General features: G+C 45.4%; 4 protein-coding genes and 4 gene segments (V, D, J or C); 6 read left to right on the forward strand and 2 right to left on the reverse strand.

The window, feature by feature from the left end:
- The first annotated feature begins 19,135 nt into the window (after window positions 1-19,135).
- Window positions 19,136-21,475, forward strand: LOC117057976. Its single transcript, XM_033168817.1, has 4 exons — window positions 19,136-19,196; window positions 19,284-19,761; window positions 19,858-19,981; window positions 21,410-21,475. The coding sequence occupies exons 1-4, from the start codon at window positions 19,151-19,153 to the stop codon at window positions 21,473-21,475; spliced, it is 714 nt and encodes a 237-aa protein (XP_033024708.1). The 5' UTR covers window positions 19,136-19,150.
- A 1,794-nt stretch (window positions 21,476-23,269) lies between these two features.
- LOC117057977 lies at window positions 23,270-27,261 on the forward strand. The segment is given in 3 exon segments: window positions 23,270-23,356; window positions 23,444-23,836; window positions 27,254-27,261. Coding segments are annotated over 3 exon segments (447 nt in total).
- A 158-nt stretch (window positions 27,262-27,419) lies between these two features.
- On the forward strand, window positions 27,420-28,416 carry LOC117057978. The segment is given in 3 exon segments: window positions 27,420-27,506; window positions 27,594-27,960; window positions 28,233-28,416. Coding segments are annotated over 3 exon segments (597 nt in total).
- Window positions 28,417-42,207: 13,791 nt separating this feature from the next.
- On the forward strand, window positions 42,208-43,520 carry LOC117057979. The segment is given in 3 exon segments: window positions 42,208-42,295; window positions 42,376-42,691; window positions 43,511-43,520. Coding segments are annotated over 3 exon segments (387 nt in total).
- A 2,070-nt stretch (window positions 43,521-45,590) lies between these two features.
- On the forward strand, window positions 45,591-46,117 carry LOC117057980. The segment is given in 2 exon segments: window positions 45,591-45,650; window positions 45,738-46,117. Coding segments are annotated over 2 exon segments (426 nt in total).
- Window positions 46,118-49,457: 3,340 nt separating this feature from the next.
- On the forward strand, window positions 49,458-68,532 carry LOC117057981 (immunoglobulin kappa light chain-like). The gene is made up of 6 exons (XM_033168819.1): window positions 49,458-49,531; window positions 49,693-50,033; window positions 53,649-53,736; window positions 53,824-54,122; window positions 63,484-63,517; window positions 67,966-68,532. Exons 1-6 carry the CDS (start codon window positions 49,483-49,485, stop codon window positions 68,292-68,294), a joined length of 1,140 nt encoding a protein of 379 aa, XP_033024710.1. The 5' UTR covers window positions 49,458-49,482; the 3' UTR covers window positions 68,295-68,532.
- Window positions 68,533-89,961: 21,429 nt separating this feature from the next.
- Window positions 89,962-90,252, reverse strand: NDUFAF8 (NADH:ubiquinone oxidoreductase complex assembly factor 8). Its single transcript, XM_033170532.1, has one exon. It carries the CDS (start codon window positions 90,239-90,241, stop codon window positions 90,029-90,031), a length of 213 nt encoding a protein of 70 aa, XP_033026423.1. The 5' UTR covers window positions 90,242-90,252; the 3' UTR covers window positions 89,962-90,028.
- Window positions 90,253-96,915: 6,663 nt separating this feature from the next.
- On the reverse strand, window positions 96,916-115,883 carry RPIA (ribose 5-phosphate isomerase A). 2 transcript variants are annotated; one of them, XM_033170533.1, is made up of 9 exons: window positions 115,710-115,883; window positions 114,035-114,095; window positions 110,693-110,748; window positions 108,020-108,079; window positions 106,095-106,159; window positions 104,700-104,768; window positions 103,599-103,740; window positions 100,488-100,587; window positions 96,921-97,199 (listed from the first exon to the last, which is right to left on the reverse strand). In XM_033170533.1, exons 1-9 carry the CDS (start codon window positions 115,875-115,877, stop codon window positions 97,102-97,104), a joined length of 819 nt encoding a protein of 272 aa, XP_033026424.1. In that variant the 5' UTR covers window positions 115,878-115,883; the 3' UTR covers window positions 96,921-97,101. The 2 variants fall into 2 exon arrangements, with proteins under 2 accessions (XP_033026425.1, XP_033026424.1); XM_033170534.1 differs by lacking the exon at window positions 104,700-104,768 and having other exon boundaries at window positions 96,916-97,199.
- Window positions 115,884-116,801: the final 918 nt, after the last annotated feature.

Consider the following 116,801-nt stretch of genomic DNA (forward strand, 5'->3'; position numbering starts at 1 on the left):
CTTCTTGAAATATCCGCCTCGCATATTACATGTGATTTCCATATAGCTTGGTAATTAATGATATGGATGTTTATATATGCAAAGCTTTTCTGAAATGGTTTCCATTTAGAGCGTCACAATTTTGATGATATGGAAATGTTTATGTAAGGTAAAAGCATCGTCTTTGTGCAGTTCTAGTCATAGACATATTCATGCATATATGTTTTATTTCAATGATCCTAAATCTCCCCGTTGTGCTTGCAAAAGTTGCAATTCAAAATGTGGTAACATTTATATACCTTATTTGAGATATTTCCTTTGGTCAAAGAATTGGTCATTCTCGGATTTGTTCAAGATATATATGTCAAGTCTGGTGGCGTCCTACCCTTTTGGTACCCCTATTTTCTTTGAAGAATACCCCTCTATATGCTACCTTTTGGCAGTAAACCAGGTTCCCAGCTTTTCCTTTCACTCTGTTTCCTGCTGTTGATGGGAGACCCTTATGTAGCTGGTTTAATTTCCATCTCGTTTCGCTGGAAACCCTTGCGTAGATGGTAGAAATCCTCATCCTGGCTGGGACACCTTTATGTAGGTAGCTTAAATCCCCTCTTGTGGTGAAAAACCACTTGTACATAGGTGGCTTAAATCCCCTCTCTGGAATCGGACCCTAGTTCCCCGTTACCTGTGGTCGCTGTGGTAAGTCCAGAATCTAAAGTTCCCTCGATTCTGTAGCCTCAGAGCCACACACCTTTTATGTTACCTTATCCATTTTCCTTGGTTTTACAAATAAAAATTAAAAAAAATGGGGGAGGGGTCTGGGTAGGCCATGTAGCCCCAGCTCTAGTTATACTTTGATTTTGGGTCCCGGATCGGGACCTCTCTTATGTTTGGGCAGTCGTTATCCGTTATTTTTAATTTTGGACCTGTATCAGGTCCTCTCTTGTGTTTGGGGAGTAATTTGTTGTTTTACGCTGCACGCGAAAGTATACATGCTTATAAGGTAATTTGTTGTGTTACACTACATATTGAAGTATTTATATATGCCTTAAAGGTTTACAGTGTATCGGATCGATCACTTTTTATGTTCGGCTAGTGGTTTGTTATTTTCATGACTTTATTGCTACATTATTGTACAAGTATTTCCTCTTATGAAGGGGGTGGATGTTAGTAGTGTTACTGGTGTTTATATCACAGTTTTGATGTGGACACTGTTGGCACTGTTGATGCTCTGCCCTTTCATGTCGAGTTCAATATCTAAACAAATGGTAATGTTTGTGTCAGATAAATGCTTATGATATCTCTAACCTTCTTTTTTTTTATATAACTAAATCAAAAATAATTTAATTTAAAACAAAAAAAGAAAGATGATATGTCGGAATACGTTTCACGGATCCGCCATGGATTCATATTTATTTGGTTATTTTATAAGTTTTTCGAGGTCTACTTTTGGTATAATTGCGCGCAAAAGTGAAAGTGAAAGCATGAATGAATAGTGTGATTCACTTACAAGATTAATCCGCCTTTATTTTGTAGATCCGGTCATGTTCAAAGTTGTTAATGAGCGTTAAACTTGCTTCCCGCCCTTTTGGAGGGCAGCAACAGTGATTTTATTGGTTAAAGTACTAATGATGATGTCACGTTTGTTCCCTAATAAAAGGCAGAGGCACCCCGCTTAGGCACGAGACCGCACGTTCTTTAGAAGAAGTTCGTTTATGTTCTTTTAGTTGGGTTTTAGTTGAAGTCAAGTTTAGTTTAAGGGACTAGGAGCGGGCTGGACGGGTTGGATGGGTTTTTCTTTAGTTAGAGTTAGATCGCGGAAGATCATTCGGTTTAGCCTTAGTTAGGTTTTCTTTAGGTTAGCCTAGGGTTAGGCCCGCGGAAGATAATTCGGTTTTAGTTTATTTAGTTAGCCTCGCGGAAGATTGGGCGCGCAGGGTCTTTAAGCTTAGGAGAACTTAGCTTAGGGGACGAGCCTACGCGGGTTCTGCCGAAGCCACTAAAGATACAACCGGTGTCTGTCTTCCTTGGGGTTAAAGGGGGGAGTAAAGTAAAAAAATTTAATTTTCTTTAAATTGGTCCGTCTATTCAGAGTCAGGGTACATATTTTATTTTACGAGGCAACGTTTCTTTAAAGAAGGCAATTAGGAACTCACACACCACCAGAGTCTTCAATTGGCTTACTCATCATCCTTCAGACTGTGAGGCTTGGCCGGCGACCGTGCTCAAAAGCACGCGGAACGCTGGCCACTTTCCCCGCAACTGGTACCTCGTGCATAACCAATCCAAGGCCGTGCACGAGGAGCTCCAGCACCCAAACCCCGACACACAAATTAATAGCCATTCCTATAGGTAGTTGTCCAATACATTCTATGAACGCTATACATCCTTAATTTTGTGTTTCCAACTTCTTAACCTTCCTTGATCACTCGAATGCTGGCATAGATATTGAATTTTTGCTGTATTTTTGAACATATTTCCTGTACCTATCCCACTCCCCCACCCCCCCAAAAAATTGCTTTGAATTACCTCTGAGATTATTTGTCAGTTGTGCCATCTCGGCAAATTCCTGTAATTTACTTTGCCAATCTATAATTTTCGGAACCTCCTGTTCTTTCCAACATTTTAGCCACAAGGATCCGGGCTGCAGCCCTTGCATATAAGAATACTTCTCTTAATTGTTTTGGGATAGCAGCAGCAGCACTCTTCCAGTTTGCTGGAACGGAGGGTGAGAGAGCAACTGAAAGCCCATGCAGATCAACCAAAAGGAAGCCAGGTTTTTGGATTTTCTAAGAACTTTGCTTCCAGGGAAGCTTTGCACAATGTTAAAGAGTCGGGCAGATTTCCCTCAGCCTCAGGCCGAAGCACAGGAGTAGCAGAAGCTGGCTCGCACTGAGTCAAACCATTGGTCCACTCAGCCCAGGGCTGGATTAACCACTAGGCAAGATAAGGACGCAGGTGGCGCTGTGGTCTAAACCACAGAGCCTAGGGCTTGCCGATCGGAAGGTCGGCGGTTCGAATCCCTCCGACGGGGTGAGCTCCTGTTGCTCTGTCCCAGCTCCTGCCAACCTAGCAGTTCAAAAGTAGATAAATAGGCACCGCTCCGGCGGGAAGGTAAACAGCATTTCTGTGCGCTGCTCTGGTTTCGCTAGAAGCGGCTTAGTCATGCTGGCCACATGACCCGGAAAAACTGTCTGCGGACAAACACCGGCTCCTTCGGCCTATAAAGCGAGATGAGCGCCGCAACCCCAGAGTCGTTCGCGACTGGACTGAACTGTAAGGTTCCTTTTCCTTTACCTAAGATAAGGACATGCTTAGGGCATCAAGAGAAAGTGGGCACCACAGAAATATCCTATTGCCGGGGTTTTTTTGGGGGGGTTTTTTTTTACATTAATGGTCTAAAATTCCACTGCTGAGCATTCCTTTTCTGAGTTGAAGTATATTTAAAAAATCCCAACAGAGCAGCCATTCAAGGCCGGCTGGATGCCTTATAAACATAGAAGCAGTTGGTTTTCCTAGATGCATCTATGGTTTAGGAAGTTGTGGGATAGAATGATGTGCCAGTTTGCCCCCACTACTGAGGGGGCCAGCGCCATGCTGATGTGTCACGTGCGCACCAAGTGGCTTGTACACGTGACGTGAGCACCTTGCGCGGTGTGGGCGGGGCGCATGACGTGAGCATGTCGCTGTGGAATATTGAGGGAGCCCCTCCTTGAAAATTGGGGGGGGGGGCTCAGCCCCTCAGTCACCCCTAGAGGGCGCCCCCGGCAATAGGTGTGATGACACACTGATGTGGTGTGGTCCGCTTGTGGCGACTCAGATGCCAAAATCACTGGTACCAGCAGAAACCAGATCAACCACCTCTCATCTCTAAGGGATCAAAAATAAGAAGCAATTGATTTTTTGAATCATGAGGGAAATGGCTAGTTTATTAAGGACCAAAATACATTCTTTGATGGTGTTTCCTGCTTGGCAGGGGGTTGGACTGGATGGCCCTTGTGGTCTCTTCCAATTCTATGATTCTGTGATTCTATACATTGGTACCTTGGTTCTCGAATGCCTTGGTACTCAAACAACTTGGAACCCAAACACTGCAAACCCGGAAGTAAGTGTTCCGGTCTGCAAACTTTTTTTGGAAGCCAAACGTGCTCCGTTTTGAGTGTTACGGTGAGGTCTGCCTGTTTTTGCTATTTTTTTTGGGGGGGGGCTCTTTTTTGTTTTGTTTTTGTGACTGTGTGGAACCCAGTTCACCTACTGATTGATTGATTGATTGATTGATCGATTGGTTGTGTGACTGCAGTACATTGTTCGTTGCTTTCATTTTATGGATCAATGGTCTCGTTAGATAGTAAAATTCATCTTCAATTGCTGTTTTAGGGTTTGTCTTTAAAAGTATGGAACGGATTAATCCACTTTGCATTACTTTCTATGGGAAAGCATGCCTTGGTTTTGGAACGCTTTGCTTTTGGAACAGACTTCCGGAATGGATTAAGTTTGAGAACCGAGGCACCCCTGTACTAAGCACACTTTTTTAAAAGCATGCATACTCATTTTGAAGGCAAAGCAGTCAAACAGGGCCCTGAACTGGATTGGGGCTCTACCAGTTGCCCACTGCAGATTGCCGTCTGGCTTCTATTTGTGCCCCCCACCTCCAAGTGCTGTTTTCAGTAAACAGCAGATTTGAACAGATCTCTGTGTGTCATACCCTCCAACATTTCTCCAGTGAAAATAAGAACTATTACTATCATTACTATCATTATTACTATTACTATTATTACTATCACTATTACTATTACTATTACTACCCGCCCATCTGACTGGGTTGCCCCAGCCACTCTTGGGCAGCTTCCAACATATATAAAAACATAATAAAACATTAAACATTAAAAAAAACCTTCCCTGCACAGGATTGCCTTCAGACAGCTACCCTGTAACATTTCTCCAATGGAAATAGGAACATCCTTAGGAATCTAAGGATCAAATCAGAATCTGGGACGGCTTCTCTAAATCAGGGACGTACCTGGAAAATAGGGGCACTTGGTGGGTCTGTCATTCATTGTTCACAGTAGGATTGCTGTCCATATCTTCCTTGGGTTCCTTCTGCATCATGAGGTAGAACAGGGGTCCCCAAACTAAGGCCCGGGGGCCGGATGCGGCCCAATCGCCTTCTAAATCTGGCCCGCGGACGGTCTGGGAATCAGTGTGCATTTACATGAGTAGAATGTGTCCTTTTATTTAAAATGCATCTCTGGGTTATTTGTGGGGCCTGCCTGGTGTTTTTACTTGAGTAGAATGTGTGCTTAGATTTAAAATGCATCTCTGGGTTATTTGTGGGGCATAGGAATTAGTTCATTTTTTTTTCTTTTCAAAATATAGTCCGGCCCACCACAAGGTCTGAGGGACAGTGGGCCGGCACCCTGCTGAAAAAGTTTGCTGACCCCTGAGCTAGAACCTCCTCCATGACACTTCTTCTGCCCTGAAACACAATCCCCAGAGGAAGGGGCACTGAATCCCTTGCACCCCTTCCACTCATTTGCATAGATTTCCATCCTTGACACTTAAATAACTCCTCCAATTTTATCCCCAACATTCTGAAGCTGGACTGCTTGGTGGCGATACTACCTGGGAGGCAGAAGAAGGAGTTACGTTAACAGCTTCATCATGTTACAGATTTGTTTCATTTGGCTCATCTTGGGTTTCTTGGAGGGTAAGTTTTAAGAGTGTTGTTGTTCTCTCTGAGTTTCTAAGGCAAATGTCATGGATTCACTATTGTACTTTATTCCTCTCCTTCCAGGATCCAGGGGACAGATTGCCATCACTCAGACACCAGCTTCCAAACAGGCAAGTCCTGGAGAGAGAGTGACAATCCAGTGCAAAGCTTCTTCTTCCATGGGTGATGATATGGCCTTATATCAGTTTAAACCAGGACAGAAACCCAAACTTCTTATTTATGATGCTACGAGCCGTTTTGGAGGGACCCCAGATCGCTTCAGTGGTACCTACAGTAACACTGACTTCTCGTTCACCATCAACGGTTTCCAGGCCGAGGACGAAGGGGATTATTTCTGTGGCCACCACTACACCACTCCTCTCCACAGTGATACACTTCAGTACAAAAACCACCTCAGTGGATTAAGGCAGGGGAGAGAAATGCTACTTTGCAGCAGCAGCAGCAGCAGCAGCAGCAGCAGGACTCTTCCTTTTTTCTATATATATAATTTTTATTGCATATTTTTTGATAATACAAAAAACAACCTGAATCGATAACCAAAATGATTCATTTGTTCTTACATATTATTGTGTTATTTTGACCTCGTATTTGATAGCTTTTCCCATACGAAAGAAAATATTTTCCTGCCCCCTACCTCCCTCGTTGTCTTACTTTGTATCGACCCTTAAACACAAAAAACAAGGGATTCGCCAAAAACAAAACAAAAAAACAGAAACAGAAACAGAAAAAATCTTATTGAACAACAATTTAGACTTCCTGTTAATTTTCAATGCATATACATATTTCTTGAAGACGAATGTACACAAATTAATAACCATAGTTTCTCCAATACACTCTATGAACGCTATACATCCTTAATTTTTTGTTTCCAACTTCTTAACCTTCCTTGATCACTCGAACGCTGGCATTGATATTGATTTTTTGCTGTATTTTTGAACATATTTCCTGTACCTATCCCACTCCCCCCCCCCATTGCTTTGATTTACCTCTGAGATTATTTGTCAGTTGTGCCATCTCGGCAAATTCCTGTAATTTACTTTGCCAATCTATAATTTTCGGAACCTCCTGTTCTTTCCAACATTTTGCCATAAGGATTCGGGCTGCAGCCCTTGCATATAAGAATACTTCTCTTAATTGTTTTGGGATAGCAGCAGCAGCACTCTTCCAGCTTGCTGGAACAGAGGGTGAGAGAACAACTGAAAGCCCATGCAGATCAACCAAAAGGAAGCCAGGTTTTTGGACACACTTCAGTACAAAAACCAGCTCAGTAGCCTAAGACAGAAGGAAGAAATGGCAGCGGGTGTCTTGCATTAGCACCCTCCTTTCAGCTTGCAGAATGGAGGGAGACTGGAAGAGGGAATAGGAAATCGGGTGGGGACCAATGGCCTCTGAAGGTCAACCAGGAGGACAGGGCTGTTGAAGAAGGCCACACTTTCTTCTCCATCTAAGGAACATGAACACAGGAAGCTGCCTTATACTGAGTCAGACATGGCATCCAGAACTCTGTATTTTCTACACTGACTGGCAGTAGGTGTCCAGGATCTCAGTCTTGAGTTTCTCCCACCATACTTGGAGAGGTCAGGAACCCGGGACCTTTTGTATGCAATGCAGATGGTGTGGCACGGGGCTTGGGCCCTTCCAAATGACAGAAGGCAAATTGGCAAGGAGTGGAATGGCATGAGGGCTTGATGCGTATCAGGCCGAAAGGCCGTCTCCCACTTCTTCCAGGACCTGGGACAGAGACCCAAGGCACAAAGGTGCCTGTTCTGAGAACTAAGATTTCACGGGGCTGGCTCATTGCAGTCCACCATATACAGCAACCCTGTAAGAAAAGCTCTTTTTTTGGTTTTTAAATGGTTAAAGAATGGGGGGAGGGCAGGATGAGATCTGTGGCCCAGTGCAAAAGCCCTGGGGCCTGGACCTCATGGACCGCCCTGTGACAACAACTTTCCTTGCCGACCTTGAGCATCTGGTGAAATGAGTGGAGTTGGCAGTGATGGTCTTGGTCTCTGCACGGTGGAAAATATGAAGGGGTAGAACCTCTGCTTTGCATGCATACGGTTCCAGGTTCAATCCTTGGCTGGGGAAGAAACCCCTGTCTGAAACCTGTTGATGATCAGTGTTGACAATCCTGAGCTAGATACACCAGCATCTTCCCTATATTTCTACTACAGAGTCTACTGGAAAGACGTTAGGCCAAGAGATGGCCCTCTCTGCCTAGTGAAGGTGCTACAAGTGGGGGCATCAAGCAAGAGCATTCGGAAACAAGGGTCTGAAAGCTCATTGAGACAGACCTTGGGAATGGAGCACTGTGATGAAGCCAACCAGAAAGGGCTATTGAGGGGCCTCTACTTTTGGAATACGAAGTCAATGCATAACCAGGGCGTTTTTTTGGGGGGGGGGACAGCGACACAGAGGTATGCATACTCCTAAACATTTTGTGAATCTAGGTTTGGCCTCATTGAGGGGCAGTATTTCAATATGAGTAGGAAAATGAGTGTACCACTAAACATTTTTTTTTCGGGGGGGGGGGGAAGCACTGGGTTCAACTCATGTTCAGCTGCAACTGACATTATTCCGTTTCGTTGTGTTTGCGGCCGATAAAGGCTCTGTAACAATGTCAGTAAACGTAACTGACCAGTTAATTTCCGGTTTGCATGAAATCATTTCCAAATAAGGAATATGATTTGTAAGGATCACATTTCCAGAGTGGGGTGCAGGAAGCCAATACATGGAAAACTGTTGCAGAACTTAGCGTCTGCAAGTGCTCTGTAGGATGCATGAAACAATTACAATGAAGCACACGTGGTTTTGGGCTGTGTTTTGCACTCATGAGTTCACAATAAAATCATTTGGGAAGAAAGAATCATTTTTAAAGAGGGAAGAAAATGACTTCATAAATCACCACAGAACTGTTACTCCGATTGGTTAAATTCAAATTTGTATCGTTTTCCAACAAAGTTCAGAAAACTGGAAGCAAAAAAGTATTAACCGCAAACAAAGGGCCCCGAGTTGACATTGGCCTATCATATTCCAACATTGTTTTATATTCCATGTTAGAGCTTTCCGTAATTCCCACTCAGCCTTACTAACAACATATCTTCCAATGTTACCTTCTTCATTTTGGGCTTTTTGAAGACAATATGTATTTTAAATTGAAAATGCCCGAACAACGGGAGCTCACCCCGTCGCGGGGCCTCGAACCGCCGACCTTCTGATCGGCAAGTCCAAGCAGTGCAGTGGTTTAAAGTAACCATAGCGCCACCCGCGCCCCTCTATTCAACAATAGCTCATCCTAAACAGAGTTTGGAAACAGACAAATCCCATTTTACCTTGTTTCAGAAGGTCATGCTGCTATGTATTTTAAATTGAAAATGCCCGTTCAGTGCTTATTTGAGTTCATAACACTGACAAAGTCAGCTGAGCCAACCACTACATCTCATGAGTCCCCCACCGTACAAAAAATTCTTGCATCTCTATTCAACAATAGGTAAAGGTAAAGGTACACCTGACTGTCAAGTCCAGTCGCAAACGATTCTGGGATTGCAGCACTAATTTCGCATTACAGGCCGAGGAAGCCGGCGTTTGTCCATTTCCGCAGACAGTTTTTCTGGGTCATGTGGCCAGCATGACTAAGCCGCTTCTGGTGAAGCCAGAGCAGCGCATGGAAACACTGTTTACCTTCCCGCCAGAGTGGTACCTATTTATCTACTTGCACTTCGTGCTTTTGAACTGCTAGGTTGGCAAGAGCAGGGACCGAACAACGGGAGCTCACCCCGTCGCAGGGCCTCGACCGCCGACCTTCTGATCAGCAAGTCCAAGCAGTGCAGTGATTTAAAGTAACCATAGTGCCACCCACGTCCCTCTATTCAACAATAGCTCATCCTAAACAGAGTTTGGAAACAGACAAATCCCATTTTAACTAGTTTCAGAAGGTCATGCTGCTTCAGGTTACCTCTTGACTTCGTGAATGATTCCAGCTCATCCTTGTTCCTGTTCTGTACCTGGAATATGAAGAGTGCAGTTCTGGACCCATATCATTGGCATGAAGAACAACTCTCATCCTCCTCCACGACAACATGTGACAACACTTTAATTCTGCCCATGTCAAATGGCATAATATTTAGGTTCTAGGTACGTAGCTGCAAGTATTACTTCATATCCAAACTGCTGTTTTTCATATATATATTTTTCTCATGCTGCCTACCAACGTGCTAGAAAACTGTATTGACTGCACCTGCCAGCTGGCACCATCGACCATGCCCCACTGAAATCCCCTGTGGCCACCTGCTCAGATGGCAGAATTATCGTTGCCACTTGGGCAGGTGCTGGTGCAGCTGTCAGTTTCAGAACTGATATCCAGTCCTCGCCACAGGTTCCCGTGGCCCCATATTGCTATGTCTTGACACAACTCCCATAGTTCCAACAGTCCCTCCAACATGTCACAGCTTCAGTGTCATCTTGGAGGGCGATTCAGGTTGTGTTTCCACCATTTCCACACACACACACTCACCACCCTCCAAATGCCCAAGTTGACCCATTGAACCCCCTTGCTGAGTGGGTGTGGCGATCGCACACAGCGCCCCCGGACGTTTCACCGGCGATTGATCCCTGTGCCACCACGCTCTCTTCTCTCGGTGCCACCAACCAGGCCCTACCCGGTAAATCTATTGAGTCCAGTCAGGGTTAAATTGTAACATCAAAACTTACGTTTATTTATTACAGAATAACAAGCATGCGGTTTCATAAACGATTGCGGACAATGTCAAACATGGGTGTCTTTCCAGACCTGTAACTCCCTCTACCGGATCTCCATCACTTAACCACCTCTCAACTATTTGCTTGTCTCCTATTCTCCTAACTGGTCTTGACCTAAGCTGAGAACTAAGAACCTGAAAAGGCAGGAGAGGGGTAACTTTGTGAGATGCTTGTGTTGCCAAGACAGCACACTGGTTCTCTCAAGGGCATCAGAGGGGATTACAATGGATTATAGTTCATCATGTTTGAACAAGCAACAACCTTTGATCAAGACCCACAGAACTGAGAGGGGAAAGCCATTCAGGGGTTAATGTACAGGTGAGACTCGAAAAATTAGAATTATGTGGAAAGGTTCGTTTCTTTCAGTAATTCAACTTAAAAGGTGAAACTAATATATGAGATAGACTCATGACATGCAAAGCGAGATATGTCAAGCCTTTATCTGTTATAATTGTGAGGATTATGGCGTACAGCTGATGAGAACCCCAAATTCACAATTTCAACTTTCATCAGCTGTGCGCCATAATCATCACAATTATAACAAACGAAGGCTTGACATATCTCACTTTGCATGTCATGAGTCTGTCTCATATATTAAACTCCAGTAGCTAATGAAACCAATTGCTTACATAAATGGACTTTTCCACAATATTCTAATTTTTCGAGTTTCACTTGTACTCTCCACTAACAGGGCAGTGGTTCCTGAGCTGTGAATTTAGTTTCTCCTCCCCTTTATCTCCTTGCTTCTGCTATAACAACTGATGGCTGATATTGTTAAGCAAAATACCCAGTTCAAACCTTAATCTACGTCTGTCTTCCTTCTGGTGAGACAAAAAAACATGCTCTGCCTCAAGCGATACTACCAACCCATATTTTCCTCCTGGAGTATTTCCATATAAATATGCTGCCTTTTATATACCAGGCACTATTTTTCTATATTCTGGTGTTCTTTTACATTCATGTAAGTGGATTTGGGATTGTGTCCTTTATTTCCAACAGAGTGAGACATAAGGTGGAACATCTATTATGCAGGAAACTGGAGCGTAAAATGATCTCTGCGTAACATTTTCTTTCCAGATTTGCAAGACTATTTTGTAATTCAGGAGCTGAGATCTTCACATTCATTTTTCTCATTGATTGCTGTCTGTATCCTCCTTGGGACCCTTCTGTCCTAAAGCACAATCCGCACAGGAAGGGCCAATCACCACTTGTGCCCCTTCTAGGAATTTGCATAAATTTCCATTCTTGACACTTAATAATTCCTCCAATTCTATCCCCGTCATTCTGAAGCTGGGCTGCCTTGGGGGCGATACTCTCTAGGAGACAAGAGAAAGTTTAATGAAGACCGGCATCATGCTTCAGATTTTTTTGATTTGGCTGGTCTCAGCTTTCTTTGAGGGTAAGTTTAAGAGAAACAAAGTTCCCTCCGAATTTCTCTGGCAAATGCAATGGATTCATTTTCTCTCTCCTCCTAGAATCCAGCGGGCAGATTGTCATCACTCAGACACCAGCTTTGATACAGGCGAATCTTGGGGACAGAGTCACCATCCTGTGCAGGGCTTCCTCTTCTGTCAGTAGCTATATGAATTTATATGAGTTTAAACCAGGACAGAAGCCCAAGCTACTGATTTATCATGCTTCAAACCGTTTCGAAGGGACCCCAGATCGCTTCAGCGGCAGCCGAAGCGGCAACGACTTCTCCTTCACTATCAACGGTGTCAAAACCGAGGATGTAGGGGAATATTACTGTGGCCAATATGCCAGCACTCCTCTCCACAGTGATACACTTCAGTACAAAAACCAGCTTAGTAGTCTGAAGACTTCAGGAAGAGATGCCTATCAGTGCTTTGCAGCAGCTCCACTCAGTGGTAGAACATTTGCTTTGCAGTCAGGAGGTTCCACGTCAGATGCCTGGCATTTTCAGCTACAGGAGAAGAAGGAGGGAGCCCCTGTCTACAGGGACGTACAAAGGGGGGGGGGCAGAGGGGGCGGGTCACCCCGGGTACCACTCTGGGGGTGGGGTTGACAAGATGGCCCGCTGCCTCCCCCCAGCTGCAGAGCGGCCGAGGGCACGCGCACAGTCAGTATGGGCGCCACTCGCACTGTGTCCCTACAGGCTGCTTCTCCCATGGCGACTGTGTGGGCTGCTGCGCATGCGCCGTCTGTACGGGATGCTGTGAGTGCACAGTCCGAACGGGATCCCGCCCATGCGCAGTCCGTACGGACGTCGCGTGTGTGCTGCTGGGCGGTTTGCCCCACCCCAGGTGCCGGAGAGGGTTCCTCTGCCACTGCCTGTCTAAAACCCTTAGAAAGGACTATCAGACTTGGGGAGGTAAGGATCCCACCCGCAGAATCCAGTTCTTCTGTCAGGGACTGGACTGAGGAGAAATTGCGGAGACCGCCCCCCTCCCCGCCTCCTGCACTTCCCAGAGAAGAGGGAGACAGTATAGATTCACAACAGTGGTTTGCAGAAGGTCATAGTTCAGAGGCGGCAGAGGGGAGGAGGAGGAGGAGGAGGAGGAGTAGGAGGAGGAGGAGGAGGAGAAGAAGAAGAGGAGGAGGAGGAGGAGGTTGGATTTGATTTCCCGCTTTATCCCTACCGGAAGGAGTCTCAAAGCGGCTACCATTCTCCTTTCCCTTCCTCCCCCACAACAAACACTGTGTGAGGTGAGTGGGGCTGAGAGACTTCAGAGAAGTGTGACTAGCGCAAGGTCACCCAGCAGCTGCATGTGGAGGAGCGGAGACACGAACTCTGTTCACCAGATTACGAGTCTACCGCTCTTAACCACTACACCACACTGGCTCTGGAAAATATTGGAAGGGGAGCAGGAAGAAGAAGGAGCACCAGGGGAGAGAGAGCTAACAGACCCGGTGTCTTTAGAAAGCATTCACATTTTAAAAAAAGAGCTCTTTTTTGTCTACATATTTAAATGCTGTCCACTAATGTGATTAAAAGCTTTACTGTTGGTACTATTCCAGCTGACATTTCCAGCATGTCCCACAGAAATCTTCTGTGGGCAGATGTTCGGATTGTGGCGTTTTCACTGCCTCTTTGACAGGCAGCAGAGCAGGTTGTCGGTTTCTGAACCGAGACCCAGTCGTTGTCAAAGGTTGGGATGGGGGAGAAATTAGATTCAGTTCAGATTTAAAGGTGAATCTACCAGTTTTGCGCTTTCCAAAACTACATGAGATCCAAAACGCAACCACCCTTAAGAATTCACGCATACCTGAATCTTGCAATTTTGCAATGCAGTTCTCCCACCAAACCATGTTTATGAAAATGCATATACAGTGGTACCTCGGGTAAAGAACTTAATTCGTCCTGGAGGTCCGTTCTTAACCTGAACCTGTCCTTAACCTGAAGCACCACTTTAGCTAATGGGGCCTCCCGCTGCCACTGCGCCGCCAGAGCACGGTTTCTGTTCTCATCCTGAAGCAAAGTTCTTAACCTGAAGCGTTATTTCTGGGTTAGCGGAGTCTGTAACCTGAAGTGTATGTAACCCAAGGTTCCTCTGTATTAGGTGAAAGTGAGTATCAAATAATTCACATATGAAATCCCAGGGCCGTCCCTCTCCTTAGGCGGCAGGTTCTCTGGGGCAGCTGATCCCGGTGATCATCTTTTTGGCCCCCTTGCTCCTGATCTAGATATTCACTCATCTCTTCTTCCCTGGCGGGGAGGGGGATGCCATTTTCTGGTTTGCCTCAGGTGCCAAAATGCCTTGGGCCAGCACTCAAAACCCCCATGTTTAGAAGAAATTGATTGCAAAAAGGTACACCTTAGTCAAAACTGTATACAGTCAAACCTCGGTTGTTGAACGCAGGGGCGTAGCAAGGTAAATTGGTACCCGGGGGCAAAACATTTTTGTCACCCCCCCCCCCCAGGCATGCGAAGGTCAGGTGGTACCCGGTGCGAAAAAATTCTTGTCAACCCCCCATAGATCCCCCCCCCGGGAAAATTGTTTTACGTTATTTCATATTTTCTTACAAAGGAATAATAACAATAAATTTTCTGCACTGGGTACCACCTGACCTTCCTACGCCTCTGGGGGGGGGGTGACAAATTTTTTTTTGGCCCCGGGTACCAATTTACCTTTCTACGCCCCTGGTTGGGAACAGTAAGTGCTCCACTGAACTGAAATTTCAGCCTTCACGACATAGGAAAACAGCCATATAAACAGCTATTTTGGTGGAAGAGCGTCAAGATATTAACCGATATACATGAAATTTCATATATAGCTATATAATCCCTAGTATAGTAAGATAAGACATTTGGAGCAGGCATTTTTTTTTAAAGTTTTTTATGAACTGCCAGAGTAGGGCAGTAATTGTTCCTTGATAATTTGTCACCCCCTCCATTATGGAACATGGGGCGGACCACCCCCTTGCTACGCCCCTGATCTCATACTTTCAAATTTTCAATGTCATTTGTGTCATTGTACTCAGGTTTGTCTCTTTCCTTCTAATTAAGAGAGTCAGAAAATAGAAAATTCATTATGCAGAAAAAGGAAGCTGATAATAATCTCCATCTAACATTTCCCCCCCTGAAAAGATCAAGCTATATTATAATTCGGGAACTGGGATCTTCTCATTAACTGTTGCCAGTAAGAGTGACACCTATCTTTCTCAGGTTCTCCCTGCTTTTTGAGCTGGAACCTGAAGCACAACCCCCACAGGAAGGGACTCTCCTCCCTTGCACCCCTTCAAGTCATTTGCATAGATTTCCATCCCTGGCACATAATAACTCCCCCAATTTTATCCCTGTCATTCTGAAGCTGGGCTGCCTCTTGGTGATAATATCTGGGAGCCAAGATAACGAGTGTCATCCATCATGTTGCAGATTTGTTTGATTTGGCTGGTCTCGAGTTTCTTTGAGGGTAATTTTTAAGAGCTGTGCTCTTCTCTCTGAATTTCTAAGGGAAATGTTGCAGATCCACTAACTTCTTTTATGCCTCTCCTTCCAGAATCCAGCGGGCAGATTGTCATCACTCAGACACCAGCTTCGATACTGGCGAATCCTGGGGACAGAGTCACCATCCTGTGCAGGGCTTCCTCTTCTGTCGGTAGCTATATGAATTTATATGAGGTTAAACCAGGAAAGAAGCCCAAGCTACTGATTTATTATGCTTCAAACCGTTTCGGAGGGACCCCAGATCGCTTCAGCGGCAGCCAAAGCGGCAACGACTTCTCCTTCACCATCAACGGTGTCCATGCCGAGGATGTAGGGGAATATTACTGTGGCCAAAGCTACAGCTTTCCTCTCCACAGTGATACAATTCAGTACAAAAACCAGCTCAGTAGTCTGAAGACTTCAGGAAGAGATGGCTATCAGTGCTTTGCAGCAGCACCACTCAGTGGTAGAGCATTTTCTTTGCACTCAGGAGGTTCCAGATCAGATGCCTGGCATTTTCAGCTACAGGAGGAGAAGCAGGGAGCCCCTGTGTACAGGGACATACAAGGGGGGGCAGAGGGGGCAGGTCACCCCGGGTACCACTCTGGGGGTGGGGTTGACAAGATGGCCCGCTGCCTCCCCCCAGCTGTAGAGCAGCCGAGGGCACAGTCAGTATGGGCGCCACTCGCGCTGTGTCCATACAGGCTGCTTCTCACATGGCGACTGTGTGGGCTGCTGCGCATGCGCAGTCTGAATGGGATGCTGTGAGTGCACAGTCTGAACGGGATCCCGCCCGTGCGCAGTCCGTACGGACGTCGCGTGTGTGCTGCCAGGCGGTTTGCCAAACCCCAGGTGCCGGAGAGGGTTCCTCTGCCACTGCCTGTCTAAAACCTTTAGAAAGGACTATCAGACTTGGGGAGGTAAGGATCCCACCCGCAGAATCCAGTTCTTCTGTCAGGGACTGGACTGAGGAGAAATGGTGGAGACCGCCCCCCCGCCTCCTGCACTTCCCAGAGAAGAGGGAGACGGTATAGATTCACAACAGTGGTTTGCAGAAGGTCATAGTTCAGAGGTGGCAGAGGGGAGGAGGAGGAGGAGGAGGAGGAGGAGGAGGAGGAGAAGAAGAAGAAGAAGAAGAAGAAGAAGAAGAAGAAGAAGAGGAGGAGGAGGAGGAGGAGTTTGGATTTGATATCCCGCTTTTCACTACCTGAAGGAGTCTCAAAGTTACTACCATTCTCCTTTCCCTTCCTCCCCCACAACAAACACTCTGTGAGGTGAGTGGGGCTGAGAGACTTCAGAGAAGTGTGACTAGCCCAAGGTCACCCAGCAGCTGCATGTGGAGGAGCGGAGATGCAAACCCAGTTCACCAGATTACGACTCTTAACCACTACACCACACTGGCTCCGGGAAATATTGGTAGGGGAGCAGGAAGAAGAAGGAGCACCAGGAGAGAGAGAGCTGACAGACCCAGTGTCTTTAGAAAGCATTCACATTTTTTTTTAAAGAGCTCTTTTTGTCTACATATTTAAATGCTGTCCACTAATGTGATTAAAAGCTTTACTGTTGGTACTATTCCAGCTGACATTTCCAGCATGTCCCACAGAAATCTTCTGTGGACAGATGTTCGGATTGTGGCGTTTTCACTGCCTCTTTGACAGGCAGCAGAGCAGGTGTCGGTTTCTGAACCGAGACCCAGTCGTTGTCAAAGGTTGGGATGGGGGAGAAATTAGATTCAGTTCAGATTTAAAGGTGAATCTACCAGTTTCGCGCTTTCCAAAACTACATGAGATCCAAAACGCAACCATCCTTAAGAATTCATGCATACCTGAATCTTGCAATTTTGCAATGCAGTTCTCCCAGCAAACCATGTTTATGAAAATGCATATACAGTGGTACCACGGGTTAAGAACCTAATTCGTCCTGGAGGTCTGTTCTTAACCTGAAACTGTTCTTAACCTGAAGCACCACTTTAGCTAATGGGACCTCCGCTGCCGCTGCACCGCCAGAGCACGATTTCTGTTCTTATCCTGAAGCAAAGTTCTTAACCTGAAGCGTTATTTCTGGGTTAGCGGAGTCTGTAACCTGAAGCGTATGTAACCTGAGGTACCACTGTATTTTAAGCATCATCACTCCAGGCTATAAAAGTAGTCTGAAAGATAGCTTAGCAAACAAGCATTACAGTGGTACCTCGGGTTAAAAACTTAATTCGTTCCGGAGGTCCGTTCTTAACCTGGAAACTGTTCTTAACCTGAAGCACCACTTTAGCTAATGGGGCCTCCCGCTGCTGCCGCACCACCAGCATGCGATTTCTGTTCGTCATCCTGAGGTAAAGTTCATAACCTGAGGTACTATTTCTGGGTTAGCAGAGTCTGTAACCTGAAGCGTCTGTAACCTGAGGTACCACTGTATTAGGTGAAAGTGAGTATCAAATAATTCACATATGAAATCCCAGGGCCGTCCCTCTCCTTAGGCGGCAGGTTCCCTGGGGCAGCTGATCCTGATGATCATCTTTTTGGCCCCCTTGCTCCTGATCTCGATATTCACTCATCTCTTCTTTCCTGGCGGGGAGGGGGATGCCATTTTGTGGTTTGCCTCAGGTGCCAAAATGCCTTGGGCCAGCACTGCAAAACCCCCATGTTTAGGAGAAATTGATTGCAAAAAGGTGCACCTTAGTCAAAACTGTATACAGTCAAACCTCGGTTGTCGAACGCAGGGGCGTAGCAAGGTAAATTGGTACCCGGGGGCAACACATTTTTGTCACCACCCCCCCAGGCATGGGAAGGTCAAGTGGTACCCGGTGCGAAAAAATTCTTGTCAACCCCCCCATAGATTCCCCCCCCGAAAAATGGTTTTACGTTATTTCATATTTTCTTACAAAGGAATAATAACAAGTAATAATTAAAAATACTTTTATTTATATCCCACCCTCCCCGGCCGAAGTCGGGCTCAGGGTGGCTAACATCAGATACATAACATTGGTATAAAATCAAACAATAATTAAATTACCTCCTAAAAACATCTCAAAATCAAATTAAAGTCTAATTAGATGGCGTTCCACAGGGTTAGGGTTGGGAACAGTAAGTGTTCTCTGAACTGAAATTTCAGCGTTCATGGCATAGGAAAACAGCCAGGTGAACAGCTATTTTGGTGGAGGAGCGTCAAGATATTATCCAATATACATGAAATTTCATACATAGCTATATAATCCCTAGTATAGTAAGATAAGACATTTGGAGCAGGCATTTTAAAAAAAAAGTTTTGTATGAACCGCCCTAGTAGGGCAGTAATTGTTCCTTGATAATTTGTCACCCCCTCCATTATGGAACGTGGGGCGGCCCACCCCCTACGCCCCCCTTGCTACGCCCCTGATCTCATACTTTCAAATTTTCAGTGTCAATTGTGTCATTGTACTCAGGTTTGTCTCTTTCCTTCTAATTAATAGAGTCAGAAAATAGGAAATTCATTATGCAGAAAAAGGAAGCTGATAATAATCTCCATGTAACATTTTCTTTCTGAAAAGATCAAGCTATATTATAATTCAGGAACTGGGATCTTCTCATTAACTGTTGCCAGTAAGAGTGATACCTGTCTTTCTCAGGTTCTCACTGCTTTATGAGCTGGAACCTGAAGCACAACCCCCACAGGACAGGACTCTCCTCCCTTGCACCCCTTCAAGGCATTTGCATAGATTTCCATCCCTGGCACTTAATAACTCCCCCAATTTTATCCCCGTCATTCTGAAGCTGGGCTGCCTGGTGGTGAAAATATCTGGGAGCCAAGAAAGAGTGTCATCCATCATGTTGCAGATTTGCTTGATTTGGCTGGTCTCGAGTTTCTTTGAGGGTAACTTTCAAGAGCTGTGCTCTTCTCTCTGAATTTCCAAGGGAAATGTTGCAGATCCACTAACTTCTTTTATGCCTCTCCTTCCAGAATCCAGCGGGCAGATTGTCATCACTCAGACACCAGCTTCTTTACAGGCGAATCTTGGGGACAGAGTCACCATCCTGTGCAGGGCTTCCTCTTCGGTCGGTAGCAATATGAATTTATATGAGGTTAAACCAGGAAAGAAGCCCAAGCTACTGATTTATTATGCTTCAAACCGTTTCGGAGGGACCCCAGATCGCTTCAGCGGCAGCCAAAGCGGCAACGACTTCTCCTTCACTATCAACGGTGTCCGTGCCGAGGATGTAGGGGAATATTACTGTGGCCAAAGCTACAGCTTTCCTCTCCACAGTGATACAATTCAGTACAAAAACCAGCTCAGTAGTCTGAAGACTTCAGGAAGAGATGGCTATCAGTGCTTTGCAGCAGCACCACTCAGTGGTAGAACATTTGCTTTGCACTCAGGAGGTTCCACATCAGATGCCTGGCATTTTCAGCTACAGGAGGAGAAGCAGGGAGCCCCTGTGTACAGGGACATACAAAGGGGGGGCAGAGGGGGCAGGTCACCCCGGGTACCACTCTGGGGGTGGGGTTGACAAGATGGCCCGCTGCCTCCCCCCAGCTGTAGAGCGGCCGAGGACACGCGCACAGTCAGTATGGGCACCACTCGCGCTGTGTCCGTACAGGCTGCTTCTCGCATGGCGACTGTGTGGGCTGCTGCACATACGCAGTCTGTACGGGATGCTGTGAGTGCACAGTCCGAACGGGATCCCGCCCATGCGCAGTCCGTACGGACGTCGCGTGTGCTGCCGGGTGGTTTGCCCCGTCCCAGGTGCCGGAGAGGGTTCCTCTGCTACTGCCTGTCTAAAACCCTTAGAAAGCACTATCAGACTTGGGGAGGTAAGGATCCCACCCACAGAATCCAGTTCTTCTGTCAGGGACTGGACTGAGGAGAAATGGTGGAGACCGCCCCCCCCGCCTCCTGCACTTCCCAGAGAAGAGGGAGACGGTATAGATTCACAACAGTGGTTTGCAGAAGGTCATAGTTCAGAGGCGGCAGAGGGGAGGAAAAGAAGAAGAAGAAGAAGCAGAAGCAGAAGAAGAAGAAGAAGAAGAAGAAGCAGAAGAAGAAGACGAGGAGGAGGAGGAGGCGGAGGAGGCGCCGTTTGGATTTGATATCCCGCTTTTCACTACCCGAAGGAGTCTCGAAGCGGCTACCATTCTCCTTTCCCTCCCCCCCCTACAACAAACACTCTGTGAGGTGAGTGGGGCTGAGAGACTTCAGAGAAGTGTAACCAGCCCAAGGTCACCCAGCAGCTGCATGTGGAGGAGCGGAGACGCGAACCCGGTTCACCAGATTACGAGTCTACCGGTCTTAACCACTACACCACACTGGCTCTGGGAAATATTGGAAGGGGAGCAGGAAGAAGAAGGAGCACCAGGAGAGATATAGCTGACAGACCCGGTGTCTTTAGAAAGCATTCACATTTTTTAAAAAAGAGCTCTTTTATTGTGTACATATTTTAATGCTGTCCACTAATGTGATTAAACGCTTTACTGTTGGTACTATACCAGCTGACATTTCCAGCATGTCCCACAGAAATCTTCTGTGGACAGATGTTCGGATTGTGGTGTTTTCACTGCCTCTTAGACAGGCAGCGGTGCAGGTGTTGGTTTCTGAACCGAGACCCAGTCATTGTCAAAGGTTGGGATGGGGGAGAAATTAGATTCAGTTCAGATTTAAAGGTGAATCTACCAGTTTTGCGCTTTCCAAAACTACATGAGATCCAAAACGCAACCACCCTTAAGAATTCACGCATACCTGAATCTTGCAATTTTGCAATGCAGTTCTCCCACCAAACCATGTTTATGAAAATGCATATACAGTGGAACCTCGGGTAAAGAACTTAATTCATCCTGGAGGTCCGTTCTTAACCTGAACCTGTCCTTAACCTGAAGCACCACTTTAGCTAATGGGGCCTCCCGCTGCCACTGCGCCGCCAGAACACGATTTCTGTTCTCATCCTGAAGCAAAGTTCTTAACCTGAAGCGTTATTTCTGGGTTAGTGGAGTCTGTAACCTGAAGCGTATGTAACCCAAGGTTCCTCTGTATTAGGTGAAAGTGAGTATCAAATAATTCACATATGAAATCCCAGGGCCGTCCCTCTCCTTAGGCGGCAGGTTCTCTGGGGCAGCTGATCCCAGTGATCATCTTTTTGGCCCCCTTGCTCCTGATCTAGATATTCACTCATTTCTTCTTCCCTGGCGGGGAGGGGGATGCCATTTTCTGGTTTGCCTCAGGTGCCAAAATGCCTTGGGCCAGCACTGCAAAACCCCCATGTTTAGAAGAAATTGATTGCAAAAAGGTGCACCTTAGTCAAAACTGTATACAGTCAAACCTCGGTTGTTGAACGCAGGGGCGTAGCAAGGTAAATTGGTACCCGGGGGCAAAACATTTTTGTCACCCCCCCCCCCAGGCATGGGAAGGTCAGGTGGTACCCGGTGCGAAAAAATTCTTGTCGACCCCCCCACAGATCCCTCCCCGAAAAAATTGTTTTACGTTATTTCATATTTTCTTACAAAGGAATAATAACAAGTAATAATTTTAAAAAACTTTTATTTATATCCCACCCTCCCCGGCCAAAGTCAGGCTCAGGGTGGCTAACATCAGGTACATAACATTGGTATAAAATGAAACAATAATTAAATTACCTCCTAAAAACATCTCAAAATCAAATTAAAGTCTAATTAGATGGCGTTCCACAGGGTTAGGGTTGGGAACAGTAAGTGTTCTCTGAACTGAAATTTCAGCGTTCATGGCATAGGAAAACAGCCAAGTGAACAGCTATTTTGGTGGAGGAGGGTCAAGATATTAACCGATATGCATGAAATTTCATATATAGCTATATAATCCCTAGTATAGTAAGATAAGACCTTCGGAGCAGGCATTTAAAAAAATTTCACTAAAAAAATTAAAAAAAAATGCAATTCCCCCCCCCAAAGTTGTTCCTTGGTAATTTGTCACCCCCTCCATCATGGAACACAGGGTGGGCCGCCCCCTGGTCCCCCCTTGCTACGCCCCTGCCTAACCCTGTGGAAAGCCATCTAATTAGACTTTAATTTAAGATTATTATTATTACTTGTTATTATTCCTTTGTAAGAAAATATTAAATAATGTAAAACCATTTTGGCAGGGGGGATCAATGGGGGGGGTGACAATAAATTTTCTGCACTGGGTACCACCTGACCTCCCTACGCCTCGGGGGGGGGGGACAAAAAATTTTTTGGTCCCGGGGACCAATTTACCTTTCTACGCCCCTGGTTGGGAACAGTAAGTGCTCCACTGAACTGAAATTTCAGCCTTCACGACATAGGAAAACAGCCAAATAAACAGCTATTTTGGTGGAGGAGCGTCAAGATATTAACCAATATGCATGAAATTTCATACATAGCTATATAATCCCTAGTATAGTAAGATAAGACATTTGGAGCAGGCATTTAAAAAAAAGTTTTTTATGAACCGCCCTAGTAGGGCAGTAATTGCTCCTTGATAATTTGTCACCCCCTCCATTATGGAATGTGGGGCAGCCCGTCCCCTACGCCCCCCTTGCTACGCCCCTGATCTCATGTTTTCAAATTTTCAATGTCATTTGTGTCATTGTATTCAGGTTTGTCTCTTTCCTTCTAATTAATAGAGTCAGAAAATAGGAAATTCATTATGCAGAAAAAGGAAGCTGATAATAATCTCCATGTAACATTTTCTTTCTGAAAAGATCATGCTATATTATAATTCGGAAACTGGGATCTTCTCATTAACCGTTGCCAGTAAGAGTGACATCTATCTTTCTCAGGTTCCCCCTGCTTTAAGAGCTGTAACCTCAACCACAGACGTTTCTTGTGCCCTGAAGCACAACCCCCACAGGAAGGGACTCTCCTCCCTTGCACCCCTTCAAGGCATTTGCATAGATTTCCATCCCTGGCACTTAATAACTCCCCCCATTTTATCCCCGTCATTCTGAAGCTGGGCTGCCTCTTGGTGATAATATCTGGGAGCCAAGAAAGAGTGTCATCCATCATGTTGCAGATTTGCTTGATTTGGCTGGTCTCGAGTTTCTTTGAGGGTAATTTTTAAGAGCTGTGCTCTTCTCTCTGAATTTCTAAGGGAAATGTTGCAGATCCACTAACTTCTTTTATGCCTCTCCTTCCAGAATCCAGCGGGCAGATTGTCATCACTCAGACACCAGCTTCGATACAGGCGAATCTTGGGGACAGAGTCTCCATCCAGTGCAGGGCTTCCTCTTCTGTCAGTAGCTATATGAGTTTATATGAGTTTAAACCAGGACAGAAGCCCAAGCTACTGATTTATCAGGCTTCAAACCGTTTCGAAGGGATCCCAGATCGCTTCAGCGGCAGCCAAAGCGGCAACGACTTCTCCTTCACTATCAACGGTGTCAAAACCGAGGATGTAGGGGACTATTACTGTGGCCAAAGCTACAGCTATCCTCTCCACAGTGATACAATTCAGTACAAAAACCAGCTCAGTAGTCTGAAGACTTCAGGAAGAGATGCCTATCAGTGCTTTGCAGCAGCTCCACTCAGTGGTAGAACATTTGCTTTGCACTCAGGAGGTTCCAGATCAGATGCCTGGCATTTTCAGCTACAGGAGGAGAAGCAGGGAGCCCCTGTCTACAGGGGCATACAAAGGGGGGGGCAGAGGGGGCAGGTCACACCGGGTACCACTCTGGGGGTGGGGTTGACAAGATGGCCCGCTGCCTCCCCCCAGCTGTAGAGCGGCCGAGGGCACGCGCACAGTCAGTATGGGCGCCACTCGCGCTGTGTCCGTACAGGCTGCTTCTCGCATGGCGACTGTGTGGGCTGCTGCACATACGCAGTCTGTACGGGATGCTGTGAGTGCACAGTCCGAACGGGATCCCGCCCATGCGCAGTCCGTACGGACGTCGCGTGTGCTGCCGGGTGGTTTGCCCCGTCCCAGGTGCCGGAGAGGGTTCCTCTGCTACTGCCTGTCTAAAACCCTTAGAAAGCACTATCAGACTTGGGGAGGTAAGGATCCCACCCACAGAATCCAGTTCTTCTGTCAGGGACTGGACTGAGGAGAAATGGTGGAGACCGCCCCCCCCCGCCTCCTGCACTTCCCAGAGAAGAGGGAGACGGTATAGATTCACAACAGTGGTTTGCAGAAGGTCATAGTTCAGAGGCGGCAGAGGGGAGGAAAAGAAGAAGAAGAAGAAGAAGAAGAAGAAGAAGAAGAAGAAGAAGAAGAAGAAGAGGAGGAGGAGGAGGAGGAGGAGGCGCCGTTTGGATTTGATATCCCGCTTTTCACTACCCGAAGGAGTCTCGAAGCGGCTACCATTCTCCTTTCCCTCCCCCCCCTACAACAAACACTCTGTGAGGTGAGTGGGGCTGAGAGACTTCAGAGAAGTGTAACCAGCCCAAGGTCACCCAGCAGCTGCATGTGGAGGAGCGGAGACGCGAACCCGGTTCACCAGATTACGAGTCTACCGGTCTTAACCACTACACCACACTGGCTCTGGGAAATATTGGAAGGGGAGCAGGAAGAAGAAGGAGCACCAGGAGAGATATAGCTGACAGACCCGGTGTCTTTAGAAAGCATTCACATTTTTTAAAAAAGAGCTCTTTTATTGTGTACATATTTTAATGCTGTCCACTAATGTGATTAAACGCTTTACTGTTGGTACTATACCAGCTGACATTTCCAGCATGTCCCACAGAAATCTTCTGTGGACAGATGTTCGGATTGTGGTGTTTTCACTGCCTCTTAGACAGGCAGCGGTGCAGGTGTTGGTTTCTGAACCGAGACCCAGTCATTGTCAAAGGTTGGGATGGGGGAGAAATTAGATTCAGTTCAGATTTAAAGGTGAATCTACCAGTTTTGCGCTTTCCAAAACTACATGAGATCCAAAACGCAACCACCCTTAAGAATTCACGCATACCTGAATCTTGCAATTTTGCAATGCAGTTCTCCCACCAAACCATGTTTATGAAAATGCATATACAGTGGTACCTCGGGTAAAGAACTTAATTCATCCTGGAGGTCCGTTCTTAACCTGAACCTGTCCTTAACCTGAAGCACCACTTTAGCTAATGGGGCCTCCCGCTGCCACTGCGCCGCCAGAACACGATTTCTGTTCTCATCCTGAAGCAAAGTTCTTAACCTGAAGCGTTATTTCTGGGTTAGTGGAGTCTGTAACCTGAAGCGTATGTAACCCAAGGTTCCTCTGTATTAGGTGAAAGTGAGTATCAAATAATTCACATATGAAATCCCAGGGCCGTCCCTCTCCTTAGGCGGCAGGTTCTCTGGGGCAGCTGATCCCAGTGATCATCTTTTTGGCCCCCTTGCTCCTGATCTAGATATTCACTCATTTCTTCTTCCCTGGCGGGGAGGGGGATGCCATTTTCTGGTTTGCCTCAGGTGCCAAAATGCCTTGGGCCAGCACTGCAAAACCCCCATGTTTAGAAGAAATTGATTGCAAAAAGGTGCACCTTAGTCAAAACTGTATACAGTCAAACCTCGGTTGTTGAACGCAGGGGCGTAGCAAGGTAAATTGGTACCCGGGGGCAAAACATTTTTGTCACCCCCCCCCCAGGCATGCGAAGGTCAGGTGGTACCCGGTGCGAAAAAATTCTTGTCGACCCCCCCACAGATCCCTCCCCGAAAAAATTGTTTTACGTTATTTCATATTTTCTTACAAAGGAATAATAACAAGTAATAATTTTAAAAAACTTTTATTTATATCCCACCCTCCCCGGCCAAAGTCAGGCTCAGGGTGGCTAACATCAGGTACATAACATTGGTATAAAATGAAACAATAATTAAATTACCTCCTAAAAACATCTCAAAATCAAATTAAAGTCTAATTAGATGGCGTTCCACAGGGTTAGGGTTGGGAACAGTAAGTGTTCTCTGAACTGAAATTTCAGCGTTCATGGCATAGGAAAACAGCCAAGTGAACAGCTATTTTGGTGGAGGAGGGTCAAGATATTAACCGATATGCATGAAATTTCATATATAGCTATATAATCCCTAGTATAGTAAGATAAGACCTTCGGAGCAGGCATTTAAAAAAATTTCACTAAAAAAATTAAAAAAAAATGCAATTCCCCCCCCCAAAGTTGTTCCTTGGTAATTTGTCACCCCCTCCATCATGGAACACAGGGTGGGCCGCCCCCTGGTCCCCCCTTGCTACGCCCCTGCCTAACCCTGTGGAAAGCCATCTAATTAGACTTTAATTTAAGATTATTATTATTACTTGTTATTATTCCTTTGTAAGAAAATATTAAATAATGTAAAACCATTTTGGCAGGGGGGATCAATGGGGGGGGGTGACAATAAATTTTCTGCACTGGGTACCACCTGACCTCCCTACGCCTCGGGGGGGGGGGACAAAAAATTTTTTGGTCCCGGGGACCAATTTACCTTTCTACGCCCCTGGTTGGGAACAGTAAGTGCTCCACTGAACTGAAATTTCAGCCTTCACGACATAGGAAAACAGCCAAATAAACAGCTATTTTGGTGGAGGAGCGTCAAGATATTAACCAATATGCATGAAATTTCATACATAGCTATATAATCCCTAGTATAGTAAGATAAGACATTTGGAGCAGGCATTTAAAAAAAAGTTTTTTATGAACCGCCCTAGTAGGGCAGTAATTGCTCCTTGATAATTTGTCACCCCCTCCATTATGGAATGTGGGGCAGCCCGTCCCCTACGCCCCCCTTGCTACGCCCCTGATCTCATGTTTTCAAATTTTCAATGTCATTTGTGTCATTGTATTCAGGTTTGTCTCTTTCCTTCTAATTAATAGAGTCAGAAAATAGGAAATTCATTATGCAGAAAAAGGAAGCTGATAATAATCTCCATGTAACATTTTCTTTCTGAAAAGATCATGCTATATTATAATTCGGAAACTGGGATCTTCTCATTAACCGTTGCCAGTAAGAGTGACATCTATCTTTCTCAGGTTCCCCCTGCTTTAAGAGCTGTAACCTCAACCACAGACGTTTCTTGTGCCCTGAAGCACAACCCCCACAGGAAGGGACTCTCCTCCCTTGCACCCCTTCAAGGCATTTGCATAGATTTCCATCCCTGGCACTTAATAACTCCCCCCATTTTATCCCTGTCATTCTGAAGCTGGGCTGCCTCTTGGTGATAATATCTGGGAGCCAAGAAAGAGTGTCATCCATCATGTTGCAGATTTGCTTGATTTGGCTGGTCTCGAGTTTCTTTGAGGGTAATTTTTAAGAGCTGTGCTCTTCTCTCTGAATTTCTAAGGGAAATGTTGCAGATCCACTAACTTCTTTTATGCCTCTCCTTCCAGAATCCAGCGGGCAGATTGTCATCACTCAGACACCAGCTTCGATACAGGCGAATCTTGGGGACAGAGTCTCCATCCAGTGCAGGGCTTCCTCTTCTGTCAGTAGCTATATGAGTTTATATGAGTTTAAACCAGGACAGAAGCCCAAGCTACTGATTTATCAGGCTTCAAACCGTTTCGAAGGGATCCCAGATCGCTTCAGCGGCAGCCAAAGCGGCAACGACTTCTCCTTCACTATCAACGGTGTCAAAACCGAGGATGTAGGGGAATATTACTGTGGCCAATATGCCAGCACTCCTCTCCACAGTGATACACTTCAGTACAAAAACCAGCTTACTAGTCTGAAGACATCAGGAAGAGATGGCCATCAGTGCTTTGCAGCAGCACCACTCAGTGGTAGAACATTTTCTTTGCACTCAGGAGTTTCCAGATCAGATGCCTGGCATTTTCAGCTACAGGAGGAGAAGCAGGGAGGCCCTGTCTACAGGGACGTACAAAGGGGGGGGCAGAGGGGGCGGGTCGCCCCGGGTACCACTCTGGGGGTGGGGTTGACAAGATGGCCCGCTGCCTCCCCCCAGCTGTAGAGCGGCCGAGGGCACGCGCACAGTCAGTATGGGCGCCACTCGCGCTGTGTCCATACAGGCTGCTTCTCGCATGGCGACTGTGTGGGCTGCTGCGCATGCGCCGTCTGTACGGGATGCTGCGAGTGCACAGTCCGAACGGGATCCCGCCCATGCGCAGTCCGTACAGACGTCGCGTGTGTGCTGCCAGGCGGTTTGCCAAACCCCAGGTGCCGAAGAGGGTTCCTCTGCCACTGCCTGTCTAAAACCCTTAGAAAGCACTATCAGACTTGGGGAGGTAAGGATCCCACCGGCAGAATCCAGTTCTTCTGTCAGGGACTGGACTGAGGAGAAATTGTGGAGACCGCCCCCTGCCTCCTGCACTTCCCAGAGAAGAGGTAGATAGTATAGATTCACAACAGTGGTTTGCAGAAGGTCATAGTTCAGAGGCGGCAGAGGGGAGGAGAAGAAGAAGAAGAAGAAGAAGAAGAAGAAGAAGAAGAAGAGGAGGAGGAGGAGGAGGAGGAGGAGGAGGAGGAGGAGGAGGAGGAGAAGAAGAAGAAGAGTTTGGATTTGATATCCCATTTTATCACTACCCGAAGGAGTCTCAAAGCGGCTACCATTCTCCTTTCCCTTCCTCCCCCCCAACAAACACTCTGTGAGGTGAGTGGGGTTGAGAGACTTCAAAGACTGCTGCCGTGCGATTTCTGTTCGTCATCCTGAGGTAAAGTTCTTAACCTGAGGTACTATTTCTGGGTTAGCAGAGTCTGTAACCTGAAGCGTCTGTAACCTGAAGCGTATGTAACCTGAGGTACCACTGTATTAGGTGAAAGTGAGTATCAAATAATTCACATATGAAATCCCAGGGCCGTCCCTCTCCTTAGGCGGCAGGTTCCCTGGGGCAGCTGATCCCGATGACCATCTTTTTGGTCCCCTTGCTCCTGATCTAGATATTCACTCTTCTCTTCTTCCCTGGCGGGGAGAGGGATGCCATTTTCTGGTTTGCCTCAGGTGCCAAAATGCCTTGGGCCAGCACTGCAAAACTACAATGTTTAGAAGAAATTGATTGCAAAAATGTGCACCTTAGTCAAAACTGTATACAGTCAAACCTCGGTTGTCGAACATAATCCATTCCAGGAGCCCGTCCGGTTTCCAAAACGTTTGACAACCAAGGCGCAGCTTCTGATTGGCTGCAAGAGCTTCTTGCGCTCAAGCGGAAGCTGCGTCGTATGTTCGGCTTCCGAAAAACATTTGAAAACCGGAACACTTACTTCTGGGTTTTCGGCATTTGGGAGCTGAAATGTAGTATAACGGAGGTGTTCGGGAACCAAGGTTTGACTGTACGAAAATGCACAGTGGTACCTTGGTTCTTAAACTTAATCTGTTCCAGAAATCAGTTCCAAAACCAAAGTGTTCCAAAACCAAGGTGCAAATTTCAGAAAAATTGGTCATTAAATTGCCAAGATAATCTAATAGCCAATGTTTTAATGAACATATAGACGGCATGATTTGGTTTATGCTTTGTGGGCCTGAGATACACACACACACACACACACACACACACAGTCTCTCTCCCACACTTCCTTCCATTTGTTTCATTGAAAACCAGTCAGGAAATGCATGGATAATCATTTGTGCCACTCCTGTGTCATGGACTGGGCAGAGGAGGAATGGCGGAGACCGCCTCTCCAACCTGACCCTTCCAGAGAAGAAGAAGAGAGTTCAGAATTACAACAGGGGTTTGAGGGAGATCACAGCTCAGAGGCAGATGAAGGGAAAAGCTGGGAAATGGTGGGAGAGGAGGAGGAGGCAGAGCCGGAGCAGCTGGCTGACACGTTATCACTAGAAAGCATTCCAGAACCGCCGTCTCCCAGAACCTGGCGAGCATTAAAAGTAGGAGAGCAAAGAGCCTGGAGACAGCTGGCCCTAAGCGGCAACCGTAGAGGGGGTGGTGCTGTTGACAAATGAGGAAGTGGGAGAGAAGGGGGGTGGCGATTAACTCGGGACAACGCCATTATTCCAAGAGGTTGCATTCCCAAGTCTCTCTCTGTAAATATTGAATAAAAAGCAGATGGTAAGGACTTTTCCTTGTCATATCCGTTCTTGGCAACCTTCCGTGGGGGTTGGTTCTTCTACCGCCTGACATCATGTGGCTTGCTGGGTCTCTAGCACCCTACAGCTTTAGACTTCTGCCAGAGGCAGATTTAGGGGAGTGCAATTGGTTTTGGTCACACTCGGAACGGAGCCTTGAGGATGCCGAAGCGGGTACAGCAACTACGCTTTAGAATGGAGCAGGAGAGGCAGGGGTGCCAAATGTTGGCATCACACAGGGCATCACTGAAATTTAAGACAACCTCCCCCCCGGTCCACCACTGCTTCTGTGGTGTGGCCTGGGGCATGCCAATTATGCTTACCATTGTTGAAGATGTGCAAACTGTATTCTGTATGCTTTGACCATTCTTGGCATTCTTCTGGGCAACACAGATTAGGCTCTGGGAAGGCAGGTTTTAGCAATTGCCTCTTCTTCCTTTTGTTCTCAGCCTTGGCTGTTGTACAGTTTACCCCCTTTCCATGCCTGCTGCCCATTTCCACCTGAGTGGCAGAGGCAGGTCACAGATTGTCTCAAGGGCAAATGGAAGGTTACAAGAGCGTCCAATGACACACCTAGTGAGTTTCATCTGCCCTCCTATCTGATACAGGGGCGTAGAAAGGTAAATTGGTACTTGTGGGCAAAAAATTTTTTGTCACCCCCCCCAGAGGTGTAGGAAGGTCAGGTGGTACCCAGTGCGGAAAATTTCTTGTCACCCCCCCCATTGATCCCCCCCTGCAAAAATGGTTTTGCGTTATTTCATATTTTCTTACAAAGGAATAATAATAATAATAATAATAATAATAATAATAATAATAATAAACTTTTATTTATATCCCGCCATCCTCGGCCGAAGTCGGGCTCAGGGTGGCTAACATCAGACACATAACATTGGTATAAAATCAAACAATAATTAAATTACCTCCTGAAAAAAATCTCAAAATCAAATTCAAGTCTAATTAAATGGCTTTCCACAGGGTTAGGGTTGGGAACAGTAAGTGCTCAACTGAACTGAAATTTCAGCCTTCACGACATAGGAAAACAGCCAAGTAAACAGCTATTTTGGTGGAGGAGGGTCAAGATATTAACCAATATGCATAAAGTTTCATATATAGCTATATGCTATATAATCCCTAGTATAGTCAGATAAGACATTTGGAGCAGGCATTTTTTTTAAAAAAGTTTTTTTTTTTTTATGAACCGCCCTAGTAGGGCAGTAATTGTTCCTTGATAATTTGTCACCCCCTCCATTATGGAACATGGGGCGGACCACCCCCTATGCCCCCCTTGCTACGCCCCTGTTCTCATACTTTCAATTTTTCAATGTCATTTGTGTCATTGTACTCAGGTTTGTCTCTTTCCTTCTAATTAAGAGAGTCAGAAAATAGGAAATTCATTATGCAGAAAAAGGAAGCTGATAATAATCTCCATCTAACATTCCCCCCCCTGAAAAGATCAAGCTATATTATAATTCGGAAACTGGGATCTTCTCATTAACTGTTGCCAGTAAGAGTGACACCTATCTTTCTCAGGTTCTCCCTGCTTTATGAGCTGGAACCTGAAGCACAACCCCCACAGGAAGGGACTCTCCTCCCTTGCACCCCTTCAAGGCATTTGCATAGATTTCCATCCCTGGCACATAATAACTCTCCCAATTTTATCCCCTTCATTCTGAAGCTGGGCTGCCTCTTGGTGATAATATCTGGGAGCCAAGAAAGAGTGTCATCCATCATGTTGCAGATTTGCTTGATTTGGCTGGTCTCGAGTTTCTTTGAGGGTAACTTTCAAGAGCTGTGCTCTTCTCTCTGAATTTTTAAGAGAAATGTTGCAGATCCACTAACTCGTTTCATGCCTCTCCTTCCAGAATCCAGTGGGCAGATCATCACTCAGACACCGGCTTCTTTACAGGCAAGTCGTGGGGACAGTGTGACCATCCAGTGCAAAGCTGCCTCTTCTGTCGGCCGTTATATGGCCTTATATCAGTTTAAATCAGGTCAGAACCCCAAGCTACTGATTCATTCGGGCTCAACCCGTTTTGAAGGGACTCCAGATCGCTTCAGTGGCAGCTACAGCGGGAACGACTTCTCTTTCACTATAAACGGTGTCCATGCCGAGGACGAAGGGGTATATTTCTGTGGCCAACACAACACCACTCCTCTACACAGTGATACACTTCAGTACAAAAACCAGCTCAGTGGCCTAAGGCAGCAGGAAGGAATGGCAATGGGTGTTTTGCAGCAGCACCTTCCTTGTAGCTTGCTGAATGAGAGGGGGCTGTAACAGAGGATAGGAAAGGGGGTGAGGACCAATGGCTTTGCAGATCAACCAATAGGAAGACAGCCTGTGCCTGACTGCTCCAGGACATCACACCTCCTCCTCCTCCTCCTCCTCCTCCTCCTCCTCCTCCTCCTTCTTCTCTGAATTTATATATGTCTTTAGGACATATACATGACATATAATTTATATACTATATACTCAAGTATAAGCCGACCAGATATAAGCCGAGGCGCCTAATTTTACCACAAAAAACTGGGGAAACTTATTGACTTGAGTATAAGCTGAGGGTGGGAAATGCCAACAGCAGCAAAGGTGGAGGAGGAGGAAGGAGAAGCCCGAAATGAGATTAGACAAATTAATATACAACATTTTTGCGCCATTGCGGCCCTACAAAACAGTGGGTGCATGATTTTTTTGATGCAGTCTGTAGCCATGGACATGCTATGTGAGCTGAAAAAACTCAGCTTATACTCGAGTATATACGGTATGTCAGACAATGTCTGAGGCACAAGAAGATGGGTCATGTTTTTTATTCTGCTTTTGTCATAAAATTATTTGGGAAGGGAAAAAGAAGCAAGCAAAGCCATTTTAAAGAGGAAGGAAAAGAAAGAACATGGTAAATCGCCACAAAACTGGTCCAGGACTGTTCCAGATTACGTTGTTTTCCAACTAATTCATGAAAACTGAGGAAGCAAGTATATCTGAGTTGATATTGGTCATCATATTCCTGGCAGGCACTGTTGTTTTGTAGTCAGTACTAGAGTTTCCTGTGATTTCTGTTCAGTCTTACCTCAGACCTTGTCCTTCATGTTGAGCTTTTAGATCACAATATGCATGATGCCAGGACGCGGGTGGCGCTGTGGGTTAAACCACAGAGCCTAGGGCTTGCCGATCAGAAGGTCGGCGGTTAGAATCCCCGCGGCGGGGTGAGCTCCCGTTGCTTGGTCCCTGCTCCTGCCAACCTAGCAGTTTGAAAGCACATTAAAGTGCAAGTAGATAAATAGGTACTGCTCCAGCGGGAAGGTAAATGGCGTTTCTGTGCACTGCTCTGGTTCGCCAGAAGCGGCTTAGTCATGCTGGCCACATGACCCGGAAAAACTGTACACCAGCTCCCTCGGCCTGTAAAGCAAGATGAGCGCTGCAACCCCAGAGTCGTTTGCGACTTGACCTAATGGTCAGGGGTCCCTTTACCCTTTATCTTTATGCATGATACCATGATTTTAAATTGTAAATATACAGTCAGGGCATACTTGAGTCAAAGCAAGTCAACAGGCAACCTCACATCCAGATTATTTCCTGAGCTCTCCCAGTATTTCAAATAATTACATCTCATCCTTGTCACTTTTCTGTTCATGGACTATGCAAATGAGAGTCCAGGGGTGACTATCTTATATTCATGTCATTGGCATGAAGAACAATTCCCATCCTCTTGTGTGGCAACATGTGATGACACATGGCTTTGATTCTGTCCATGTCACATAACCAGGATATTTAGATTCTAGGCATATAGCTGCAAGCATTATTACTCCATATTCAAAAAATGATTTTTCATATATTTTTCTCATGCTGCCTACCAATGTGCTAGAAACCTCCATTGGCAGAACTTTAGAGACTGCCAGCTGACACCTCAACCATGTCTCATAGAAATCCCCTGTGGCCACCTGCTTCAGATCGCAGCGTTTTCGTTGCCACTTGGGCAGGTGTCAGTTTCTGAACTGATATTCAGTCCTCGTTGCACATCATCACGGCTGCATGTTGCCATGTCTTGACAGGGTGGCTTCCTTTCATTTCAACACACCACCTTTCCTCCAAAGAGTTCAGGCTAGCACACGTAATTCTCACTCTCCCTGTTGTATCTTCACAACAACCCTGTGAGGTCGGGCCGGGTGAGAGGGTGAGATTGTCTCAGGCTCAACCAGTGAACTCTTTAGCTGAATGGGATTCGGAGCCCAGTCCTCTAGCTCCTAGGCTGATATTGTAACTGCTACACTGCACTCCCTCCGGACATCATCATCATCATCATCATCATAAAATCATAGAATCCTAGAGTTAGAAGAGACCACAAGGGCCATACAGTCCAACCCCCTGCCAAGCAGGAAACACCATCAAAGCATTCCTTACAGATGGCTGTCAAGCCTCTGCTTAAAGACCTCCAAAGAAGGAGACTCCACCACACAAAATTCCACTGCCGAACAGCTCTCACTGTCAGGAAGTTCTTCCTAATGTTTAGGTGGAATCTTCTTTCTTGTAGTTTGAATCCACTGCTCCGTGTCCACATCTCTGGAGCAGCAGAAAACAACCTTTCTCCCTCCTCTATGTGACATCCTTTTATATATTTGAACATGGCTATCATATCACCCCTTAACCTTCTCTTCTCCAGGCTAAACATACCCAGCTCCCTAAGCCGTTCCTCATAAGGCATTGTTTCCAGGCATTTGACCATTTTGGTTGCCCTCTTTTGTTACCCCCTCCATTATGGAATAGGGGGCGGACCACCCCCTACGCCCCTGTTCTCATATTTTCAATTTTTCAATGTCATTTGTGTCATTGTACTCAGGTTTGTCTCTTTCCTTCTGATTAAGAGAGTCAGAAAGTAGGAAATTCATTATGCAGAAAAAGGAAGCTGATAATAATCTCCATGTAACATTTCCCCCCCTGAAAAGATCAAGCTATATTATAATTCGGGAATTGGGATCTTCTCATTAACTGTTGCCAGTAAGAGTGACACCTGTCTTTCTCAGGTTCTCCCTGTTTTATGAGCTGGAACCTGAAGCACAACCCCCACAGGAAGGGACTCTCCTCCCTTGCACCCCTTCAAGGCATTTGCATAGATTTCCATCCCTGGCACTTAATAACTCCCCCAATTTTATCCCCGTCATTCTGAAGCTGGGCTGCCTCTTGCTGATAATATCTGGGAGCCAAGAAAGAGTGTCATCCATCATGTTGCAGATTTGCTTGATTTGGCTGGTCTCGAGTTTCTTTGAGGGTAACTTTCAAGAGCTGTGCTCTTCTCTCTGAATTTCTAAGGGAAATGTTGCAGATCCACTAACTTCTTTTATGCCTCTCCTTCCAGAATCCAGTGGGCAGATCATCACTCAGACACCAGCTTCTTTACAGGCAAGTCGTGGGGGCAAAGCAACAATCCAGTGCACAGCTGCCTCTTCCGTCGGCCGTTATATGGCCTTATATCAGTTTAAATCAGGTCAGAACCCCAAGCTACTGATTCATTCGGGCTCAACCCGTTTTGAAGGGACTCCAGATCGCTTCAGTGGCAGCTACAGCGGCAACGACTTCTCTTTCACTATAAACGGTGTCCATGCCGAGGACGAAGGGGATTATTTCTGTGGCCAACACACCAGCCTTCCTCTCCACAGTGATACACTTCAGTACAAAAACCAGCTCAGTGGCCTAAGGCAGCAGGAAGGAATGGCAGTGGGTGTTTTCCAGCAGCACCTTCCCTGCAGCTTGCTGAATGAGAGGGGGCTGTAACAGAGGATAAGAAAGGGGGTGAGGACCAATGGCTTTGCAGATCAACCAATAGGAAGACAGCCTGGGCCTGACTGCTCCAGGACATCACACCTTTTCCTCAGACTATTATTATTATTATTATTATTATTATTATTATTATTATTATTATTATTAACTGTATTTATATATGTCTATAGGACACATACATGACATATAATTTATATATGTCAGATAATGTCTGAAGCACAAGAACCTGGGCCATATTTTTTATTCTGATTTTGTCATAAATTTATTCGTGAAGGGAAAAAGAAGCAAGCAAAGCCATTTTAAAGAGGAAGGAAAGGAAAGAACTTGGTAAATCGCCACAAGACTGTTCCAGGACTGTTCCAGATTATGTTGTTTTCCAACTAATTCATGAAAACTGAAGAAGCAAGTATATCTGAGTTGATATTGGTCATCATATTCCTGGCATGCACTGTTGTTTTGTACTCAGTACTAGAGTTTCCTGTGATTTCTGTTCAGTCTTACCTCAGACCTTGTCCTTCATGTTGAGCTTTTAGATCACAATATGCATGATGCCAGGACGCAAGTGGCACTGTGGGTTAAACCACAGAGCCTAGGGCTTGCTGATCAGAAGGTCGGCGGTTAGAATCCCCGCGACAGTGTGAGCTCCTGTTGCTCAGTCCCTGCTCCTGCCAACCCAGCAGTTCGAGAGCATATTAAAGTGCAAGTAGATAAATAGGTACCGCTCCAGCGGGAAGGTAAATGGCGTTTCTGTGCACTGCTCTGGTTCGCCAGAAGCGGATTAGTCATGCTGGCCACATGACCCGGAAAAACTGTACACCAGCTCCCTTGGCCTGTAAAGCGAGATGAGCGCTGCAACCCCAGAGTCATTTGCGACTGGACCTAATGGTCAGGGGTCCCTTTACCTTTACCTTTATGCATGATGCCATGATTCTAAATTGTAAATATACAGTCAGGGCACACTTGAGTCAAAGCAAGTCCACAGGCACCCTCACATCCAGATTATTTCCTGAGCTCCCACAGTATTTCAAATAATTACATCTCATCCTTGTCGCTTTTCTGTTCATGGACTTTGCAAAGGAGAGTCCAGGGGTGACTATCTTATATTCACGTCATTGGCATGAAGCACAATCCCCATCCTCTTGTGTGGCAACATGTGATGACACTTGGCTTTGATTCTGTCCATGTCACATAACCAGGATATTTAGATTCTAGACATATAGCTGCAAGCATTATTACTCCATATTCAAAAAATGATTTTTCATATATTTTTCTCATGCTGCCTACCAATGTGCTAGAAACCTCCATTGGCAGAACTTTAGAGACTGCCAGCTGACACCTCAACCATGTCTCATAGAAATCCCCTGTGGCCACCTGCTTCAGATCGCAGCGTTTTCGTTGCCACTTGGGCAGGTGTCAGTTTCTGAACTGATATTCAGTCCTCGTTGCACATCATCACGGCTGCATGTTGCCATGTCTTGACAGGGTGGCTTCCTTTCATTTCAACACACCACCTTTCCTCCAAAGAGTTCAGGCTAGCACACGTAATTCTCACTCTCCCTGTTGTATCTTCACAACAACCCTGTGAGGTCGGGCCGGGTGAGAGGGTGAGATTGTCTCAGGCTCAACCAGTGAACTCTTTAGCTGAATGGGATTCGGAGCCCAGTCCTCTAGCTCCTAGGCTGATATTGTAACTGCTACACTGCACTCCCTCCGGACATCATCATCATCATCATCATCATAAAATCATAGAATCCTAGAGTTAGAAGAGACCACAAGGGCCATACAGTCCAACCCCCTGCCAAGCAGGAAACACCATCAAAGCATTCCTTACAGATGGCTGTCAAGCCTCTGCTTAAAGACCTCCAAAGAAGGAGACTCCACCACACAAAATTCCACTGCCGAACAGCTCTCACTGTCAGGAAGTTCTTCCTAATGTTTAGGTGGAATCTTCTTTCTTGTAGTTTGAATCCACTGCTCCGTGTCCACATCTCTGGAGCAGCAGAAAACAACCTTTCTCCCTCCTCTATGTGACATCCTTTTATATATTTGAACATGGCTATCATATCACCCCTTAACCTTCTCTTCTCCAGGCTAAACATACCCAGCTCCCTAAGCCGTTCCTCATAAGGCATTGTTTCCAGGCATTTGACCATTTTGGTTGCCCTCTTTTGTTACCCCCTCCATTATGGAATAGGGGGCGGACCACCCCCTACGCCCCTGTTCTCATATTTTCAATTTTTCAATGTCATTTGTGTCATTGTACTCAGGTTTGTCTCTTTCCTTCTGATTAAGAGAGTCAGAAAGTAGGAAATTCATTATGCAGAAAAAGGAAGCTGATAATAATCTCCATGTAACATTTCCCCCCCTGAAAAGATCAAGCTATATTATAATTCGGGAATTGGGATCTTCTCATTAACTGTTGCCAGTAAGAGTGACACCTGTCTTTCTCAGGTTCTCCCTGTTTTATGAGCTGGAACCTGAAGCACAACCCCCACAGGAAGGGACTCTCCTCCCTTGCACCCCTTCAAGGCATTTGCATAGATTTCCATCCCTGGCACTTAATAACTCCCCCAATTTTATCCCCGTCATTCTGAAGCTGGGCTGCCTCTTGCTGATAATATCTGGGAGCCAAGAAAGAGTGTCATCCATCATGTTGCAGATTTGCTTGATTTGGCTGGTCTCGAGTTTCTTTGAGGGTAACTTTCAAGAGCTGTGCTCTTCTCTCTGAATTTCTAAGGGAAATGTTGCAGATCCACTAACTTCTTTTATGCCTCTCCTTCCAGAATCCAGTGGGCAGATCATCACTCAGACACCAGCTTCTTTACAGGCAAGTCGTGGGGGCAAAGCAACAATCCAGTGCACAGCTGCCTCTTCCGTCGGCCGTTATATGGCCTTATATCAGTTTAAATCAGGTCAGAACCCCAAGCTACTGATTCATTCGGGCTCAACCCGTTTTGAAGGGACTCCAGATCGCTTCAGTGGCAGCTACAGCGGGAACGACTTCTCTTTCACTGTGAACGGTGTCCATGCCGAAGACGAAGGGGTATATTACTGTGGCCAACACAACACCACTCCTCTCCACAGTGATACACTTCAGTACAAAAACCAGCTCAGTACAAAAACCACCTCCTGGCCTAAGGCAGCAGGAAGGAATGGCAGTGGGTGTTTTGCCGCAGCACTTCCCTTGCAGCTTGCTGAATGAGAGGGGGCTGTAACAGAGGATAAGAAAGGGGGTGAGGACCAATGGCTCTGCAGATCAACCAATAGGAAGACAGCCTGGGCCTGACTGCTCCAGGACATCACACCTTCTTCTTCTTCTTCTTCTTCTTCTTCTTCTTCTTCTTCTTCTTCTTCTTCTTCTTCTTCTTCTTCTTCTCCTCCTCCTCCTCCTCCTCCTCCTCCTCCTCCTCCTCCTCTGAATTTATATATGTCTATAGGACATATACATGACATATAATTTATATACCGTATATACTCAAGTTTAAGCTGACCCGAATACAAGCCGAGGCACCTAATTTTACCACAAAAAACTGGGGAAACTTATTGACTCGAGTATAAGCCGAGGGTGGGAAATGCCAACAGCAGCAAAGGTGGAGGAGGAGGAAGGAGCAGCCCGAAATGAGATTAGACAAATTAATATACAACATTTTTGTGCCATTGCGTCCCACAAAACAGTGGGTGTGTGATTTTTTGGTGCAGGCTGTAGCCATGGACATGCTATGGGAGCTGAAAAAACTCAGCTTATACTCGAGTATATACGGTATGTCAGACAATGTCTGAGGCACAAGAAGATTGGTCATGTTTTTTATTCTGATTTTGTCATAAATTTATTCGTGAAGGGAAAAGAAGCAAGCAAAGCCATTTTAAAGAGGAAGGAAAGGAAAGAACTTGGTAAATCACCACAAGACTGGTCCAGGACTGTTCCAGATTAGGTTGTTTTCCAACTAATTCATGAAAATTGAGGAAGCAAGTATATCTGAGTTGATATTGGTCATCATATTCCTGGCATGCATTGTTGTTTTGTACTCAGTACTAGAGTTTCCTGTAATTTCTGTTCAGTCTTACCTCAGACCTTGTCCTTCATGTTGAGCTTTTAGATCACAATATGCATGATGCCAGGACACGGGTGGCGCTGTGGGTTAAACCACAGAGCCTAGGGCTTGCCGATCAGAAAGTTGGCGGTTCGAAATCCCCGCGACGGGGTGAGCTCCTGTTGCTTGGTCCCAGCTCCTGCCAACCTAGCAGTTCGAAAGCACAAAGTGCAAGTAGATAAATAGGTACCACTCCGACGGGAAGGTAAATGGCGTTTCCGTGCGCTGCTCTGGTTCACCAGAAGTGGCTTAGTCATGCTGGCCACATGACCCGGAAAAACTGTACGCCTTGGCCAATAAAATGAGATGAGCGCCGCAACCCCAGAGTCATTTGCGACTGGACCTAATGGTCAGGGGTCCCTTTACCTTTACCTTTATGCATGATGCCATGATTCTAAATTGTAAATATACAGTCAGGGCACACTTGAGTCAAAGCAAGTCCACAGGCACCCTCACATCCAGATTATTTCCTGAGCTCCCACAGTATTTCAAATAATTACATCTCATCCTTGTCGCTTTTCTGTTCATGGACTTTGCAAAGGAGAGTCCAGGGGTGACTATCTTATATTCACTTCATTGGCATGAAGCACAATCCCCATCCTCTTGTGTGGCAACATGTGATGACACTTGGCTTTTATTCTGTCCGTGTCACATAACCAGGATATTTAGATTCTAGGCATATAGCTGCAAGCATTATTACTCCATATTAAAAAAAATGATTTTTCACATATTTTTCTCATGCTGCCTACCAATGTGCTAGAAACCTCCATTGGCAGAACTTTAGAGACTGCCAGCTGACAGCTCAACCATGTCTCATAGAAATCCCCTGTGGCCACCTGCTCGGATCGCAGCATTTTCGTTGCCACTTTGGCAGGTGACAAAGCAGCTGTCAGTTTCTGAACTGATATTCAGTCCTCGTTGCACATCATCACGGCTGCATGTTGCCGCATCTTGACAGGATGGCTTCCTTTCATTTCAACACACCACCTTTCCTCCAAAGAGTTCAGGCTAGCACACGTAATTCTCACTCTCCCCGTTGTATCTTCACAACAACCCTGTGAGGTTGGGCCAGGGTGAGAGGGTGAGATTGTCTCAGGCTCAACCAGTGAACTCTTTAGCTGAATGGGATTCGGAGCCCAGTCCTCTAGCTCCTAGGCTGATATTGTAACTGCTACACAGAAGAAGAGTTTGGATTTGATATCCCGCTTTATCACTACCCGAAGGAGTCTCAAAGCGGCTAACATTCTCCTTTCCCTTCCTCCCCCACAACAAACACTCTGTAAGGTGAGTGGGGCTGAGAGACTTCAGAGAAGTGTGACTAGCCCAAGGTCACCCAGCAGCTGCATATGGAGGAGCGGGGACGCGAACCCGGTTCCCCAGATTACGAGTCTACCGCTCTTAACCACTACACCACACTGCACTCTCTCCGGACATTATCATCATCATCACTTTTAATTTGTATACAGCCTTTCTTACAATACTCAAGGTGGTTTACAAGCTGAGGAAACGAAGAATGTACACCTTATAACAATCTAATACAATACAAAAATGTGATCATAAAACAAAGCTTTAAAATAAGCAATCTACATCAAATAAAGTAACGCTCAACAATCATTAGGATAGTATAGAATAATATCAGCATATAAAAATTAAACAGAAACCCACTCTTAACAATCACCATAAATTATTTCGAAACTGCGATCAATAAAACAACGGCAAGCCATGGTGCATAAAATAATACAATACAAATTGAGAAGCAGAGACTGGAGGGTGGGGCAAGGCAGGTGGAAGGAGGCCTTGCCTGATGGAATCTCTCCCCTCTTAGACCAAAAATTATCCATTAATGAAAGCAAGTATATATGAGGAGGTGAGATCTTCTCTTTGTTTCATTAAGTTTGCTTAAAATCTCCCTTTCTTTCCTTCTGCTTCATGCATTGCAACACCCACCCCAGACATTTCTTGTGCCCTGTAGCACAATCCCACAGGGAGGGGACGTTCATCCCTTGCACCCCTTCTGCTCATTTGCATAGATTTCCATCCTTGACACTTCATAACTCCCCCAGTTTTACCCCCGTTGTTCTGGAGGGGTTGTCTGGCAGTGAGAATATCCCGGAGGGAAAGGGAAAGGTTTCATGAACAGCAGCATCATGCTTCAGATTTGTTTGATTTGGCTGGCCTCGGGTTTCTTTGAGGGTAGGTTTTAAGGGAAGTGTTGTTCTTCCCGAGTTTCTCCGGGAAATGGGCATTCACGACCTTCTTTTCTCTCCTCCTAGAATCCAGGGGGCAGATTGTCATCACTCAGACACCAGCTTCCATACAGGCAAGTCCTGGGGACAGAGTCACCATCCTGTGCAGGGCTTCCTCTTCTGTCAGCAGCAATATGGACTTCTATCAGTTTAAACCAGGGCAGAAACCCAAGGTGCTGATTTATTCAGGTTCAAGCCGTTTCCAAGAGACTCCAGATCGTTTCAGTGGCAGCCACAGCAACACTGACTTCTCCTTCACTATCAACGGGGTCCATGCTGAGGACGAAGCAGAATACCACTGTTTACAACGCCAAAAGTTCCCTCTCCACAGTGATACAATTCAGTACAAAAACCAGCTCGGTGGCCTAAGACAGCAGGAAGGAATGGCAGTGGGTGTTTTGCAACAGCAGTGTTCAGTGGTTGTGGTTGTTCAGTCGTTCAGTTGTGTCCGACTCTTCATGACCCCATGGACCAGAGCACGCCAGGCACCCCTATCCTTCACTGCCTCCCGCAGTTTGGCCAAACTCATGTTAGTAGCTTCGAGAACACTGTCCAACCATCTCATCCTCTGTCATCCCCTTCTCCTTGTGCCCTCCATCTTTCCCAACATCAGGGTCTTTTCTAGGGAGTCTTCTCTTCTCATGAGGTGGCCAAAGTACTGGAGCCTCAGCTTCAGGATCTGTCCTTCTAGTCAGAAATCAGAGCTGATTTCTTTAAGGATGGATAGGTTTGATCTTCTTGCAGTCCATGGGACTCTCAAGAGTCTCCTCCAGCACCATAGTTCAAAAGCATCAATTCTTCGGCGATCAGCCTTCTTTATGGTCCAGCTCTCACTTCCGTACATTACTACTGGGAAAACCATAGCTTTAACTATATGGACCTTTGTCGGCAAGGTGATGTCTTTGCTTTTTAAGATGCTCAGTGTTCAGTGGTAGAGCATCTTTTTTGAAGTCAGAAGGTTCCAGGTTAAATCCCTGACATTTCCAGCTACAGCACAAGGAAATCTAAAATCCCAGAGAGTCCTCTCAGACTTGGAGTACATGGGCGGGGGGGGGGGGGGTGGTTTAAAAATCCCACCTGCCGGATCCAGTTCCTCACTCCTAACCTGGTTTGAAGAACATTTCTGGAGCACTTTATGTGCATGTTATGTGTTGACATTCAGGATTGCCTAATTGCCCTGATTCATATTCAGAAAGCTATTTTTCATCTACTGTATATATTGTTACGCTGCCCGCTAACATGGTTTTTTTTTTTTTTAAACTGTACTGATGGTACTTCTGAGCTTTCCAGCTGACATTTCAAGCATGTCCCACAGAAATCCCCTGTGGCTAGTTGTTCAGATTTCAGCGTGTTCACTGCCACTTTGACAGGTGGCAAGGCAGGTGTCAGTTTCCGATCTGATGCCCAATCATTGCCACAGGGCAGGAGGGGGCATGCATTAGATTTGGTTCATATTTAAAGGTGAACCTACCAGATTTGCACTTTCCCAAACTACATGAGAACCGAAACACAAGTATGCTTAAGAATCTGCACTTACCTGAATTTTCCATGAATTTCTCCCACCAAACCACATATACAAAAAGAGCATATGTTACGTGAAAATAGGCACCAAATCAACATACTAGTGAGAATAACACACAAAAGCACATTCTGGTTAGGGGAAATTGCCAGAAAAAGGGTGTGCATTAGTTAAAACTCTCTAACCGCTTTACCACACTGGCTCTCAGAATATTAGTTCAGCGACCGACATCTGCTTTGCCAATCTCAACTCAATGCCACAAACTGAATAACATTTGGGAGAGAAGGCCCAGTTGCACTCAGAGTATACAGCCGTACCTTGGTTGCCGAACGCCTTGGGACTCACACAGTTCGGCTCCCGAACGATCAAAAACTGGAAGTGAGTGTTCCGGTTTCCGAACGATTTCCGGAAGCCAAACGTCTGGCGCAGCTTCCGATTGGCTGCAGGAGCTTCCTGGAGCCAACCAGCCGCCGTGCTTTGGTTTCCAAACTTTTTGGAAGTCGAATGGATTTCCGGAACAGGTTCTGTTCGACTTCCAAGGTACGACTGTACTAGAAGACTGTATTGGCTGCACTTTAGAGATTGCCGGTTGACACCTCAACCACGTCCCATAGAAATCCCATGTGGCTGGTTGCTCAGACTGCAGGTTTTCATTGATACTTGGGCAGGTGGCAGAGCAGCTGTCATTTTCTGAGGTGATATCCAGTCCTTGTCACAGGTTACCATAGCTACCTGTTGCCATGTCTTGACAACACTTGCGTAGTTCCAACAGTCGCTCCAAACTACCACAGCTTCAGTGCCATCTTGAAGAGTTATCCAAGATGGATTTATTCCATTCTAATGCCCACACACCAAGTTTCCTCCAAAGAGACCAGGCTAGCATGCATAATTCTCTATCTCCCCATTATATCTTCAAAACAACCTTGCGTGGTCAGCCAAGGTGAGAGAGTGTGATTAGCCCAAACTCACCCAGTCCACTCCTTAGCTGAGTGGGATTTGAACCCTGGTCCCCCCACAACAACTGCCAACCTAGCAGTTCAAAAGCATGTGAAAGTGCAAGTAGATAAATAGGTACCGCTCTGGTGAGAAGGTAAACGGCATTTCTGTGCGCTGCTCTGGTTCGCCAGAAGCAGCTTAGTCATGCTGGCCACATGACCCGGAAGCTGTACACCGGCTCCCTCGGCCAGTAAAGCGAGATGAGCGCCGCAACCCCAGAGTCGTCCATGACTGGACCTAATGGTCAGGGGTCCCTTTACCTTTTACCTTTACCCCCAACACCCTAGGCTGATACTGTAACTGCTTCAAGCACAGAACTGCAGCTGGCCTGAAAATATATCGAGGCAATATATTATTTCTAGAAAGATGAATTATTTTGTAATTCAGCAGGTCAGATAGCACTGTCTTGTATTTCAGAAAGTGAGGTCTTCTCATTAACTGCTGTCTGTGGGTCAGCAATGGGGCAGTGTGCCTTTGGGGGTGAAGTCAAACTGTTGGAAGGTTGCAGTGCCTCGTGGTTCGCCCTGATTTAAGAGCTGTAACCTCAACCACAGACGTTTCTCGTGCCCTGAAGCACAACCCCCACAGGAAGGGACTCTCCTCCCTTGCACCCCTTCAAGTCATTTGCATAGATTTCCATCCCTGGCACTTAATAACTCCCCCAATTTTATCCCCGTCACTCTGAAGCTGGGCTGCCTCTTGGCGATAATATCTGGGAGCCAAGAAAGAGTGTCATCCATCATGTTGCAGATTTGTTTGATTTGGCTGGTCTCGGGTTTCTTTGAGGGTAACTTTTAAGAGATGTGTTCTTCCCTCTGAATTTTTAAGGGAAATGTTGCAGATCCACTAACTTGTTTTGTGCCTCTCCTTCCAGAATCCAGTGGGCAGATTGCCATCACTCAGACACCGGCTTCGATACAGGCAAGTCGTTGGGGCAGAGCAACAATCCAGTGCAAAGCTGCCTCTTCTGTCGACCGTTATATGGCCTTATATCAGTTTAAATCAGGTCAGAACCCCAAGCTACTGATTTATTATGGTTCAACCCGTTTCGAAGGGACTCCAGATCGCTTCAGTGGCAGCTACAACGGCAACGACTTCTCTTTCACTATAAACGGTGTCCATGCCGAGGACGAAGGGGTATATTTCTGTGGCCAATACTACAGCCTTCCTCTCCACAGTGATACACTTCAGTACAAAAACCAGCTCAGTAGCCTAAGACAGAAGGAAGAAATGGCAGCAGGTGTTCTGCAGTAGCAGCAGCTTTCTGTGGTAGAGCATCTTTTCCGAGGTCAGCAAAAGCAAGGAACCCCTGACAAATACCCTGTTGAGCCCTGTCAGACTGAGAGCAATATGGATCTCACCCGTTGAATCCAGTACCTCTCTCCTAACCCAGTCTGGAAAAGAGTTCTGGAGCACTCAATAGCTTGCATGTTATATGTTGATATTCGGGGTTGCATAATTGCCCCAATTCATATCGGGCGTCAGTTTCCGAACTGAGACTCAGTTTTTGTCACCGCTTGGGATGGGGGATAAATTAGATTCAGTTCATATCTAAAGGTGAATTTAGCACTTTTGCACTTTCCTGAACTATGTGAAAACAGTGACACAGCCAGAAATCCACGCTGAATTCCCCCATGCATTTCTCCCACCGAAACAAATCATATATTAGGGGGAAGTGAGAATAAAATTACCATAAAAGTGAAAATAACATGCAAAAATTCATTTTTTCCCCCAGGGAAAATTGCTAGCAAAATTGTGTACGTTAGTCAAAACTGTATACAAAAATATATTAATCGGGAGAAATTCACAACAAAAAGCAGAGGAATTTCCTTTTTTATATATAAAAAAGGAAGGTTCTCAAATTGCTTCAGAAGTCATCCTCCCCCCCTCTTCTTTCCCAACCTTATACTGTACTCAATGCTAATGTCTCGCAACAAATGTAACTGATTTGTAAGAACAAATGTACAACCTGAAAAGAGAGACAAGGCGTGTACTTTTGTAAACCGAGAAAATATTTAATAAAAATATTTATTTTTAAAAATTGCTTCAGAAGCGTGAATAACTGAATTCATGGTTGGAAAACTAAGAATCAAAGAGAGCAGAAACTGAAAATACCTTCCATTCCTAATCACAGGTCATCCTGTGGCCCATATTTTCAAAACTCTAATGACCACTCCAACAGATCAGTGGTTGGTACCATCTTGTTCATTAATCCAAGACGATTATTCAATTTTAGTGCGTACACACACGGGCACACGGACATCGGGGTGGTATATTGTCAGGCATGAACAAGCTGGCAGTAAATCACACCATGTGAGTTGGAGTTAACTCTTTATTAGCAAAAACCCAATCTGCACAGTCTTGGCGGAGTGTCAAGCCGAATGAGCACGGCCACCTATCCCTGGAAGGTCTTGCTCCCATGAAGCAGCTGATGAGACTGAAGGTCCCCAACTCCCCCCAGCTGTCTAAGTCTCCTCCTCTCCAGGGTTTTCCCCAAGCCACTGGAGACTGCTTGTGCACATAGCCAATCTCTCTTCCATCCTTTTCATGCCTCTCCCAGTTCTGGGAGACCGGAGGGAGGGGAGCTTGCAGCAGCAGGAGACACCTTGCCTTCTTCGCCAGCCTCACTCTTGGCCTCTTTCCTCCCATCCTTCTTCACTTTCTGCCTCTGATTCTGACTCTGGACTTCTGTCTGCCACAGACTCTCCCAGCTCACTCAGCCCTGTTACCACCTCCACATCTGACACCTCCTCTTTCCAGCCCTCTCCCTCTTCTCCCTCTGACCACTCATCATTGTCTCCTCCCTTGGTGCTTCCCCAGCTTACCTTGGTGTGATGCTGCATAATATTGGCATGGTCACGTACCCTTGGCAGTGTCTTGCGCCTGAACAAAACATGGGGTTGGGTTCGTGTTGTGTATTGATTCAATGATTTTTATATCTGTGTTACTATTGTCTGTATTCGCATTAGGGTAAAGTAACTGCCTTTCTGTTCCAGAAGGAACAGCTGCTATTGGTTCATTTAAGCTACTGTATTTGGATCCTCAGTCTTAACGGTTCCCACCAAAAGGCAGCTTTGTGATTGCTTGAGATTGTTCCCTCCAAAATGTATCCTTTCTAGCCAGTCTTCTGTCCCTATAAATGTAGCTTCCCTCTCCTCAGTCTCCATTCTTGTTTGCCTGAATAAAGAGTGTTACATGAAGAAGCTGTCTCCTGCCTGCTATGTCAGAAAGCTGAATCACTTTCTGAAATCACTAACCCCACGCTACAACAGTTCGATTCTAAGCCAAAGTAGACTGTGGGGTCATTGGGTTTCCTCCCGTTCAGCTTTAAAGAGCAGGTTTTGGTGGAGAAAGCTCTGGTGCAAAAACAAGCAAGCAAGCAAGCATGATAGGACACAGAGTTTTAAAGTGCACACCTGGGAAGAGCTGGGCAAAACGTAAGTGTAGATAAGACCTGAGTCTACATAGACTAATTGTTATGTTGTCAGCAATAAGAGTTGCAGTGTCACCATAATATGGTGTCAAAGGCAGGAATAACAGGACTCTGCTTTATCCTGAGTCAGACCATTGGGCCCATCTAGTTCAGTATCATCTGCACTGAGGGGCAGCAGCTCTCCGAAGCTTCAGTTGGGAGGTTCTCCCAGACATACGTGGAGGTGTAGGGCAGGTGCGTCTGAGGATGCGCTGAGCAATCTGTTGGGCGATCTGTTTTTCAGTGCCTATCATGGGCTTCAGGTTAAGCTGCCGATTGTCATATGGTAGATAGCGTAGAATGAAATTCCCTTCCTCGTTTCTCCTTACGGCATGAAATGCTGGATCAGCAGATAGACAAGCATACAAACACCTGCGCTTGTCTTGCTTGTAAATGGGTCTTGGCCATAGCGGTCAACTTTTCCCTTTTCTTGTGAGGAATCCTATTCGGAATAAGGGAATTTCCCTTAAAAAGGGGGGGAAAGTTGACAGCTATGGTCTTGACTCGAAGAAGAAGAAGAAGAAGAAGAAGAAGAAGAAGAAGAAGAAGAAGAAGAAGAGGAGTTTGGATTTGATATCCCGCTTTATCACTACCCAAAGGAGTCTCAAAGCGGCTAACATTCTCCTTTCCCTTCCTCCCCCACAACAAACACTCTGTGAGGTGAGTGGGGCTGAGAGACTTCAAAGAAGTACGACTAGCCCAAGGTCACCCAGCAGCTGCATGTGGAGGAGTGGGGAAGCGAACCCGGTTCCCCAGATTACGAGTCTACCACTCTTAACCACTACACCACACTGAAGGGAAGGGTGTTTGGTTGGGCTGGGTTGTTGTTGTTGTTGTTGTTGTTTGCATGGATCAAGGCCTCAGGACTGTGAAAAGACCCAGCGCCTCTGAAATACTAGGACAGGACAATAATGCAAGCGAAGACCACCAGGCACCCTTTGCTAGAAGTGTGAGTTTTGGAGAAGCAGAAGTAATAAAGTGTTTCCCAATGCAAATAATATGCTGGAAATGAGGCCCTCATTTGTCCCTCATTTGTTTTGCTCCACCCACATGCCATTCCTATCAGCTCTGGGCAGCGATGATAAATCCTTGGGTGCCAATCTGGGGCTTCATTGGCAAGGGCCTTCATCGCTAGGCAGTGAACACCATGCGCGTTTCAATGCTTTTCCCCATAAGTCTCTTTTTCTGGATCCAAGGTAAGAGGAACAGTTAAAATGGATTTGATTTTTTTTTAAATGGATCTGGTACTTGATATTTGTCAAAGATTTCTTGTTGGCCTTGATTTCTCTGAAAGACCATTCCATTGCTAACTATTATAACGTGGGGAGTCATATTGATTTTTCTCCCTGTTATCTAGATGCCAGAGGGGACGTTGTGGTGCTGACTCAGTCTCCAGAATCACTCTCCTTATCCATTGGAGATACGGCTACAATTAAATGCCAGACTGTTCTCAAGATCGATGACGATATCAACTGGTACCAGCAGAAACCAGGACAACCCCCAAAACTCCTCATCGCCGAAGAGCATAAGCGCCAAAGTGGGGTTTCAGATCGGTTTAGCAGCAGTGGCTACGATACAGATTTCACCTTCACCATTAGTAACTTCGAAGCAGATGATGCTGGAGACTATTACTGTCAGCAAAGCGACCGCGTTCCTCTGCACAGTGATTCGAAGCAATACATAAACCTTCCTCAGAGGGTTGCATCTGATATATCAGCCACTTGTTAAGCAGGGGGCAGGTAGACTCTTCTAAGCTCTGTCGCATGCGAGTGAAGCACAAAACTCTCTGAACAGTAACCTCTCCGGATGTCCTGGCAGCCAAGGAGGCGTGAATCCCTTGAGCAGCCTCCCCCCCCCACCGCCGCTCTACCTTTAAACATTTCACAGGGCACTTGTGAACTTTGAGAAGAGCACTGTTCTCACACCAAGGATCGCTGCCTGAGACCATGCACACATAAAGCAATGTACACAGGTTAATACATTGGCAGGGTTGTAATTTTATTATGAATGGACAGTAAGTAATTCAAATGGTTAAAACTTTACAATGGACATGTAGTACATTGATACACAATGGAACCGAGGAAGTCAATCTGTTTTGTCTTGTTTTTGTTGCTGTTTGTCTTATTCTTAGTATTGTTGGGAAATTAATAAAATGTCATGAAAGAGAGAGAGAGAGAGAGAGCACGCACACATGAGCACATTATTTTTATTTTTAAAAAGTTAATTGTCCAGCTCAATTTCAAGCATGTGTTGCATTCACCCCAATCTCTGAGGAGGGAGAGACTCCAGGAGTGTTAGCGCTAACTTCCTTGGAATGAAGGTCAAACAAGAATGCGGTGCCATTATGACATTGTCACGTACCAACCTTCCCAATATCCACGAGAGGTGCGAGATGCCAGGGGTCTCAGGTGTGCATTACCCAGGGCCTGTGTTATCTTTTGGACACATGAGGCACAGCAGAGACTGTGGTGTCTTTATCATTTATGGTTTATTTACACCTGAGCCTTGAAGGAAGAGAATCCCAGCATTAGATGCCAAGAGGGTCCTTTGCTCTCTCTCTCATAAGCACAGCAGGCTTGGGTCTTCAAACAGAGAAATGAGCCATGGTCTCTGTGTCTTTGTCCCAGCCAGCCCAAATAGTGTTTTCCTCCATCACCTTCTCCTTGCTAACACTGTAAAAACTAACTCTTCCCAGCTTACGTCATCCAAAACTGAAATCCCAAACCCTGCCCACTAACACGCAGCTGGAGGAGGCTTCACCCCTCCTTGACTGTCAGTCTTCACTCTCTTGATAGCTTTCTTGACTGGCCATCATCAACCTTTGTTCCTCCAATGACCCACACTCAGCTAGCTCTAGCCAAGCTGGCCTGACTCATTAGCATAAGATGGATCCGGGGGGGGGGGGGGTTCTGTGCTTGGCACAGTTTAGTCAAACCTTAATTCATTCTAACTTTGGCTAAATCCAAGAATCATAGGCGACTTGTGCCCACAAACTCGCACCCAAACCTATCACAATATATGGTTTTACAGAGAACCTCATTTCTAGAATGAAGTGGCCTCCAGGCAGGTGATGGGGAGGCCAAGGCCTCTTTCCTCCTTATGGAAGCACCATTGGCGATTCTCTCTATGGCAACATATCTGCACTCAACCGACTCTTTAGATATGTAAAGAAGGTGTCCAACAGACTGCCCATTGACGCAACAAAGAAACTGGTTTTACCACTTCAGTAGTTCCTTCTGTATAAGCTCAGAGGAAACCCAGTGCTTTTTTGTGCTTAAAATGAGGTGACAGCACTTATATATTAATAAAAATCTGTGGGTGCTAGCACAAAATAGCTGTGATTGAGAGCAATGTATATTTTTCCTACAGGTAAAGGACCCCTGGATGGTTAAGACCAGTCAAACTTGACTATGGGGTGCAGCGCTCAGCTCGCTTCAGGCTCTACAATTGGGGGGGGGGGTGCGCCTAGTTGTTGCTAAGCAACAACAGATACTATTGAGTGCACCAATCAGTAGGGTGGTCTCCACAGTTGGGATCAGCAAGACGTAATTGACTTCCCACAGAAATCAGGAGGCTGTCTGGGGGAGGAGGGAGGAGCATTTAATTTTGTGTTAAGTCACTTGTGAGGTTCTGATGTTTCTACAAACGATATTATGTGTATATGTAATAATAAGTTAAATGTGTAGGTAAGTATAATATTTGAATTAAAATAACATGGTGGGTGCAGAGGACACACAGAAAAATACATAGTGTGAAGTTTGAGCACCATGTGGCATAATGTGGCAATTAAACCCAGAAATAGGGTTGCCATGTTTTAGAAAGTGAAAATCCGAACACAAAGTTGTTGAGCTTTTTCAGGCAAAGTTGTTGAGCTGTGTGTGGTGGGTTTTTTGGGGGGGGGGGTGGAGGTGGTTGGGGGACAAAGTTGTTGAGCAAAATAAAAGACATTTTACAGCTATTTCCCCCTCATAAATTGTCAAAACCACCGATTCCGATATGGGTTGCCAAACATCTGGATTTCCACAGACATTTCAGCAATTTCCACCTGGATGCTATACCCGATAGCTGAATCCTGGCTATGTCCAGGAAATTCCAGATGCATGGAAGCCCTATCAGAAAACTGTCAAGTTTGAAGGCTGTTTCAAGTAAAGGCCACACTAAGGGCTTGTATATATAATATATTTTTGAATAATGTTTAATGGATTTTGTTGTATACATAGCACACTAGAACAGTAGAAAATAATCCCCCGCAAAGCTACCATAATATGAAAAACTTGTGATAAATGTCTCTTTCTCTTCTACTTTTTCACCCTACTATTTTTACATACATGCTTATGAGATCAGGATGACGTGCAGGTGATGGAGGCTGAAAATGACATTTCAAGGGAGGAAAAATGTACGTCGTCATGGAAGAAGGAGTAGTGATCAGTTTTATGATTGCCAGATTAATGAAGTTAGCGATTTCTGAATCGTTTTATCATTGTTATTGGCATGTGAAATAAAGAAAGCGTCCAGTTTTTGCTTTCCTTGTAGGGCAGTGATAAGATACCATATATAAGATACTGTTATATTCTGAAACACACCCTGTGGGTAATTTAAAATAATTGTGGGAGCATGAACATGGAGATTGAAGACTCTTCCACGTCATCTGTGTGGGACAAACCACCATTTCGTTCTCTCCCAGCAAGAAACAAGGAACTTAAAATTGATTCATAAAGGATTCAGATTTGGATCATGAATAAACTTGGACTGCCTCTTTATTTATAATTTAAAAGGCCAGAAAACAGGAAACTATGCAGAAACAGGAGCTGAAAACAATCTCCATGTAATATTTACTTTCTGGATTGACAGTGGTACCTCGGGTTACATACGCTTCGGGTTACATATGCTTCAGGTTACAGACTCCGCTAACCCAGAAATTACGCTTCAGGTTAAGAACTTTGCTTCAGGATAAGAACAGAAATTGTGCTCTGGTGGCGCAGTGGCAGCGGGAGGTCCCATTAGCTAAAGTGGTGCTTCAGGTTAAGAACGGACCTCCAGAACGAATTAAGTACGTAACCAGAGGTACCATTGTATTTGGTAATTTGAGAGAGCAAATCTTTGCATTAATTGGCTCCTTGGGTTCCTCCTGCTCCATGAACTGGAACTTCCACCACAGCTGGTGGTTCTGCCTTGAAACACAACCCTCGCAAGAAGTGACAGTCATCCCTTGCAACCCCGCTATTCATTTGCATATATTTCCATCCCTGGCGCTTGATAACTCTCCCAGTTTTACCCCTGTCATTCTGAAGCCGGGCTGCCTGGTGGCAATAGTATCTGGGAGTCCAGAGGAAAAGTTTCATAAACGGCACCATCATGTTACAGATTTGTTTCATTTGGCTCATCTTGAGTTTCTTTGAGGGTAAGTTACAAGAGGTGTGTTGTTCTCTCTGAGTTTCTAAGGCAAATGTCGTGGATTCACTATTGTACTTTATTCCTCTCCTTCCAGGATCCAGGGGACAGATTGTCATCACTCAGACACCAGCTTCCATACAGGCAAGTCCTGGAGACAGAGTGACCATCCTGTGCAAAGCTTCTTCTTCCATGAGTAATGACATGTCCTTATATCAGTTTAAACCCGGACAGAAACCCAAGCTAATTATTTATTATGCTACGAGCCGTTTTGAAGGGACCCCGGATCGCTTCAGTGGTACCTACAGTAACACTGACTTCTCGTTCACCATCAGCGGTGTCCATGCCGAGGACGAAGCAGATTATTACTGTGGCCAAGACTACAGCTTTCCTCTCCACAGTGATACACTTCAGTACAAAAACCAGCTCAGTAGCCTAAGACAGAAGGAAGAAATGGCAGCGGGTGTTCTGCATTTAGCACCCTCCTTTCAGCTTGCGGAATGGGAGGAGGTAGGAAGGAGAGTGGGAACTGGGCTGAGGGTCATTGGCACCTGCAGAAGGGCAGCTTGAATATGGCTAAGTGAGCCACATCGTGTCCAGAAATAGACCAATCCCATATGAGTTGAAAGAGGTCGTCATGGCTTCCAGTTCTCTCCACACTTCCAGAAATGCTTCCAAGTCATCACTCTCCCTTTTCTGCGCATGGACAGATTGAAGTCCACTGATGAGATTCGCCTCATTGACATGGGATGAAATCCCCATCCTCTCCTATGCTGACATTCGATGATGCTTGGTTTTAGTCCTGTCCGTGTGAAACAGCAGGATGTTTATTTAGGTTCTTTGTATATTGTTGCAAGTATCACTTCACTTTCAAAAAAAAACTATTACACACACACACACAAAAACACACACACGCTTCCTACTAACTGCCTGGAAACCCAGATTACTGGTACTCTTGAGATTTGCAGCTGACTCTTCGAGCATATGTCACAGGAATCCCCCGTGACAAACGGTTCAAATTGCTGCATTTTCACTGCCGCCTTTTCAGGGGGCAAAGCAGCTGTCAAGTTTTGAACTGTTACCCAGCCATTGTCACTGGTTGGGATGGGGAAGAGTTTAGGTTCAGTTCACACCCAAAAATGTATACCAGGGGGTCAGCAAACATTTTCAGCCGTGGGCCGGTCCACTGTCCCTCAGACCTTGTGGGGGCCAGACTATATTTTTTTTTGGAGGAAATGAACGAATTCCTATGCCCCACAAATAACCCAGAGATGCGTTTTAAATAAAAGCACACATTCTACTCATGTAAAAACATGCTGATTCCCCGACCTTCCGCAGGCCGGATTGAGAAGGTGATTGGGCCAGATCTGGCAACTGGCCTTAGTTTGCCTACCCATGATGTATACAAAGGTGCATGTATTATGAGAAAGTGTGCATAAAACGTGAGGATGACGTACATTGCAATACATTATGGAAAACAGCTTGCCAAGAATGTGTTTATTATTCAAAGCTGTACAGTGGTAACGGGTTACAAACACCTTGGGTTACAAACACTTTGGGTTACAGACTCTGCTAACCTGGAAGTAGTACCTTGGGTTAACAATTTTACCTCAGGATGAGAACAGAAATCGTGCGCCGGCGGCTCAGCGACACCAGACTCCTTTGGGTAGTGATAAAGCAGAATATCAAATCCAAACTCCTCCTCCTCCTCCTCCTCCTCCTCCTCTTCTTCTTCTTCTTCTTCTTCTTCTTCTTCTTCTTCTTCTTCTTCTTCTTCTTCTTCTTCTTCTTCTTCCTCTCTCTCTCTCTCTCTCACACACACACACACACGCTGCTCTCTCCATTCTCCAACCTATGCCTATTCCTCTGCCCTTCTTCCGCACCTGACCAAACCCCACTCCTTGGTGAGAGCCATTTGACTGAGCTGGACCAACCAGCTCAAACCTCCTCACATGCTGAGTTTCTCAGGTAGTTTGGAGCAGCTGGAACAACTCGGGGCGTTTCAGGCATTGGGTAGGCATCGTTTTGGAGGGAGGGGAGGTTGTCGTCTCTGCCTGCCCCTCCGGAAAGTGGGATATCCTGTTAAAGGGATCCAGGTGAGATGCTTCTTTCTGGACGCCCAGGCGGGCACTAGGGCCACCCAGAAGGTTTATGACTCTTTGAGATAGGTAAAGAACTCCCTTTCTTCAGGTTGACCCCATATTATGTACTTCCAGCCAGGGGGCCAGAAGGGGTGCAGTCTACCCAATGCCTATGCCAAGCCTCTGACACCTGTTGTGGCCTGATTTGACCCAAAATAGAACTTGTTGTGCTTCGTTATTTATGGTTTAAGACAGTCTGTCGGGTGCAGGCAGCCTGGGCCACAGTGAGGAGACCAACAAATGCCTATAACCTCTTAATGCTTTGGCAAAATCAATTAAAAATCGCAAGCATAGTAAAACCTTCTAAAGGAATGACTCTCTTTACATTAATTGGCTCCCATGAGTTTCTCCTGCTGCATGAGCTGAAGGTGGCAGCTGCCAGTTTCTGAACTGACACTCAGCCGTTGCCACAGGTCCGCGTGGCATGATATCGCCAGCTCTTGACAAAACTCCCATAGTTTAATGTTATATCAGCTCAATACATTTTGGCACCCGAGGCGAACCACAAAGTGGTGCCCCCTCTGCTTGCTCTAGCTTTAGGGATATGCTACTGTTGCTGTGAACCAATGCATGATTCTAAAGTAAGTAAATATCCTTTTTAAACTTACTTTACAAGTTGTTGCCCGATCCTTTGTTAAGTGGGAGAAGAAAGGGACAGCCAACTTATCGGTACTTCATAGCTGGATTTGTTCAAAACAAGGTTTTACAGCCTAATTCCTGTGGTTTTCATTTTGCTGCCATGGATGGGATTTTGAAACTGTGTTCAACCCCCACACATGGGCACCTGGAGGGGCAAATGGCAATTTTTTTATCTTCTTCTTTCCATTAAAACCCATCCCACAGAAAGCCACTAAGGGGTTAATGTACCTGGGGGTATGGGGCTGGTTAGCTTTCCTAAGATCTGAGTCTGGTTTCTGTTTACTATCCTAAGCAATATTTTCTCCAAAAGTGTTTCATTATAAATATATTATCTTTTTATGTTGCAGTGTGTAATTTTTCTCTGTTCTGCTGTTCTTTTACATTTGCTTCAGCGAACTTGGGGTTATCTCTTGATTTCTAATTCAGAGAGCCGGAAGATGGGATATTTTTCATCCGGAAAACTGGAGCACAAAATCTCTTCCTATTACTATTCTTTTTGGACAGATCAAATCTTACAATTCAGGATGGGAGAACTTCTCAGGAATTGTTCTCCTTCAGATTGCTGCATATCTTCCTGAGCTTCCTTCTGTTTCGTGACCTGGAACCTCATCCACAAGCGTTTCTTCTGCCTTGAAGCACAACCAGGAAGCAACACTCATCCCTTGCACCCCTTCTCCTCATTTGCATAGATTTCCATGCTGAACACTTAATAACTACTCCACAGTTACCCCCTTCATTATGAAGCTGGACTGCTTGGTGGCGAAACCATCTGGGACACAGGAGAAAGAGTTTCATAAACAGCACCGTCATGTTACAGATTTCTTTGATTTGGCTCATCTTCTGTTTCTTGGATGGTAAGAGAAGAGGTGTTGTTCTTTCCGAGTTTCTCAGGCAAATGTTGTGGACTCACCCGTGTGCTTTATTCTTTCCCTTCCAGAATCCAGGGGGCAGATTGTCATCACTCAAACTCCAGCTTCCATACAGGCAAGTCCTGGGGACACAGTCACCATCCAGTGCAAAGCTTCCTCTTCTGTCAGTCAATATACAGCCTTGTATCAGGTTAAACCAGGACAGAAACCCAAGCTGCTGATTTATGACGGTTCAAACCGTTTTGGAGAGACCCCGGATCGCTTCAGTGGCGTCTACGGCACCACTGACTTCTCGTTCACTATCAGTGGCGTCCATGTCGAGGATAAAGCAGAATATTACTGTGGACAACGCCAAAGCTTTCCTCTCCACAGTGATACACTTCAGTACAAAAACCAGCTCGGTAGCCTAAGATACCAAGAAGAGACAGCAGCCTGTGTTTTGCAGCAGCAGCACTTAGTGGCAGAACATCTACTTTGCAGCCAGAAGGTTCCAGATTAGATGCCTGGCTTCTTCAGGTCCATACCTTCCAACAAAATAGGGATGTCCCATTCTAGAATGATGATTTTACTTTTTACACCCCACACATCTGACTGGGTTGCCCCAGCCACTCTGCGCAGCTTCCCACATATTTAAAAACATAATAAAACATTAAGCACATATATATATATATATATAAACTTCCCTTTACAGGATTGCCTTCAGACGGCTCAGGGGTTGGATCCATACCCTCCAACATTTCTGCAATGAAATGCGGGGATTCTTCGCTGGAGCTTCCCGCGCGCAGGACAGGGTCAACAGCACGCGGGGTACCAGTTGCTGGGGGATCTGTGGCCAGCGCCTCACATGCACCCTTGCACGGCCACCGGCCAAGCCTGCGGACGGGACGGCCAGTAATTCCGGAGCCCAGCTCACACCGCGCCGTGAAGAAAGTTGTCCGCCAGGCTGAATCTGAAGGATGCGTGAGTCGTTCGGATGAATAAGTGCCTCGTAGATGTATCTGCAAGCACTTGCGACCTCCTAAGTTATTCCCAAAAGTAAAGTATTCAAATAAAGGGCGGCCAAAACTGCGGCCAAATGAAGTGCTAATAAACGATAAAAAAATAAACCTAGATGAAATGAAGACAGACAACCATGGTTTCTTTGGATGGCTTTGGCTGACCCGCGTGGGCTGTTTCTTCTCTCTGTACCTTGCCACGCAACCCTCTCTCTGGGCTTGTCCGCTCTAAGACCATCTAAGCTAGCTAACCTTTTACCGAAAGATCTTCCGCGATCTAACCCTCTCTACCTCCTGCGCGTTCTTCTAACCTGTACGTAACTCTCAACTAACTCACCCACACGGGGAGCCACAGCCTTTTATTGACAACGAACAGACAACGTCATGATCAATAGTTTTACCAATCAGAACACTGTTGCTGCCCTTGAAAAGGGCGGGAAGCAGATTAACTGACCATTAACAAGTTTAAACCTTGGAGCCAAAAAGTCCCGGCGGAGCGATCCCAGCGGCAAGTCGCCTACTGGATCCTCCTTTCACTTTCACTTTATCGTGGAAGTATACATCAAATAGTGCATAAATAATCATAAACAAATATAAACGACCGTAGGGTCAAATGCACCCACGAAGTGTATTCCCACAATGAAAATAGGGACATCCTAAGGAAAAGTGGGACATTCCGGGATCAAATCAGAAACCTGGACGGCTTCTGTAAATCTGGGACTGTCCCTGGAAAATAGGGACACTTGGAGGTTCTGGTTGTGACATCTAGGGTTTCCTAAATTGCCCTAATGCAGATTTTGAAAACTAATTGTGCCTTTAAGAGTCCTAAAAGGAGCTATGGGAAGCATGAATAGCTCATGCCCACATTGCTTATTTCTCTTGGCATGGTGCTGTATATTATTGGCATGGTCACATGACCTGGGCAGTGTCTTGTGCCCAAACATGGGGTTGGGTGTGATTCTGAGCTAAACCTCTGTGGGGTACACAACCCTATCCCATACTCTTATTTATTTTTTTGCACATTGGGCTAGCATGCTCCCAAGCATTCTCCCGCAAGTGGGGCTGTCTGATTTGGGGTGGCCCAAAACAATTTAGGGTGCACACCCCTAGTTCTTGACTTGCCATCTAGGGCCCTCAGAGATTTAAAAAGCGTTGTGCAAAACCAACACTTTTGCACAATACTATGATCGAAGATAAAGATTCTCTTTGAGATGAAAAATTGTGACTCTCAAGAGGGACAATCTCCCCCCAAAAGAAGATATATGAGATTTTCTTATTGTGGACTACAGGGACATAGCAATAGCAGTTCTTTATTAAGTTTATTGGCCGAGCTCCTTTTAAAACCTTAAAGGAAGTAAGGAACTTGGAATAAGTAACCTACCACATTTTACCGTGTATAAGATGCCCCCATGTATAAGGCGACCCCTATTTTCTGAGCCCAAAATTAAGAAATAAATATTTTAAACATTCCGCATATAAGACTATCCCCAATTTTAAACTTATAATTTTTTTGGCGCTGTGGGTTAAACCACAGAGCCTAGGGCTTGCCGATCAGAAGGTTGGCGGTTCGAATCCCCGTGTTGGGGTGAGCTCCCGTTGCTCGGTCCCAGCTCCTGCCAACCTAGCAGTTCGAAAGCACGTCAAAGTGCAAGTAGATAAATAGGTACTGCTCCGGCGGGAAGGTAAACGGCGTTTCCGTGCGCTGCTCTGGTTCGCCAGAAGCGGCTTTGTCATGCTGGCCACATGACCCGGAAGCTGTACGCCGGCTCCGTCGGCCAGTAAAGCGAGATGAGCGCCGCAACCCCAGAGTCGTCCGCGACTGGACCTAATGGTCAGGGGTTTCCTTTACAATGAAAAAGTACAGTACTTTGTCCTTGTAATGTATAGAGATAGAGAACAGATAGCAGCATCTTATTTGCATAGCCCAGAAGTCTTTCAAGAGAACAGCTATGGGGGTGGGGTGGAATCAGCAAATGCAGTTAAAATTAAACTTTTTTTTAAAAAAAAATTGCTTGCCTTAGGGCTTATCCACCTTGTTAAGCAGGGGGCACATAGAGAAAAGCAGACTCTTCTTAGCTCTGTCACATATAAGTGAACCACAAAACTCTCTGAACAATAACTTCTCAGGATGTCATGGCAGCCGATGAAGCGCGGATTACTTGAGCAACCTCCCAGCACTTCAATGCCTTTTGAACGTTTCACTGGGGGAAATAGGGATGCTTGTGAATGGCACTGTTCACACGCCAAGGATCGCCACCTTAGATGGCGCGCACATTCACATGCTTTAAAAAATAAATAAAATAAAAGCAGCCAACAATCTTATACGCATTTACTCAGACCTCAGTCTCACAATTTGATGGGATACCAATAAAAAACCAGTTGAAATATATATATATATAAATACAAAAATCCAGTAGCACCTTAGAGAGCAACTAAGTTTGTTCTTGGTATATGCTTTCGTGTGCATGCACACTTCTTCAGATACACTAAAACAGGTGCTACTGGACAATTTATTTTATTTTATTTATTTATTTTATATATTTCGACTGTGTCAGACCAACACAGCTACCTACCTGAATCAATGAAAAACAGTTATTTGCAAACTAATCAGGCTCCCTACTGGAGAATTTCAAATTAAAATGAGTGCAACTTTCAGGATACATATATTTCTTAGGATTTCTTTCCCTGTTTATCTTCCCAGCTGAAAGAAAAATAGGGGGAAATGTACTTGGTATATATACTTAATTTCACACCTTACGGTGTAGCAGGTTGCAATACCATCTTTAATACTGGGAATTTAAAAATACATATATTGTTTTAATAAAACTAATGCGTTTTTATTCTAAGGCTGTGTCCTTATACAGACTTACCTGAGAGTACAGTTCTCTGTATGACCATACAAATGTACCGGACAGCTAAATCATACAAGATACACATCATATTCTCCAAGTAGGGAGGTAAGTTTGGATTATTATTATTTTTAAGTGTGTATATTTTATTTCCCCCACTGCCCTTGGTGTGCATTTTTCAGGGAAGACTATTTTCTCCCCATGCCATGAGTATTTCTGGAAATTTTACATTTGTTGGCCAAGCCCAGTGGTAAACATTACATGACTCCAAAGTGTACAGTTATTGTGCATGTTTGCAAGTTTCCTTCCATCCAGGTATACAGTACCTAGATTGTATCAGGCCAACACAAATCAGCCTAATACTCTCAACGTTCCTTCATGATACAATCAGTTGCAGAGTACTCAAAACCCATGCAAAGTTGATAACGTAAAACTGTGAGGCAAGTCTCAGAACAAGAGAACCATAATGGACAACTGAAGACTAAGGGGAAGGAGATCATGAAAGGAAGTCATCTATGCTATGTGCTGTTGATGAAATGAATCCACACAGGGACACTCACGCAAAAGACAAGTGGCTCATCTCTCTCATACAGAAACACGTCAGAATACTCACAAAGGCCTAGTTTGGGTGGCAAGTTAAACTATGGTTTGGTATTCTAAGAACAAGCCTTGAGTTCATAAGCTGACCCCCATCTCCTCTCCTTCAGCGTAGCTGTGAGGAGGGATTGAAAAATTGAAAAAATTGACTTCCAAATAATTATTGTAGGCATATAGGCACCCAACGGAAACAAGACAATTTTTTTCAGGGAACTAGCACACAACCTGCTTGAATATATAAATGAGGAGATTATCCTTATGGGAGACTTTAATCGCATTTGCACTTTTATATCCAAACTGAGACAAACTGTGGCGAGTCTTAGTTATGGTTCATTAAAGCAGCAAACCATGGTTTATAAAGTTGGCTTGTTTTCCTATAGTTTAGGCAAGCCACAGTTTAGGATTCAGACATAGCAATATACTGCAGTTCATTAAAAATGGAAGTGAAAGCTTTCGATCTCTTCCTCGCAGGTGTGCAAGAGGAGGATGGAGAATTGCATGTGCCTCAGGTTTAAACCGTGGTTTAATCCTAGGTAGATCTAGGGCCAGTGTGGTGTAGTGGTTAAGAGCGGTAGACTCGAAATCTGGTGAACCGGGTTCGCGTCCCCGCTCCTCCACATGCAGCTGCTGGGTGACCTTAGGCGAGTCACACTTCTCTGAAGTCTCTCAGCCCCACTCGCCTCACAGAGTGTTTGTTGTGAGGGAGGAAGGGAAAGGAGGATGTTAGCCACTTTGAGACTCCTTCGGGTAGTGATAAAGCGGGATATCAAATCCAAAACTCCTCCTGCTCCGCCTACTTGGTGTCTGTTCCCAAATGTGGTTGGACTACAACTCGCCTCATCCCTAGCTAGTTGGACCAGTGATTGGGAATGATGGGAGTTGTAGTCCAACCACATCTGGGGACCCAAGGTAGGCTTAGAGTGTATCTAGCAACAGCAGTTTACAGCCGCTCTGATCTTTGGCCAAAAAAAAAGGTCCATTCTTGTCATATTTCTTAAAATCATTTATTGTGGATGTACGCAGGAAAGTCCTAATGAGAATTTTGGCTATCGTAATAAAGAACAAGGACATATAAAGGACTCTGAAACTTGCTTGGTGCAGTCCTACTCATGTGTAATCAGAAGTAAATCCCATGAATTCCAGTGGGATTTCTCCCAGATAGCCATGTTTAGTTTTGCATCCTAAGTGGAGAAAATAGATGTTTTTCTTTGTTAAAAGACGAGGGAAGACCATGTTTCAGTTACAGGTAGGTGGCCGTGTTGGTCTGCCATAGTCAAAACAAAATAAAAAAAAAAATTCCTAAGCACCTTAGAGACCAACTAAGTTTGTTCTTGGTATGAGCTTTCGTGTGCATGCACACGAAAGCTCATACCAAGAACAAACTTAGTTGGTCTCTAAGGCACACGAAAGCTCATACCAAGAACAAACTTAGTTGGTCTCTAAGGTGCTTAGGAATTTTTTATTTTGTGTTGAGGCAAGACCATGTTATAGGCAGTCCTGTGCCTAGTGCCCCATTTTGGGAGCTCTGCAATGCTCTAAGGAGCAAATATTCTAAGTTCTGGTTTGCATAGCATTCTTTGAAAGCTTTCCTCCAGTGGTCACAGCTGGAAGAAACTTGTTGTTGTTTTTTTGTCAAGGGAGCAGGTCTTGCTAAAGCACTGTGTTACACTTTTGGTGCCGGGACCAAGCTAGAAATTAAGCGTAAGTCTCGTTTTCCCCTCTGCTGCTTTGGGGGTGCTGAGTGTGGGAAGCCTATGTTTTTAATGTGATTTTTGATGAGTGTGGGAAGGCAGTGAGACGAACCCTCTATGCACGATGGGGAACGGATAGCTGTGAATTGCAGTGTATTGCCGTGGAATTTAGAGTTGCTTGGGCAGTGAAAAATGTCAGCACATGGGCCAAGGGGGATCGGGGAAAAGAGTGTTCCTTATTGTTCTTTTCTCCCCCCCATCCCCCAACATGTTGGGGCTCTGCGTGAAAATAATGCTAGCGGAATTTCTAGCCAAAGTTGAATTGAAGATTAGAATGACTTCTGTAATAGGACTGAGTTGATATGAACTTGTGAAAGCACATACTTCACCTGACTCAGTTGGTGGAGCGTGAGCCTCTTCATCCCGGGGTGGTGGGTTCGAGCCCCACATTGGGCAAAAGATCACTGCATTGCAGGGGGTTGGACTAGATGACCCCCGTGGTCCCTTCCAACTCTACCAACTCGTCCATGATTCTACGAGTATGAGTATGAGAACACCACGGCTGAAATTCTGGACTCTACAGCGATACATTAATTTGCGAACCAGGTATTTCCAGGGAATGTCATGTTTTTTTCAAAGGGTATGAAGTGGGCCTCTTATCCCTGCGGAGATATCAATCTGGCGGCGCAATAATTTGAAAATGCACATTGCAACAGGTAAAACGTGCAAGTCCTTCAAGGAGCCGAGGACAAAATGCGGTCACGGTTAAAACCCACTGTAAGTTTAGACAGTGTTGTGTCATGTTTTACACAGTGCGTTTTACCTTATAGGAAAAAGCCCTATCTTTTATGGGATGGGGATTGTTTCACAAGAGCTTCAAATCAGCTTTAATTGTGCAGATTTGCTGGGATATGTTTGGAATCCTGTGCAGGTTTAATTTTCAGTTCAATGGGATTTGCTTCCAGGTAGGTGAGCTTAAGACTGCCACCTAAGTGACGAAAATAAACCTAGTTTTTCCTCTGTTAAACGGCTACGCTTACTGTTCCAGTTTGTAGGCACTTTAGGCAGAGACTGGTACCTCGTTTCCAGATCTCTAGGAGCGAAACCACTTTGCTTACCGGTAAAAAAACTTTGAAATCTTTCCTTCAGTGGCCACAGTTGGGAGGGACTTGGGTTTTTGCCGAGGGCATGAGCAATGGCAAACCACTGTGGTTCACTTTTGGTGGAGGGACCAAGTTAGAAATCGCACGTAAGTCTGTTTTCTCTCTCTGTTGCTTTGGGGGTACAGTGTGTCGGATATCTATATTTTCATTTCTGTTGAGTGTTGGCAAGCATCTGGGCATTGGGAGAAAAACTACACAAGCTGGGGAACTGGCGATTATGACAGAAAACTGAGTTAGGGTTTGGGATTGTATTTTTTCCTAACTGAAGCTGCTAAGAGCTCCGTTGGGTGGTCCGTATAAAAAAAAACTTCAGCGTGTGGGGAAATGCTGTGATTCACTCTCAGCAATGGGACCAAAAGAGAGATAAAAGGGTGTGCATTTTTTGGTTCCCTCTGCCTCTTTCCCCACAATGTCTTGAGCTCTCCGTGAAATTGATGCTAGCAGAATTTCTAGCCAAAGCTGCAGTAAAGATGGGAATAACATCTCTAACTGGTTTAATTTGGTATAAACTAAGTGATATCCAATGGAGAGCCAGTTTAAAGAAACAGTTTAAAAGTTTTCAGAACGTAGGGGGTCGTCCCAGAAGCTAAATTTGGTTGCCTCTGGACAAACCAATAACAGTTCAGACTTACTGTTTTTTTTAAAAAGTGCCAATTGCTGAAAACTTGGTGAAGAAACCAGATCACAGGCAGAGAAGTGCAGAAAAAAAGAACTGAATATTCAGTTGAAACAGATTTCTCCTTTCTGCACTTTACCAAGTTTTTTTTACACTGGGTGTTCAGCAGTTGTTAATAAAAACAGGTATCCTTCATAGAAAGCGCTTTACTGTATTTGAAATGAATTACAGTGGGGTGGGAAGGTTTTTTTTTTGCACTATCAAGCACTTGGAAACCAGCCCAGTTCATTTCAGGGGAATTTATTTCAATGTAAATAGGCACCATTTGGAATATTTTGGTACTCTTAAGTCCCAATGGATGGATGGGTGGTAAAAATTAGGTAACTCCTGGGCTTGACTGCATAGAACCAATCCTGCCATCATACTTATTTTGGGGAGAAATTCAATTAAACCTGCACAGGATTGGGTAATGTGGCCCCACTGCGTATCGATATAGCACACATTCATCTGAATGGATGGAAAGGAATCCCATGGGAGCAGTGAACAGTGATTTATGCACTTGATAAAGCAGCTAGAACACAACAGGTGATTTCTGGACTCATTAATTTGAGAATATATTAACTTGAGAATACAGGTATTTCTAGGTGAGGTCATATTTGTCTGTAGTTAAGTCTAACATTGTAACTAAGGTGCTAGAAATACCCTATCATTGATTTTCACGGGGATTTTAGTCTGACTGTTCTGCAAAAGCCTATGTTAGAAATTGATATAGATATAGCTCTATAGACTACCGTAATTGGAGGATCTTTGCCCAAATGGCACAGTAAAGCCCTTTTTTTCCTCTTTTGGCTCTGGCGTACCATGCATATTGATGGTGCTGTGCAAATATATCGATTGATCAACAAATGCATTGATAAATCAAAATCTGTTCTATCATAGATAAGTCAAGTGGAACCTAAAAATAAAAAATAAAAAAATAAGCAGGCATTTTGTCAATGCGCTCTGTCAAAGGCAACTGGGATTGAAGATGCTATTAACTTATAGCAGAGACAGAATTCTGCAACAAGAAAAAGAGTGAAATTTCAAGGTTATTTTCAAAGCGAATATAGTATTTCTTTTGCCCCTACCAATTTGATGGTGCAATACTTTGCACAGATCAGTTATAGCAAGTAAAATGAGATGTATGTCCTTTACGAAACTTAGAGCACAAGCTGATCATTGTTAAGACCACTGTATGCTTAGCACATGCTTAATTATTTGCCATTGAAATTAATAGGGGGGCTTCATATTTTACTGGTTTGGGCCATTATTAGTTATTTGGGCATTTCTGAAGTAATCCAGAAAGGAGAAACAATGTAAAAGATGGTAAAAACGTAAGTTTTATGATGGAATATAGAATTTAACTCTCCTGTGTGATTCATGTATGGGTGCTTAGAGAAGGGTTTAAACAGCATATTTCATCTACAGTGGTATCTCAGGTTACATACGCTTCAGGTTACAGACTCCGCTAACCCAGAAATAACGCTTCAGGTTAAGAACTTTGCTTCAGGATAAGAACAGAAATCGTGCTCTGGCGGTACAGTGGCAGTGGGAGGCCTCATTAGCTAAAGTGGTGCTTCGGGTTAAGAACAGTTTCAGGTTAAGAACGGACCTGCGGAACGAATTAAGTGCGTAACCAGAGGTACCACTGTATAGGATAGAAAATGTAAAAACCATGTACGAATAAGTAAAGAAATATCTGCACTTACACTCTAGCCAAATTTATAACAATGCACCACACGCCAATTACGAAAGCCAAAGTAATGCAGAACATTTCAAATTTTGCAGCTTTCTTTATGTGTTCTCCCCACGAGCTCAATTTCTCTGTCCCTGCTGCTCCACATTAGGACAGCACTGCATCCGGATATTAATATTGGCCTGTTCCTAACTTTACTCAGTAGGCTGAAAGATACTACTAGGGAAATGTTCGCTTTAAAAATGTGTAGATCAGTTCTGTGCACAGCTACTGTGTCTTGTCTGAGGGTGTGCTGAGCCCAAGTTTTACTTTCCTGCAGTACATGCACCGTCACGAACGCTGTAGGATTTTGAATTTCTTTGGTTTTCAGAACAACCGCGTGTCCATGTTTGCATGGCAATAAGACGTTCTCAGTTCAGCAGGGTTTATCACTTCCAGATAAGGCCACATAGGGTTGCAGTTTGAAGTTTTTTTCTGTACCTTTAACAGCTGTTTAATCTGCAGCAAGAATAAAAGCATTATACCTCCAGTCAGTTTCTGAATGTTGGGCTGCTCCAAAATGTGTGGGGGAAGTGATGATGATTTCAAATCTGAGCCTGAACGCTGTTTGCATTTCTGGTGTGATCAAGGTGGCCAACTAGGTGTGTCGTGAAACAGTAGCAAATACTTCACTTGCTTTATTGGGGTGTGGGTGTGTGTGTGAAGAAGTAGACCCAGTGCCAGCAGAGGTAGCACTGGTGTCTAAATTTTGTCCCGTTTGGGGGTCTCCTGGACCGGCAGGGAAACTCATGGATTTCCTTTGCCTCGAGCAATTACCTTCACAATTTTATTTGGACGGCGGCGCCATTTGCAGCAAAATGTCTTGAACTAGCATTGTGGTCTTTCAACGGCCCTGTGGTACACCTGAATGATGCAATATTCCGTGTTCTTGTTTGTTTATGCAGGCGGACAAGACGCCACGCCGTCGGCGTTCATTTTCCCGCCCTCTAAGGAGCAACTAAAAACGGATTCAGCCACCTCCGTGTGCCTGGTCAACACGTTCTACCCGAGCAACCTGAACGTGGTCTGGAAAGTGGATGGCACTACCGTCAGTGAGGGCGTCCAAACCAGCCCCCCATCGTCTGATACAGATAACACCTATAAGCTGAGCAGCACGCTGACGCTCCCGACATCAGATTTCAACGCCCACGAATTATACAGCTGTGAAGTGACACACAAAATGTTGTCCAGCCCTCTTGTGAAGAGTTTTAGGAGGTCTGAGTGTTCCGGATAGGGCCCCCCCCTATAGAGCAGGTTCTTCTTTATAGTCACCCCCCTGCACCAAGTTTACCATCCATATCAGAAATCCCCCTAGTATTATGACTGAAGGAAAGAAATCTTACATATCTCGTCTTGCATGTCCTTTCTCTGTGGTCTGTAACTTCTTCCATGTCCTTTTAAATCTTACTTGTATCACGTTAACCTTGGGAAAGAATATAAATGCATAAATAAACTCATTCTCTTGAAAAGCACGTTGTCTCCCTCCGCTTCTTGTTTTCAAGGTCGCAATCAATCGAAATCAAGCAAAATCAGATGAATTATAATACTTGATGGGGCCGGGGGGGGGGGGTCGAGGGGAGAGGGCAGGTTGCTGCCTGCTATCGATCCTAAGGTATAATGAATCAACTGTAAGGAATCGATATGACGGTAACCATATGCGTGGTTGGTAAAAGGTCTTAAAACTTCCACCTGCTCTGAAACGAGTTTTCAAGTCCCAGCAAATATGGCTGCCTGTGGTGTCACTACATCCCTTCATCCACTGAACGGGTGAGAATTTGTTGGTTGGTACCTTTGGTCGCCATGGTGCACAGTTACAGGGTACGTTTACAGTACCAACCCATATCCATTTATTTCAGTTAAATCCACATAATCCTGCAGCTTGCATTTTGACACACACACAAACACACATCCCTACAATGTCCGGGGTTCCCTGGAGGAGCGGGGATGACTCCGAGGTCTCCTCTGCACTATGTATTTCAAGTAGTTTCATAGCTCTGCTTCCCACATAGATTTCTGGGAAACAGGGGTGTAGCAAGGGGGGCAGGGGGGCGGTCCGACCCGGGTTCCATAATGGAGGGGGTGACAAATTATCAAGGAACATTTTTTTAAATTATTTTTGTTTAATGCCTGCTCCAACGGTCTTATCTTACTATACTAGGGATTATATAGCTATATATGGCATTTCATGCATATCGGTTAATATCTTGACCCTCCTCCACAAAAATAGCTGTTCACTTGGCTGTTTTCCTATGTCATGAAGGCTGAAATTTCAGTTCAGTGGAGCACTTACTGTTCCCAACCCTAACCCTGTGGAAAGCCATCTAATTAGACTTTAATTTGATTTTGAGATGTTTTTAGGAGGCAATTTAATTATTGTTTGATTTTATACCAATGTTATGTATCTGATGTTAGCCACCCTGAGCCCGACTTCGGCCGGGGAGGGTGGGATATAAATAAAAGGTTTTTTTTAATTATTCCTTTGTAAGAAAATATGAAATAACGTAAAACCATTTTTGCGGGGGGGGGGATCAATGGGGGGGTTGACAAGAAATTTTCCGCACTGGGTACCACCTGACCTTCTCATGCCTGGGAGGGGGGGTGACTTTTTTTTTGCCCCCGGGTACCAATTTACCTTGCTACGCCCCTGCTAGGAAATGTGGCTTGTTAAGGGTGCTGAGAGTTGTCAGGAGACCCCAATGTCCTTCACAAAACTACGGTTCTCAGAGTGGTTTGACAACCAGTCCTTCTTCCCAGTGAGCTCTGGGAACAGTAGCTCTGTGAGGGGAAGAGGGCTCTCTTAACAAATTTCAGAACCCTTTGTTGTTGTTGTTCAGTTGTTCAGTCATGTCTGACTCTTTGTGACCCCATGGACCAGAGCACACCAGGCACGCCTATCCTCCACTGCCTCTCGCAGTTTGGCCAAACTCATGTTGGTAGCTTCAAGAACACTGTCCAACCACCTCGTCCTCTGTCATCCCCTTCTTGTGCCCTCCATCTTTCCCAACATCAGGATCTTTTCTAGGGAGTCTTCTCTTCTCATGAGGTGGCCAAAGTACTGGACCCTCAACTTCAGGATCTGTCCTTCTAGTGAGCACTCAGGGCTGATTTCTTTAAGAATGGATAGGTTTGATCTTCTTGCAGTCCATGGGACTCTCAAGAGTCTCCTCCAGCACCATAATTCAAAAGCATCAATTCTTCGGCGATCAGCCTTCTTTATGGTCAGAACCCTTAACAAAGGACAATTCCTTGTCTCTAATGCTGTGTCCATAGTAGGGTGTTAATGCTTTATGTGGGTAGCTGCTTCTCTCTCTCTCTCTCTCTCTCTCTCTCTGTGTGTGTGTGTGTGTGCCTTTAAAATATATATGAAATAAAACATTTGCACAAAAGAGCAGAAAAATAATAATCATCACCATCATCAATGGTAATAAGTAACCCAGGCAATGATTTGGAGTCACATCCTTTCCTCCCCACCTAATGTATCTGCAAAGGCAAACTTTCTTTTTAATAAATGTGCTTTGTTCAACAGCAGTTCTGTGTGAAAGAGCTGTTTTAGAAATAAAATAGTCAATTCAATTCAATTTATTTATTGCATTATCCATGTGGCCGTAGCACATAGTAAAAGACCAGGCAGTGGCCTGGCACGATTATACAAAGAATACAACAGATACTGTTAAAATATTGGAGGTAAAATCGTGCTGGAAAATACAAATAAAATAAAAAGCAATAGCAGGGCGTGACGACAGAGTCCATGTCAGGAAGATACATAAGACTAAGGCTAAGGGAAGTTAGCCAAAAAGGTGGTCCTGAGTTTCATGAAATAATGCATGAAATACTTACCCCTTGATTTCACGTGGAGTGGCCATCTACATATTACAGGCCCTGAAACTCAGGACCACCTTTTTGGCTAACTTCCCTTAGAAATAAAATAAATCAACTGCAAACCTGCCTTCAGCTACAACTGGTGGAGAAAGGCACCCTGAATTGTTTCCTTTGGGTTATTGCTGGAAACATGATGGAAGGGTGTGCATGAAATGTCCGTGAAATGTCACTGCACACTAAAAAGAAATCTCCCACACAATGCATTCCTGAGGATCAGGAAAATCCTAATTTGGTGAAGAAAATGTGTGGGCTGCCGCTTGGATGAGGATGACATCTTGTGGATGCCACACACAAAAACTGAGGCCCAAGCAGCTTCAAATCCACAAGGTCAATGTGGACAAGCCCTAGATTTCTCTGGCACATGCGTTTTCTCGTTGGCCTCTCTGAATGTCGCCTTGCACTTGCAGTGCCTGGTTCTGCCCCACCCTTGTTCAGACAGACATTAACATTTTCACCCTTAGGGAGAAAACATCCTGAATTGGACAACACTCCTCTGTATCTGTTGGCTTTCCCCCAGGGATCAAGTTTCGAAGCTGATATTCCCCCTTTTCCTTTGTAAGCACCGGCAATCTGGTTCTACTCCGGTTAAAAATATATATTAGATATAATGTCTGGTTGTTGGATAGAGGTTATAATAGATGAAATATGAGAAGTCATTTGATGGGGGAAAGATAAAGTAGGAATATCGATTAATTGGGTTCAATATTATTATTGTTGTTGTTGTTGCTTTGTTTACATTTTTCTAAATATATAAGTGCATTTTAAAAGGGCGCTAGTTACCGAGGACGACAGCGGCACAATATTAGCCATAATTTTACTGTTTTTTATTGCCAAATGAAGAGACAAAATTGTGAAGAACATCAGGTCGGTTATAACTGCTTCTCCAGAGTGCCAGCTGAATAGAGTCTGTAGCTTTCATAATGACCGTTCCCCACATCAAAATGGGGTGCGCATTTTGCGTGGTCTCGAGTAGCCTCCTGGGATCATGGTGCAGCTCTTGGCAGTTGGGTCCGGCACCGCCTTCCCAGGTTGGATACCTGTGGTCTCCACCTACTCTAGCAGCCGCCCAATCCTGGCTGGGGAGGTGTTGCCGAGGGGATTGGCCAGGTAGAAGGAGGGATTAGTCAGTACACACAATAAGTTCTAAGTTTCCAAATGGTTCCCACTGAGCTATAGAGGGAAACTCACCCAAAGAAGTTTCATTTTAAAGAACAAGCATGTCTCTTAAAGAACCAGGCCACCCACACTACATGTTCTGTATAACCTCAGACACACTGTTGAAAAACACCTGGTAAAAATTATTAAACCACAAATTTAAAAATGTGTCTCTTCTGGGAGGGAGATAAGGAGCTGTGCTGATTCATGGAAGCCTCCTTCTGCTGCCATCGCTCCACTTCTTCCTTCTCCCCCTTTGTTCTTCCTGGGGGACTGGTTAAATATTTCTGGCACATTGAGTACACACTGATTCAGTTCTTCATGGCCACCTATGTTTTCATCTGGTTGGAATGAACGTTCCCCACATCAAATGGGGTGCGCGCTTTGCATGGTCGTGAGTAGCCCCTTTGGATCAGCTCCTGGCAGTTGGGTCTGGCACCACCTTCCCAGGTTGGATACCTGTGGACTCCACCCACTCAAGCAGCCACCCAATCCTGACTGGGGAGGTGTTGCCGGAGGAATGGCCAGATAGAAGGAGGGATTAGTCAGTACACACAATAGGAGTTGAGTCATACCTGGGAAGCGGCCATTGGATTCAGAGCTTCCCCACCCTCCACTCCCTCATTTGACATTTACTTTGCAGGTTAACCATTTTATTTCCACAGCCACACAGGCACGCAGGCGCTGCTATGTCAAGGTTGCTGTTGAAGGGCCGGAAAGGACTTTCCTTGCATTGGCAGGTTTCGCCTTTCCCGTAGCAATTCGTCACAACTTTGGCGGTTGCAGGCCTTGGGCAGAATCCTTTAGTCATCTACAAAATGGGGGGCGTGGGGCGGTGACCCCCGCCCCCATTGCGGCGGCAATAACAGGGTTCCCGTTAAAGGGGTCTCGGGGGGGGGCATTGGCCCATACACCAAGAGGTCGTCATTGCCCTCCCCCTCCAGTGGCAGCGAACAGGGGGGTGGGCTATCTGCTTGAAGATATGTTCTCCAGAGTTAGCCCACTCCCCACTCATTCTGGATAACCCTGATATTACCCAGAACCCCGGCTGGGGGGGGCGGGGAAGGATAAACGCCCAATGCCTGAGACAAGGTTTCCCTACATCTGAATATTAATAAAGTTGTGGCCAATTTAATCCCATAGAACGTTGTCACGTGTTGTTATTTCCCTCAGGGGCTGCCCCGGGGTTCGGGGGACGCAATAGGCAGGTTCCTTGCGGCATTTAATAAAGACCAAATGCAAAAGTTTCATTTGTTGAGTTGAAATTCTTGCTAGTTCATCTCCTTTATGACACTGAGTATCAGGAATCCACAAACAGGACTAAGGATGCAATCCTCATCTTAATTAGTTCTGGTTAATTAATTCCCCACAAACAGTGGCATATAAAACTGTTGGTATCACCACACCTTTAAAATTAAACATTTTATAATGTTGATGCATGGTCTTTCAAAGAAGCTGAACATTTGATAAATGAAAAATTTAGACTTCAGGCTAAACCGGACGCCTGAACCTAGTCTTTACTTTGCCTAAGAGTTACAATATTTTTTCCTGAAGAAGTGTGCATGCACACGAAAGCTCATACCAAGAACAAACTTAGTTGGTCTCTAAGGTGCTACTGGAAAGAATTTTTTATTTTATTTTGTTTTGAATATTTTTTCCTGATTCCCAATGATTTTTTTTGGGGGGGGGGATATTTTCTATAGGTCCATGAGTTTAATATTTTCTTTTCTGACAGCAAATTTTTTAATTCCTTTTGCAATGCTGTGTGTGTGTGTGGTGTGACACCACACACAGTGTCCTCATTATGGTGGTGACAGCCATAGTTCTCATTTCTCATCTCTCTATTTCTCCTATTCTGATTCATGTGAAGCAATGCAAGTGTAGAACTGGTGCCTGGAATCTGTTATAGACTGGATGAGGATCAATAAAGGGAAACTTAGGCCCCCGTCTGCACTATGCGTTTAAAGCAGTTTCATACCTCTTTAAACATCATGGGAACTGTAGGCTTAAGGGGGTTAAGGGCCCTGAGAGTTGTTAGGAGGGCCATAGTCCTCTCACAGGGCTACAATTCTCTCTCTTTTTTTCTTTTTCTTGATCATGCTTTACTGAGGAAACTGAACAAAACCATATATAATTTAAGGAGAAATAAACAAACAGGCCTTGTACATAGCAGGAAGACATTCAGCAAAAAAAAAACGTACTACAGGAAAACTCCCTCAGAAGTACAGGCCAATCAGAGCATGTGCCACCTCAGTGAAGATCATGCTACTCAGCCTGGTTGCTAAGCGACACCATCACCACCCACGAGTACCGGTAGCTGAGAACAAAATCAAGCCTTTACATTACAAACTGAATGATCCCTACCGTTGCACTTCCTATTGCTCCTAGGGAAGAAAGCTGGGAAATAAAGAAATAGCTTTTAAAAAAATAAAATTTGGAAAAGGGCTCAGTTCTCAAGACACAAGTAAGATCAGAAACTATGTTATTCATTTATTTCCCTCTTGTCCAGGATAAGAGGGTCCCCTGAATTTGGCAGCAAAATTGTCTGCCCACAGAATGACCTCTATATAAAGAATCTCTTTACAATTCTCAGAGCGGTCCAAAAATCAATGCCTCTTCACAGGGAACTCTGGGAACTGTAGCTCTGTGAGGAGAGAAGCTGTGACCGTTTTTAGGCGGCATGCCACAGCGTTAAATGTAAAATGTACATGGGGCCTTAATCCCAGCAAGATGGAGGTTCTGTGGGCAGTCAGATCTTCTACTCCTGCTCAGGGAGATGGTATTAAACATGTTCCTGACAGGACTGCACACCAACTGTAGGATCAGTCTAGAGGTCCTCTCAGAACATCCTTCCTCTAGATCTGGGCCATGTAACAGGTAGATCAACTTCCCAAAAGAAGCTCAACAACTTTAGTAGATCACTGCCAGTTTTTGTATAGTGTGAGTAGATCACTATTGAAAATTGGACATGCCTGTTCTAGATGATGTTGAACTATTAACACCCATTATCCCCATTTTGGCATTAAGCCTAGTAGTAATAGTATTGGTATCAGTATTATTAGTATTATTCTCTGACTGGATCTTTGGAAGTTCAGCAACACATCTGGAGCGCACCAGTTTGGGGAAGGTTGTCCTAAACCTGACTTTATCACCTGAGACCCAGGTAGCCTCTATGGCGAGGAGCGCCTTTCATCAGGTTAGACTGGTGCACTAACCTATTTTAGGCAAGGGTAGCCACAGTCATCCATGCTCTGATAACTGTCAGGACTGACTACTGCACAGTGTTGTATGTGGGGCTTCCTTTGAAGACTGCTTGGGAACTGCATCTGATTCGCAACACAGCGCTTGGCTGCTGTGACCAGTCACTGGGAAGATACCTTCTAGGTGCTTGAAGATCATCTGGTCTGTTTCTGAGCATAGTTCAATGGGCTGGTGCTTACCTTAAAAGCCCTATGCTGTTTGGTACCTGGGAACCTGAAGGAATACCTTCACCCTATTAAAAAAAAATGGTAAAGGACCACTGACATTTAAATCCAGTCACGAACAACTCTGGGGTTGCAGCGCTCATCTCGCTTTACTGCATGAGGGAGCTGATGTTTGTCTGCAGACAGTTTTTCCCGGTCATGTGGCCAGCAGGACTAAGCCCAGGGGCAGAACAAGGGGGCGGGCTGCCCTGGGTACCGCCCTGGGGGGGTGACACTCGGGACGGCGCCCCATCCCCGCGATTGGTGCCGCAGGCGCACGTGGGGCGCAGCAACTTTTAAGGCTGCAGCGCGTGAACAGCAGCACAGCATCTGTGCTGCTGTTCACGCGCTGTAGCCTTAAAACTTGCCGCACCACCGCATGGTCAGAAGGGGTGCCGCTGCTGGCCGCTCGCACCCGCCATCTTGGGTGGGCGTGAATGGCTGGCCCCCCTTCCGACCGTGCGGCTGCGTGGCAAGTTTTAAGGCTGCAGCGCGCGAATAGCAGCACAGCGTCTTGGGTGGACTGCGCATGGGATGCTGCACACGCGCCATAACATCACGCCGCATGTGTTGTGATGTCAGGGCATGCGCTAGGGAGTGGCGCCCTGCCCCCAGGGGGGTGCCCCCATGTTTGCTGCCCTGGGCGGCAAAGCGGCTCCCTACGCCCCTGACTAAGCCACTTCTGGCAAAACCAGAGCAGCACACGGAAATGCCGTTTACCTTCCCACCGGAGTGGTACCTATTTATCTACTTGCACTTTGACGTGCTTTCGAACTGCTAGGTTGGCAGGATCTGGGGCCGAGCAACGGGAGCTCACACCGTTGCGGGGATTCGAACCGCCGACCTTCCTATCGGCAAGCCCTAGGCTCACCCTATTAGCATGCCCATATATTGAGGTATGTTTCAGAAGATCTCTTCTGTGTGCTCCTACCAAATGAAGTCAGGTTGCAAGGGGCAGGGGGCTGACCCAAGCTTCCTTTGTGGTGGCAACCCCCCAGGCAGACTCACCTGGCATCAACATGCCCACATTTTTTTGGCTCCAGGCAAATTCATTTTTTAAAAAATTTCCCAGACCATAAAAGTTCTTGTTGTTTTTAAACTTTTCTTGTGGTCTTCAAAATATTTTGTTTCTATTGCGCTTCCATTTTGATTTTGAAAAAAGAGAGCATGTCTGAAAGGCGATTCATAGGTTTTAAAAATAAACAGTAATATTTCTGAGTCGTACTGCCTGACAAAGTAAGAGGCAGTCCATTGAAGATCTTAGGCATAGGAGAACCATTTTCTTCAATATCTTCCTTTCGCCTGAGCAAAAAAAAAGAATTGCTACTAACACATTATAATGCTTCAAGCTACGATCCTATGCCCACTTACTTGGGAGTATGTTACATTGCACTCAATGGGACTTAACTTCTGATAGCATTGTAGTGTTAGCTTTGCTTTTTCCGTGGGTAAATATGAAATAATGTTTGTGACATGCTTTGAACACCTAAAATGCTGCTTCTTCTTCTTCTGGTTGAGCAACCATCAGCTTCGGCCCTCCTTCCGAGATTGGGGTGCTGTTTGTGATGCCTCCAGGTGCGTTGCGGTTTCGGGGTTTCAGTTCCTCATAACAGGGTCCTGACTGATACTGTTGCCTTGGTGATCTCTAAATTGGCCGATGCGGCTGCTCCCTTGAGGCCTGTTTAGACTTTCGAAACAAGTCACGTTGAAACCGTAACCTGCAGAAAATGGTGGTTCTCTTATTCTCAGTATGGGACAGGTGTCACTGGACTTTTTGGCTCTCGCTACTGGCTGGATGAGAGAGAGCTCACCACACATTTTTCAGTTCATATATAACATTATGCTGTTATAGGTTTTTCCGAGATGCTGCATTCTGGTGTTTAAGGCTGTTCTTGCAAGGCAACACAAATATCCTTCCATTGCAGGCCAGGCAACCATTTTTATCACAATATTTCCCCCACTGCTTCAATTGCTAGTGCAGTTCAGCAAAATGGGTACTAAGATCAGATTTGTGAGTCTTTCAATGTATCGATTACCCTGAAGCCTGCTTAGATGTGACGACGGAGCGTTTAAATAGGGTCGCCATACTTCAATTGCTATGCGCCACAAATAACCCAGAGATGCATTTTAAATAAAAGGACACATTCTACTCATGTAAAAACACGCTGATTCCTGGACCGTCTGCGGGCCGGATTGAGAAGGCGATTGGGCTGGATCCAGCCTTAGTTTGCCTACCCATGGTCTTCAGGATGCAGATCTGGAGTTTCCACCTTCCCACAAGATTTCTTGTTCGTTTTGCATTATAGGCACCTGCCCATATGCTTGAATGGCCACCTTTTTGCAGACTGGTGTGAATGACAGCACATTGCAAGTGGCCCTGCTGTCTTTTTGCTCAGCAGTATGATGGCAAATAGTACAGAGGAGTAGACACCCTGCACCCAAAATAAGCTTTGGGGATATCGCTAACCTATACCATCACTTCCATGCCTAACTAGCATCACTGGATGTTTTCAGGAAGGGAGTCTGAACGACAGTGGAAAATAGTGCCTTGTTGAATGACCATCATCATGGCTTCTGCAAAAATAAATCCTGTCTCACTAATCTTTTAGATATATATATATATATATATATATGTTAGTGTTAATAAACATGTGGATAGAGTTGGTCCAGAAGGCATTTTGTATTTGCAACTTCCAAAATGCTTTCAATGTAGTTTGTTACCACGTACTCCAGACCTGAGGAAATTTAACAGTCGTCAAGGATAAGAGGACAGATCCGCTGGTGTACTGGCAGCTGGCTAAAGAATGGAAAGCAAGAGAGTAGCAAGAATGACAGTTCTTCTCACAAGAATTGATACACAGATGTGTGCTTATTTTAAACTTGTTCATAAATGATCTGGGGTAAGGGGTGAGCAGTGAGGCGACTCAAAAATATTCCAGTTGCTAAAACTAGAAGGATTGTGAGGAGCTCCAAAAGGACCTATCCAAACTCAATGACTGAGCATTAAAACATCAAATGCAAGGGATGAATATTGCGTTTTACAAAATCTGAAGTTCTGATATGCACTGATGGGGTCTGAGCTTGGGGATACTAACCAGGAAAGGGATAATGGGGTCTTAGTCAATAAAAATGCTGTCCTAGAGCAGGCACCCCCAACCTTTGGCCCTCCAGATGTTTTGGACTACAATTCCCATCATCCCTGACCACTGGTCCTGTTTGCTAGGGATCATGGGAGTTGTAGGCCAAAACATCTGGAGGGCCAAAGGTTGGGGATGCCTGTCCTAGAGTGTAGCACACAAAAGGCCTACTCTTCAACTTTAACAGCACGATCCTATGCATGTCAGTTCAGAAGTGAAGCTCATTGACTTCAATGGGGCTTACTCCCTGGTAAATATGTATAGCACACTATCTGAGAAAAGCTATGAAACTACGTCGCTATAAGACTGGTTCTCTTCAACCCTGCTAAGCCTGTATGGTTTTCTCCCAAAGCATCTCCTCCCATGAGCAGATAGATGCCAAGTTTTATTTCTTGATTTGTAGAGCTCTTTCTTCTCTGTACGCCAATAAAGGTTGATGGATTGATGGATTGATTGATGTTTAGGATTGCAGTTTGCTGCAAAAAGGGGGAAAAGACAAGAGCTTTCAAAGAACACATAATGGTTAGCTTTTTTTTTTTAGATAAAAAATGTTCTTTATTGAATTTTGATGATACAGAAAAAAAGAAAAAAACGTAAACAAATGGAAATAGACTACTATTTACACAAACACCATTTATTCCCCCCAACCCCATGACAACCTATCACCACTCCCCACAGCTTCCCTCCACCTTGACTTCCATATATTTTCAATTTGTTACAAAACATTGCAGTCTTTTGGGTTTCGTATTTTAATCTCTTTATGTTGTTGTTTAGTCGTTTAGTCTTGTCCGACTCTTTGTGACCCCATGGACCAGAGCATGCCAGGCACTCCTGTCTTCCACTGCCTCCCGCACATTGGCCAAACTCATGCTAGTCGCTTCAAGAACACTGTCCAACCATCTCATCCTCTGTCGTCTCCCTCTCCTTGTGCCCTCCATCTTTCCCAACATCAGGGTCTTTTCCAAGGAGTCTTCTCTTCTCATGATGTGGCCAAAGTATTGGAGCGTCAGCTTCAGGATCTGTCCTTCCAGTGAGCACTCAGGGCTGATTTCCTTCAGAATGGATAGTTTTGATCTTCTTACTCCTTTAATCTAAAATATCAGCATATTCCTTTTTGAACAGTGTTTATCCATATATTCTTCGAAGCATTGCCATTCTTGCCTAAGTTTTTGATTTGACTGCATTCTTATGTATGCTGCTAGCTTTGCCATTTCCATAAATTCACTTAATTTATGTAACCAGACGTCTTTTGTGGGCATTGTCTCATTCTCCCATTTGCTGGCAAACACAATCCTGGCAACTGCTGTAGCTTATAGGAAAATTCCTTTCTTTTTTCTGGGGTGCATCTTTCCCCAGTAGACCTAAGAGAAATGCCTCTAGTTTCTTTTGCATAGACACTTTTAGCATTTTTTAAAGTTCTTCATGAATCGTACCCCAATAAATCTTAGATTTTTCGCAAGGCATGGAAAAAATGTTCATTCTACTTTCCTGCATTTCCAGCAAAGGTTGGATTTCTGTCTGTCAATTTGGGCAAGCTTAGATAGTGCTGGGTACCACCTGAAAAACATCTTCTTAAAATTCTCTTTTGTCACATAACAAGCGGTGAACCTAATGTCTATACGCCAAAGTCTTCCCAACCTTTTAAAATACTTCATAGTACCCAGTAATATACAGTCATACCTCGTGTTACGAATGCTTCAGGATGCGTACAACATGGGTTACGAACGCGCTGAACCCGGAAATAACGGAACACCTTACTTCCTGGTTCAGCAGTTCGCGCATGTGCAGACGTGTCAAATGACATCACGCACATGCGCAGAAGCGCCGAATCACGTCGCGCACATGCGCAGACGCAGCGCTTCAAGTTAAGCACATCACGGGTTACGAACGGGGCTCTGGAACGGATCCCGTTCGTAACCAGAGGTACCACTGTAGCTGCTTCTGGGGAATCATATTATGTTGGCTGTGCACATACTATACCTTTTAAAGCACATTCCAAGCACGTTGTTTTCCTCAGAGAACTGTGGGCGCTGAAGTTTAGCCCTCACAGCGTTACAATTCCCAGCATCCCTTTACAGACGGAAGTACAGAGTGGGAGCTGGTGGTTCTCTCTTCTCCTCAGTAACATCTCTGACTAGAACCACAACAAAATGGTTCCCTGGCCTACAGTGAAAGGAGATGTGTTTTGTTTTGCTTTGCTTTGCTTCCCTGGGTGAATAATTGGATAGCCTTACACACCAGAATGTCACAGTCCAGAAAAACTATAACTTTAACGTTCAGGGTTATAGTGGACATTTATCTGAATCGAAGATGTGTGGCGATCCCCCTCTCTCATCCACCCATCCAGGGCTGAGACCATCAAAGTCCAGTGACACCTGTCCTTTACTGAGAATAAGCCAACTTTCTTAAGAGTGCACCAACATTTTCTGCAGGTTACGGTTTCGTCCTGACGTGTTTCGAAAGTATAAACAGATGTCGAGGGAGTGGGCCCATCGGCCAGTTTTAGCGATCTCCGAGGCAACAGTATCAGCCGGGGCCCCATTTTGAGGAACCGAAACCCCCGAGCTGCAATGCACCTGGAGGCATCGCAAGCAGCACCCAAGGCTGTGCCACGTAAGAGGTGTTTTCCGTCTCGGAAGAGGAGCTGAGCCTGACTGCTTGACAACAAACGTTGAACCAGAAGAAGAAACAGTAGCGTTAGCGTCTCAGGTGTTCAGAGCGTGTCACGAACATGATCTCCCAAGTGTCTTTATCCATAGAAAGATGAAGCTAATAGTGCGAGCCTTTCCATGTCTACTCAGAAGTAAGTCCCCTAGAGTCCAGTGGACAGAAAGAGGACTGAAGCCTGAATTACGGCAATGTGAGTGTAACAATTCTTTGCAGCCCAGGAAGACCGGAAGTGGTACTTATCCTGCCTAAAATTCCTAATGGGTTGTCTATTACTAATCTGGCAGCATCATGATAGGTAGAAAAAGAAAAAAACCCTGCCCAGGTGACTATCAGGTATACAAGTAAATGCATAAAAAAACACTTTATTTAAGGTCTGTAACATATTGAGCACTAAGATCCCAAAGACATTCATAAAACGATAATAAAAAGCTATATATCTGTTATGTACTGAGTTGAATAGGATCCAAACTGCAGCAGGCTGATTGGTCCTAGAACAATAGGATTGAGATTGCAGCAGTCTGACTGGTCCCAGAACAATAGGATTGAGATTGCAGCAGTCTGACTGGTCCCAGAACAATAGGATTGAGATTGCAGCAGTCTGATTGGTCCCAGAACAATAGGATTGAGATTGCAGCAGTCTGATTGGTCCGCAGGAGCCACCCAATCCAGCTCCAGGTGGAAGTGAATCTGCACTCTGATTGGCATACAGGAGTATCCCGGAATTAGCCAATCACGTGGGGCCCATTGTGTAAATAGTGTATATAAAGCAAACGTTTTGGGGGAACTACAGTCCTCACTACTATGAGCTGAATAAAGAGCATGAAATTCACACTCGACTCCGAGTATCTTTCACTGGCGACGAAGGTGGGATCCCGCTGAGCTGACTGCAACACACAGCACCGCAGCAACGCCACCTGCCGCACAGCTGCCTCGCACCGTGTATCCAGGCTTCAGCTCCGGGTCCCAAGGAACTCAAGATGGCAACAGACAGCAGCTTCTCGCCGTTCAACCCAGCATCAGGAGACTGGGAAGGATATGCCACCCGTTTCACCTTTCTTCTAGAAGCTAAAGGGGTCACCAACGATGCCAAGAAGAGGGCGATATTCTTCAGCGTCTGCGGAGAGGAGACATTCGAAATCGCCCGGGCTCTCCTTGCGCCTGATGATGTCGCTACCGTTCCTTACAAAACAATAGTGGAACGGCTGAAGGGGCACTTCTCGCCACAGCCCTCGGTGGTGGCTCGTCGAAATGCCTTCTATGCAAAGCGGCAAGCCCCTGGGGAAACCATAACGGGGTTTGTGACCTCCCTCCGCCAAGCCGCTCGGTTCTGCAACTTCTCAGAGTTGGAGAACATGCTGCGTGACCGCCTCGTCGGTGGCCTGAGGGACGAGAAGCTGCAACGACGCCTCTATGCCAAGAAGGACCTAACGTTCCAGGTCGTTCTGGAGGAGGCCCTGGCAACAGAAGCCGCCGAGAGGTCGATGCAAGAGGCACGGCCGAGCGTGCCGTCCCAACCAAGGGTCCACCAGGAGGACCCCATCGACGATTCAGGATCAGACAGGGAGGAGGTGCACAGAGTACAGCAGCGCACTCAAGCCGTGCACACACCACAGCTGCCTCGACCAGAAGGAGGGAACTGCGCAAGCTGCGGGGAGAATCACGAGAGGAGGACCTGCCGTTTCCGCAATGCCGAATGCAGGCAGTGCAGAAAATCAGGCCACATCGCCCGGGTGTGTCGGGGCCGGCCCACCCGACGCCAGGCATCAGATGACCGCCCCAAGAGCCCCAGGTCCCGGGGCCCAACGCACCAAGGCAACTCGACGGAGACCACGGACTACCAGGTATACCAGTTGCCCCACCCCAACATAGAGAAAATTTATGTAGAGGTACAGATAGAGGGGGCCCCGTGCCGCATGGAGCTGGACACAGGTTCAACCCTATCCATAATCTCGGCACGGACTTTAAGGAAACTGTGCCCTAGTGGGGGTCCCAAACTCAGGCCGGCCCCATTCACCCTCCGGGACTTCCAGAAACGTAAGGTCCCCACAATGGGGGTGGGGACCTTCAGGGTGCAATATCGAGGGCGGACGCGGCAACTGGACTTGCTCGTGGTCAAGGGCTCCTATGTTAGCTTACTGGGATTGGCATGGTTTGGACCACTGGGGCTAGCCGTCACCGGGGTGAACCGCACTAGCTTACAAATGGATGTGGACGCCATATGCAAGGAGTTTCCGGCGGTTTTCGATGGGAAATTGGGACAGTATACGGGCCCCCCTGTTGCCCTACAGCTGGACCCCACAGTACGACCTGTCAGGCTCAAGGCCCGCCGGGTCCCGTTCGCCCTGAAACCCCGTATAGACGAGGAATTGGACCGGCTCGTGGAGCAAGGAGTGCTGGAGCCTGTACCTAATGCCACCTGGGAAACCCCGATCGTCACACCCGTCAAGCCTAATGGTTCAGTCCGCATCTGCGCAGACTACAAATGTACCATAAACAAGGCCCTCATGGCCCACGCATACCCAGTGCCAGTGGTCAGCCATGTCCTCGCCACCCTGGCTGGGTCAAAATTTTTTGGCAAGCTGGACTTGGCCCAAGCCTATCAACAGCTGCCAGTAGATGAAGCCACAGCAGAGGCACAGACGATTGTGACGCACAGGGGAGCGTTCAAGGTAAAGCGGCTGCAATTCGGTGTCAGCGTGGCACCAGGCATATTCCAGAATCTAATGGACTCGCTGCTTAAAGGGATTCCTGGCGTCACCCCCTTCTTCGATGATGTGTTGATTGCCGGGCCCACGGCAGAGGAGTTTGAGGACCGCCTTCGCACCGTTCTGCACCGTTTCCAGACGGCGGGTCTCAAGGTGAAGCGGGAAAAGTGTCTACTAGGAGTGCCTCAGGTGGACTTTCTGGGATTTATGGTGGATGCAGAAGGAGTCCACCCGACTGGGGACAAGGTACGGGCCATTTGTGATGCCCCAGCGCCCAAGGGCAAGACTGAACTTCAGGCCTTCTTGGGGCTATTGAACTTTTACCATGCCTTCCTTCCCCATAAGGCAGCAGTAGCAGAGCCCCTACACAGACTCCTGGACAAGCGGGCCCCTTGGGTGTGGGGCCAGCGCCAGGAGGCCGCATTCCAGGCAGTCAAGGACTTGCTCGTCTCAAACTCGGTCTTGGCACACTTCGACGAGAGGCTGCCGGTGGTGCTAGCATGCGACGCCTCACCCTACGGCATTGGCGCTGTCCTTGGACACCAACTCCCAGATGGAAGAGAGGTGCCAGTGGCATACTTTTCCCAGACACTCACCGCAGCCGAGCGGAACTACTCGCAAATCGACAAGGAAGGTCTGGCAATCGTGAAGGGCGTAAAAAAATTCCATGATTTCTTGTACGGGCGGCCCTTTACCGTGGTGACTGATCACAAGCCGTTGCTTGGTTTGTTTGCCCCCGAAAAGCAGACCCCCCAAGTGCTGTCTCCTCGTGTCCTCAGGTGGTCAATTTTCCTTGCCGGCTACCAGTATGTACTGATTCACCGCCCTGGGAAAGCGATGGGCCACGCAGATGCTCTCAGCAGGCTACCACTACCAGAAACAGGCCCCGACCCAGCACCCGCACAAGAGGTTATGAGCCTGGAGCTGCTTCCCGACCGCCCTATTCAGGCACAAGAAGTTGCACACCATTCCAAGAAAGATAGGGTCATCTCCCGGGTCCTGGACTGGGTGTGGAGGGGATGGCCCAGCAGCAGCCCCGGGCCAGAATTCGCTGGCTACACAACCCGTAAACATGAACTGTCGGCCCACAAGGGGTGCCTGTTATGGGGAAGCAGGGTCGTCGTTCCTGAGCCCCTTCGCAAAAGGGTCCTTGCAGCCCTTCACGAGACACACCCAGGGGTAGTGAGAATGAAGGCCCTCGCCAGGAGTTATGTATGGTGGCCAGGGATCGACGGAGAGATAGAGACCTGGGTCAAACACTGCCAGGCCTGCCAAGAATCCCGCCCAGATCCCCCAAGGTCCCCAGTGCAGTCCTGGGAGTCCGCCCGAGCACCATGGTCACGGCTGCACATGGACTTCGCGGGCCCCTTCCAGGGGAAAACATTCTTCATAGTGGTGGACTCCTACACCAAATGGCTGGAAGTCGCACTGGTACCATCCACTTCTACGTCTGCAGCCATCAAGGTACTACGCAGGCTGTTTGCAACCCATGGACTCCCTGACACTCTCGTCTCAGACAACGGAACCAGAGCCACGACAGAGCGAGCTGGTTGCGCCAGACCAAACAGCCCCATCACAACCAGCAGCCTCGGAACACGAGCCAGAACCAGAACTCCTGACCAGGGAACAGCCTAGGCCGCAACGCACACGTAGGCGACCAGCGTACCTTGAGGACTATGGATGCAACCTCCCAGGCAGGACTGGAACTTAGAGGGGAGGGGTGTTATGTACTGAGTTGAATAGGATCCAAACTGCAGCAGGCTGATTGGTCCTAGAACAATAGGATTGAGATTGCAGCAGTCTGACTGGTCCCAGAACAATAGGATTGAGATTGCAGCAGTCTGACTGGTCCCAGAACAATAGGATTGAGATTGCAGCAGTCTGATTGGTCCCAGAACAATAGGATTGAGATTGCAGCAGTCTGATTGGTCCGCAGGAGCCACCCAATCCAGCTCCAGGTGGAAGTGAATCTGCACTCTGATTGGCATACAGGAGTATCCCGGAATTAGCCAATCACGTGGGGCCCATTGTGTAAATAGTGTATATAAAGCAAACGTTTTGGGGGAACTACAGTCCTCACTACTATGAGCTGAATAAAGAGCATGAAATTCACACTCGACTCCGAGTATCTTTCAATATCCAAACATAAATTGTGTGTGTGTGTGATAAAGGATTATATTATATTATAATTATAAATTATGTAATTATAAAAGAATACTCATGATACTTACAAAACACCATTCTATAGAAAAGAGAATGAGTAAATGCATGTTGAGGTAGAAGGGGAATGGAGTCACAACGTCAAACCTTGTTGTTGTTTTGTACCTACAATGCATGTTCAGTGTAAGGACTATGCACATGGTGCAATAAACACGCCTATTCTGGGGTCAGATTTCGCTGCTGTAATCTCCCTCTCCATTATGCACGTTCACGGAAAGTATGATGAACGCATGAGCAGTCTCAGGAACACAGGAAGCTGTCAGGCCAGTGGTCCACCTGTCACGGGGACATTGCCAATCTGCTCGACGTTCTCCTCTAAATCACTGCCTTCCCACACTTTCCCCTCCACATTTTCTCAGGCCCTCTCCTTTTCCAAAGTATTCCTGGTATGAGAAAAATTGGATGGTAATGTGTGGGAAGGCAGTGATTTGGAGAACGGCACCAGAGAATTAATGGAGGAAAAGAAAAGTTTCTATCCAGCAGGGCCAGCCCAAGATTTTGTGGCGCCTGAGGCCATCAACACTCTCCTGCCCCAGATCCAGCCACTACCAGATGGGGTTTGTTATGTACTGAGTTGAATAGGATCCAAACTGCAGCAGTCTGATTGGTCCTAGAACAATAGGATTGAGATTGCAGCAGTCTGATAGGTCCCAGAACAATAGGATTGAGATTGCAGCAGTCTGATTGGTCCGCAGGAGCCACCCAATCCAGCTCCAGGTGGAAGTGAATCCACACTCCAATTGGCATACAGGAGTATCCCGGAATTAGCCAATCACGTGGGGCCCATTGTGTAAATAGTGTATATAAAGCAAACGTTTTGGGGGAACTGGATTCCTCACTACTATGAGCTGAATAAAGAGAATGAAATTCACACTTGACTCCGAGTATATTTCAGGGTTTGAGGAGCATGCTGCCCAAGGCGGGTGTCCTTATTGGTGGCCAGCCATACTAGGGCAGCAAGCTAGCTTAGGGGCTGCAGGGCAGACTATGTGTATCTGAAGAAGTGTGCATGCGCACGAAAGCTCATACCAAGAACAAACTTTGTTCGTTGTTCAGTTGTGTCCGACTCTTCGTGACCCCATGGACCAGAGCACGCCAGGCACGCCTATCCTTCACTGCCTCTCGCAGTTTGGCCACACTCATGTTAGTAGCTTCGAGAACACTGTCCAACCATCTCATCCTCTGTCGTCCCCTTCTCCTTGTGCCCTCCATCTTTCCCAACATCAGGGTCTTTTCCAGGGAGTCTTCTCTTCTCATGAGGTGGCCAAAGTACTGGAGCCTCAACTTCAGGATCTGTCCTTCTAGTGAGCACTCAGGGCTGATTTCTTTAAGAATGGATAGGTTTGATCTTCTTGCAGTCCATGGGACTCTCAAGAGTCTCCTCCAGCACCAGAACAAACTTAGTTGGTCTCTAAGGTGCTACTGGAAGGAATTTTTTTTTAAAAAAATTATTTTGTTATGTGGAACACCGTTCCAGTCACTTTCCATCCCTCATAATTTGCTGCCTGAGGCAACTGCCTCAGATTGCCTCATGGTAGGGCCGGCTCTGCTATCCACATTCAATAACAGCATAGATGAGCCTTAAGTGTAAGGTTTCATTGGCCCAGCCAAAGCAAAACACTTCAAGTCTCAGAGATTTAAATGGGAAAGATATAGGCTGAAATCCTGTACAGTACTCGCTTACCTGGGAGTAAGCTCCATTAAATTCAAGGCGCTTTCTTCTTTGTAGACATACATAGGACTACACTCTTAAAATATTTAATCCCCCACTCTAAAATCAATGCAACTTAGATGACTGCTTAGATCAACAATATTTAGAAAATAAACCTATTCACATCTGTTCATCAGTAAACCCCTTGTAAATATCATTTATGTCTGTTTGGGGAATTGTGTCTGTGTGTATGCAAGAAATGATTGCAATAAGTTGTGCCATACTCTATAATGAAGAGAAACACTTCCATTAATAAAAAAAAAACCCAGAAGGATTCAGTATGGCAAAACTTATCAATCTGTTCTTTTGCAGCAGTTCTCAGATTTGTGATCTGAACATATTTCAGAACAAAATAAAAAATAAAAAAAAATCCTTCCAGTAGCACCTTAGAGACCAACTGAGTTTGTTCTTGGCATGAGCTTTCGTGTGCATGCACACTTCTTCAGATACTTCAGATATTTCAGAAGCAATGCTTTTGAGGAGTAAGGCTTACGATTGTCAAGAGAAGGGGAGAATTAAACAAGTAATACTTTGATTTAGTCTTGTGTACACTAGGGATGGACAAAGAAACCAGTTTTGGTTCTCTGTTTCTCATTTTTCAAATCTTAATTTAAGTGTTGCACATTTATATAGCAATTTGTGAATTTTAGTTAAAAGAATCCTTATGAAAATTCACCAGCGTTTCAGTGGAAATTTCTCCTAAGAAACACATTTTTGTATGCACAAATACAAAAGCAAGCAATTTTCATTAATATATTGCATTTACCGGTATTTATGTTATTTTCACTAGTATGCATTTTTATGCATGTTGTTGTTGTTGTTCAGTCGTTCAGTCGTGTCTGACTCTTCGTGACCCCATGGACCAGAGCACGCCAGGCATGCCTATCTTTCACTGCCTCCCGCAGTTTGGCCAAACTCATGCTAGTCACTTCGAGAACACTGTCCAACCATCTCGTCCTCTGTCGTCCCCTTCTCCTTGTGCCCTCCATCTTTCCCAACATCAGGGTCTTTTCTAGGGAGTCTTCTCTTCTCATGAGGTGGCCAAAGTACTGGAACTTCAGGATTTAAGTGTTGTCCTTCCAGAGAGTACTCAGGGCTGATTTCTTTAAGGATGGATAAGTTTGATCTTTTTGCAGTCCATATATGTATTTCTGCACACATTACTTGGCTTGAGATTTGCACTGCAAAATTTTGAGAAGTACAAATCTCGAAGGATAGTTGTGCTTCAGTTCACATCTTGTTTCAGACAGTGCTGTTTACGTAGATAGACCTTTCAGTGCGAACAGACTCAATCTTCTCCTCCACCCCTAGCATGAAAGCGCCCTCCCTGCAGATGTTCGTGCTTGTGTGTTAGGAGAATATGAACCTCTTTTGAACCTCCTTTGAAAACCCACCATTTTCCAAACCTGTTTCGTGCCTTGTGGTCTTTGGTGGCAATCAATCCTGGGTTTCTCTGTTGATGCAAAGCAGGTGGCCATACAACTATACTGGAAAACAGACAGAAGGAGATCTTTGCTGGGTATGCTATATTTCTGGTTTGCTTTGCAGTGGATTCTGTTCACTTTGGAGCAACTGCCTTCAGTTCAGGAAAATAAATTGTAAAAAGGTAAAGGACCCCTGGACGGTTAAGGCGACTATGGGGTGTGGCTCTCATCTCGCTTTTCAAACCGAGGGAGCTGGCATTTGTCCACAGACAGCTTTCCGGGTCATGAAAGTTAACTTGCCTATTGCAGTTGCCTTACTGCAGTGTCCAAAAATGCTTCCCCCCCCCCCAACGAAGTAAAAGGTTCACCTTGTCTGGAACAACTGCAGGAGCTCAATATGGGAGGAAAGGTATGGATAGATAACACTTTCCATTATTGCTATTCCACTACCATAATCCCGTTTCAGCATTTATTAATTATTATTTTATATTGCAAACTTTTATTTTATTTTTTATTTTTTTAATAAATCTCTCTCCTTGGTACAATATGGGTGGATCAAACACACAAATCCAGGTTTGCAGTCAGTTGTGTGCCTTCGGTACTTCACTTTACATTCCTTTTTGCGCTCTTCGCGAAGCATTCCATCAGCATCTCAAATTCCTCGGCGCAAGCATCCATCCTCAGGTCCCCGTGGCCTGTCGTCCTGGAGGCAACGCACTTGCCGTACGCGGAGGCCGGCTCCCCACAACCCGCCAGCAACTCGGGGAAGCGCTGCAGCCTCTCCCGGACGTGACCCCAGACTCCTCGGCTGGACATGGCGGAGGCCACCAACCCTCCGGCTGCTACTGGGCGGCCGCCTGTTTCAGCATTTATCAGGAAACACAATGTATTTTTGAAGCACCACAGAGAGTGCTGGCACTGTCAGTTTCAGTGTATATCAAATACAGAAAACGACTGATGTTGCTCCCTGCCCATTTTTTTTCTTTCTTTCTAGAACTTTGTATTGCTATTAAACATTTGCCTTCTGCTCCTTGGGGTTCTGTCTTGTAAAACAATGCGTAGAAGGACAGTGGCTGGCCTTGTTTGTTCATCATGCATTTAGTACTATTCCTGCACAACATACTTTGCAGTTCTTGTTTAACTGATCTGTACAATAATCTTTGAATTATGGTGCTGGAGGAGACTCTTGAGAGTCCCATGGACTGCAAGAAGATCAAACCTATCCATTCTTAAAGAAATCAGCCCTGAGTGCTCACTGGAAGGACAGATCCTGAAGTTGAGGCTCCAGTACTTTGGCCACCTCATGAGAAGAGAAGACTCCCTGGAAAAGACCCTGATGTTGGGAAAGATGGAGGGCACAAGGAGAAGGGGGCGACAGAGGATGAGATGGTTGGACAGTGTTCTCGAAGCTACTGGCATGAGTTTGGCCAAACTGCGGGAGGCAGTGAAGGATAGGCGTGCCTGGCGTGCTCTGGTCCATGGGGTCACGAAGAGTCGGACACAACTGAACAACAACAACAACAATCTTGCAAAGCTGCTCATTACTACCACGTTGTTAATCCTCACTGATGTGCAATCCACGGATGGCATGAACCTTGGCAACAGATGCTTTGTCCCACTGAGGCCAATGGCGCTAAGCTACTCTGAATGCAAATACCATAGTTTAAGCCAGGCACGGGGACTCTGTGGCCCTCTAATGCTGATGGACTACAACTCCCAGGAGCACAGCTAGGGACTAGGGATGATGGGAGGTGTAGTTCAACAACATCTGGAGGGCTAACGGTTCCCCATACCTGCTGCGGCCTAGCAAGATCTGGCAGACACGATATTGACTACCCTGTAAGAGAAGGTTACTGCAGTCTTATTGGTATATGAAGCACACAGGGATACCAGGAGTCTATCCATTCAGCTGCCTTCCCTGTGGGTTTCTCGTGACTCAGCACTGCAAGAGTACGTATCCGAGCACAATTCAAAGTGCTGGTGCTGACCCCCTAAATGGCCTCACCCTGTATACCTGAAGGAACATATCCACTCCCATCGTTCAGCACTGAGATCCAGCACCGAGGGCCTTCTGGAGGTTCCCTCACTGTGAGATGTGAAGCTGCAGGGAACCAGGCGGAGGGCCTTCTCGGTAGTGGCACCTGCCCTGTGGAACGCCCACCCATCAGATGTTAAACAGATAAACAACTATATGACTTTTTGCTGTGTTTCAGAAGGCTTTTGATGTTTTATCGTGTTTTTATGTGTGTTGGAAGTCGCCCAGAGTGGCTGGGACAACCCAGCCAGATGGGCAGGGTATTTTATTATTATTAATTATTATTATTATTAGGTTCAGCTTCTAGGAAATTAATGATAAAAAGTGCATCTTCCAACTTGCTATATGGCAGTATTCCTTTATGTTCTTTATCTTTGGCTTATTTCATTCATTTTTTAGAGAGCGCATTTTCACACAGGTTAAATTTATGGTTCTTGTTATCCTCTTGTAAAACATCTTTCTGGAAGCATCATTTACACACACACACACACACACACACACACACACACACACACAGTATGTTCAAAACTGGAAATGAAGCCACACACTTTGTTCTGAGGAAGTGGGGAGTTTGTGTGCAGGAGGCCCATTGTAGTCAAGCAGTGTGGTAACCAAAGCTTAGCCAGCTCACAGAACAGATTACATACCACCCACAAGCAACAAAATTAAAAATAGTTTTATCACCCTGCAAGGTACAGAGAGTTTGCTAGCGGCAGTAGCCTTGTCAGACGTTGAAAAGATAAAACGAAACTCCACTCTTTGCTCAGAGAACGTAATTTCATAAGTCTGCGGAACGTAGGCTTCTCTGAAGATACCAGTCATCTTGGTGACAACCACATACACACAATTACCTTTCAACATAAATTCAAATGAAAAACTGTGTTGTGTTTTTCAAAAGCATTATTCCTTTGCATTCATGGGAATCCAGATTAGCGAGCTTTGGGAACAGCAGGACCAGCTGTGAGTTTTCATTTCAAACAGGAGCTACTCTCTCCTTTTCCTTAAAACGAGAATGTGGAGAATGAAATGATCTGAACTGCTGCAGGCTTTTGGACTGGATTACATTAGCTTGGAGCTCCCTCTTGTGGTCTTTTGAGATTACCATAGGGTCAGCAGCCAGGCTGAGATAACCCAGGGGAACCCAGGCCCAAATCGAACCTATTTGTGGAGGGATCTGCGCTTTGTTCGAGTGGATCTTGAGTTGCATTGAGCGGGGCATCAAGAGGTGAGGCAGGTGTGAACAAGAAAGAAAGACCACAAAAAGTGTCTGGGACATTCGCAGGGAAACCAAAATACTTGTTTACAAAGCTATTGTACTACCAACCTTCCTGTATGCTTGTGAAACATGGGCCACTTATAAACGCCATCTCCGACTCCTCGAAAGATTCCATCAACGGTGTCTCCAAAATTTTTAACACATCACTTGGGAAGACAAGCGAACTAATACCAGTGTACTGGAAGAAGCAAAGCTCACCAGTGTCGAAGTGATGATTCTTCAACATCAGCTTCGTTGGTCTGGTCATGTTGTTCGGATGCCTGATTATCGTCTTCCAAAGCAACTAATCTAATTTCCGAACTTAAAAATGGAAAGCGTAATGCTGGTGGTCAACAAGAGGTTTAAAGACTCTCTCAAGGCAATTTTTTTAAAAAATGTAGTATAAACACAAACAATTGGGACACACTGGCCTGCGAGCGCTCCAATTGGAGAACAGCCTTTACCAAAGGTGTAATGGGCTTTGAAGACACTCAAACTCAGGACGCAAGGGAGAATTGCGTTAAGAGGAAGGCACGCTCGGCAAATCCACACCGCGATCAACTCTCGCCCAGAAACCTATGTCCCCACTGTGGAAGGATGTGTGGATCCAGAATTGGCCTCCACAGTCACTTACGGACTCATTGTTAAAACTGTGCTTATGGAAGACAATCTTACTCGGCTAAAAGTGATCGCCAAAGAAGAAATAATAATAATAATAATAATAATAATAATAATAATAATAATAATATTTGTGGGACGAAGTAGAGGGATGCCTTTTCTGCTATGCCACTCCTCCTTATTGCCCCCTGAAGTAGCAGTTGAAAAAATAAACCTACGCTGCCAATACTCGTAGTAAACCAGTATACAGTAAGCAGCATATAAACGGCACACAGAAATCTACCAGGCATTCACTGGTGGTATAAGCCAAACCTTATTCGTATTTAAACATTCAGTACAAAAGGTATCAAAATTTCTAAATAAAGTCTGAACAGACAAGTACAAAAGTCAATACTTACAATTTACATGTTACATCTCATCTTAACTGAAGATTAAATGTCGTAGTTAAGATTGAGATGTAACATGTAAATTGTTAAGTATTGACTTTTGTGAATCTATGAAAATACAGTAAACCCTGGGAATGAATTTACTGAAGAAGCCCGAAACTGTCCATGGGCGAAACAGGGGACAAAAGCCGGCACCCTGTCTAACATTTGTGCGTAACATCTTCGATATTTCATCTGACTGGACTTACCTTCATCAATATCCACCGGAGCCTGGCTAAAGGAACTTTAAAGACTGAAAATTTCCTGTTGCATTAACTTGAATGAGTTTTCTGTTTGTGGCTTCTTTATTCGATTTTTCACATTGTCCTCTCTATTCTTGGATTACTAATATAGGATTCGGAACGTGGAATGGTCTGGTAGATTTCTGCGCGCCGTTTATGTGCTGCTTGCTGTATACTGGTTTACCCTGAAGTAGCAGGGCACAGGATTGGATCCTGTTAAGCGTCAGGATCCAATCTTGCATGGTGCCGGTCCACCTCTACTGACTGCGTTTCTAAAACAGGGTTTTAACAAACCCATAGCCCTGTCCTTGAATTGCTTCAGGGGCCAATCTGGGGCAGAGCAGCACAAAGGGGCACTTTGACCCAATCCAGGTGCGATGGCCTGGGAGTCGGGCTTGTAACCAGAGGAGTCTCAGTCTGCGCCGGATCCTCTGCCTCAGACATCATCTGAACCAAGTCTGGGGCCCGATTCTGAAGAGACCCAGTCTGCACAGGTTCCCCTGCAACAAGCCCAGCTGGGCCTAGTCAGGGGCCTGAGTCTGTCCTGGCTCCAGATGTGTAGATAGATAGATAGATAATACTTTATTCGGCTATAAGCCCACAAGGTAAAACAAATCAATAAATAAAACAGCATTTTACATTCTAAAATATCAACTAAAATATTTCAACGCATAATCTCCTTCGCGTTACTTACAATCTCTAGATGTACCGTATTATGGCCTTAAAGATAAGGATGGAGCATAGAGTTTACTAGATTTTTAATAGTCATGCAGCATTCCATGAAATCTTTTATATGAAAGAACTGAAATCAGGAATCTGGCAACCTGTAATGTTCTATAAGAGTCTATGTCCTGGAGTAGATAAGCTAGATGCAATTCAGGTGGTTTAGCAACAATTTCCAGAATGATTGAACTCAGAATCCTTGATCGGGGAACAATGTATAAAGGGCAATTAAACAAGATATGGTAAAGGGATTCTATTGATTTGTTATCACATGCGCATAAAACAGAGGTTTTACCGTTAGAAAATCTATTGCTCAGAACATTTGAGGGGAACACATTAAATCTGGCTCTAGCAAATGCGAATCTGTGCGACGCAACCGATAAGGTAGACAGATATCGAGGTATCTGGGACATAGGTGTAATGCCCAGAGAGATGTGGAGAACAATTCATTGCCGTCAGCTGGGTCATCACGGGACAGCTGCTCCACTACCGGCTGGGTCAGGAGAGGCCGAGGCGGCCCCTGGGTCTAGTAACCCACCGGCGTCTCCCGAGCTGCAGAGACTCAGGTCTGAGAGGAGGAGAGAGCTGAGTACTCGCAGGAGGAGTGCTCGCCTTCGGGCGAGACAGAGTGGAGTCTCGTCGGGGGATTGGGACCAGCCATTACCCCGTCAGAGATAAAAGGCTGCCGGACCCCGCCCCAGGTTGCGGGAGCAACATTGCTGTTTGCCAGATTCTGCCTGTGATCCTGTTCCTGACCTTGCCTGGTTTCCTGCCCTGTTCCCTGCCTTGACTCTTTTGGACTGACTCCACGCTGACTCTTCGAACTCCGGACCGGACCAGTGCTGTCAAGTATCCCGTTTTCCCCGGGAATCTCCCTTATTTCAAGCAGTTTCCCGCTGCTATCCCTTATTTTTTATATCCCTTTAATTTCCCGTTTTTTTCAAAGGAAGCAGCTCCTATCCCTCCCCCTGCTGGCCAGGGACTGGGAAGACCTCGCCTCCTTGCAGCCTCAAAGCAAGCGGGAGCCATTTCCTGCGCTTATAGGCGTCGTAGCCCACGGGCAGCGTTTCCAAAATACAGTAAGCCTACTGCGTGCGTTCACACCCGTGCCGCCCACTTTTGCTTCTGGCTCCGCCCACCACTGCCATGTGACTGTCCCCGGGATAGGTGAGGCTGCTGATCCCTTATTTTCAAATAGGAAACTTGACAGCTATGGACCGGATCTGGACTTCGCTTCCCGGATTACCCCTGGGCCCAGCACACCAGGGACCAAAGGGCAGGTCAGGAAGTCGTTTAAGAACAAACACGAACACACAAATGGCTGGGCGTTACAGCTCTTTTATTTCAGTGCCTAAAACAAAAACGACAAGTCGTACATTTCTGACACGGTTAGCATGCAAAGCACTTAAGAGATGAGACACAACACGGTTTTTTGTTTTTTTAAAAAAAGTGCCTTGCTCTTGCTACATTAATACAATCCTTCCAGTAAGGCTCGTTCTTTGGGTGCGTTTCGAGGCAGCGTTCTGTGAAAATGCCGTCATGCAAAGGGAGGACCAGGAACTCTTTGGAACTCCGACTGGGCCCAAACATTGTTAAACTGGACATTAACCCAGAGCATGTTCACCTGTACAGATGGCTAGGCAGCCTCGAATTTCAGCCATCCATTATTGGGGAAGTGGAGGGGGGGCTGAAACTATTTCCAAAGTATATTATATTATTATTTCATATATTATTTTAAAAGTATGATTTATTATTTTTTGCATGGAATGGGCGCCATGGCTGATCCCATGCCACACAAATTCCACGGAGGCCAACTGCACAAATTATCAGCAAATTATCGAGACTAAACATTCTCTGTTAAAAACAGTTATGGTAAAAATCATTGAAAGGCATAAATTATAGAACCGAAAGAGATTCCAATAAGGCATCTGTGAGTACCAACTGGGAACAACCCTTCTGCGTCAATGCATTTTTTTTTTTGGGGGGGGTTATGCAAATCCCACAAATTGCAATTTCTACCCCCCCCCCGCCAGACACACTCCGAGCAACCAGATGGTTCAAGTACTGTATAAAATTTCCTTTTTGGTAAAATGTTTTTTGTATAAAAACCGAAGTGGAAAAAAAAGTTTAAAATGCTCAAAATGATTGATCACATTTTGTTTTTTAAAAAAACGATTTACATGAAAAAAGTTAAAAAATATAATTTAAAACAACATTCACTTCCATTATCAGTGAGATCTGCTGGACCTTTGGTTACGTTCACCAAGATCCCGACAGACAGGCTTTAAGGCAAGATGTCAAATTGGCACCAAAGTGATAAAACTATATGCAATGGGCTGAAGGCAGAGTAGATTTGGGGGGGGGGGTCTGGGTGGCGGTCAGTGGACTGGCTTTTCCCGGACACTTACAGAACCATCTTCCATGCCAAAGTAAACCCGCTCCGCCATGTCGATAAACAGGCCCGTTTCCACCACTCCTAGAACAGAAAAGCAAAATCACGTCTGAATGGAACATTAATAGCCAGTGAAAATACTGGACTTGTAAATATTACAGTAGCCAAAGATGGAAAGTTTAATAACCTGAGAGGACGACAGGTGGAAGCCAGCTGTCAGGTGTGGAGTAAAATAAGTGTGAAATGATTTATTAGAGAGATACAAGAGAGTCGGGATAAACAAGTGAATGTTAAAACGATGAAATAGTGAGAATATGGACTTCCGCCGAGATCGCCATTGCTGGCAGTCGTGGGTTGCCTCGGCTGCGAGGCGACCCTGGCCTCTTCGGGGGTTGGGAGTTCCGCTACCGCGCAGCGGGCTCCGGTAAGCCGCGGGAGGAGCGTCCCGCGGTCAGGGCACTCCAGCTGGCCCTAAATGCGCTGCCCCCTTCTCTCGCCCCCTTTGTAAAAGGGGGTGCGGGAGTGAAGGGGCAACGGCGCTGGGCTGTGGAGGCTATGCCCCAACCGAGAGGTGAAGTGGCGGCTGCTGCCGGCAAGGAGCGATTTCGTTCTTTCTGGATCTGATTCTAAAGAAGAACCCCGCAAGCTGTAAGTACGGGGAGGATTTGAACCTAAATTTGACATCTGGCTTTTCGGGAGGAATGCTAAAAGGAAGCCCATTCCTCTCCCCTGTCGATCGGAAGAAATAACAACGTTTCTAACTGCTACTGTGTTAACTGATACATTGTTTCATTAGAGCCTTGCTCTGAATGGGAAAATCCCCGCGGGGGGAGAACTAAGAGAGCTAAGATAAGGGAGGTATATCTTCTTTAAAGTTTTTGGATTATAATTGCGGCACCCTGATTAAGGGGGAAAATGGCGGCTGAAATTACTGATCTGAAGATGGAAAAGTACTGAACTTTGTCATTTCCTGCCTACTTCTACCATGCTTGGTTTCGTTTTTAAGTTGTTGTTGGATCCGGGTACAACCCTAGGACAAAAGACTTTCTTACTGAAGTTAGAATTTCTGAATCGGAAATTGGAACTGTGGAACCAAAGTATTGATGGAGAGTTTGTTGGAACGGAGAAGATTTTTAAAGACTGGGACAATCTGGAAGAAAATACTGCAAGGGAACTTGAGGGAATGCTGGAAAAGCAAGAGACAGTGACAGCGCAACTCCATGAAAGGGAAAGACCCTTTGGGGGTGGGAGACCCAGGGTCGGACTGAAATATGTTAAATCCGATTCTTGGGGTGTGAGCCCAGGAATGAAGGGAAAAAGACGATGGGAATTACAATTAAATAAAGACTGCAATCTGGAAATGGAGACGCTTGAAGGTGATGTGTGGTATTTCCGGAGGATCCCTGCAAGGAACAAGGAGGATGGTACTTTTGGACAAAAAGAAAAAGAGGACATTTTGGGCGAGGAAACTGGAAAAGACTGGGGAGAGGATTGGTGGTTGAGCCCGGGTTGGTTTTGGAAAATGGGTAGAAGAGGGGTAGGATAAAGGTTTTGTAAAAACTTGATAGGATGGCTCACCATGGTACCCCGAAGTCAGCGTGTTTAGCATTTTATGAATTTGTTATGTGAAGAAATACCTGATCTGTATAGGTACAGCAGCAGTTTCAGTAAAATAAGGAGGAAAGATTTGATATAAGAAGTTATTTTATACGATGAAGTTATTTTTTGGTATTAAGAATTTACATGATACGAAGTTATATATATTAAGAAATAATGGTTAGATAGTTTGAAAATTAAAGATTTAAATTTTTAGAATAAGAATGTTATTAAAGTAAATTGGAATTGGAAACATAGGAGAGAAATGGGGGAAGTCCCCCAAATTAGATTAGAAACAAGATATTAAGAATTGATGTTCCTGTTTAGGTGTAGGTATGTATGTAGGTTTGTATTTTTTTTTATTATTTTTTTTACTTTCATCTCTCTCTTTTTCTTCTCTTTTTCTTCTTTTTTTCTCTTCTTTGTTCTTATTGTATTTGTGGTTGTTATGATGTGTTATGTCTTTTTTGTTTATTTGGAAAATCAATAAATTCTTTCTAAAAAAAAAGAAATAGTGAGAATATGGATAATGTCAGGATTTGTTTATATGTTTGGAATATACCGTATATTTTTTAAGTTATGTTTTGATTTATTTTTGATGTGTTTTATGGATTTGTATTTTTAAGTTAAGTTCAATAAAGATTGTTATTTAAAAGGGGGAAAAAATTAAATAAAAGAAGAAGAAGAAGAAAATACTGGACTTGTAAGATCACCATCACCATCGTCATTTTTTTATTTGTATGCTGCCTTTCCAGTTAAAAACAATGCTCAAGGCGGCTTACGACATGACAAGATTTACCTAATTGCAAAAGTCATAAATAAATAAACCACATCAAAAAAATACACAACGAAATGGGGAAAAAATTTCCCGCATAAATCAAAATCTAAAACTAAGAATACGGAATTAATATCAGTTTAAAACGACATACCCGGTAGCTAAAAAATAACTACAGCAATTTAAACAAAAAACAAAACAAAACGAAGCCCTCTCTGCCCAGCAGCAGTAGTCCTTTATAAAGCCCATTAGGCTCCGCCCTAAGCCAGATGGTGAGTGGCAGGATTGGGGCCCTCAGGCGCTGAGCAGGGGAGTCCTCCTGGGTGGCATAGGTGCAAATCATAGGTTTGTAATTTCATCCCACTGGCGGCAGAATGAATTTCTGACCTGTGCTGGATCTGGCCCAATCGCCTTCTCAATCCGGCCCATGGACAGTCCAGGGATCAGAATGTTTTTACATGAGTAGAATGTGTGCTTTTATTTAAAATGCATCTCTGGGTTATTTGTGGGGCAGAGGAATTCGTTCATTCCCCCCCCCCCAAAAAAAATACAGTCCGGCCCCCCACAAGGTCTGAAGGACTGTGGACCGGCCCCCTGCTGAAAAAAGTTTGCTGACCCCTGAACTGAGATAACCACATACTGTATAGAGCAATCTACACCAATGGCGCCACCTGCTGTCTAACTGTTGCAAATACAGCATTAACGCCTCCATGAAGCTTTCGGTAAAAGAAATATTTTCTAAGAATTCATATTTATCCCTGTACTAGGACGATGTACGGTCAAGGGCAAAATATAAGTTCCAAAGCACTTAATTCTGCTCTAGTGTTATTCAGGCATTGGCATATATTTCCCCTCATTTATCAAGAAGAACACTGGACTAATTAATAACTTTTTAGATTTTTTAGTTCCACAGTTGTACAGCTGTTAATATGCCAGATACAATGGATTTAAAAACAACAACAAACCCTCATGAAATATGCTTTTTTTGCAAGACTACCTACCTGGAATCATCTTGATTGCCACATTCGCTTCACGCCAGTTATGGACTTTATCAAATTTCCAGTCCAGTATGAAGTTTCCATTGTCAGTCACAACAGGGCCCTAGCAGCGAAGAGAATAGGTAGAGATTCGCTTGTTAAGAAACAAAAATCAAAATGGGTGAAACAGAACCAAGACAAACCCCAACTTCCAAGTGAAAAACTTAAGCAATTCTAAAACTGAATCATCATATATGGAATTATGGACTGCTGGACTGAAGGAAGAAAATTCCACAATATTCACATGTGATGTTGTTGTTCAGTCGTTCAGTTGTGTCCGACTCTTTGTGACCCCATGGACCAGAGCACACCAGTCACCCCATCCTCCACTGCCTCACGCAGTTTGGCGAAACTCATGCCAGTTGCTTCGAAAACACTGTCCAACCATCTCGTCCTCTGTCGTCCCCTTCTCCTTGTACCCTCCATCTTTCCCATCACCAGGGTCTTTTCCAGGGAGCCTTATCTTCTCATGAGGTAGCCAAAGTACTGGAGCCTCAACTTCAGGATCTGCCCTTCCAGTGAGCACTCAGGGCTGATTTCTTTAAGGATGGATAAGTTTGATCTTTTTGCAGTCCATGGGACTCTCAAGAGTCTCCTCCAGCACCATAATTCAAAAGCATCAATTATTCGGCGATCAGCCTTCTTTATGGTCCAGCTCTCACTTCCATACATTACTACTGAGGAAACCATAGCTTTAACTATAGGGACCTTTGTCGGCAAGGTGATGTCTCTGCTTTTTAAGATGCTGTCTAGGTTTGTCATTGCTTTCCTCCCAAGAAGCAGACGTCTTTTAGTTTCGTGACTGCTGTCACCATCTGCAGTGATCATGGAGCCCAAGAAAGTAAAATCTCTCACTGCCTCTATTTCTTCCCCTTCTATTTGCCAGGAGGTGATGGGACCAGTGGCCATGACCTTAGTTTTTTTTTATGGTGACTCCCTAATTTACTGCATATCAAAGCACAAATGGGGGCGAATGTGTGTTATATACCCCCTGAATGCATACTGCCAAACAGATTCAACAGTGTGATGATACCTGGAATCGGACAATGAATGATACTCAGTAAAGGATATTGCAAGTCACCTCATCTCAAAAAGGATATTGTTAAGAGTTCGGAGGCGTTCAAACATGGGCAACCAAAATGAACAAGGTGGTTAAGCAACTACCGTGAGGTAAGGATACAGCATTTGGGGCTTTTTAAAGTTTAGGATGCAACATGAGAAAAGGGTATAAAATGATGGGAAGCACTGAGAAAATGAATAGGGAAACGTTTTCCTTCCTCTCCCATAAACTTTGCCAACCAATTCGCTAACCTATTTTTAGCTGAACACACTTAAGAGCAGGTAAACTCTACATATACATCTCAGCAGAAAAAAGCATCCGATTTATTTTTCAAACGTCCCATTTCTTCATTCATTTAAGGGATGTTCAGTGGTTGCTCATGAAGAATCAGCCAAACGCAGCACTTCTAAGCTAAGTTCTTTATTGTGCAAACTATATACAGTGCAACAAAAGTTTCAACGTCCATCTCCTAACTACGCAGAGTCCAGGAACGACCCCTTCCTGTTCTTCTTCCACCAAAAAAGCCGCAGGATTCTGAACCCCCGCCTGCCTCTCCCACGTCCTTCCTGTCTGTCCCTCAAGAGTGTGAGAACCTGACCCCGTTCCTAGCGATCTCCACGATGCTGAGGCTCTGCGATCCTGTCAGAGCCCCTGCACCGCCTTCCTGCTTCTGACTCCCCCTCCCCACTGGAGGAATGGTAGCTTCCGGCAGAGGAGGGGGAGGACGAGCTATGGAAATGCACAGGGGGTTCCCTATACTGCAGACGTTCCTGGGATGCTACCACTCGCGGGGAGGGGGTTTCCCTGACAATTCACATTACAGTTGTTCTCTTGAGAGGATATTAGAACTGCTCAAAGCTACAGCAATGGTACACTTAATTTTTACGGAGGCTATGAAGCCAACGACTCCCAATTTCCCACAAGCCTTTGCAGGTTTTAATAAAAAACAAACCCACCCATAGTTCGTATCACGAGACGTTTTAGCACTTTCTCAAGGTATGAAAAGGGAAATGGGTGGCGCTGTGGGTTAAACCACAGAGCCTCTTGGGCTTGCTGATCAGAAGGTTGGCGGTTCGAATCCCCGCGATGGGGTGAGCTCCCGTTGCTCGGTCCAAGCTCCTGCCAACCTAGCAATTTGAAATCACGTCAAAGTGCAAGCAGATAAATAGGAACTGCTCCGGCTCACCCTGCTCCGGAAGGTAAATGGCGGGAAGGTAAAAACACGCTGATTCCAATCGCCTTCTCAAATCCGGCCCATGGACGGTCTGGGAATCAGTGTGTTTTTACATGAGTAGAATGTGTCCTTTTATTCAAAATGCATCTCTGGGTTATTTGTGGGGGGTAGGAGTTAGTTCATTATTTTCCTCTAAATATAGTCCGGCCCACCACATGGTCTGAGGGACGGTGGACTGGCCCACGGCTGAAAAAGGTTTGCTGACCCCTGGTCTATAGCTTTGTAATAAATACAAAGCAAGCATAGAAAAGGCTGACAGGAGATTTTTTTTTTACAGTCAGAGCTGCATGTATGCTGCGATTACAAGGAAATGCAGAAGATGGTATTAGGGGCACAAAGCTCATTTCCCAGCGAATCACTGTTTTCAATTAAAAAAACAAGTTTCTAGTCCTTGTGGCTGGAAATGTATGCCTGTTGAAAGGAGCCGTATCTGTGCCTGAATAATATTTCTAGTAGGTGGAGGAAGGGTGTCAGAACCCAGCTTAGATCGTTATATCCTTTGCCCACAGCTAGCAAAAAAAACAAAAAAAACCTTGTCAGAATTGCAGCAAGCAGTTACATAAATAGGGAGTGATTTATACATGTAATAGAATTCAATTTATCTTCTCCAATCGCAGGATTTAGATTGCGTGGGTGCAAGATTTTTAAAAAGTTAAGCACAGCATTACTTATAGGGTAACCATCCTAAAAGGTGATCAAAGGGAAAAATTACACAGGCCCAAACTGAAATAAATTCTATACCTTCTAGAAGGGGCATTTTTGCTCGGCAGTTAATACTTACCGCCTTATTCACAGCCATCCTCAGCTCTGCGACGCCCCCAAACCTCTTGGCCAGAGCTCTGGAAACTGGAATATAGGCCATTGGGATGACTTCAATAGGGATACCTTTCTTCCACTGCTCTCCGAGGCTTTCAGACTTTTTCCTACAGGGACATTGTTTAAATGTATTTTAATATTGTGTTGGAAGCCGCCCCGAGTGGCTGGGGAGACCCAGGCAGATGGGCGGGGTACAAATAATAAATTATTATTATTATTATTAAGCAAAACCGGAATTAACACATTGTACAAATGCACCCTTCTTTTGCAGATGGTTGCAGACGAAGAGCTCCCTGAGAAGAGGGACTGGTTGATGAACCACTCTGGGTTATTGTAGCTCTGTGAAGGGAATAGGGGTCTCTCAACAACTCTCAGCAACCTTAAACTACAGTACCCAGGGTTCCATTTTTTTATGGTGTGTGTGTGTGTGTGTAGCCATGACTGCTTAAAGTGGTATGACACCGCTTTAAAAGTACAGTGCACAAGGGACAGGAGACAGTGTCCCTATAATATTTAATGGGACGGTATACAAAAGGGTAGGCGTCACGACACCAACACCCCCGATTCCAATATGTTACCGAACGGGCTTTATTGATAAACTTGCGGGAGGTCCTCCCCTTGCAATGGTCGATTGGGTGAGACAGTCTTTCAGGTATGTTAGGGACGCGGGTGGTGCTGTGGTCTAAACCACAGAGCCTAGGGCTTGCCGATCAGAAGGTCGGCGGTTCGAATCCCCGCGACGGGGTGAGCTCCCGTTGCTCGGTCCCAGATCCTGCCAACCTAGCAGTCAAAGTGCAAGTAGATAAATAGGTACCACTCCAGCAGGAAGGGAAACGCTGTTTTCCGTGCGCTGCTCTGGTTCGCCAGAAGCGGCTTAGTCATGCTGGCCACAAGCCCTGGAAGCTGTACCCTGGCTCTCTCGGCCAATAAAGCGAGATGAGCGCCACAACCCCAGAGTCGGACACAACTGTACCTAATGGTCAGGGGTCCCTTTACCTTTAGGACTGAATATAGCTCTCTCTGTCTCTTCTGGAAAAAGCACCAAACAGCCACCTGCATATTTTACCTATAATCAGCAATGACAACGAAGCTTTTTGCATAGCCAGCGACTATCTTCTCCTGCGTCAGGCAGCCCCTGCAGGAGGAAAAGAGAGCAGAACACAAACCCAGTTGCCCAGACTGATCAGAAGTCAACTAAGGATTTAGCAACTGAAGGCTTAGGAAGGAAGTCTATCTATAGAATCTTGGAGCCCTAGATATCAATGCAGTTATTTAACCAGGCCAGTGGAGGCTGGTCAGTTTAGGACAACTGGGGCACTGTCCCATCGCAAAATCCCCAAATATAACCCCCACCTAGCCAAGAAAACCGCACTATTTCCTGCTCTCCCTGAGAACTCCCTAGTCTTTCATTGTAACTGCTGTAGCTATTTCTGTCAATCAGCTCTTTCCACTGCTCAGCCAACCCTGAGCCAAAACTGCCGCTGTGGCCTGAAGGTCTCTCTCAACTCACCTCCAGGCAGAAAAACACATTCCCATAGCAAACGCCAGGGCACCCACCCACCCCCAAGGCATTTTTGCTGTTTGTTCGTTCATTTTTAAAATCTCCATCTGCATCTGTATAGGCAATCCGGCCAATCTGGGCACAGAAGTTAGCAGGCATCCCAGATAAACACTCCCAAAATGTCTGGGACTTCTGAGGCCTTGGCAATTTGGCAAGCCGATTAGAATTATTTTTTTCTGTTCTGGGAATGCCCAGCCCTGCTTCTGTGCAAATCAGCCTCCTGCAGTTTTCCAGCAAACTGGTATTCTAGCGTTTCCGTTTTCTGAAAAGCAGGCTGTCAGGGGACTGCCCTCGGCCCCGCGGGAAGTGTCTTCGATATATAGAGAGCCCTGACACCTCCACAGCAGCGATACCTCTCCAAGCATGCAGATCGACTCCTCCTCCGGCGGGGAGGGACAGGGAACTAGCAGTCTGGAGAGGCAGCAGCTTGGGGGTGTTGCTGGGAGCCCCAGCGCGTCCCGCGACATTCGCTCAGAGGGGAGCACGCCTCTTCCATCGCCCCAGTTGCGCGGGGGGGGTCAAAAGGAGACAGGGGAGGAGGCGCCTGGGTATGCCGAAATTCCTTTGTTGGGGTCGTAGCCGGAAACCGGCACTCCCGGATTCTGCTATCGACTGATACAGTCATGTTTTCCAGCTCTCTGCTTTGTAAATAGCTTAGCACAATTAAACTGTTAAAAGACAAGTTCGGACTCATGCCTGCTTACTCGTGAGCAACCCAAGGCACACCTGACGCAGACCTAGAAATAAATAAGCTGGGGGAGGGGAAGGATTGCTTTACATAGCCTTGCCTGGTCACCAGACTACCAGCTACCGGGTCCACCAGTTTCCAACGAGCAGGCTTTCCACCCTTATTCTCAGCACTTTCGCCTGCAAGTAAAATAATCAGGCATTATTTCTCACCCTCCTCCTTTGATAAGATTGAGGTCCAAGTCGACTTCATCGGCACCATCGATGGCAACATTCAACTTCAGGAAAGAAAATAGACTTTTTTTAAAAAAATGATTTGTATTAATTTTTCTGTTTTGCAATTTCAGATAAACATTTTACATCCTTAAGGTATCAATGACTTCCCTCCTTCTCTTTCCACGGTTCATTTTGTGTGTCTTATATCTCTGCATGCAGGGCCGGCGTGTCCATTAAGGTGAACTAGGCAATTGCCTAGGGTGCCAAAATGGAGGGGGCGCTGGCCAGGCTTGGGCGGGGGGTAGGATGGGCTAGCAGAAGCTTCTCCGCTATAGCGGAGAGGTGCTGCTTGCCCCCTACACCACCCCCCACCTCCCGCTAAAGCAGGCTTTGGCGGGGGGGGGGGGGGGCGCCAGAAGGTGGTCTCGCCTAGGGCGCCAGAAGCCCTAGCACCGGTCCTGTCTGCATGTTTTACAAAAACTATACCAATCGGTTTTCCATTATTACGTCCATCAAAAATCATTTGCACTGTTGAATTTATCTTAATGCTGCACATAGTTATTTTCCATATATTCAATAAACGTTTTCCAATCTTCTTTAAACGTATGTTCTTCTTGTCCTCTTATTCTATATGCCAGGGGTGGCCAACTCCCAAGAGACTGCGATCTACTCACAGAGTTAAAAACTGGCAGTGATCTTGACTTAAGCCTAAGTCAAGTTTACAACTAGGTATTATGATTTATGATTAACTTGGATTGGTTATGATTTATTTATTTAAGTAGTGAATATTGATATTTTATTAATAGATAGCATGAATGAATGAAGATGTATGATTTGTTTTGTTCCATTTTCTTTTTGATGCATTATGGTTATGTGTGTGTGTGATGTTTGTTTTGTTGTGCATTGTTTTTAACGTATGAATGTTATAATTCTCAATAAAGATTTATTTTTAAAATTAAAAAATAAATTAAAAATAAAAACTGGCAGTGATCTACCCCTTTTTTGGGGTTCAGGTTGTCAAAGTTGTTGAGATTTTTTTAGGAAGGAGGAAGGCCAATTTTGTGGGGGGTTCGGGTCAAAGTTGTTTAGTTTTTTCAGGGAGGAGGTAAAATGTTGAGCTTTTTTTAAGGGGGAAACAGTTGTTCAGCTTCTTTGGGGGGAAGCCAATGACCTACCAGTGATCTACCACAGACATCCAGTGATCTACTGGTAGATCACGATCTACCTGTTGGACATGCCTGCTATATGCTAAGTCTGAAAGTTGTGCATATTCTGTCAACTTAAGTTGCCAGTCTTCTTTGGTTGGGACCTCGCTCGTTTTCCATTTTGGGGCTAACAAAACATGGGCCGCAGTAGTGGCATACATAAAAAACCTTTAGAAAAGAGATTTAGGGTTACCAGGCGTCCCCGTTTCCTGGGGACATTCCCTGGATTTACAAATCAGTCCCCATACAAAACCCATTGAGGTTGAAAAGTGTCCCCCGATTCATTGAAAAAAAAAATCTGGTAACCTTAGGAGTGTTTACCGCCCCCATTTTGGACACCATACAAACCTATAAATAACAATTCAGCATAAAAAACCCCCCAAAAAACCACCACCCAATAAAGAACAGCAATAGCTGCGTTATGTTGGGGCAACAATATCCAAAAACACTATTAAAACCCGGAATTAAGTGTTCCAGTTTTCGAACGTTTTCGGAAGCCGAACGTTCAACGCAGCTTCTGCTCGAGTGCAGGAAGCACCTGCAGCCAATTGGAAGCTGCGCCTTGGCTTTTCAACGGTTTCAGGAGTCAAACGGACTTCTGGAATGGGTTAAGTTTGAGAACCAAGGTTCCACTGTACTGAGAAAACTAAGACAGAGCAGTGTTGCGTGGGAACTGAGCAGTTGCTGAAGAGCACAAGAAAAAGCCAAATATTTTACCTCAGGGTGTCGATCCAAGTCACTTAAGGTTAGGCCGTTCTGCAGAATCAACTGTCGTGCCTGAACGGAAAGTAAATGACAAAATCGTTTCCCAGATTTTATAGGGGAGGAATCAGAATCATTTCGACATTTTTATTGGCAGCTGTAATACAAATTAGTGGTTCAGAAACTGCACTACAGTGGTACCTCGGGTTACGTCCTTAATTCGTTCCGGGTTGCAGTACGTAACCCGAAAAATCGCTTCTGCGCATGCACAGACCGTGAAAATGCTTCTGCGCATGCGCAAATTGCACACGCTTCAGGTTGTGCTTCCCGGTTAGCGGAGTTCGTAACCCGAAAAGCATGCAACCCAAAGCGTACGTAACCCGAGGTACGACTGTATAATCGTGAATGTTAATCTGTCAGGAGCATGTTATTTTGATCCAACGAAAGCGGGTTTTCAACCAAGAAAAGACTAATTTCTCCCACAATGAAGGAGTGTTAAAGCCTTTGCACCCTCAAGTTCTCATCTTCATTAACAAGCCAGGCAGATATAAAATCCATCATCTTCTGCGAGATGTCGGAATGGCCCTCTCAGAAGCAACACAAACTTAATAGCAGAGCACATGCGTTGCGTGCAAAATGTCCCAGATTTAATCTGCCGTAACTTTGCCTGAAACCCTGGAGAGAGGCTGCCATACTGAGCTAGACAGACTAATGGTCTGACTCGGAACGCCCATTTAGTATTTCAACAGACTGTGAAAGATAACTCGCATTAAAAGCGTTGCTCAAGGTTCACAGTCAATGCAACTGAATGCAACGGCTGCAATCCTAACCCTGTGTGGGTGGCCTGATCCCCTCCGCAAGCAAGATCATGTTCCATTGAGGATTAGAAAAGGCCGGGATTTCTTGAAATGATTTGCTGGACTCCCGATATTAATGCACTGGGGCATGCACACCTGTAACTCTGCATGCCAACAGTATATTTTGAGTGATGTAAGCAACAGTTGGAGATGAGCACATCTTTTTTTGACAGCTATGCCATATTCAACAAAAGCAACCTGGGCACCACCTAATCCAGGCATGGCCAAACTCGGCCCTCCAGATGTTTTGGGACTACAACTCCCATCATCCCTAGCTAACAGGACCAGTGGTCAGGGATGATGGGGATTGTAGTCCCAAAACATCTGGAGGGTGTGGGGTGCTACCTGTTGCTCCTAGCAACCCCAGCCCCAGGAAACACTCTCGTAAAAATCAAGGCCTAATGCAGCTGAAAGGTATTTTTACAGGCTACCTTTTCCCAGTAAGAAATTGTTTAATGTTGTTGGGAGAACCAAATATTGTCAGTTGATTCTTAACAACTACAGCCATATACCCCACAAACCAAGAAAGCCGAAAGGAGGGAAGGGGAGAAAAATGGGTCGAGGAATTAGGAAAGTGCAGAAGTACAATGAAGCTGAGGTAGAAAAGAAAATGTTAACAATTAATTGTGGAATATAAATGTTTTTAAAAGTGTTGAGGAGGAAAGAATTGTGGTATAAATTAGATTTGGAAGATGAGAGGAAAACTGAGAATTGTGTGTTATTTTGAAGTCGACAGGGGGGGGGAATTCGGGGAAGTCAATTTAAAAAATGAATTTGTGGGAAGTTTGAATATCTGGCCCAGGAAATGATTTTAGTATAGTATAAGGTTAAATGTGGAATGATTTTATGTACTCCTGTGAGAGGGGGCTTTGGATACTTTGCTCCCCTCGGTGGGAGAGGGGGGAGTATGAAAAGTTTAACCATGTAATGATTTGTGGAAAATCTTATAAATTCTTAATAAAAAAAGAAAGAAAGCCTGCTCTGTACTAGATACACAGCCACACCTCAAAACTGACTTTTCCAGTGTTTAGACACCTTGCAGGTCTCACCCATCAGATTACCTTGTTTCAACAGGATAACGAAGCATGTAAATGCATGCTAGATCTTTTGAATGAATAGAGCTTGGGTATTTACTCAAACCCCACCTTCCAGTCCCAAAAGGAACACCTAAGGTGGCCATGCAAACATGCTACTTACACATGGAAATGAACATTATTATGGGAATGAACATTATTATGTTGCCCAGCTGAATGCATAGCCTTACTGCACCAACGGTCTAATGATCTGGAAATTCAGACTCCAGACACGAAGGCAATTCGGTGTTAGTTGCTAAGAAACGAACAGTTGCTAGGCTGTGACCTCAGGTGAGTTCAGCACACAGTTCAAAAATGGTCAGGGCCGCAAGTAGCACGGCTGTCGTGTTCGAAGCTCTAATCTCGGGAGGGGCATTAAGATGTAGCATCCTTTGCGTCCGGCATACCAAAAACAATTAATGGGAGAAAAGAAACAAAGCAAATGAGCGATGCCTTTCCAGTGTGCTGCCTTGACGACTGACAAATACAACTCACTGTTGGAAGACTGTTTCCCCGTGGTCGAGACACCACAAGGGGTATTGTTAATACCTCTGCAATGGCGTATAGATTTTCGTAAGGAAGTCAGAAGTGGAGTCCTAACGGGATACGGGTGCACACGAGATCAGTTCAGAAAGCTGTCCTACAAATAACCTTAATTCAGCTGCTTACATACTGGAAAACAGCCTCTTGGCTGTTGAGTGATGCAAACAGAAGATCTGGCTCTTTAAAAAATGGAGGTGTTAAGGGGAAGATTTTACCTGGAAAGATGAAGGTATACAGACTATGTTGAGATTTTCTTGCTTCACTCTCTCAGCTGTGGGGAGGAAATACATACTCAGACCAGAAAGAGTCATGCACCCACATTAAAATATTCCTGCTTAAACTAGTTAATTCGTTTATTTTTCAGTTACAATCGTACCTTGGTTTTCGAACAGCTTAGCTCTCGAACGTCGCAAACCCAGAGAAGTGACTGTTCCGGTTTGCGAACTACTTTTGGAAGTCGAACGGACTTCCGGAACGGACCCCGTTCAACTTCCAAGGCATGACTGTATTGTGCTTCATTCTGCTTGCAAAAGGAAGGAGGAAGGAAATGCCCATTGCTGGTGCAGTTTATGGTTTCTGCCAAATGGAGGAAAATTTCCACTTTCAATCTCTGATGAAAAGTCTAATTACACGTTTCATTTCTGCGCAGCAGAAGAAGCAAAAGGTATATCCAGTTAGCAGCACATTAGTAAAGGTAAAGGGACTAATTAGCTAATGCCGCCAAATTTAGTGAACATACCAGTTTTTACAGCTCCTGGGTAAAGGTAAAGGGACCCCTGACCATCAGGTCCAGTCGTGTCCGACTCTGGGGTTGCGGCGCTCACCTCATGTTACTGGCCGAGGGAGCCGGCGTACAGCTTCCGGGTCATGTGGCCAGCATGACTAAGCCGCTTCTGGCGAACCAGAGCAGCCCACGGAAACGCCATTTATCTTCCCGCCAGAGCGCTACCTATTTATCTACTTGCACTTTGACGTGCTTTCGAACTGCTAGGTAGGCAGGAGCTGGGACCGAGCAACGGGAGCTCACCCCGTCACGGGGATTCGAACCACCGACCTTCTGATCAGCAAGCCCTAGGCCCTGTGGTTTAACCCACAGCGCCACCCGCGTCCCTTTGATGGAGGATAGCCAGTAACAAATCAAAAGAAAATTTCTGAGCATTCTGGTTAGAAGCTATCATGGAAAAGCTAGCATCGCTGCTCTTCTGAAGATGGCCCTTTTCCCACCCATGAGCTTTGTCATTTGGTGTTAACATTCATCACTACTCAGCTAAAGCAGCGGTTGAGACTCTTCCAACCAGGGCTACTGGGGAACCGCACTCTCAAGGACAGAACAACACAAAAGAAAACCCAGATTTCAAGGCCACATACTCTTCCCTGTCCCACATACATGTTATACTTCCATTTGAACTGGAGAGAAGCTCCGGAGATACTTCTGCCAATCAGCTCTCTGTACTGCTCAGCCAATCCCAATCCAGAGGTATTGCTTTATTTCAAGGAACTGAATCTGCCAGAGGAGGTTCGTTCCGTGCATGAATTAGGACTGCCGGCCATTTAGCCCCAATTTTGCAGGTTCCTGCTCCCTTCCTGTTGTCATGAGGGCAATACAAGGGCACTGCATTCATTTGGGGGGACGGGACAATGGCTGCAGCATTTTGAGCCCTCCAACCTCTCAGAATCGTACATCTGTTCCAAGCATGCCTGAGCAGTTTCCTTGAAGGCTACATCTCTTCAGCTCTTAGCATGTTCTGTTAACCAGAGACACACCAGGAAGCGTACCATATCATAAGATTCAACTGGCTTCTATCCAGGAGCACAACCCAGAGGCCTCAGCAGACCACACAAGAGATTTGATTCAAGTCACAACCGTGCAACAGCTTCACATGAAAACGCTACGGATAACCGTGCTAAAGAGGAGAGTGGGCTGTTACGACGTGATACTGTAGCTCGAGGCACCTTTGGAAATTAAAATTCTGACTAACTTTTCAAGATCGCAGTCAGAGAAAACTTTTGAAAGTTTAACATAATCATCCTGGAATCTTATTCATAGTTGGGACCTTAATCCTTTGCACTTATTGGTCCTTAAGTAGAAACTGTGTCGGGGGAACTCTATATTTCAGCTGTGTATCATTTATGTAAACTCATCATCACCTTTTTGAAAATTCAAATCCTCTAAGGTAAAGGTAAAGGGACCCCTGACCATTAGGTCCAGTCGTGTCTGACTCTGGGGTTGCGGCGCTCATCTCGCTTTACTGGCTGAGGGAGCCGGCGTACAGCTTCCGGGTCATGTGGCCAGCATGATTAAGCCGCTTCTGGCGAACCAGAGCAGCACACGGAAACACCATTTACATTCCCACTGGAGGGGTACCTATTTATCTACTTGCACTTTGACGTGCTTTCAAACTGCTAGGTGGGCAGGAGCTGGGACCGAGCAACGGGAGCTCACCCCGCCGCAGGGATTTGAACCGCCAACTTCTGATCAGCAAGCCCTAGGCTCTGTGGTTAACCCACAGCGCCACCTGGGTCCTCTAAATTAACAACATACAGCAGCCTTTGCAACCTGGCTGGGGCTGACAATTGTTGTAATCCAAAACATCTGAAGGACGCTAGGCTGCTCTAGCTTTGTGTATGGAGCTATCTCACTAGATAATCACATATCTCACCTATCATCCACCCCAGCCGGTAAAGGTGTCCTGATGCATGGCTGATGGAAGTTGTGTTCCCAATTTTATCCCCTACATGAAACCGCTGGGTGGGGCTATCCGAAATTTTGGTGTAGTGTCTGCTATATGCTGATGACACTCGGCTCTTTTTCTCCTTTACAGGTGAGGCAGTGGAAGTGCTGGACTGTTGTCGTGCCTCAATAATGGACTGGATGAGAGCCAAAAAACTGAAGCTCCATCCAGATTAGACTGAGGCACTGTTAGTGGGCAATTCCCTAGACTGGATAGGTGGGAAGTGGCCTGCTCTTGATAGGGTTACACGCCCTCTGAAGGAACAGGTACGTAGCTTGGGGAAACTTCTGGATCCTTTGCTGTTGAGCACTCTCCCCAGAGAGACTCACCTGGCGCCTTCATTACATCTTTAGGTGCAAGTCAAAAATATTTTTCTATAACCAGGCTTTTGTCTGATCAACATTCTACGGCCTTTTAAATGTGCTTGTGGGAGAGGAGTTGTTGGTTTATTTTATTAAGCATTTTGTGCTCTTATGTTGTGTTTTTGTGTTGTGATCTTTAGATGAAGGGCAGTATACAAATTTAATAAATAACTCAAGCCTCTGGAGATCACCAGACTGAAGAAAACTGTGTTACACGCATATAAACACATGAAAACCACCAAGTAACTGTATGTTTTGGGCCTACATGTGTTTTAATCCATGGAGTCACTGAACAAAGATTATGTCCAAGATAGAGATACCCCAACCCTTGGCCTGACACAGACTCCACACACCGGGCTAGCTGTTTGGCAGGTAGAACTAGGTACACTTGTTTAGAACAGACTCTAGAAGTTTAAAAAAGTGAAACATAATTTCTGACAAAAAGAATAGTGGAAATCCATACCCAATTTCTGCACAGCGTGAACAATTGTAGACCCACTTCCAATTCCAAGGACTTGATTATTCTAAAGAAAAAGGACGGAAATATTTTGTTGTCATTTAGTCAACTTAGAAACCCCGTGGCTTGATTTTACTAGAGAGTATTTAGCATATGCAAAAAGTGGCAACTTTTAGAAAACTTGATAATCTATGGCACAGGTGTGAACCTTGTACCCTTCCAGGCACGGTTGGACTCCCAACTCCCATCAAACCAAGTGGCAGAGCGACATACAGAGGGCCGGAGGTTCCCAATCCTTGAACCATGGTATTAGTTTCAAGGAGACAGAAAGACATCCCATGTAAGATAGGGCCAAGTTAAATAAGACACACTTTGATTTAAGAGCTAAAAAGCACCCTTCTATGTTAAAAACTAAACAGATGGAAAAAAGTATGAAGTCATATTTATTAATTTCCTTACATTAAAAACTAACATGTACAGTTAAATAATGTACTGTACTTCACCATTGTATTTAATACAGAATTCTGCTACTTATCTGATGACTGTCTGTATGGTATATATTTTGAATTACAGTACCTGTTTCAAGTGTGTATTTAACAACATTATGAAATACCTGAAAGAGTAACCCATGAAGTTCAGCGGAACTTAGCAAACAGGCATTGCAAAAGTTCCCAGCTGTGAACAAACAAAACTTTTGAGTGCTTTACTGCTTTTGGTCCAAGCCAAACATACAATTCCTGGGATATTAACAAGATTGAGATCAAGCAAATGCCCTCAGTCACTGCATTCTTCTAAGCACCTTCTAAAACACTCTTGTTTACACAGATGCTTAGAAAGTCGAGGTGCATTTTAATCCATTTTAGCACTTTAACTTTTGTACTCTTTAAAGCGTGGTTACGGATTTTTCTCTGTTTTCTTGCTGCATCTTTACATAAACTGCTTTGAGGGTTTTGTTTGTTTGATTTGTTCCAATAAATAATAGAATCAAAGAATTGTAGAGTTGGAGGGGACCCCCCACGGTCATCTAGTCGAACCCAGTGCAATGCAGGAATATTTTCCTCCAACGTGGGGCTTAGAGTCTTGGGCTCTACAAACTGAACTAAACAGAATCATAATGAAGTGGCGAATAAATTTTGTGAAATACAAGGGCATGCATATGACCCTCAAGAGTCCCTTCCAACTCAACAATTCTACAGGATTAAATTCTAAGCATTCTGGGATGAAACTTTTGAGAGTTACAGGTGGGTAGCCGTGTTGGTCTGCCATAGTCAAAACAAAATAAAATAAAAAATTCTTTCCAGTAGCACCTTAGAGACCAACTAAGTTTGTTCTTGGTATGAGCTTTCTGAAGAAGTGTGCATGCACACGAAAGCTCATACCAAGAACAAACTTAGTTGGTCTCTAAGGTGCTACTGGAAAGAATTTTTTTATTTTGTTTTGTTTTGACTTTTGAGAGTGTTATCTCTCTCTCTCTCTACACCTACACACACACTTCGCAGTAGTCCTACAACCGCTGTCCTCCATAATCACAGCCTAGGAAATGTGCACAAAATCCACACCCCCAACCTTTTAGATGGGAATCCTACATTTCTGGTGGAAGCAAACGCGCCCGGCTCCCCCAGCTTGCTATTAACCTCGGGAACTTTGCAAAAGCAAAAAACAAAAAGGAGATTTCCCCAACCTGCACGTGGTTGTTCACCGCAGCCCAGGCGGCCAGCTTCTTCGCCTCCTCGGTCATCGTGTTGCTTTTGCTGCTGCTGCAAAGCTGGGCGCGTTCGTGCACGTGCCGCGTCCCCTCCGCCACAAGCCTCCGGCAGAGAAGGGCGGCGCACTCCCCCCGGTTCCGCATTGCCTGCCTGCCTGCCTGCCCTCCGCCCCGCCCCACCAGCGCGGCTGCCCCCTTCCTTTCAGCTCCGCCTGCCTCTGCCCGCCGGCCCCATCGAAGCCACCTCGGGGCTGGCTGCTCCGGGGGTGAGGGAAGCCGGCCTCTCTCTCCCTCCTCACCTGAGAGCCTCCGCCTCCCAGCGGCCGCATGGGGCTTGTAGTGCCGCCGCGACGCGGAGAGCCTGCGCCAGGCGGCCGGGGAACTACAGCACCCACAATGCACCCCGGCGCGCGAGGGCCTCACGTTAAGAACAGGAGAACAGCCTGCTGCATCAGGTCGGAAGCCCGTCTAGTCCAGTATCCTGACCTTGCAGTAGCTGAATATTATATTATATTATATTATATTATATTATATTATATTATATTATATTATATTATATTATATTATATTATATTATATTATATTAATGTCATGTCATGTCATGTCATGTCATGTCATGTCATAATTTAATTTAATTTAATTTAAAGTTATATGCTGCCTTTCATTACACTGACAATTTTGCACCTCCTGGCAATAGCAAAATAGTAGGGGGGTAGATGGGGTTTTTTTTTTTTGACAGTTTAGCCTTAATCCTAGAAACACCCCTCCCATGACAACGCCGGTATGATTCAGACTCGCTAGATTGAAGTTTTGTGATGGTTATTAAGGGTTGTTGTTTTTTATTTGTTTTAATTTATTTGTTATTTATTATTTTACATCTCGGGGCAGTTTTCCAACGGAACTTTCCTTATACAGAGGCTGTTCCTACCTAGATCTGAGTTGCTGGCAGCTAAGCAGACGAAAGCAGAACAAGGCGACCTGTGGAAACTTAAGAATGCAGGACTTGAGTTTATACATTCGACAGCGGTGGAATACTAAGGAGGTATAGAGCCGACTGTGCAACTCGAG

The sequence above is a fragment of the Lacerta agilis genome, chromosome 14 (genome assembly GCF_009819535.1).
Source record: "Lacerta agilis isolate rLacAgi1 chromosome 14, rLacAgi1.pri, whole genome shotgun sequence".
Lineage (NCBI taxonomy): Eukaryota > Metazoa > Chordata > Lepidosauria > Squamata > Lacertidae > Lacerta > Lacerta agilis.

Excerpts from the sequence above, each read along its gene's own strand:
- NDUFAF8 (XM_033170532.1), bottom strand. The coding sequence starts at position 90,241 with ATGTCCAGCCGAGGAGTCTGGGGTCACGTCCGGGAGAGGCTGCAGCGC.
- LOC117057976 (XM_033168817.1), top strand. The coding sequence starts at position 19,151 with ATGTTGCAGATTTGCTTGATTTGGCTGGTCTCGAGTTTCTTTGAGG. Across the intron at positions 19,762-19,857 it reads GAGAAGCAGGGAGCCCCTGT|CTGTAGAGCGGCCGAGGACA; the intron begins GTACAGGGACAT and ends GCCTCCCCCCAG. Across the intron at positions 19,982-21,409 it reads CGCAGTCTGTACGGGATGCT|GCGGCAGGTTCTCTGGGGCA; the intron begins GTGAGTGCACAG and ends CCCTCTCCTTAG.
- RPIA (XM_033170533.1), bottom strand. The coding sequence starts at position 115,877 with ATGCGGAACCGGGGGGAGTGCGCCGCCCTTCTCTGCCGGAGGCTTGTG. Across the intron at positions 110,749-114,034 it reads TCACGCTGTGCAGAAATTGG|CTGAGAGAGTGAAGCAAGAA; the intron begins GTATGGATTTCC and ends TCCTCCCCACAG. Across the intron at positions 103,741-104,699 it reads GTTGTCATTGCTGATTATAG|GAAAAAGTCTGAAAGCCTCG; the intron begins GTAAAATATGCA and ends ATGTCCCTGTAG.
- LOC117057981 (XM_033168819.1), top strand. The coding sequence starts at position 49,483 with ATGCGCGTTTCAATGCTTTTCCCCATAAGTCTCTTTTTCTGGATCCAA. Across the intron at positions 54,123-63,483 it reads AAGACTACAGCTTTCCTCTC|ACTTTTGGTGCCGGGACCAA; the intron begins CACAGTGATACA and ends GCACTGTGTTAC. Across the intron at positions 63,518-67,965 it reads GACCAAGCTAGAAATTAAGC|GCGGACAAGACGCCACGCCG; the intron begins GTAAGTCTCGTT and ends TTGTTTATGCAG.